The sequence below is a fragment of the Schistocerca nitens genome, chromosome 1 (assembly GCF_023898315.1).
Source record: "Schistocerca nitens isolate TAMUIC-IGC-003100 chromosome 1, iqSchNite1.1, whole genome shotgun sequence".
Taxonomy (NCBI): Eukaryota; Metazoa; Arthropoda; class Insecta; order Orthoptera; family Acrididae; genus Schistocerca; species Schistocerca nitens.
Genome location: NC_064614.1, coordinates 572,709,903 through 572,854,081, shown reverse-complemented (window position 1 = coordinate 572,854,081; position 144,179 = coordinate 572,709,903). Strand labels below are relative to the sequence as shown.

Below are 144,179 nucleotides of genomic sequence, written 5' to 3'. Positions count from 1 at the left end.
ATGAGAACTGCGGCGACGCTGTATTTTAACTGAGCACATTGGTGCAAAGTCTGTTGATCAGGAGCTCTACAACACATCTCTCCTCCCCTTGTCGGACAAATACTGGCGGTAAAAATTTCATCCACCAGAAGGATACGAACCGGTTATCTCTGAGTCGAGCGCCATCCCACAGGCGTGGCGTGTTAGCGACCTCGGTTACGCAGGTGGGCAGACGTGACAAAAACGATGATATCTAATTACTTAAAGAGCAGTACGCCGCTTTACGAAGCCCGTTAACTTACGCATCAACTATGCACTAAAAGTTCCGCTCTGTTTTAGAGCTACGTCGAGGGCTGAGCTCAAATCTTTTGAATTAGATTCCAGCGACATGGGAGTGCGATAGGATTTCCAACGTGAGAAAACATGGGAGAGGATTTACAGTTTGCATTCGCCTAACAAACTATGAAGACCCCCGAAAACCTAGTTCAGAATCGGCGATTAGGGTTATTTTTAATTTATATCTGGGAGAATATGTCATAGACAGACATATTAATGATTAGGTATATGTGTATCTCGTAATGCATGTTAATACAGTATACTCGGCAAAAGTATTTCTGTTGAAGTTTTTCCCAGCTTTCATTACCTACCCATACAAAAAGGGCACACTGCAGCAGAATATGGTTCTTGGATGCCAAATTCCAGTGAACTGGGAATGACCAAAGGGGTTCTCAGCTCGAAATAGTGCCTAGAGTTGGCAGTTGCGATCTGGTCCGGGGGTGAAATATCAGTTCCATCATTTGTCTTACAACTAAGAGAAACCCCTCGAAAACATTAGTTACAACACGGGAATGCTGTATTTTTTAATTTTGTTTCAGGCGAAATACGCCCCAGACAAAAGTATGAACGGCTACTGCAATTGTAACTGAGTAGGTGTAAAAAAGTAAAGGCGATTACTTGCTCAGCATAGGTTGCTGTGTACCTCACCAGGTACAGCCAATGCTTTTTCTTATCAGTTTGAAATGAAATATTGGACTATGAAAAATTCGTGGTTGGTTGGTTGATTTGGGTGAGCGGACAAAACAGCGAGGTCGTCGGTTCCATCGGATTGGGGAAGAATGGAGAAGGAAGTCAACCATGCCCTTTCAGAGGAACCATCCCGGCATTTGCTGAAGGGATTTAGGGAAATCGTGGAAAACCTAAATCAGGATGGCCGAACGCGGGTTTGAACCGTCGTCCTCGACTGCGAGTCCAGTGTGTTAACCACTGCCAGGAATTTATGCTTCTGTTGACGGCACACCAATGGTAACATTACTTTGGGTTTCGCGCAATAGTGAAAACAGCGTACCGTCATCTTCCGATTTTTTTAGAATTTTGTGACAGCGTTGTTGGATTCTAAACAGAATTAATAAATTATATTTTCTTAAGCAGGTAATTTTATGTCTAATAATTATGCGACTAATCAAGAAGTTTTGCAAGCAGCTTGGGAAATTTACATTATAAAGTCTCGGATCAATTCAGCAGACGTTGGTAATCAAACAGAACCAATTATCAATGCAATAAGACACAGTACAAGTTACACATATGTGAAGATCGGCATTTATTCCATGTTTTGATGTGAGGAAGCCACTCACAAAAGCCGGCTGCGGTGGTCTCGCGGTTCTAGGCGCTCAGTCCGGAACCGCGCGACTGCTACGGTCGCAGGTTCGAATCCTGTCTCGGGCATGGATGTGTGTGATGTCCTTAGGTTAGTTACGTTTAAGTAGTTCTAAGTTCTAGGGGACTGATGACCAGAGATGTTAAGTCCCATAGTGCTCAGAGCCATTTGAACAACGCACAAAATGTGTAAAGGTGTTTCTGATGTGCCCTGTGTACTGCACTAAGTAAGCAAACACAGGTTTCACCATAGGCCTTGATAATGAGAAACATTGCCTCTGTGTTTTATTTCTGCCATTCTGTGTGTTGTGAAAGGTGCATAGTTTACACATTGCAATATTCAGCCTTCTGTGAGAGCCAGTGGACTGAAATGTGCTAATGTCGGTTTAGCACCTGACACAGGCCTCGAATCACGGTGGAAACAAAGTGTATTGCTGTAGACATACACTGCATAGATGTGTTGCAACTGAAAAAACAAAGTATTAAACTGCTTATGAAAGAACAATACAGGAACCTTCTCTTGTGATTGATAGTCTGTTGGATATGGTCTTCCTACAGTTTAGTCGACAAAACTTTACACAGGTCCGTGTGAGCGACTTCGACCACTGGTAACATGTTGCAATGCAGGGGTGTGTGTATATGTAACTTTCTTGATGTCAACACACAGACAGTATTTGTTTTTTCTTTCGATATATCGGAAGACTTCCCCCATGAACCATGGACCTTGCCGTTGGTGGGGAGGCTTGCGTGCCTCAGCGATACAGATGGCCGTACCGTAGGTACAACCACAACGGAGGGGTATCTGTTGAGAGGCCAGACAAACATGTGGTTCCTGAAGAGGGGCAGCAGCCTTTTCAGTAGTTGCAGGGGCAACAGTCTGGATGATTGACTGATCTGGCCTTGTAACATTAACCAAAACGGCCTTGCTGTGCTGGTACTGCGAACGGCTGAAAGCAAGGGGAAACTACAGCCGTAATTTTTCCCGAGGACATGCAGCTTTACTGTATGATTAAATGATGATGGCGTCCTCTTGGGTAAAATATTCCGGAGGTAAAATAGTCCCCCATTCGGATCTCCGGGCGGGGACTACTCAAGAGGACGTCGTTATCAGGAGAAAGAAAACTGGCATTCTACGGATCGGAGCGTGGAATGTCAGATCCCTTAATCGGGCAGGTAGGTTAGAAAATTTAAAAAGGGAAATGGATAGGTTAAAGTTAGATATAGTGGGAATTAGTGAAGTTCGGTGGCAGGAGGAACAAGACTTTTTGTCAGGTGATTACAGGGTTATAAATACAAAATCAAATAGGGGTAATGCAGGAGTAGGTTTAATAATGAATAAAAAAATAGGAGTGCGGGTTAGCTACTAGCCGGCCGAAGTGGCCGTGCGGTTAAAGGCGCTGCAGTCTGGAACCGCAAGACCGCTACGGTCGCAGGTTCGAATCCTGCCTCGGGCATGGATGTTTGTGATGTCCTTAGGTTAGTTAGGTTTAACTAGTTCTAAGTTCTAGGGGACTAATGACCTCAGCAGTTGAGTCCCATAGTGCTCAGAGCCATTTTTGGTTAGCTACTACAAACAGCATAGTGAACGCATTATTGTGGCCAAGATAGACACAAAGCCCATGCCTACTACAGTAGTACAAGTTTATATGCCAACTAGCTCTGCAGATGATGAAGAAATTGATGAAATGTATGACGAGATAAAAGAAATTATTCAGGTAGTGAAGGGAGACGAAAATTTAATAGTCATGGGTGACTGGAATTCGTCAGTAGGAAAAGGGAGAGAAGGAAACATAGTAGGTGAATATGGATTGGGGGGAAGAAATGAAAGAGGAAGCCGCCTTGTAGAATTTTGCACAGAGCATAACTTAATCATAGCTAACACTTGGTTCAAGAATCATAAAAGAAGGTTGTATACCTGGAAGAATCCTGGAGATACTAATAGGTATCAGATAGATTATATAATGGTAAGACAGAGATTTAGGAACCAGGTTTTAAATTGTAAGACATTTCCAGGGGCAGATGTGGATTCTGACCACAATCTATTGGTTATGAACTGCAGATTGAAACTGAAGAAACTGCAAAAAGGTGGGAATTTAAGGAGATGGGACCTGGATAAACCGAAAGAACCAGAGGTTGTAGAGAGTTTCAGGGAGAGCATAAGGGAACAATTGACAGGAATGGGGGAAAGAAATACAGTAGAAGAAGAATGGGTAGCTCTGAGGGATGAAGTAGTGAAGGCAGCAGAGGATCATGTAGGTAAAAAGACGAGGGCTAATAGAAATCCTTGGGTAACAGAAGAAATATTGAATTTAATTGATGAAAGGAGAAAATATAAAAATGCAGTAAATGAAGCAGGCAAAAGGGAATACAAACGTCTCAAAAATGAGATCGACAGGAAGTGCAAAATGGCTAAGCAGGGATGGCTAGAGGACAAATGTAAGGATGTAGAGGCTTGTCTCACGAGGGGTAAGATAGATACTGCCTACAGGAAAATTAAAGAGACCTTTGGAGAGAAGAGAACCATTTGTATGAATATCAAGAGCTCAGATGGCAACCCAGTTCTAAGCAAAGAAGGGAAGGCAGAAAGGTGGAAGGAGTATATAGAGGGTTTATACAAGGGCGATGTACTTGAGGACAGTATTATGGAAATGGAAGAGGATGTAGATGAAGATGAAATGGGAGATAAGATACTGCGTGAAGAGTTTGACAGAGCACTGAAAGACCTGAGTCGAAACAAGGCCCCGGGAGTAGACAACATTCCATTAGAACTACTGATGGCCTTGGGAGAGCCAGTCATGACAAAACTCTACCATCTGGTGAGCAAGATGTATGAGACAGGCGAAATACCCACAGACTTCAAGAAGAATATAATAATTCCAATCCCAAAGAAATCAGGTGTTGACAGATGTGAAAATTACCGAACTATCAGTTTAATAAGTCACAGCTGCAAAATACTAACGCGAATTCTTTACAGACGAATGGAAAAACTGGTAGAAGCGGACCTCGGGGAAGATCAGTTTGGATTCCGTAGAAATGTTGGAACACGTGAGGCAATACTAACCTTACGACTTATCTTAGAAGAAAGATTAAGGAAAGGCAAACCTACGTTTCTAGCATTTGTAGACTTAGAGAAAGCTTTTGACAACGTTAACTGGAATACTCTCTTTCAAATTCTGAAGGTGGCAGGGGTAAAATACAGGGAGCGAAAGGCTATTTACAATTTGTACAGAAACCAGATGGCAGTTATAAGAGTCGAGGGGCATGAAAGGGAAGCAGTGGTTGGGAAAGGAGTGAGACAGGGTTGTAGCCTCTCCCCGATGTTATTCAATCTGTATATTGAGCAAGCAGTAAAGGAAACAAAAGAAAAATTCGGAGTAGGTATTAAAATTCATGGAAAAGAAGTAAAAACTTTGAGGTTCGCCGATGACATTGTAATTCTGTCAGAGACAGCAAAGGACTTGGAAGAGCAGTTGAACGGAATGGACAGTGTCTTGAAAGGAGGATACAAGATGAACATCAACAAAAGCAAAACGAGGATAATGGAATGTAGTCAGATTAAATCGGGTGATGCTGAGGGGATTAGATTAGGAAATGAGACACTTAAAGTAGTAAAGGAGTTTTGCTGTTTAGGGAGTAAAATAACTGATGATGGTCGAAGTAGAGAGGATATAAAATGTAGACTGGCAATGGCAAGGAAATCGTTTCTGAAGAAGAGAAATTTGTTAACATCGAGTATAAATTTAAGTGTCAGGAAGTCGTTTCTGAAAGTATTTGTATGGAGTGTAGCCATGTATGGAAGTGAAACATGGACGATAACCAGTTTGGACAAGAAGAGAATAGAAGCTTTCGAAATGTGGTGCTACAGAAGAATGCTGAAGATAAGGTGGGTAGATCACGTAACTAATGAGGAGGTATTGAATAGGATTGGGGAGAAGAGAAGTTTGTGGCACAACTTGACTAGAAGAAGGGATCGGTTGGTAGGACATGTTTTGAGGCATCAAGGGATCACAAATTTAGCATTGGAGGGCAGCGTGGAGGGTAAAAATCGTAGAGGGAGACCAAGAGATCAATACACTAAGCAGATTCAGAAGGATGTAAGTTGCAGTAGGTACTGGGAGATGAAGAAGCTTGCACAGGATAGAGTAGCATGGAGAGCTGCATCAAACCAGTCTCAGGACTGAAGACCACAACAACAAAACATATCGGAAGAGAGAGACGTGGTAAAAGCTTATAGGTGGTTCAACTACAAGGAGTAGTAGAGATGGTTAAAGTCTGGATGCACATAGTACTCTCAAATCTACACTGATTTTGCTCATAAAACTAATACAGATTGGCTGCATCTATTCTCATAGAAGCATGACTGTTGTTATTATTATCGTCACAACTGCATGTTTAAAAATACACTGAAGAGCCAAAGAAATTGGTACACTTGCCTAATATTGTGTAGAGCCCCCGGGAGCACACAGAAGTGCCGCAGCATGACGTGGCATGGACTTGGCTAATGCGTGAAGCAGCGCTGGAGAGACTTGACACCGTGAATCCTGCAGAGCTGTTCATAAATCCATAAGAGTACAAGGGGATGGAGATCTCTTCTGAACAGCACATTGCAAGGCATCCCAGTTATTCTCAATATTGTTCATGTCCGGGGAGTTTGGTGGTCAGTGGAAGTGTTTAAACTCAGAAAGTATTCCTGGAGCCAATCTGTAGCAATTCTGCACATGTGGGGTGTCACATTGTCCTGCTGGAATTGCCAAAGTCGGTAGAATTGCACAATGGATATGAAAGGAAACAGGTGATCAGACAGGATGCTTACGTACATGTCACCTGGCAGAGTCGATCTAGATGTATCAGGGGTCCCATATCACTTCAAGTGCACACACCCCACACCATTACAGAACCTCCACCAGCTTGAACAGTCCCCTGATGATATGCAGGGTCCATGGATTCATGAGGTGGTCTCCATATCCGTACACATCCATCTGCTCGATACAATTTGAAACGTGACTCGTCCAACCAGGCAACATATTTCCAGTCATTAACAGTCCAATGTCAGTGTTGATGAGCACAGGTGAGGCGTCTAGCTTTGTGTCATGCATTTATCAATGGTACATTAGTGGAACTTTGGCTCCGAAAACCCATATCGATGATGTTTCGTTGAATAGTTCACACACTAACACTTGTTGATGGCCCAGCATTGAAATCTGCAGCAATTTGCGGAAGGGTTGCACTTCCATGAAATTGAACTATTCTCTTCAGTCGTCTATGGTCTCATTCTTGAAGGATCTTCTTCCGGCCGCAGTGATGTCGGAGATTTCATGTTTTACCGGATTCCTAACATTCACGGTACACTTGTGAAATGGTCGTATGGGAAAATCCCCACTTCATCAGTATTTCAGAGTTGTTGTGTCCGATCGCTCATGCGCTGACTGTAACACCACATTCAAGGTCACTTAAATCTTGCTAACCTGCCAGTGTAGCAGCAGTAGCCGGTCGAAAACTGTGCCAGAGTCTTGTTGTCTTATACTAGGCGTTGCCGACCGCAGCGTCATATTCTGCCTGTTTACATATCTCTGTATTTGAATGCGCATGCTTATACCTGTTTCTATGGCGCTTCAGTGTAGATGTTACCACAGGTCCTGCGCTATTTCATACATCATTACCTCTAATTATAAAGCAGACACCACTTGAATTGCAAGTCATTGTTGAATCTAGATATGATAGTATTTTTCCTAAAATGTGAGTATATTGCTTGAAACAGGCCATGATGATCAAATTGCTTACAAAACTGGAATGCAAGAATCTGCTGCTATTGCAAATTATTGTCTGCTGGATGACAGAAACCTTACAGGCAGGTCAGTAGAGGGGAGTTATAGACCAAAATGTCAAATGTAAGCACGCAGATAGTATTTGCTTTTGATGTATCTGAAGAGATAAGTGGTTAACTCTTGCAGGAGGTTTTACTACAAGACAGGCCATCACGCTTTTATCCATAAACGCCAGTTTGATATAGCGCTGCATTGGTAAAATGGGACCTGCCATAGTATATAAAACAGCCATGTCCTCTTGACTGTTGTTGTCAAAGATAAAATGATTGTGGTTTTTTCGACATGTGAGGAATTGACGTGAAAGGCTGTATTCTGAAATATTATTTCATATGTCTCAAGTATTTGTAATATACGCGTGCATGACAATCTATTTACAGACACTGATTTGAACATGAGGGACACTCTGAAACCATGTAATTTGTCCATAAGCTGAAAGTAATCGCTTAACATAGATGTTTGTTTTTCTTCACGGTTTTTCTTTACTCCAATGATTGTTTTGAAACAATGACGACATTCTGCAGTGATCGGTAGTTTTTGCAGCAAAATAGTGGAAGCTTGTTTTCCGATTTTACGCAGACCTCAGCAGTTTGATCACCTGTAATCGGCGCCATTACTGTCGTTTTTTTTTTTCACTTCATTGGATGTCGCAAAATAACAGGAGGTAGGAGGGAAAGAGAGAGATGCGAATTGTATCCAGCAGTCGAACACAAAAACTATACCGATATTGCTCTTGAAACTAAAAGAAGATGGAGTGTGCCTATTTTCGTGGAAAGAGGGCATTTAGCCGGCCGGTGTGGCCGAGTGGTTCTAGGGACTTCAGTCTGGAACCGCGCGACCGCTGCGGTCGCAGGTTCGAATCCTGCCTCGGGCATGGATGTGTGTGCTGTCCTTAGGTTAGTTAGGTTTAAATAGTTCTAAGTTTTAGGGGGCTGATGACCTCAGATGTTAAGTCCCATAGTGCTTAGAGCCATTTGAACTATATGAAAGAGGGCATTTATTCTCTTCGCAGTTGTGTTTTCTTTTTTTTTAATAGATGCGTTGACATTAATACAATTGTTACAGTGAAGTGTTTTCCTAGCAGACTGGCTGGAATTGGTGGTGGGACTACTGTGAGTGTGGTCACCTGATTCAGCTGCGCTCCGACTGGGGTGCTGCAACGTTTTAACGTCATTTATCTAACAATATTTAGTTTTTTGTATCCCGCCTGGGAGGGGGAACAGGAACAGGAAAAGGTACTAATCTCTCTGTACCGCAAATACGGTTTAAGCACCTTTACTAGTGGATAAACATATGCAAACATATTACATAACTTGCAAGGTGGTGCGAAGTTGAAGCGAAGTGGCCTGGCTGGCTGTACCTGATGAAATGGGCTGAAGCAGTCGCGGAGCTCGTAGACCTCGACAGCGCAGGCTAGAGGCTGCTGTCGTCGGTGTCTCTCGTAGTGCCAACCTAGCAGAGCGGAACTACGTTGTGGTTCAAAATGGCTCTGAGCACAATGGGACTCAACTGCTGTGGTCATAAGTCCCCTAGAACTTAGAACTACTTAAACCTAACTAACCTAAGGACATCACATACATCCATGCCCGAGGCAGGATTCGAACCTGCGACCGTAGCGGTCGCGCGGTTCCAGACTGAAGCGCCTAGAACCGCTCGGCCACTTACGCCGACAACTACGTTGTGGCATCGTAGCTGTCGATACCACATAGTTGGTGTTACATCCGTTGGTGTTGGCGAAGGGCTGATGCCTGGACCGTCAACCCCTCCGCAGGCCGAGTGTGGGTAGTAACCGAGCGGGCTTGTCCACCAGTAGGGGGTTGGTATGCAGCAGTTGTGCAAAGACTCTGTTCCCAGATACAGTGGCAGTGCTGCGGTCGGCAGGGGCATTGACAGCTGCCTGTTCTCCTAAAATGGTTCAAATGGCTCTGAGCACTATGGGACTTAACATCTATGGTCATCAGTCCCCTAGAACTTAGAACTACTTAAACCTAACTAACCTAAGGACATCACACACATCCATGCCCGAGGCAGGATTCGAACCTGCGACCGTAGCCTGTTCTCCTAGCAGCGGACATTTGAAAAAGCGATCTGGACAGTTCTCCGGAATTTCATTGTTGTTCCAAGGGGAGCCAGTCTTTCCAAGAAATACGATTAACAGATTGCATGAAGCGCCCAGCTCTTATCTTTTTTCTGTCTGTGACCGATTTCCGCAGACTGGAGACAGTATATCAACGCCTCCAGAAGGATCTCTTCGTGGAACATCAGTGACGAGATATAACAGGCGTCTCTTCCTACCCCTAGTGAGGAGAGGGAAGGATGAGGGGTGGTAGGGAGAAGGGTAAGACTGCCTCTAAGATGGTTAATTTGTGACCGCCCATTGAGGAGGACACAGCTGCAAGCGCCGCCCCTCTCTCCTGATGCAATCTTCCGGGATCGGGTTTTGCGGTAGTTATGTTATTACGATGATTTTTCTCAATCCCCAGTACATGTGTTGCGTTATGACCCGTTGTTTACAAGTGGCGTTTTTTTTCACGAAGATTTCGGGTTGTAATTAGGACAATGAAGCATTTTCCAACAGCTACGGTAGCGTGTATTGGCCTTCCTGAATTTCAAGGACCTGGGTTGTAGAGTGATTGTCGAGCAGTGCAGCAGGAGGCGTCTGTAGCGAACTCTCCGACGTCAAACAGCGATAGACATAGCCATCAGCTGTAAGCTTACAGGAAATACACTTATTGCACTCCTGTCTGTCCAACACCAGCATCTCGTCAGTTGAAAATACTTCCTAGCCAAAAAACAAAAAGGGTAGTTCCTTCAACTCTATCCTTTTCCCGCCAGCTTGTACTTCACGGTAAAGTTCTAGTACGCCTGCCACTAGTTTCGAGTGGTATTGTGAAATTTTTTCCCAGCAGGATAACACTAATTGTATGCCACCGTCAATTTTTGAGAGGTATTGCGATTTTGGGCACTCCTTGTGTAGCGCTATGCATATAGTTGTGTAATTAGGACCAATCTTTATGATAAATTACGTAATTAGGACCGATCTTTACTTCAGTTTCCCTACCCAAGTAAATAAAGTACACTAACCTAACTGTCCTCTCCTGCACCTAGGTAGTTTCATGTGTTGGGAGGTGCACTTGGGTTTTCTGTCCAGAAGGAGCAGGGTTCGAGTCCCAGAAAGGGCACCGCCATGTTTCATTTCCAAAAATGGCTCAAATGGTTCAAATGGCTCTGAGCACTATGGGACTCAACATCTTAGGTCAAAAGGCCCCTAGAACTTAGAACTACTTAAACCTAACTAACTTAAGGACATCACACACACCCATGCCCGAGGCAGGATTCGAACCTGCGACCGTAGCAGTCCCGCGGTTCCGGACTGCAGCGCCAGAACCGCTAGACCACCGCGGCCGGCGTTTCATTTCCCACCCGTTGCTAGGTAGGGGATGGGGTAGGAAGGCAGCACAGCCCTGGGACAAAGAAATTCCCACAAAAGTTCGAAATTCTTCCAAAATTCGAAATTTCCACCAATTGGGTTGGTGGGGAATGGGAGGCGACACATGACGTAATTCAGGCGTGGGAGTGGAGGCGGCGATGGGGATAGGGTGTAATTAATTGATCACTTTAATTAATTCGCATATCAATTTGATATCAACATTGCACCTGGAGCCCCATCTCTCTACTACTTCCATCACTGTCAGTTAACCTATCTTTGTGAATTTAGAATTTAACTTTTACTAACATCTGTTTTCTCCCAGCTTTCTGTTCCTAGTAGTGTGTGGGCAATGTTACCATTTGTAAGCGAGATTATTTCTGGGACCCTACTATAGACCCTCCTGCTTTCTCCCATGCATTACGAATACTTCTCACTTTATTTAATGGAGGTACTATTCTTCCCAGTCTGATAGCAGAACGTATCTTGCTGGGCCTGTGGAGAGGTGTCCCACTTTTCTCTACCCAACAGTGCAGGTCGAGAAATCCTCGTATAAGATGACACAGAATCGTCTGACCTCCTGGTTTCAATCCTCCACTTGGCTCCAAACCAGAGGATCACAATCAGTTCTGGGAACGGCGCTGTAAAACGCTCCTTCTCCTTCCACACCATGAGCGACGCTAGCTGTCTTCACGAAAGCAACCAGACTAGCAACCGAGACTGGCTTCTGAACCTAGGCAGCAAGTGTAACATGAGTCACGATTTGTAGCTGGTTGCACCCAGTGCGCAATTGTTGCTAGCAGCGTCGCTGCCTCATATCGGATGTGACCCCCAGTCGATCCTGGCCTTCTTTTTGGATCAACCCACTATTTCCCTAAGGAGCTCCATCACCGGCTTAGCGCCGGAGCTCCCAGTCATAAACAATCTCACCCTCTGCACTTTCAGGAAGAGGGACCTTAGCGTCAATAGACGAGTTGTCCCACACTGGCTCAGACATAGTTTCAGCTAGGGGCAATACGTCGAACAGGCTTTTGAAACGATGGTTGAAAAGCTTATTTACTCCAAGAATCGTGTAAAGAATTTCAACAATGTACAGCGTACAGTTCACTGTTGACAGCTGTCTGATTTGGTCAGTGATTTGACTGCGACTGAGAAAGGAGAAAAGTTGGTTTCGTGCTGTTATTAATTATTTTTATTTGAAGGGTCTGCTCGCAAATCAAAACAGAGATGGATTAAGTTCACATGGACCTGCATCATCATTGAAGATCACTTTATTTTCGATTTAAACCTTTAAACAAGGTCAGACAAGCACCGAAGACGAAGCAAACTCTGGCTGTCCGATTGAGGCCACCAGAAAGGAAACCATTGACTATGTCGATGATATGTTAATGCAAGACCACCGAATAAAAATGCGCGAGATTAGTGAGACTCTAGGCACGTCAACTGAGCGAATGCGTAACATCCTGCGTGGAGAACTGGCTGTGCAGGTACAAGGTTTCAACAAAAGTCTGGCGATGTTTAATCGCAATCCAAAAGACTCTTTTCCACAGATTTGTGACTGTTGATGAAACCAGATTCCATCATTACTCACCAAAGTCAAGACACGGTCAAAACAATGGACAAAGACTGGTGAAAATGCTCTGAAGAAGGCAAAGATCCTTTGTGGCATCTGGTAAGGTGATGACCACTATTTGCGGGTGCTCAAGGAATAATCCTCACAGATTACGGGGAACAGGGCAGAACCAATACTGGACCCTGTTAAGCTTCATTGTTGGATAATTTGCGTTGGCTGAAAAAAACACCAAAGTTGGCATGCAAAAAAAAAATGCTCTTTCATCAGGATAATGCCCCATCCCACACACCAGCGATAACAATGACGAATGTGTATGAACTGAGTTTTGAATTCGTTCCTCATCCATCCTAGTCATCAGACGTAGCCCCAAGTCAATTCTTCCTGTTCCCTAACTTGAAACTTTGGCTTGCTGGGAAGAAAATTTCATCAAATGAGGAAGTGACAATTGCAGTCAACGAGCATTTTGCAGAGTTCGACAGCATCGATTTTTCTGATGGCATCAAAAAACTAGATGATCGCTAGTCCAAGTGTATATCCCTCAATGGAGACTATGACGAGAAGTAAGGTGAATTGTTTACGAAAAAAACATTTTTTCTTGCTTTTTTACCAGACTTCAACCCACCCTCTTACGAGCACAGTGGCCAATTCCCCCTATATCCGTACACAATAGGACCAGTCCATATCAATTTACGTCTACAACACGAGTAATACAACACTAACCCAAGCATCTGCTAGGTGCAATCCAAGTTATGCTGCTACACTGCTTTTGGTTTTTACCATTCTCCAAAGTGAGCTCTCACAATGTAAATGAGCTAAAATTTACTCATAAACTTCGAATAACATAGTATACACTAGTCAACACAGTTGGATATAAAGATCCAATTCACTTCCCCACAAAGCATATAAGAACAAAAATTAAACTAAATCCTGTGTGCCACTGGGCTCTGCAGCTGTGGCTACGAATGTGCTGTGCACTTTAAAATTTTATGAATTGTTCAACATCCAAACTAAACCGTTCGGAGATATTGGTGTGTTGCATATTAGCAGGCGCATCTATTTATTGCCAAATTTTCTGTTACAGCATTTTTAACACTTTCTCTTTGAGGTCCTTCCTTCTTAAATGCCATTTTTAAGTACTGACAAATTATAAACTGTTATTGTTTGTTTGTGTGTTTTTCACAAAGAATGTTTTAGAAAATCTTTTATTCCATAATTTTTTAAAAATTAACATTTCCGACACATTTGTTTCACCTAACTTCACACTGGGCACTGAAGTCCTCGCTCAAAGAATTCTATTAGCACCTTAATCATTATGTCTCACGAGGTGATGTTCATTTTGCGTTGTACCGAAAGACAGGCAAAAAGCCACAAGGTCGACGCTATCAACTTATCCCCAAAAACTGGAACAATGCATATCGTAAGAGAACATACGTTTTATACGCGAGCAATAAGGGAAGCCTTCAATCACAACCATAGTAGAATACTGTCGAAAGATACTTCATAAAACCCAAAGATATTCTGATCGTATGTAAAGGCTTTTAGTGGTACCAAAGTTAGCGTCCAGGCACTCAAGATGAGGCAGGAACTGAAATTGAGGGTACCAAATGTTCCTTTACAAAGAAAAACCCAAAAGTATTGCCCCAATTTAATTCTGGTACAACTGAAAATATGGATGAGCTATTTATTAGCGACAGTGGCGCTGAGAAACGACTGAAATCGTTAAAACTGCACAAAGCTCCACGGCCCGACGGTATATCTATCAGATTCTATACTGAATTTCAGACAGAGTTACCTCCTCTTAACTATAACCTATTGTGAGCTCAAACGCAATGATCTCCTTCTCGCCAACCAGCATTGATTTCAAAAACATCGATCATGTGAAATTCAACCCGCACTTACTCACTTGACATACTGAAAGCTTTGGATCAAGGTACTCGATCCCCAGAAAGCATCTGACTCAGTACCACACATAAACCTGTTATCAAAATTACAATCGTATGGTGTATCAAGCGAACTTTGTGAGTCGGACTGAGGATTTTTTGGCAGGGAGAACGCAGCACGTTATCTTGGAAGGACAACCATCAACAGATGTAGAAGTAAGTTCAAATTTGGCCCAGAGAAGTGTGTTGGGACCCTTGCTGTTCATTTCATATATTAATGACCTTGCAGACAATATTAATAGTGACCTCAGACTTTTCGCAGATGGTGCGATTCTCTACAATGGGATAACGCCTGAAAGTAGCTGTACAAATATTCAGTCAGATCTTGATAAGATTTTAATGTGTCACAGAGATTGTAAACAGCTTATAATGTTCAAAAACGTGAAACTGTTCGCTTCAAAAAACGAAAATACGTAGTCTCCTTTGCCTGTACTATCAGTAAGTCACAGTTGGAATCGATCAGCTCCCTGGATCTAACAATTTTCAGGGGCATAAAATGGCACGATCACATAGTCTCAGTCGTAGACAAACAAGGTGATAGTCTGTGCTACCTTGGTAGTATACTTGGGAAAGGTAATCAATCCGCAAAGCAGATTGTATACAAAACACTCGTGCAACGCATCCTAGAATATTGCTCAAGTGTGCAGAAACAACACCAAACTAACACGGGATACTGAAAGAATACAAATTAAGTCTGCAGGTATGGCCACTGGTTCGTTCGAACCATGGGACAGACTCACGAAGATGCTGAAAGCATTGAACTGGCAGTCGCTTGAAGACAGACGCGAAGCATCCCGTAAAAAAGCTACTTAGAAAGTTTCTAGAACCATCTTCAAGCGATGAATCCAGGAATATATTACAAGTCTCAACGTATCGCTCCCATAGGGGCAATATTAGACTAATTACAGCTTGCGCAGACATACACATGCAAACGACAGTCGGTTGTGTTGTGATTCTACGATGAAGTACATTCGCCCAAGTGTACAAAAGAATGGTAGGCCGCGAGAAAATAGGCGTCTGATTGACAATCGTATCTTTGGAAACCAAACGCCAGATACAGTAAAATGATATCTAAAAAGTCCATGCTTCAGAGCACAAGTGAACCACTAGCATCATAGCGACTTCCAAAGTTTACTACATGTGAAAGAGGTGTGCTGAGCCCTGACAGAATCTTTTTGAAAGATCTGTCACAAAACCCAAATAAATCCTGACCACATGCAAAGACAGGCAGTGGCACCAGAGTTAAATTTGCAGTAGCGGCAAAGCAGAAGCAGAAATGCTGAACACCATTTTCAAATGTTTGTTTACAAAGGAAATCCCAGTTTAATACGAGGGTCATTCAGTAATTAAAGAGACAAATTGGTCTGGAGAAACAAACGTTTATTTTTACAAAACAATTCTTTTTCTACTTTTCAACACAATCCCCTTGACCATTAAGCACTTGTTCCTACGGGCTACAAGCTTTTTTTATCCCCGCTGCAAAGAACCTCTTCCGACGTAGTGCCTCCTTCAGTACACCAAACAAATGTAAATCACTAGGCGCTAAATCAGGGCTGTAAGAGGGGTGAGGCAGTACGTCCCACCCCATTTTGTCGTTGGTTTCAAGGGTTAGTTGAGCAATAGGAGGACGTGCATTGTCTTGCTGGAGGATCACACCTCTTTCTGAGATTCACGACGTCTCTCTCTCATGGCTGGCTTCACCTTGTTTAAAAGCAAATCCGAGTAGTATTAGCTGTTCATTATACCCTGCCCTTCGAAATAATCACAAAAACTGGACCTTCAGCATCCCAAAACACCGTCAACATGACTTTTCCTGCTGATGTTTGGGTTTTGAATTTTTTCTTGACTTGTGAGTTGGTGTGCTTCCACTCTATGCTTTGTCTTTTTGATCCTGGCTCACAATAATGAACATAAGTTTCATCTCGAGTTAAAATTTTGTTGAGGATGTGCTCGCCTTCTCTTTCATAGGTTGTTCTCGCTTCCCACGCCCGGGTTCCCGGGTTCGATTCCCGGCGGGGTCAGGGATTTTCTCTCCCTCGTGATGACTGGGTGTTGTGTGCTGTCCTTAGGTTAGTTAGGTTTAAGTAGTTCTAAGTTCTAGGGGACTGCTGACCATAGATGTTAAGTCCCATAGTGCTCAGAGCCATTTGAACCATTTTTTTTTTCTCTTTCATAACGTTCCTTTAACTCTGTGCACACCCTCAGCCTTGTTCCCTTGTGAGCCGTGTCAACTCCTTTGGGACCTATCTTGCACGTGTTTTGCGGTACTTCAGCTTGTTACAGATAATGTTATGAACTGTACAAGTACCAACTTGAACCTTATCAACTATCATTTCCACAGTCACACGGCGGTCGGCACTAATAATCTCATCAATTCGACTTTTAAGTGAGGGAGTTGATACTGCAGCTGGTCTTCTACAAAGGTGTTCGTCATCGCGACCATTTTTGAACTGTTCTACCAACTTGTAAAAATTTGCACGATTCATACAATCTTCACCATAAACTTTAGACATTCTACAGTACATATTCACTGGTTTCTCGCCTTCAGCAAGTAAAAAACGAATAACAGAACTTCGTTCAACTAATGTGGACGTTTCAAGCGGACTCGCCATCTTGAAATGTATTTTTGAGATTATAAACAAAACAATGTTGATACATCAGCTGATCAGGGCTCATCCCAGTGATGGTAACTTAAAGCCGTAAAAGTACCAAATTTGCCCTGCTACAAGTTTTTTCCCCAGACCAATATGCCTCTTTAATTATTGAATGACCCTCGTACTTACAGCACTGCAAAGATTAGTAATATGCTGTAGATGTTAGTATCAATGCTGAAACTGAATGAAATTAACTCGTTTTACCAGATGTTAGTACAGGCACATGACAATCCAGACGATCAGAATTACATAACTATATATGGTCCTTGATCCGGCTCTGTAGCTGTGTGGCTGGCGGGTCTAAACGCCAAAGGGAGGGCATTTGTTCCATTCCCGGCACTGTCAGGGATTTCTGCTCAGTGCTAGGACTGGAGCTTGGGGGGACAATGGTGTTACTTGAATGAGAAGTAGCGGCTTCAAGGTCTGAGAAGCTGACAAAGACCGGGAGAGCCGCGTGCTGATCATATGTCCCTCCATACTACATCCTTATGACGCCAGCGGCAGTGGATGACACGACAAATGGTCCATCAGCGCTGGGGCACGGAGCTCATATGATTTCTGACTTACATTTCAGTACAATCGGAAGCCCCCATGGGCATTATTTGAAGAAGGCTTTTCTATTCATATACGGCAGGCTGAAGAAGGTGCATTAACTCGGTCCCTAAAACCTGCTGCTCCATTTAACAATGCAGGTAGCCAGATTTTTGTCACCACAGAAGTGTATAATATGTGTACACTTTCATTATAGAACAGTGTATTGTAGGATACTGTATTGTAGCGTATCAAACCCATAAATAATCAGCAAATTTGTTACTGTTTACTGTTCTGTAAAATATTGTACCAGGCACAATGAAGCTCCATTGTGTCTCCCGTTCTCTGGCACAGAATGAGTTAGTTGCTATCCGTAAGCAGCTGTAAATCGCCCTGACTACTGTCAAGCGACTGGAAACTGCAGGGAATGGGTGTGTTGGGAGCACTGCCGTGTACCAGAGATATTAATGGCACCTCAAGTACTATCCTCTGCTGTGGATACTATCTCTTCCACAGGAAACACATAAGCTGTCACTACTTGTTCACTTGTCTATGTGTGGCACATCAGTAGTAGGTGTAGACATCTTGTGTAGGGGAGATAGGAGCCAGAGAGGACTCTGGGAGCTACACCCATCCCCTAACCAACAAATTCGAGTTGCTGTCTTCTAATGAAACTGAAATTGAGCCTGGGAGACTCACTTCACCCGTTGAGAAATATGCTATGTCCTGCGTCATTGGGAGGCAAAACCAAAAGGGTATGAGACTATTAATCACTGGCAGTTCAAACATATGGTGAATACGGCACCCCTTAGGGAAACGGTAACAAAGGATGGGAGGAAACACTATGTGCATTCGCTACATACGTCTGGGAAGGGGGGGGGGGGTCTTCAACATGTTGAAAAGGCTCTTCAGGCAGCCACCTAGGGCACAGGATGCCCTCAACTGCAGACTGTGGAGCACATTAGGACAGATGATCCTGTCTCCTGGAAGAGACGGTTGAGAATATCAGTCTTGCTCGTGGAGTTTCAACGACGCTCAGAATCTGCAGCATTGTCCCCAGAACAGGCCGTGGCCCACTGGTTCGGAGTCGATTGGAGGACCTGAACCAGAGACTTCGAAGGTTCTGCAACTAGTCTGGCTGTGACTTGTTAGTCTTGCGCCGTAGGATTGGGAACTGTAAGGTCCCCCTAAATCGTCGGGCGTGCACCGCACATCAAAGATCGCTACACAGGTAGCTGACTGTGTGTGGGATGTACATAAGAGTTTTTTAGATTCGACGACTCTCCATCCAGTCCAGGAGACTAGGATGCACTGATGTAAGATAAGAAAAATGTCCCGCACAGGCGAGGGTAGTAATTAAAATCCTAGTGGTTAACTGTCGAAGCATTTGCAACAGGCTACCAGAGTGTGAAGCACTCCAGTAGAGCAGTAAAGCCCACGTAGTACGATGTGCAGAAAACCTGAAGTTGACAGTATTGAGATTTTTGGGGAAAATTTAAGCGTATATTGAAGCGATGGGGTGATGGGAAATGGAGATGGTGTATTTGTCACAGCATACAAGAAACTTAAATCCACCGAGACAGAAATTGAATCTACATGAAAAATTGTTTGTGCAGGACTCATTATGACGGATGGGTATACAATTAATATAGCTGAGTCCTTTAAATTACCCTCTAGGAAATATTGCAACTAGCCACAGGTTTTCTTGAAATTATTTTATTATACCATTACTAATTTCGGGACTGAGCCCATCCTCAAATGCTAACGTTGACTTCTTCGCAAGTTTTACTTTTGTGTCGTAAAACATAGCTAAGTTTTTGGGATCCGTAGTTTACAAAAGGCTTTACTTTTGCGTCCTAAAATATAACAAAATTTTGTTACTACGGAATTTTACACTCATATATGCTCTATACATTGCACTTACTTCATGAAAAGCCCTCATTTACATGTTACAAGACAGAATTTTGTTTTTCTTTTACAATCCACACTGATCAATGATCTGAACTAAAAACAAGAAAACTTGTGGCTGGTTACACCTGCGGTGTTCTCCATTCAAAATGGATAAAATAACTGAGTCCTTCTATCGAGCAGCAGAATCACCTGCCGATGTAATCGAAAGCTTTAGAGAAAACCTCAATCCGATAGTACAAAAGTCTCCCAATCACACTGTAATCATCCGAGGAAAATTTAATCATCCAACCGTCAATTGAGATAATCGCAGTTTTGTTAGTGGTAGTAGTGGCAAGACATTCTGTGAAACATTGGGAAAGGACCTAGGAGTTTGGAACCCAATTCACGGTGGAAATATGTCACATCTAATGGTAACAAATAGACCTGACGTCTTTGAAGATGACTTCATTTAAACTGGCATCAATGGCCATCAGCCAGTTCTAGCAACAATCATTGCCAAGGTACTAAGGATAACTAAAACAAGTAGAAAGGATTATACATTCAGTAAACCAGATAAAAAACGCAGTATTTGCATATTTCAGTGAGGAACTTGGAAGTTTCAGGTCAGGACAGGAGCATATAAAGGAACTATGGCTCAATTTTAAAAGAACAGTTGACCATGCACTGAATAGATGCATACCCAGTAAAACAGTTCATGATGGGAGTTCAGGATCTACAGTCGCCGTAGAGACATTTCTAAGGAAACAGAGACTATTGCACAGTAGATGTAAAACGAAGCATGGAGCTGTACATAGTGAGGTGCTCAAAGAAACGTGTCTCGCTGTCAAGAGAGCAATGAGCAAGCGATCAATAACTACCTAGCAGAGTACTACTGAAAAATATTTTACAAAACCCAAAGATTTTCAGGTCATAAGTGAAGGGTATTAGTGATGCCAAAGCTAGTGCTCAGACACTCATGGACAGGACATGAACTGAAATTGAGGGTAACAAAGCAAAAGCAGAAATGCTTAATTCGGTTTACAAAGGAAAATGCAGGAGTATTGCCCCAATTTATTTATCATATCAATGAAAGGATGGGTGAACTAGATATTAGTGTCAGTGGCGTTGAGGAATGACTGAAATCGTTAAAACTGAGCAAAGCTCCAAAGCCTGACAGAAACTGTGTCAGATTCCAAACTGAATTTGAGGCAGAACTAGCCCCCCTTTTAACTGTAATCTACCGTAGATCTGTTGCACAAAAGCTCGTGTCCACTAGTTGGAAGGAAGCACAGGCCACATCCATCTACAAGGAAGGTAGCAGAAGTGATCCACAAAACTACTGTCCAATATCCTTGACACCCATTTGTTGTAAAATCTTAGAACATATTCTGAACTCAAAGGTAATGAGGTATTCGAACAGACTGACCTCCTTCATGCCAACCTGCATGAATTCTGAGCACATCGATCATGTGAAACCAAATTCCCACTTTTCTCACATGACGTAACTGAAGGCCGTGGATCAAATCAGTCAGGTAGATGCAATATTTCTTCATTCTCAGAAGTACCACACATCCACTTACTATCGAGAAGACGATGGTATGGGGTAAGCAGGATTTTGACTGGATTGAAGATATTTTTATAGTCATCGGCAGACGTATAAGTAACTTTGGGTGTGTCCCATGGAAGTATGTTGCGATCTTTGCTGTTGATGTATATTAATGGCTTTGCAGACAATATAAATAGAAACATCACATTTTTTGCAGTTATTTGCAAGGCATAATGTCTGAAAGTAGCCACACAAATATTCAGTCAGATCTTGATAATATTTCAAAGTAATGCACAGATTGGCAACTTGCTTTAAATGTTGAGGAACATAAATTGTGCACTTCACACAATGAAAATAACGTAGTATTCTATGTAACTTTAATGTCAATGAATGACAAGTGGAATTTGTCAACTCATAAAAATACTTGGGTGTAACACTTTGTGAGGAAATGAAATAGAATAATCACATAGTCTGACTCGTAGGTAAAGCAGCTAGCAGATTAGGGTTAGTTGGCAGTATTCTAGGAAAATGGAATTAGTCTACAAAGGAGACTCCCCACAAAACTCAAGTGCGACCCATTCGAGAATATTGTTCAAGTGTGTGGGATCTGCGCCAGATAGGATTGACAGGGGATACTGAAAGAATACAAAGAAGAGTAGCACATATGGTCACAGTTTTGTTTGACTTATGAGAGACTGCTGAACTGCTGCTTGGTTTGAATGACTGCCACTGTGATGCATATGCTCTGTAGGCTGGCAGCTATGGCTATGTTCTAAACTGCCAGCATTTGGCAATCCGAAACATCTCCTACTTGCAGACATGGGCTTTCGATAGAGAAAATAAAGTAGGCTCGGGATAGTGGGTTCCACAAACGTAATAAGAAAATAGACTTATGGAAAAACAACACAATTGAATTGTTTAAAACCGATGAGATTTACCTAGAAAATAAATCAGTAACAAAATATTAGCATTGTCACTGTACAGAAAATGTCATTAACCATTCGGCATAGTGTATGTTTCACTCACAGGTATGGTAACAAGCACAATAATCATGGCTTCTGACACTCACCCGTTACTAACTGAAGGGCACACTTTGGAAAGAGCAAGAGGGCTTTGTGAGGATGAGAATCGTGGAGAACTGAACGCCCGACATACGTTCTTACCTGGCTTGGCTGCATCTGGTTGACAGCAAGTGGCATCTGGCGTTTCTGCAGCGTCGGCGGCGGCGAATTATGCATGACCTCGCGGTGCGGGTGTTGAAAATTAATATTCTGAACCGCATGGGTAATGCGCCAATGAATATCCAGTTCACCACCACTTGATGATCATATCTGTATAAAACGGATAAAGATGGAAGCCCTTTGCTAACGATCCACCTCCTTTGTCCTGAAAGAACGACTCGTATCTGCCACGTTCTGATCCGGACTACAGGAATGTAACCAGTGAGGATGACGGGGGGTGTGCTCGGAAATTTGTCAGCTCGGTTTGAGAAAAGACCCGAGACTGCTCAAATCTGCAGGTTACCAACTTAAACGTGACCGAGGTACCAGTGCCTGTAGCCACCTCAATAGGAGCGGGAGGAGTCGTTGAAAAAGGCGTTCAGTTGACAACCCTAATGTGCGGCGGAAGGAGGAGTTTATAACGATCTGACAACGTAGAAACTTGGCAAACATGTGGCATAGGGGAGCTAAGAAGTAGCTTCTTTCGAAATGGGCAACGGTCGCTTCCTTTGAGACGCCATCTTGCTTGTTGTAATTATATAATTAACGGCTAATTGTAGAAAGCTGAACTTGTGGAGAAAATTACTTCTGTACCTGGTAAAGTCTTCTTGCTCTTACAAACGTAACTAAAATATAAAATTCACTATTGAAATCTTAATAAATTTAAATTATCATATCAAAAATTAAATTACATAAATAATTTCCTTTAGTTATTACTGTGTAATTGGTATGGTGGTTTATGGGGAACTCTCGATGCCTGCGGTGCTGCGACTTCCGGCATGAAAGAGCCACGAGAGATAAATTATTCGACTACTTAATTCTAACACAACGAGGGCCGTTTCTACCATTACACAAGACTAGCCAGCAGCCTAGGATGCCAAAATTTTACGGGCGGCAAACGGTGGAAAAATTAATTTAAGTTCCGATTTTGGCCACCAGGTGCAACTCTGACGCTGTGAATGCAAGAAAGATGTGTAGAAATGTTCCATATGTAATGGGATTAGGAGTAGGATGTGGTCAGAAAAGCTGAAACAAGTGAGAAAGGCATAATGTTGATTTTATTGTTATACAGTTTGTTCAATATGGGCACCGGAGGTGTCGACGAGATGCTGCTCAGTGCCATATTTGCACCTGGCTGCCAAACTGGACCTAATTTTTCTGGTGTAATTTCTGCACTATAGCATCAGCATATCTATCAAGTTTCACTGCCATACGATTATTACAGCCCCCACTGGACCTATGTCAGTAAATGCACTTTAATTATAACCACCCAGTACTTTTAATATCTGATTATACTGCATCTATTATGGTAACTGACCAACCTGCAACTGGGAAGACGATGTCACTCTGTGTGGTAGGTCATAGGCAGAACAATCAGTCGACTTATACTAATACTAAATATTCGCTAACATAAAATTCACATAATGATTATAAATATTTCCACTTTCACCTAAAATTAAATTCAGTGAACTTTCTTATATGTAGATCTCCTCTGATTTATTGCAGTGCATTTCCTATCACTAAAGTCTCTTATCTTAATTCAGGGGATGATTAACTAGGTTCAAATGGTTCAAATGGCTCTGAGCACTATAGGACTAACTTCTAAGGTCATCAGTCCCCTAGAACTTAGAACTACTTAAACCTAACTAATCTAAGGACATCACACACATCCATGCCCGAGGCAGGATTCGAACCTGCGACCGCAGCGGTCGCGCGGTTCCAGACTGCAGCGCCTAGAACCGCTCGGCCACTCCGGCCGGCAATTAACTAGGCCTGGGTGTGTTCCAGTATCTTGAATCTCAGTAACACTTGAAGGACATTCATTCATTCAAGTCTACTTCACAACACTGCCAAAATTCATTCGCACCAGAAAACAGTTCCACACCTTTATTCTGGTCCATTTTCTTGCAGTTAAATAAAATAAGTAATTGATGCCAAATTTGGTCTTATTGATATATTCAGTTGAGTTCTAGTTTAAAATGTTCAACACGTCCTTCCTATTTAATTGATTTTCGAAAATTTCAAAAACTGAGGACAAAAATTAAGAAACTGAAGACATTTGTTGGTCTCAATCATAATAAGGAATTGAGGACAAAGCGTGAAAATTAGAGACTGTCCCCAGAAAATGAGGATGTCTGGTCACCTTAGTTTAATGATTAGAAATACAAGAGGAGATTTGCTTGCATTGTTGTGCCATTGAAAGTTGGTGGTAGTGTTGATGGAGGGAGACCAATGATAGAAAAAAATAAATAAAATAAAAAGGAGCGTCATTTTTCAGTTCTCGTCCAGGGCGGAAAAGCACCTGGGAACGGCCCTGAGCACAGCACTACAAATACATATAAACACAAAACATGAATCACATATCAATAAAAAAAACATGAAATGCACTAGACGAATTGTATTTCGATGTGTCTCTTTTGTCAGGAGCCCTGAGTCGAGGCATGTTTACGTGTCCATATTTCCTAGCACCACACAATCACAACACACTCACCTCAAAGGGCGTACACTGGACCAGGTCCAGTGTCCTGTCGAGGTTGGTGGCGCTTTTGCACTCGACCAGCCGTGGGTGCAGGTACCAGAGGCGGCTGCTGACGTCCGACCAGTCAGCTGGGGCGTCCAGCCTTGCCGACCGCGCATCCGCTAGCAGCGGCGGGCTGCGGAACTGGTCAGTTTGTGTGGAGGAGCTGCCAAAAATTTTGAGATAGGCAGGTACCTGCGACCTAATACTTTACAGAGCCAGCGAGGATAACGTTCACTACCTCCACCTTTGCCGGAGCAGATAGCACGTGTGACTATTAAGGGGCAGAGCTGTCATCCGCCCTTCCTCGAATTTAACAGACGATCAAGACAGGTAATTTGCCGATGCTCTGTTCTTGTTACTACTTAAACTTAAATCGAAACTACCTCACTTCTTTTTACCGGATTATAATTAAAGTGCAGCTACTCACAGAGATCCAGAAACATCGTAGGTATTCTAATGCGTTAATGCGGAATCAATTTACATGGAAAAAAATTAGTTCCGATTTTGGCCACCAGGTGCAACTCTGACGCTGTGAATGCAAGAAAGATGTGTAGAAATGTTCCATATGTAATGGATTAGGAGTAGGATGTGGTCAGAAAAGCTGGAACAAGTGAGAAAGGCATAATGTTGATTTTATTGTTATACAGTTTGTTCAATATGAGCACCGGAGGTGTCGACGAGATGCTGCACAGTGCCATATTTGCACCTGGCTGCCAAACTGGACCTAATTTTTCTGGTGTAAGTTCTGCACTAAAGCATCAGCATATCTATCAAGTTTCACTGCCATACGATTATTACAGCCCCCACTGGAACTGTCAGTAGATGCACATTAATTATAACCACCCAGTACTTTTAATATCTGATTATACTGCATCTATTATGGTAACTGACCAACCTGCAACTGGGAAGACGATATCACTCTGTGTGGTAGGTCATAGGCAGAACAATCACTCGAGTTATACTAGTATTAAATATTTGCTAACATAAAATTTACATAATGATTATAAATATTTCCACTTTCACCTAAAATTAAATTCAGTGAACTTTCTAATATGTAGATCTCCTCTGATTTATTGCAGTGCATTTCCTACCACTAAAGTCAGGTTCAAATAGTTCGAATGGCTCTGAGCACTATGGGACTTAACTTCTGAGGTCATCAGTCCCCTAGAACTTAGAACTACTTAAACCTAACTAACCTAAGGACATCACACATATCCATGCCCGAGGCAGGATTCGAACCTGCGACCGTAGGGGTCGCGCGGTTCCAGACTGCAGCGCCTAGAACCGCTCGGCCACTCTGGGCGGCGATTAACTAGGCCTGGCTGTGTTCCAGTATCTTGAATCTCAGTAACACTTGAAGGACATAAATTCATTCAAGTCTACTTCACAACACTAATTTTTCTAGGCAACCCAGGCTGTCCAGGTCGTTATTCTTTATACCAGAAACCGAACACTTTACACTAAAACATCTCACGTACGTTGACACCACAATAACTAATCTTAACATCTATACTTAGTTGTAAAACACTGTATGTTTCAGTTTTCTCACCTCTCAGCAGCTTTAGGGAAACCCACAGGCTTTTCCTTAGTAAACGTTTGTCTCTGTTCATTCTTCCGAATATGTAAAATTTACCTACAAGGAGTCCACAAAATTTCTCGACAATTCCTGCACCCTCCTTGGTTCTGGAGCGTCAGAGCACGTTTTTGACAAGAGTACAGCTCATTGTACGTCATTGTGAACATTGCGCACCTTTCCAACACCTGTGGTTTTGCACCAATGTCCTAGATAATTATTAGCTGGGTTACCTTTATCAGCTCATCTTTTCTCGCTGGGAAAAGCACACTTAAAGATTTTGATTTACCCTACACCAATCAAGAGATTTATAAATTTCACTTAAGTTTTCAATACATACAACACAAGAATGAAAACACACGCGACACTGCAATGTTTGTTACTTTTCAAACCAGTTTTCGGCTGTTACACCATCATCAACTACAAAGATAAATATTTGTGGCTGTGAAGTTTTGTGGGATCAAATATTTTACAGTATTGCATTACAGAATATCTTATTTGGTTTCCAAAGATGACAATTCTTAATGTTTGGATTACGACTAAAACGAGAGGAATTATTACACTGAAAATGTTAGGTAAAATTATTGAATTTAAATAAAATATATGACACGTTAAATAATTGACTATATAACAAATTATAGCGGTTGCTATGGGAAGAAAATAAATTGAACAATTAACTTTGGTGACATGTTCCAAAGCAGTGACTGAACGAAATGATCTTAGCTCCAATATTACTAAGAGGTAAGATATGCAAGTGAGATTAAGCAGGTAAGTGAAACAATTGTGATTACACAAAGTAGCAATTTTGACAGAGCGAATGAAACTGTAGTAAAAAGTATACAGGGAAAAATGGGGCATGTGAGTAGGAGAAGTAATTTACAACATGGTCTGGATGGGATTATGAGTAATATTTACAGTTAGCGAGTAAGGACAATGTGTCTGGTCATCCAGTACTTGAGGAAAAGGACATACCTTTATTAATTTCCATTATTTCAAGGTAGTTCATCTTCCTCTCTTTATGGACGTTATTTAAGAATTCATGTTGCATCAGTGTCGTGTGTATTTTCATTCATAATGAATAAAATATTCTACCAAGAACCGACGGAACAGTCAGTCAATGCGACAATACAAGAACGTTACAGGAGGCTTTCAGGACAAACCAATTTTATATAATGTAACAAACACTGTTTCGGAACACACATCCTGTTAAGCTTCGTTTCCAGCGGGATTAAGTATAACCTTATCCTCCCTCTTTTTCCCAATTTTTTCCGTTTGAATTCTGTAGACTGTCAAATGTTTCGTTCCTGCCCCGGGGTATCCACCATTTACTGGTTGTGCTTGGCTAACATGGTAATTAGGGTAATTAGGCTGCGCGATCTAGTCAAGAACGAAGAGTTGTCTTAAAGAGAAACCCATTCCTTGATAACCGGTTTCCTTGCGGTCACTCCAGGCAGTAATGTAAACAGCCTATACACAGTCAGAGTGGAATAGGTTCCTTTTTCTACCCTATGAACTTCTTTAGGTTTCCAATGAAATGGATGCCTTTAGGCACTCTTTCAACGCGTAGGCGTGGTCTACCCTTTTTGTCACTTTGTAGGGCCCACTGTATAACAAAGAGAACTTAGCACTTCTTTTATCGAGCAGATCAGACTTCGGGTGACCGTGCACTAGCACTAGCTGTCACATCTCGAAGATCGTAAATTCCTTATCTCGATCGTATTTTTGCTTTCTCTGTTGTTCCTTCCTTTGGATGCGTCCCAGCACTTTTTTATTTATTTATTTCGTCCCAGGTAACATCAGAGAGTGGACAGGAGGTTGTAACCCAGTAACTTTTTCTGTTGATGAGATTAACGACCTGCTACTCACCAACTTCACGGGTAGAGAGGGAATGGTTCATCACTAATAATTTTTGGAGGACAGAGCTAGTTCCTCAGTCACCCTGGACGATCTCTGTCTACACTGCAGTGTGAGCTGACTTCCGCAAACAATAGTCATCGGTATCCGGAGTTCAGCCAGCTGTTTCCATTAAGAAGGTCACGAAAGACTGGAGCGGCGTCGGGAGAGGCAAGCCAACTCTGGGTGCTCGCCTAAGCTTCTATCTGCACTGCTATAGTCCCGCAGCACTGGCCAGCCCCAAGTGGACTTGCATTTGGGAAGCGGCCGTGACTGGACTCACGGATTCGTAGAATTCCAATACACAGCTTATCTCGTTGCAACTTGTTTGCAACAATCGACAACGGAACGTTGTTGGGTGAGGAAATGTGCACCGAAGGGTAAATCCTCCGTCACGCCTGGGGCAATTAAAACCAGCTGAAACCCTCAGAATGACTCGGTGACTAGCAGTGATAACGCTTGTTTTCGCATGGCTTTTGACCTAGTCCCAGTGGGCCCTCTGATTCTCAAAGCTATGACAGAGAATGTGTCGACGTGATGGTGTTCGGCTCATATTGCAAGAAACGACTCAGCTATTGCCGATATTACCGTGCTGGTGTCTACTAAGCCATATGCCTAATCGCAGCTGTCTCATGGGTATCCTGATGGGGAGGTCTCTTCGTCTTCCATTGTGGCCTATAAACACCAACATTCTAAGCTTGGGGGAATTGTTGTGAACTGCCATACTATCGGCCACTTCGCATGACTATTCTGTCTGCCTATAGCAGCGTGTAACGCTTCATGTCTTCTACCAAGGGCGGTGGCAAGGGGGAGGGGGGGGCTATGGGGGCTATAGCCCTCTCCCCCCCCTTAATGGAATACCATTTTACACTGGATAAAATGACTTCAGAAATCGGCGAATATATTACTTCAATAGATTCAATCATTTTTTTTAGTATAATTATGTAGCAATATGGGTTGCAATGTATTTCAAACACATTTTAACAAAAGAATAAGAATGGCAAAAAGCTTACTGTCTAAACCAATAAATATCATTTAACTTAAAATGGGCGTCTTACTATTTATTATTATATACTGGATGTGTATTAATGTACCACTCACAATTATCAAGAAAGCTAAATATGCCGGGCATGCCTACCAACACTTAAACTTCTTACCCCAGACAAGAACTTCGAAATCGCCGGACATCTGGGTCAAATCGTATTATTTTCCCGGGTACATGCGTTCTGCAGACGCGTTGCAGTGCTGGCAAAGCCAGCGGGCGCGCGCCACCTACTGACCAGTAGCTATAAACTACATACGAGAGTTACAGGAATTTGTGAAAGCGCATTAAAGGGACGTTCATGTTCAAACGTAGTACGCATTTGTAGTAAGGAAAATGAACGTAAATTAAGTCCGTTTTAATACAGCTCAATGAGTGGAAGCAAATAATATTTAAATTATTCAGTTGTCTGCGAGCGGGGCGACGTCGCGGTGTATACGATTGCCGATTGTTAGTTGCTTCTCACTATCTCAACAAAGAAGTAAGGAAAATACAGGGTGTTCCAAAACGATCTTTACAACTTTGATCATAGTTATTTCAGAAACGTGTTAAAAAGTTACGGTTCATTTATATATACATAAATTTACAGGGCAGCATCTGATATTAAATTTTAAAAACCAACCAAAAATTGATATGATAGCCGAAAAGTCCGAAAGAGAATGTAAATAAAATAATTCAAACCCGGACACTGAGTGTAAAAGTCATATAGCGGGTGCAACCGAGTGAAGAAACCGACTGGACGAAAAAACAATCCACTGACCGATTCTTCAATAAAATTCTTCAGGGTATCAGACCGCATCGTCATAATTTAAAATGCGCCAACGTTTCGGCCAGCGTTGCAGCTAGCCTTCATCAGGGCCTTACGTTAACGAATGTTTGTAGGGGGAGGGGGAAAGACCGAGGGATTTGGGATAAAGTTAATGTTTTGGAAGGCAAATGGTGACTTTTTAGTGGTCATAATTAATTAAAATTACTTCTATGTGTAAATAGCGCTATATACTTTTGTGTTGAGCCACTTGTACATAATACTGACATTTAAAGCATATTTAATTCATAGGAAGAAAGACCAGAAAGGACTGAAATATATTATGATATAGGAAGGGCTGTTAAAGGGGCCTCACGTGATGATGAGAAGCTTAAGTTTTTAAAGCCTCCTGCAAACTTTTCTTTTCTACTCAATTACAAGGGAAGCAAAACCAAAGATTTAAACATGACTGGATGAGCCAGTAAAAGTGGATTTCATACAGTAAAATGTTACATGGTGTATTTTGTACTGCATGTGTTCTGTTTTCTCCTCCAGGTGCCGAAATCGGCTCCCAGGTACTTATTACAGCTTTCCATTATTCTAAATAATTGAAACCTTTAACTGGCTTGGTAAAAAACATAAATAACTTGTAGGTGTCGTTTCTATTTGGAAACACTTCAGATACGAAAACATAATTATTCAAATAGTTTTCAGGCTTGGTTGTTCAGCAAAAATTTCTTTGTTGCTAACATTTCGAGTGCTTACAAGGTTTTGTGTTTGCACTATTTTTTCTTTACTTCATTCTTTACCAAAGACATTAATTTATTTTTATAGGCGTTGAAAACACTGGTAAAAGAACCATTGGTGAAATACAAAAAGACTACAGAAGATCTTCGTCATCATGAAAACACAAAATATCAAAAATTTTCCGTGGAGAAGGCTATAGAGTTCACCAAGTCTATGGAATCAAGCAAAAAAGGTATTGCCGTTGTCCTCGATACCAAAAAATCTTCAGTTGTTGAAGAAAACTGGAAACGCTTGAGGCCTATTATAAAGACTATAGTCCTGTGTGCTAGAAATAACCTACCTTTACGAGGACATCGTGATCGTGGTTTAATTCCTCAGCTAAAAGATGAAAAAACTGATGATCTTCTGGAAGGCAAATGTTTCAGAGTCTTTTGGCTTTTCGTGTGGATGCTGGAGATGAATATTTAAAACATTTCAGTGCATATGGCCGAAACAGTTCTATGATAAGTAACAGTCCAAAACGAAGTCATACATTGCATTGGTGACGCTATTCGCTCCTCAATATCGAAGGATGTGAAAAAGGCTAAACTTTTTAGCGTTATATGTGATGAAATAAATGATGTCACCACTAAGGAACAGATGACATTTGTATTAAGTACATTGACATAGATACCTTTGTTACCAAAGAAGACTTTCTGGGTTTTACTGAGCTTAAATCAACTACTGGCACTTCGATTGCAGAAGCCATCGATGAAGAACTCAAGACACTAGGGCTGAGCTATCAATATCTTCGTGGACAGGGCTATGATGGCGGCTCAAACATGGCTGAGAGATTTAAAGGAGTTCAATCTCTTATTTTAAGTAAACAACCGTAGCCTATTTGTACCCACTGTTTTAGCCACTTTTTGAACTTGTGCATTTCTAAGTCTTGTGATACACCAGTAGTTAGAAATAAGATGGGAATTGTAGGATCAGTTCAGCATTCTTGTCTGCCTCTGCAAAAAGAAAAAGTTCCCTAGAGGAAGTAATATGACGACAACCGTTCACAGAGTCAAAGAAAACGAAGTTGAAGGCAATGTGTCCAACAAGATGGGAGGAAAGACACGATACCCTTATTACTTTCAAGGAGCTATTTGTCCCAGTCGTGACCTTGCTTGACGAACTTTCAAGTAGTCGTGAAACCAACGCAGAAACGGATAGTAAGGCTTGTATGTTTAGTTCTGCTGTCCGAAAAGGGGACTTCGTAGTAGCTTTAGCAACTGCAGCATATTGCTTCTCTTTGAGACTAAGCGAACAGCTCCAAAGTCCTAAAATGGATTTAACAACTGCCTTAAATCATATCAACGATGTGCTTAAGGTGTTCAACAATATAAGGACGGATTCGGAAATAGAATTCGTAAGTATTTTTGAAGACGCTGTTAAACTGGCAGAAGAGATTGAAGTGTAATAGCAATGCCAAGAACTATTTCAACACAAACCAAAAGAGACAACGTTCCTACTTCAAACGCCGAGGAGTACTTCAGGCGAACAGTATTTTTACCTGTTGTGGGTCGTTTTATTGCCGAGCTAGAAACAAGATTTCCCCAAGATTTTCGCACCATATTAACCACTTGAAGGTCTTATTCCTGCATACTGTTTAAAATACAGTGAGGATGAAATGATCCAAGCATCCGAGAAATATGAACAGTTTTTGTGAGTTCTTAGCTTTTAATGGAAGGAGAAATGAAACTATGGAAGAAAAGGTGGGTTGATGAAAGTAAAGCACCTGAAACAGTAACTGAAGCATTAAAGAACTGTGACAAGCAGTTTTTCCCAAATGTACATGTTTTACTTCAAATATTTGGGACTTTTCCTGTCACCACAAGCACTCCTGAACGAAGCTTCTCTACTTTGAGACGAATAGACTTATTTGCGTAACACAATGGGGCAGGTGAGACTAAATGGATTGGCTCTTGCACATAAAGAAAGAGATATGGACATTGAAAATATCATTGACATATCCAGTAAAAAGAAACAGAGGCGAATGAGCATGACAAATTGGGCAGAAGACGGAAATATACAGTGAATTTTGTTACAGAATTTTTTTTATATTCACGTCTACTTCATATTTTTACATTCATGTCACCTTCTGTATCCAGAAAATTAATGAAAACTTATTTCTTGTAAGTTGACCTTTTTCATAGTTTATGTAATTTAAAAAATCTTCCATGTGAAAATAAGTTTCTTTTTCCCTGAACTCCAAAACAGTTACAAAAAACTACTTTAAGCAACACCAAATTTTACCAATTTGTCGGCAGAGGACTCCAACTCTCTTTTTGTTAAGCGATATTCCACTCCCACAGCCCCCCCCCCTCCCCTTGACCGACTTCTAGAACCGCCCCTGCTTCTACCCCCGCATTATTTGCATTGGTGAAACTCTACTGTCCTGTGACAGACTGGAATTCATCTAAAGCAATTCTAAAGCTGTTGGTGGTTGCACCCCCACCACTGAGCTATAAAGTATCGGCACAACACATGGAATGAATTCACAAACCTGTGACGTCCTACCAAAATTTAGCCTCTGGCAACAGCTGTCGACCGAAATACCTGATATTCTGTATCTCTCCGAAAGGGACGGTTTCACAGTGCTGTTCGAAACTGCATACAAATCTTCCGACTTTGTTCCAAGTTGGAGTCGTACTGACGATGGACATTTGCCTCACCCAAGGAAACCTACTAAAGCTATCATTTCCGACCCGTTTTCCAGCACTAGAATATAGGCGTGACTGGAACCTGACTGGAACATGATTGCTTTATTGGTACAGCAGATATTCTGATAATTCTCGTGATCTCACACGGTCAACGGTTCATTTTCTGCCTAGGTTCATCTAGTCTGCATTATCTTCTCTTGCCCATGGTTAGGGCCTCGCAAGGGATGACCCGCCATTTCTGTCAGAACGTTCGCATTGTATCACCACAGATGAAATGGGCTCACAAGGTGGTGATGGGGCAGCACTAAGTGCAGAAACTTGCCTGCCCGCCACAGCAAAACGATTAGAAATAGTCTTATCTTTTTCGGTTGACACATAAGACCTAGGCTGATTTTCCAAGGAGGATTTACAATGTGATTCAGCAGTTCATTTCCCCTCTCAATGATTCTAGTTGAGATGTAAGCTGTGTCTCAGCGGAAGTCATACGATCTTCACCCAACTGAGTACTGAGAGAATTGTTTCCTGGCTATCTATTTTCTCTTTATCCTCATTTACCTTGCCATGCATGTTAACAAAATCCTCGCCTAAACCTTTTAATTTCCCCTCATTAGCTTATAATTGATCACGCATCGCAGCCTCCATAGGCGAAATACTGTTATTCGGAGCATTAACAGGCTTCAAATCTCACTGTAGAAATAAGCCTTAAGGACAAGAATTTCTGTCCTCATCTGACTCAGTTCAGCATTAATGGCAGAGGTGTGCTTCTATAATAACTGTGTCGATGGTTGAAATGTTTGTCACTTAAAAGGAAAAGAGGTAAAGTGTACAACGATACTCCTTTGTACTGAATTCTCCGAACTGAGAGCTGTAAACGGCTGGTCCCTCACTCGGTGGCGTCAGCGCAGCCACTGCGTTGTTAGAGGCAGGAAAGCGGCGTGATCGGTTGCTCCTGGGTTTGTCTCCCCCTCGGTCTTCCTATCCAGGGCTTTTGAAAGAATGGCCAGGGACGTCGTCTCCATTCTCATCTTGCTTGGAGTTGAGAATTGGGTACGTTAAGGTAAAAATTTTGGTCGCCTTTACAATTTTGGTTTTGAGCACGAAAAAAGGTTTCTGGTGTGTCGTGTTAATTGTTTTGGAGTAAGGCACTCAAGTTTTGAAAAATGAAAAAGGCTCAGCTTGGGGACAGGGTGTTTGTGTCGTCTTCATCATTTCCTCTCATCACTGACGTGGAAGTCGCCAAAATTGCGTCAAATAAGTAGACTCCAGACGGAGTTTCCCCGGCCAATAATGCCATACTTTCACTCACATCACTTACTGCTAGTCACTGTTCTGCTTATCCTCCAGTTTTGGATTCATTTTCGCTGTTCTTTCTACAAGTACCAAACTTTTTGTAGCTATATGTATTTTTACGATGGACTGAAAAATGAATAAATCTCCTACATTTCAAAGGCCCAGAAAAAAATAGCCTATCTTTGTACCACTATGAAATTTTATCAAGACCTAACTGAATATTTGTGCAACTTCTTTCCCTGGGACAAACTTGAACTTACTTGTACATCTGCTGATAGGTCTGCATCCAAGTTAACTTGCTGCATCCTCCCTACCAAAAGGCCTTCAGTCCACTCACATATTTCACTCGATACAGCATGAAATTCTACTTTTGATAATAAGTGTGAATGTGGTACAAAGTCAAATTTTCAGAAATTGAGTAAAGCAAAGGCAACCTCCAATAGGACAATGTATAGTGAAGCACTGTGGGTTTCCATCCTACCTTGAGATTGAGCACAACATTACTTATACCTGTTTACAAGGAAGTATTTTAGTGTATTTCAGTTGTGCGGCAGCACTTATGTCCTGGATATGTGATGTAGTGAAAGAGATAAACATGAAGACATTTAGAGTAACCCTATTAAAAAGAATTTAAGTAATCTATGACACTAGTGCTAACTTGTGTTATTCTTTATTCAACAGCTGCTTTCAGTCCAAGATCATGTTCATAGTACTGTACAAAATACAAAACAATAATAAAATAAAATGCAGTGACAAATATGATCTAAGGATCAAAAATTACAATGTAGCTTTCGTAAGAAGATACTTATGCCAAAATGTTATTAAAAAACCGACACTGCATGTCATACATATTATGAAAATACAGTACTAAACACATACCAGTAATTAAATTCAAGCAGTACAGGCCTAATGCACAATTACTGTGAGAAACAGGTGTTGATCATTTCAACTTAAGACAAGCTCAGAACAGTCAACAACGTATGTCACATGTGTTCACAAACATGGTCACACACAACAGAATATAAAAATAACATCCATATGGATATCACATAAAGAATTCAAAGATTACAAAGTCCTAAGGTAAAACACATATACACAAAATATCTTGCAAATTAACAGAATATGTGAAAGACTACAATTGAAAAAAATGATCAATCCTCTTTTTCAGTTTTGGTCTTGCCCTTTATATATCTTTGATTTCTTTATGTATTATCTATGTGGATGGTGTCTTAGCACTCTATGGTGTTTGACCAAGATGTTTGTGAATGTATGTGATCTGTGTTGTTAACTCTCCTGAACCAATTTATTGTCTTCAGTCAAATTGATCAGCACCTGTTTCTCACACAGTCATTGTGTATTGGTCCTCTACTGTCCGACTTTTATTATGTGCCTTGTACTGTATTTCAAAAGATGTGCAACATGTAGTGTTGGTATTGTAAAACATCTTGACATAAGCATCTTCTTACTAATGCTACCTCTTAATTTTTGATCTTGCACATCATTTTTGTCACTTCATTTTATTTAATTTTTGTCTTGTATTTCATACAGCACTGCGAGCATGGACTGGACATAAGACAGTTGATAAATAAAATATAAGTCACCATTAGTGTCATGCATTTTTTTAAACTATATACATGCTGATACCCCTCAATAAGATGCCTACTAAAAACATTGCCAGACCAACAAAAACATTTCCAGACTTACATTCACTGTTGTCCACTATTAATTACTTTTAAAAACAATGTTCCTTCTGTTTTTAATTTCTGAGAACTGTGCACAATATTTTCACAGAAATGTGGCTCAGAGAACAAGCTTCTTCATTTCCAAGTAACTACTGCATCCTATATCCTTCTTAATCTGCTTCTTGTAATCATCTCTCGGTCTCTCTCTACAATTTTTACCCTCACACTGCCCTCCAATACTAAATTGATGAACACTTGATGCCTCAGAAAATGTCCTACCAACCACTCCCTTCTTCTAGTCAAGTTGGACCACAATTTCCTCTTCTCCCCAATTCTATTCAGTACCACCTCATTATTTACGTCATCTACTCATCTAATCTTCAGCATTCTTCTGTAGCACCACATTTCGAAAGCTTCAATTCTCTTCATATCTAAACTTTTTATCGTCCATGTTTCACTTCCATACATGGCTACAATCTATACAAATACTTTCAGAAAAAAGACTTCCTGACACTTAAACCTATACTCGATGTTAAAAAATTTCTCTTCTTCAGAAACACTTTTCTTCCCATTGCCAGTCTACATTTTATACCCTCCCTACTTTGACCATCATCAGTTATTTTGCTGCACAAATAGCAAAACTCATCCACTAATTTAAGTGTCTCATTTCCTAATTAAATTCCCTCAGCATCACCCGATTTAGTTAGACTACATTCCATGACCCTCATTTTGCTTTTATTGGTGTTCATCTTATAGCCTCCTTTCAAGACACTGTCCATTCAATTCAATTGCTCTTCCAGGTCCTTTGCTGTCTGGCAGAATTACAATGCCATCAGCAAACCTCAAAGATTTTATTTCTTCTTCACAGATTTTAATTCCTACTCCAAATTTTTCTTTTGTTTCCTGTACTGCTTGCTCAATATACAGATTGAATAACATGAGGGATAGGCTACAGCCCTCTCTCACTCCCTTCTCAACCACTGCTTCCCTTTCGTGTCCCTTGACTCTTATGACTGCCATCTGGTTTCTGTACAAATTGTAAATAGCCTTTCACTCCCTGTATTGCACCTCTGTCACCTACAGAATCTGAAAATGAGTATTCCAGTCAACATTGTCAAATGCTTTCTCTAAGTCTACAGATGCTAGAAACATAGGTTTGCCTTTCCTTAATCTATCTTCTAACAAGGGAACATCCCCATCGCACCCCCTTCAGATTTAGTTATTAGTTGGCACAGTGGATAGGCCTTGAAAAACAGAACACAGATTAATCGAGAAAGCAGGAAGAAGATCTGTGGAACTATGAAAAAATAAACAAAATATACAAACTGAGTAGTTCATGCTCAAGATGAGCAATATTAAGGACAGTGGAAGCTCAGGAGCCCCATGGTCCCGTGGTTAGCGTGAGCAGCTGCGGAACGAGATGTCTTTGGTTCAAATCTTCCCTCGACTGAAAATTTTACTTTCTTTATTTTTGCAAAGTTATGATCTGTCCATTCGTTCATTGACGTCTCTGTTCACTGTATTAAGTTTAGTGTCTGTATTTTGCGACCGTACCACAAAACCGTGCGATTAGTTGACGAAAGGACGTGCCTCTCCAATGGGAACCGAAAACATTTGATCGCAAGGTCATAGGTCAACAGATTCCTCCACAGGAAAACACGTCTGATATATTCTATACGACACTGGTGACAGCATGTGCGTCACATGACAGGTATATGTTGTCGACCCACCTAACTAGTACGCTTGGCAAATGGGTAAAATGATTCTTCTACCTTGCCCGATTTAGGTTTTCTTGTGGATGTGATAATCACTCCCAGAAAAGTGATGAAAACATAAGTTTGTCACATAAACTGAAAACAAAAAGTTAAATTTTTCACTTGAGGGAAGACTTGAACCAAGGACCTCTCATTCCGCAATTCGTCACGCTAACCACGGGACCACGGCGCTCCTGAGCTCTGTCCTTGATATTGCCTATCTTGCACATGGACTACTCAGTTTGTCTATTTTGCTTATTTTTTCACAGTTCCACACAACTTCTTCCTGTTTTCTCGATCGATCAGTGTTCAGTTTTTCAAGGCCTATCCACTGTGCCAACTCATAACTAAATCTGAGGGGGGTGCGATGGGGAGGTTCCCTTGTAAGGTAAGTGGTAAGGTCAGTATTGCCTCAAGTGTTCCAACATTTCTACGGAATCCAAACTGATCTTCCCCAAGGTCGGCTTCCACCAGTTTTTCCATTCGTCTGTAAAGAATTCGTATAATTATTCTTTAGCCGTGACTTATGAAACTAATAGTTCTGTAATTTTCACACCTGTAAACACCTGCTTTGTTTGGAACTGGAATTATTATTTCTTCTTCAAGTCTGAGGGTATTTCACCTGTCTCATACATCTTGCTCACCAGATGGTAGAGTTTTGTCAGGGCTGGTTCTCCCAAGGCTATCAGTAGTTCTAATGGAATGTTGTCGACTCCCGGGGCCTTGTTTCGACTTAGCTCTTTCAGTGCTCTGTCAAATTCTTCACATAGTAATCATATCTCCCATTTCATCCTAACCTACATCCTCTCCCGTTTCCATAATATTGCCCTCAAAGATAACGCCTTTGTATAGATGCTCTATATACTCCTTCCCCTTTCTGCTTTTCCTTTTTCTATTTCAAATACATACAACATGAAAAAATTAAAACTGCACTATATTAACTATGCAGGTTGTAAACATAACAATATAGGCCCATTTCTAATTACATTATGCACTGATACGCTTACGAAGCAACTGTGGCGAGAGCTGTAGAATATTCTGGCATTTCACCCATCGTCAGTATTACTGAATAGATTAAACTGTACCATCACTATTTAGCTCATAAAATAAATTCTCCTTCATTTCTAGCAATCTGAAGTAAGTACCTGTCCCCAGTCACACTATCAGTTCTACAGCACTACGTATCATGCTTTCCTACTATATTATAGAATGCACTTTCATGAGAAAAAGTGAAATGTCCATTCTCAAGGTGTCCTATGTTAGGTATTAATAAACCATTTTAGCTGTATTTAGTCTATTATTTGATCACTACCCGTTATGTGGCACAAAAAGCCACATAATCATGTGAACCTCTAACTTAAACACTATACGTAAAAAGCTTGCAGCCCCACCCTGTTTGCAATTGTGTATAGATTGGTGAAGCAGAACCATCCACCGTACTGGAATCTGGCTGTTTTAGTGTATGGCATACTGCATTTTAGCAGTTTGTTTTGTTCTGACAGTCAATGAATGTTTGGTACAAGTTCTGAGCTTCTTAGCTCTAAGGTTTTAGTTATATGTTCACCTGAAGATGTTGGTTTTAGTGCCACAAGACTGGTAGTGATCTAATAATAAAGGACTAAATACAACTGAAGTGGTTTATTAATATCCAAAGTGACCACTATCAGCTGTGGTTGCCCTACCTATAATGTTTGCACCTTCTATGTAGTTTGCATGAAACACATTTAGCTTAGTTTGCAAATACACTGGTGAGCCAAAACAATTATGACCATTGCAAGAGTGGACAACTTGGTGATATGGGCAAAAGAAACAGTAAGGAAATATCAGTGGAACCGGTGCAAATGAGAAATCATTCTAACAACAATACAGGCTGCAAATGTGGAAATCCATTAACATAAGTGACTAATGAAGGGCAGATTGTTATGGCCTGGTCTATAGAAATGACCATCTTGGAAACAGTGAAGTTGTTTGCATGTCTTTAGCATCTATGGCAAGAGACTGATGGTGTAACCACATGTAAACAAGACATTGAACACCCATCCCTTATCACGGTAAAGCAGGATAGGTGACAAGAGTATAATACTGTTACAAGCACAAATTTTTCAGAACATATATCCATATGGGGCTTTGCAATAGATGACCCACACATTTTCACATGCTGACCCAGTAACATCAATTACGATTGCATTGGGCACAGAATTGAGAATGGACCACGGATCAATGGAAACGAATCAGCTAGTCAATGAATCATGTTCTTTGTTATACCAGATCAACAGTTGTGTTCAGAAACACACCATCCAGATGAACAGCAACATACTACAGATGCAGGTGGCCAACATTATGTTATGGAAGACATTCACCTTCACTTGAATGGGTCCAGTTTTAAAAATCAAAATGACAGCTGTATTGTGTGAAAGTTATAGCAGACCACCTAAATCCCTTCAAGCTTTCCTTCGAGCGGTGTAACTGTCCATGTCATAAGGCCAGAATTGTGCTACAGCCATTTGAGGAGCAAGATAGTGAACTCACATTGACACCTCTGTCATTAAATTTGTTCGAGCTTAATCTAATGTAACACATCTGGGACGTTGGTCCATAATTTACAGGAATTTCATGACCTTTGTATAGGCATTTGGTGCAGCATGCCTCCAGAAGGCTACCCCACCAAAACCATACCACATATCATCATTGCTATATTGCACAAACACTGTCAAGCCTTTGGTCCTGATGTTTTGGCCCCTCAGTGCATTTTACTAAGTAGCATCAGTATTTCAAATTTTCGAACAGGTATCATTCATGTAACTACGTGCCTGACAGGCCAATTCACTACCTCTTGACAACTGCATCAGACATACCTTACAAGAAAGCACAAAATTTAAGTCAACAGATTATTAACCCTCTGCATCTATTGCAAGATTCAAATACTGGAATACTCTGATGGTGCTACTTTAATGCAGTCATCTCTACAACTCATGTTCATCAGTGAAGTTTCTGCTTGGTGAAGTAATTTTTTTGCTAACATACAGAAACAAAGAAGGGCTGACAAAACAATCATGTCAAATTGGTTTAAGTGCACTATATTATATACACAGGAACAAATACTAATCTGCCAACCCTGTTACCATGACTTTTTTTTTTAAGGGTCAGCATTTCTACAGCAAAGGCTACCAGAAAAGTGAACTGAATTGTTTCATATGACGCAGTGTGGTTCAACAGCCTAAAAATTTAGTGTGAACACAGCTAACAGAATGAACCTTCACATGAACTTGAAAAGCTCAATTGTTAAACGAGTGATGGGGAGAGGAAAATAAAATCTTACTGTACACTTAACTTGCAATAAAGGTGTTGAAAATGCCGTTAAGTGTTTAACTCTGCTCCAATTATTACCACACAGAAATAATTTCAATTGCACTGAAGAATGCTCTTGTCTCAAAACCTCAGTTACTTTAAAACTTAAGATATTTTTTTAAAGGTTAATTCTTCACACTGAGCTGGGTAAGATCCACCATACAGTGGATATGAGTAGCCTCTTAAGGTTCATGGAGAGGGGGGTGATGACCCTTTTCTGTCAATACAGAAAGAGTTCAAACATTTTCAGTTAACAACCACTACACACTTATGGTACAACTCAACCGTTCAAAAGTCAACAGGAACAAGTATGTTACATAGCTTTAACAGCCTTACTGTACAATGTTCTGAATGGAAAGCACCACATTTTCCACACCTTTATTAGGAATTACCAACCGTAAGTGTCTTAGTTTTCCTAGACAACTTTCTACAAATACACAAGCTATCAATATACCTGTTAATTGTCCGAATTTTCAACCTCTCACTTTTCGTTTTGAACCATGCTAGTGCCAGAGACTACAGATTTTACAAAAGAAAGCTATTATTTAGATTGTAAAACAAATTTCAATATTATAAACAAAAAATATTTGACAACACTTCAAAACTAATGCCTTCATTTCCCATAATCTGCAATTGTGAAAAACAAAATTTTCTTAATGGTTCATCAGCCTGCACTTTAGACTCAAGGAGAAGGAGACCTGGTGGGAATCAAATTAGTTAAACAAACAGGTAATAAATTAATTTTCCATTTTAATTCTGTTGTGTATATTACAATTAAATACTCAAGTCAGCCTGAAAAATTACATAACAAATGCATCTGTTGGAATGTTTCCTTAGTTTCATATCACACTTCTAGCTGTAGTGATTTACTATAGTGTCTCTTCTGGGAATGCCATGAGCAATGGAATGAACAATGGAATGTTCAACTTGAGTGAATACTACCAAACGCTTCACACAATTTAAAGGATTGCCTTGATTTCATCATAAAGCACAAGGACAAGAGCACCACCAGTGCCTCTGAGAATATTTGAAAAGGCACCCTTGAAGAAAGCACCACCACCCTCAGTTTTGTAGATCTTGCCCCAACAGTCCAGAGTGTTCTTGTACATCATGTCAGCCTTTGCACGTCCAGACTGCATCATCATACGTCGACGAACAGTGTCAAATGGATATGACATAATACCCGCAAATGTCGTTACAGCCTGTAAAGTAGAAAGTAATGAAAGTGCATCTTAAGAACAGCTTTACTTACAACTTTTTAACATATTTAACACAGTTCATAACATGGTCCAAAGGGCCTTTCAAAACTATTTGCACAAGGATAATCTAGTGACTTTTCTCCTGTCCACTAACTTTAAAACTGTTTCATACCCACTACACATCTGTTGAGTCGTCACTTATTGCATTGCCCCTGAAATTGGACTGTTCCAAATACAATTTTATGGAACATCCATTTTTTAAATGAGTAGATTATGCTTCATAGCTAACATATCAATGAAAACCTATGTAACAGGGTGGGCTTTTCAGTTACAGGTACCTTTCGAATTTCTCACCACTGGAACTTTGGCTCACTGGTATAAAACAAAAGTTCCACAACGAAGAATAGTTGGCAAGGTTCTTTTTCCCCTTTAGTACTCGTACCAGAACTGCTATTCAATGAAGTGTTGCATCTTGCGTTAAGCTCGAGATGACCAACTACAGCTCCTTCTCATAAGGAAGTCAAATGAGATGCATTCAATCCATACATTCCATATCTATACCACACACAGCCTTTTCTAGAAGTAACACTGTTTTAACCTTTATGGTTGCAGAAACAGCAGAATCAAATGTTTGAAATGTACTCAGATTAAATACAGCTTCCGCAATAATATATTGCAAGGAATGAAGTGTGATATTTCATTTTAGATTTGAGTAATGTGATATGAAATTCCAATGAGTGTCCAAAACAAAGTGAATGTGCGTGGAAGGAGTAAAAGATGACATGTCTTAGGGGGAAAAGAAAAAAATTGGCATCAAGTTACCCCAAAATGCAAAAGTTTTATCATAAACTGAATTTTCACTCAGTGTCATTTCATGAAACATGTGACCTACAGAACAATTTAGAAACACGTGTTTGCATAGAAATATGCAGAACACTCTGGCTTCAGTATGAAAAGTAAGAAACACAAAATAGCTTGAACTGAGAGCTCAATTATTTCACCAGCCAGTAGCAACAGCTCACTTCACAGAAGTAAAATTGAAGCACACCACCTTTAAAGGTAATGTCACATTCTGCTACATAAAAGCTGTTTGTTTGGACCTCACAAGGGCCAAAATAAACAATTTGGAAGTATCCACAGAACTGAACATGAATCTAATAAACTAGAGACACCTTAACTTTCCCTCCTTCCACCCCCCCCCCCCCGTCCCCCACAACTAAAGGCATAAGGCAGCAGAGAGTGAAACGAAGAGCAGGGTAGAGATGAAGATACAACGATGGGAAACCGTATCCTAATAAGACTCGAGGGAAAGGAGCAAGAGTCAACTAGATATGGTAATGTGAGTCTTATGAGATAGTATATAACCTACTAAATAAAATGGTTCATGCATTAGTGATAACTTATGTTGAAGTGCAGGAACATAAAATCTGTGAGGTACTTACGAAGAGGAAAAAAAACTATTGTTGGCACTCTCCCTCTCTCTCTCTACCCCCCCCCCCCCCACCCTTTACGTTCACAGATGGGGCACCAGGGCAGAACTGTCTGAACCACGTGTAACTGCTTAACATCTCCACCCATTACAAGTGATTTTACTGTAAAAATTTCTGCAATAATTACAAACAAGCAAGAAACATTTACGAAAAAAACCTAACATTTGTAAAAAAATTCCTTTTCTTTTAATGAAGAAGCCTAACTGACCTACGCCAATGTTATTTACTGCGTTTTGTAACATGTTTCACACACACACACACACACACACACACACACACACACACACTTACCTGAGCGATTAAGAAGGAAATGATGAAAGGAGTGTTCTTCGGGTCTGGCAACATTCCTTTGGCTGTATCGAAACAACCGAAGTACGCTGCTCGGTAGATGATGATTCCTTGCACGGAAACACCGAAGCCTCTATACAGACCCACGAGGCCATCGGACTTAAAGGTTTTCGCTATACAGTTTCCCAATCCAGTAAATTCTCTTTCCGCACCAGCCTTACCAATGTCGGCTGCCAACCTAGAAATTGTGCACACCATAATCAATTGCTTTGCATAACCAGACTTAAAGACTTAAGGGGAGGACAGTTTTTTTTCCACTGACCTTGCACAATCTATGGCAAGGCTAATAAAATGAGGTCAGTACGCGAGCTATATTAAAACTTCTAGCAACAACTAATTTGAGTGCTAAAGTTATGGTACCTTGTTCGAGCGAAATCCAGTGGGTAGACAAAGCACAGAGACGTCGCACCGGCTGCTCCACCTGATGCGAGATTCCCGACAAAGTACCTCCAAAACTGTGTCTTCTTATCAACACCTCCAAGGAAAATTTGCTTATATTTGTCCTTAAATGCAAAGTTCAAAGCCTGAGTGGGAAAATACCTAATAACATTGGCTAGATTTCCTCTCCAGAAACTGAGGAATCCTTGTTCCTTGGGAATACGGATGAAACAGTCAACCATGCCTAGAAAGAAAAAGAGGGGGGAAAAAATAGATAATACTTTTAGATATCTTGAATGACAACGTACACTAGTCATGTACTAACATAAGTCGTGCAAAATGGCAGTTACATTTGGCAGCACTTACCTTTGTACTGTTTCTCCGCTGTAATTTGTTTGGATGCATGTTGCACTTGTAAAAGAAGCTTAACTCTTTCAATAGGAGCTACAGTAGTTTTAGAAATTGCCGCAGCCACACCACCTGCCGCAAAATCTTTCAAAAATGAAATAGGGTCGGCGAGTGACATATTTCCGTCTGCACTGTGTGGGAGCCAACGAAGGAAGAGAGATATCAGACACGAGTCAAATCACGAATATGGTCTTTTACGTCAGTGACTACGTTAATCAAGAGAAGTATTGAGACACGAATAAATTCGAAAGGTTATAAATATTCAGTTTCCTAAAAAGCGAGAAATACAGTTAAATTTTATTATTTCATTATTATAAGTACTTTTATTACATGCGAAATCGCACCTTCGGATTCTGCTAATCAAATCAAGTAATCTTAGAATTATATATGTATGTACTTTGTAACAAATTGCTGTTTGTTTCTTGAGAACACAGCTTACAGTGACCTATATTGTTGCTCATTAATGAATATGTATAAAAATATGTAAAACAAGGTGCATAAAATAAATTTTCTCTTCAGTGTCCTTCGTATATCATATAAATCAATTCTGTTGCGCTGACAGTGTTCAAAGTTTGCTAAGTTTTAAGCATTTCTAGCTACCACCTAGCTTGGATGGGTTTTTTTTTTTGCTTTATAGTCAATTATCAAAGTGAAGTAATTTCGGAAGCAACAGCTCAGAAGTCCGATGGAATATCTCTGTCAAAGAAGTTAGTGCAAGTAAAGAGCTGGGTATCACACTCCAGATCGTTTATTTATTATTACACACTAGTGACACTACACAGAAAGAAGTAGTGGCAATGGCAGCTGTTGGCGAGCAATTAACGCTAGCGAGAGGCAAGTTGCATTTAAGAGCAGTGGATTGTTACTAGACACAAATTCCCCCGAAATCTTGTTAGATAATTGTATATTGAAATCATTTGCCGAAATGCTTTCCATCGCAAAACTAGTGCTGAATTTCCTGTCAAGGAAAATATGCCAAGAATACATATTGTTTACAGACGTATACGCTACTAAATGTTAGAACAACCACCGCCAGCTCGTATGTTTATGGGATGACAGACTACGAATTGTATTGAAGCATAACGCATACCGTAGTAGAATTCAATTGCATTTGACAACTGGATGTTTCTGCAGAAAGTTGACAGGTGTCAACGTTGAGAAATAACATTGCGTTTCAGTTTTACAAACACACTACGGAAAACTCACCTGTCTCCCATTTCGAATGGAGTCTGTCACACTGGTTAACCTGCTGAAATTATCACAACTAGAAACTAACAATCAACAGAGACTCGTCGGGATGAAATAATTTCTTTTATTTGGCAAAGATACTTAATGAGTAAACATTTGCCCGAAGTGCGTTTTCTTTTTTTTGTGCAGTGGTTACAACTACTGAAACAATAAGTTATTAAAAGTTGTGCCGGTTTCAGTGTAAACACAACGTGGATAGGATCTGTTCTGGCACGGAAGTAACTTATCAAAAGTATCGTAAATTACGCGTTGCACGTTTGTGTGATACTTCAGCAAGTGCATTGTTTTGTGATCGAAACTTTTTGGAGTTCCGTGTCATTGTTAGTTGACATCACGTAGTGGTCTATCTTGTAAAGTTTACAGAAACAACAGAGGAAAATAAAAATTACTAGTTCTCATATCTACCGTGTCAAATTCGCACCATTAAAGTTTTCAGGAAATGAGTCGCTGCAAATGTTTGCTTTGTAACATTGCACCCAGACAAGCACCATGTAAATTCGTAACGAGTTATTTAGACTGCAAGCTAGATTTCGGCTACACTACAGACGGCCTATACAAAACGATTCTCGTTATTATTTTCCATTCATTAAGTTATAGACGGATACCAAATTATCTAAATGAGTTTATGTAGCCGCAATCAATATGCAAGCATTATATAAAACTTAATGATGTAAGTCTGTGTTGAAGGTAATTTAGATTTGACTTGCAGAAGTTAATTGTGATGGTCACATTGTGTGTTGCCTTTAAATGAGTTTCCAAACATTTATTTATTTTCCTCACCTTGTACAGGGCTCATTACGTTCACTGATAGGGCACTGAAGTGTGCATACCCTTGCCCATCTCCAGCCTGAGAACTGACATACCTGTCGTGCATGTACTGCATTGTTAATATAAAATAAGTGCAGAACTGACTGTAGGTAAAATTCTGGCGCTTCAGCTTTGTGTTTGAACACCTCTACATGGGTATCATGGTGTCTACTTAAAAATCTAATTGCGTTTTGTGACCTAATAAATATTCTGCTGCATTGAAAGGAATTGAATTTTATTCATGGAATCAAAATTGTCTGGAGTTACAAGATGAAGCAACATCTATGTTTAGTGCCAGTAGTACAATGAAATCAGTGCCCCCTTCCTCCAGTTGTGGAATTTCCATTATCGTAAGAGCCTTAACTGGTTTCAAAGTGTGCTATTGTCAAACCAAAAACATTCGTTACCGTGTGTGTATGGGTGCGTACGTATTTCATTTATTTGCTCATAGACCATTTGGTACAATAGTATTGGACATATCAGAAACATACAGAAATAATACTTACATATAAAACATTTACAGAATAGGGTTGGATAGCATGAGGATATGGCAGGAAATTGGTCATGCCGCAGTCAAAGGAATGATTCCATTATTTACCTTAGAGACAAGGATAAACAGTGGGAAACTAGAGTCAGGATGGCATGACGGGGAAATAAACTCCAGTCCTTCTGAATGAAAGTCCATTGCATTAAGACTGGGGTATGTAATTGCAAGGAGAATAACAGAATACATTGTCTACATGTGAGTGCAACATGCACAATAAGTAAAAAAGAAAAAGAAATTTTGAAAATAAAAATATTGTTGAAAAAGTGGAAACACACAAACAAATTCCAGAACATTGCATAAAAATAAAAAATGCACAGTAAGTCAATCAGTGGTGTAGGTAAAACACAAATCTTTGCTTCAAAACACCCTCAAAAATAAAATAAAACAAAACAGTGACACATTATTCAGTCTGCATGACGAAATTAATCGCCTAAAACTTGCAGCACAAATATTGTAGAAATGGAAAGTGCTATTAACGTGCAGTTTTCACAGAATGAATTGATAGTCAGGGGCTCATATTATTAGCCATTAAACAGATTGTATTAATACTAGAAAGTGTATTTCTTGTGCAAGCATAAACTTTTCTAAATGGAACAATGCCTAATCACATTAACAGACTAATAGTAGGGAAAATTAGAATGTCAGGGCAGTGTTTGCAGCAGCTGCGAGTTGTTTACGAGATACCTTAGTTTGAAAAGTTCCCACACTGACACATGTACAATACTTGTGGTAGCACACACTAAAGAACAAGTGTGTGTGCCAGGTATGTGGATTCTAACTGGTAACAAGACAATTGATGATTACAGATTGTGTTCAAAATTACCATCGGCAGCAGCAATACATGCTTTCAGTCTGGTATGGAATGACTGCTGCACACGTGCTAGCATTTTAGCGGGGATGTTTCGGCATTCTGCAGTAATACATCATTGCATATCATCTGGTGTAGTTAGTGTGACCTCATAGCTGCCATCTTTCAGATTTCACCCCAGAAAAAAGTCTACAGGTGTCAAATCAGTGGAACTGCTTGGCAAAGTACAGGTCCTCTGCATCCAATCAAACGATTTAGACACAATTTGTGGAGACATGATGTAGTACTTCATGCACTATAGGCTGGACAGCCATCATGTTGGTACCACAGTTCCACGTAGTCTGCAGAGAAATGTCTTCTAGCAACAGTTTTATGAGCTGATGGTTCACTGCTTCACACCACTCATTTACACTCCATGGAGCTGATGGTCCATGTAACAAAGCCTGCTTACATTGTAACTATCAAAATTAGGTTAGCGCCAGATCCTTTCTCAGCAGAAGTGTCGCAATGCAGAGGAAACAGAAGACCAACAGCAGAAACAATGTTTACAAAGATAAACAGATACATGATTCATCTGGAATATCCTGTCTCAGTACCCGTGTACAGAAGTTAAGACGATTCTAATGTGTGGATCAACAACAGCAGCAGCAATAACAGTGATTTCTCTCTCTTCTGTTGTCACTTGTGCATTCTTCCCACACTGTTCATGCACCATGAGCAAACACACACACACACACACACACACACACACACACACACACACACACTAGCAATTTGTCAATTCGCAGTGCACTCAAGGAACACACAAGCACACTGTAAGCAAACATAACAACATCATACTTAGCAACTGTGCAGGTTGAATGGCATAATAAGTATCATTGTGGTAACTTTTCACGATACAATATCTTGTGAAAGACTTGCGCTAGAATCCTGCTACAAACACTGCTAACATTCCAATTTACCCTAGTTTGTTTGTTAATGTCAAGAGGCATTTTTCCATTTAAAAAGTGTGTGTTTGCACAAAAAACACACGTTCTAAGTATTATTGCAATCTGTCGATTGACTAACAATTTGAGCCCCTGACTACCAATTCATATCATAGAAGTCTGAGACTTGAAAAGATCTCTAACCATATAGTTTCATCTGACATTATATAGCTCCATTAAAAGATTTAAAGCACAAGCACATGAAAACCTGCTTACATTATAACTATCAAAATTAGGTTAGCGCCAGATCCTTTCTCAGCAGAAGTGTCGCAATGCAGAGGAAACAGAAGACCAACAGCAGAAACAATGTTTACAAAGATAAACAGAACACCGATGGTATATCAGTTAAGAGTCATAAGAACCCAACAGTGAATGAGGACTAGTAATCCTATAACATAACATATTCATTTACACTATCATTTATAATCCACTCTGAACTACCTTTTGACATCAATTGTCTCACAAGGCCGCCACTGAACAGCTTTTGAAACAAGTTTTGTGGACATAGTTTAATGTATTATAGATTGTATTTCTTATCTTTTATCTATATTTTTGTACATCTTTAGACTGAAATCTGTAGTGAATTAAATTGATTCTGTAAATAAGTAATAAGCATATGTAAATGATTAAGTTACCTTGCAGACAATATTAGTATCCTTGTCAATACTTTTTGAAAATGATGCAGTTATGTGCAGTGACAAACTATCAGAACAAAACTGTGGAAATGTTCAATTGCATCTTGATAAGATGTCAAAGTTATATAAAGATTGTCAGCTATCTTTAAATATTCAGAAACATGCTATTGTGTGTGTGTCACAGAACGAAAAGAATTAGTAACCTGTGACTACAATAAGTTATAGTTGGAATTGGTCAATGCATACAAACACCTGTAATTATTCATTTATTCATCCATCCAGGGATTATCTCACAATGATATAGGATTTATCATCATAATACATTGAAAATAAGTAGCTCAAAAATATATATATATAGATACATACAAAATATATAAGCATGCTTTAAGAGGATAGGTCAGATGGTCAGCCGTGGCTTCGACGAAAAGTCCAAACTGTCTCATATTCCATGATTGTGTATAGTGGAGTACTTAGTAGTGCTTTCCTTGATATGCATGACAGATTGGTAGATGAAGTCATTTGGTGCAGTAATTATATCCAATTTTTTAAACAGTTCTTTACAACAAGCCTGTCTCCTGCTTATAGTTATTCTTATGGCCCTTTTCTTCATTTTAAAAATTACATTCATGTTTTATGGCTTCAGTCACCAGAATAGAACCCTGCAGCTAAGGACTAAATGTTATTTATTTATTTACTCATCAAGTTCCGTAGGATCAAATTGAGGAGCAAATCTCCAAGGTCATGGAACATGTCAGTACATGAAATCACAACATAAACGTAATAACAGATAAAAATAAATGTTCATGAACCTTAAAAAAGTCAGTCCATAAGTTTAAGTAAACGCTATTAGCAATACAATAAAAATCAGCTTCATTTTTTCAAGGAACTCCTCGACAGAATAGGAGTGACCCATGTGGAAACTCTTCAGTTTCGATTTGAAGCGTGTGGGTTACTGCTAAGATTTTTGAATTTGAGTGGCAGCTTATTGAAAATGGGTGCAGCAGTATACTGCACACCTTTTTGCACAAGAGTTAAGGAAGTCCGATCCAAATGCAAGTTTGATTTCTGCCGAGTATTAACAGAGTGAAAGCTGCTTATTCTTGGGAATAAACTAATACTGATAACAAGAAACAAGGAATATACGTATTGAGAGGCCAATGTCAAAATACCTCGACTCGTGAACAGAGGTCGACAAGAGGTTCGTGAACTTACACCACTTATTGCCCAAACCGCCCGTTTCTGAGCCAAAAATATCCTTTTAGAATGGGAAGAGTTACCCCAAAATGTAATACCATATGATAATAGTGAATGAAAATAAGCAAAGTAGACTAATTTTCGTGTTGAATGATCACTCACTGTGCAAGAATAGTATTTTGCCACAAGACATTGGCTGTTACAAACAAATTATATAACCCTAAGAGCAAAACATGTAGCTGACATTCTATTTGCCAGGATCTTTGAGTCTTCATTGTGTGTAAATGGACAATCAATATTCATCCTTAAAAATCTTGTGCTTGTTACACCATCTATAAAGCTATCAGCTGTGCTTAATGTGACAGATTGTGTTCCGTCTTTATCATGAAGAGCATACTCTTCATTTTCTGTAAGTTCAATGTTGATTTACTACATACTGTCCAGTCAAAAACATCCTTGAGAGTTTCATTTCTGCTAGGAGTTCTGGTGTATTATCAGTGACTATGATATTGCTGTAATCAGCAAAGAGAACTTTTTCTCCCTTACTTATACTGCCTGGAAAGTCATTGATATATGTTCAGAACAGAACTGGACACAATGAAAAACTGTGAGGAACACCTGTGTTCTGTGTTTCTTGTCTGACACTTGTTTTACTGAAACTTTTATCATCAGCAGGTATGTGACCTATATATCGTCTGCACCCCGTTTTCTGGGAAGACAAACTACTTGTCTGCTGTTCCTCATTCACATTGTACTTCTAGCTTGTTTAGCAGCACATATGTACATGTGTTGTTTGTTCTTTTGGACATGTCTAAAAGAACAGGTATCTTTTTTGTAGTTCTGCAGCCATATATTTAGAATCAAGTAGAGAGAAGATCTCAGCTGCGTTGGTGCATTGCATTAAATGCAACAGCAACATGTGAAAATTTGTGCCAGACCAGGAGTCAAACCCATATGCTCCTCTTCTCTAGAAGGTTGCCTTAACAGCCTCGGCCATCTGAGCACGCTTCCCATTCACTCCAAATTCCCACAAGCCGCACACTATTTACAGTGTAATGTCCTCCACCCATTATCTCCTATTTCCTTGCACCTACTCAGCTAAGCCCCGTAAGAATCTAAATGATTGAGTGCATTGCTGAAGTCTGGCATTTACACTTTTTCATGGGATTAGTTCAATGGTTGACGTTACTAACACAAAAACATTAGCAAAGTAAAATCTAGCAAATTTACAGGGCTGCCACAGGACTAGTGCATTTTTCCAGGAATGTTCTTGTTATCACCTTCAAACATATTCGTAATTTGAAAATATCAGACCACAGTGGGAAAATAGGCGTTTCAATCTTCAGATGTAAATGTAACTATAGAATGTGCAAGATATCGTGTAAAGAACAGACTGTCATGATATTTATTGGCTTCACCATTTCGCAACCAGACTGTCATTCTTCAACCTAACTTAGGTCTCGGGGCTATGCTGAAGTGCAGTCGGGTCAGCTGTACATACTGATACTGGATGGTGGCTTCATCCCATAATGTGGTGGTGATGCATGTGTTACCATATATGCTCAGACAGAGAGGGGGGCCAGTGACAGTTTATTTTGCATCTATATTAGTGTTTGGAACATAGGTTGTGGTGACAGACCGATATGTGATGTAGTCCAAAACATACATTAGTTCACAGTTTGGCTGTGAATTGGTCATGCCAGCAAATGTGAATATGAAAGCCCAAATCTGGTGACATACTGATCTGTAGAACACCCCAAGGTCTGGTTATGTTGTAAGGTTGGTGAAGAGGTATCATGTGCTTCAGTTAATCTTTTAAGTCTGCCACTGCAACCTCAAAAACAAAAAAACAAAAACAAAAATCTATACAACACAATTCAGAACATGGTTCCTCTCAATGGATCGCCATCTCTACTAGAGCTGTGTAGGTATAGCAAAAAACACAATCAAAGCCTTCACTGGAAGAAATAGACGACGTACTGTTGTTGTTGTGGTCTCCATGCTGCCCTCCAGTACTAAATTGGTGATCCCTTGATGCCTCAGAACATGTCCTACCAACCGGTCCCTTCTTCTAGTCAAGTTGTGCCACAAACTCCTCTTCTCCCCAGTTCTATTCAATACCTCCTCATTAGTTATGTGATCTACCCATCTAATCTTCAGCATTCTTCTGTAGCACCACATTTCAAAACCTTCTATTCTCTTCTTGTCTAAACTATTTATTGTCCATGTTTCACTTCCATACATGGCTACACTCCATACAAATACTTTCAGAAACGACTTCCTGACACTTAAATCAATACTTGATGTTAACAAATTTCTCTTCTTCAGAAACACTTTCCTTGCCATTGCCAGTCTACATTTTATATCCTCTCTACTTCGACCATCATCAGTTACTTTGCTCCCCAAATAGCAAAACTCCTTTACTACTTCAAGTGTCTCATTTCCTCCTAATCTTATTCCCGCAGCATCACCCGATGTAATTCAACTACATTCCATTATCCTCGTTTTGCTTTTATTGATGTTCATCTTATTCCCTCCTTTCAAGACTCTGTCCATACCGTTCAACTGCTCTTCCAAGTCCTTTGCTGTCTCTGACAGAATTACAATGTCATCGGCGAACCTCAAAGTTTTTATTTCTTCTCCATGGATTTTAATACCTACTCCGAACTTTTCTTTTGTTTCCTTTACTGCTTGCTCAATATACAGATTGAATATCATCGGGGAGAGGCTACAACCCTGTCTCACTCCCTTCCCAACCACTGCTTCCCTTTCATGTCCCTCGACTCTTATAACTGCCATCTGCTTTCTGTACAAATTGTAAATAGCCTTTCGCTCCCTGTATTTTACCCCTACCACCTTCAGAATTTGAAAGAGAGTATTCCAGTCAACATTGTCAAAAGCTTTCTGTAAGTCTACAAATGCTAGAAATGTAGGTTTGCCTTTCCTTAATCTTTCTTCTAAGATAAGTCGTAGGGTCAGTATTGCCTCACGTGTTCCAACATTTCTACAGAATCCAAACTGATCTTCCCCGAGGTTGGCTTCTACCAGTTTTTCCATTCGTCTGTAAAGAATTCGTGTTAGTATTTTGCGGCTGTGACTTATTAAACTGATAGGTCAGTAATTTTCACATCTGTCAACACCTGCTTTCTTTGGGATTGGAATTATTATATTCTTCTTGAAGTCTGATGGTATTTCGCCTGTCTCATACATCTTGCTCACCAGATGGTAGAGTTTTGTCAGGACTGGCTCTCCCAAGGCTGTCAGTAGTTCTAATGGAACGTTGTCTACTCCGGGGGCCTTGTTTCGACTTAGGTCTTTCAGTGCTCTGTCAAACTCTTCACGCAGTATCGTATCTCCCATTTCATCTTCATCTACCTCCTCTTCCATGTCCATAACATAGACCCTCTATATACTCCTTCCACCTTTCTGCTTTCTTTGCTTAGAACAGGGTTTCCATCTGAGCTGTTGATATTCATGCAAGTGGTTCTCTTTTCTCCAAGGGTCTCTTTAATTTTCCCGTAGGCAGTATCTATCTTACCCCTCATGAGATAAGCCTCTAAATCCTTACATTTGTCCTCTAGCCATCTCTGCTTAGCCATTTTGCACTTCCTGTCGATCTCATTTTTGAGACGTTTGTATTCCTTTTTGCCTGCTTCACTTGCTGCATTTTTGTATTTTCTCCTTTCATCAATTAAATTCATTATCTCTTCTGTTACCCAATGATTTCTACTAGCCCTTGTCTTTTTACCTACTTGATCCTCTGCTGCCTTCACTATTTCATTCCTCAAAGCTACCCATTTTTCTTCTACTGTATTTCTTCCCCCATTCCTGTCAATTGTTCCCTTATGCTCTCCCTGAAACTCTGTACAACCTCTGGTTCTTTCAGTTAACCAGGTCCCACCTTTTTGCAGTTTCTTCAGCTTTAATCTACAGTTCATAACCATTAGATTGTGGTCAGAGTCCACATCTGCCCCTAGAAATGTCTTACAATTTAAAATCTGGTTCCTAAATCTCTGTCTTACCATTATATAATCTATCTGAAACCTTTTAGTATTTCCAGGGTTCTTCCATGTATACAACCTTCTTTCATGATTCTTGAACCAAGTGTTAGCTATGATTAAGTTATGCTCTGTGCAAAATTCTACCAGGCGGCTTCCTCTTTCATTTCTTAGCCCCAATCCATATTCACCTACAACGTTTCCTTCTCTTCCTTTTCCTACTGTCGAATTCCAGTCACCCATGACTATTAAATTTTCGTCTCTCTTCACTACCTGAATAATTTCTTTTATTTCGTCATACATTTCATCAGTTTCTTCATCATCTGCAGAGCTAGTTGGCATATAAACTTGTACTACTGTAGTAGCCGTGGGCTTCGTGTCAATCTTGGCCACAATAATGCGTTCACTATGCTGTTTGTAGTAGCTTACCCGCACTCCTATTTTTTTATTCATTATTAAACCTACTCCTGCATTACCCCTATTTGATTTTGTATTTATAACCCTGTATTCACCTGACCAAATATCTTGTTCCTCCTGCCACCGAACTTCACTAATTCCCACTATATCTAACTTTAACCTATCCATTTCCCTTTTTAAATTTTCTAACTTACCTGCCCGATTAAGGGATCTGACATTCCACACTCCGATCCGTAGAACGCCAGTTTTCTTTCTCCTGATAACGATGTCCTCTTGAGTAGTCCCTGCCCGGAGATCTGAATGGGGGACTATTTTACCTCCGGAATACTTTACCCAAGAGGACGACATCATCGTTTAATCATACAGTGAAGCTGGATGCCCTCGGGAAAAATTATGGCTGTAGTTTCCCCTTGCTTTCAGCCGTTCGCAGTACCAAAACAGCAAGGCCTTTTTGGTTAGTGTTACAGGGCCAGATCAGTCAATCATCCAGACTGTTGTCCCTGCAACTACTGAAAAGGCTGCTGCCCCTCTTCAGGAATCACATGTTTGTCTGGCCCCTCAACAGATACCCCTCCGCTGTGGTTGCACCTACGGTACGGCTATCTGTATCGTTGAGGCACGCAAGCCTTCCCACCAACGGCAAGGTCCATGGTTCTGGTGGGGTGGGGGGTGGAGGGGGGGATACTCTGACTGAAACATGCAGACAAAATATCCCAGACATTAATCTGTGTAAAATAAAATGACAGCATGTCTGTGCACATAAATACAGGCTCAGGAATGGGTCACTCTGTTAAATACATCATTATCAGCCATTATACATTTGCACCAGAATAACGGTTGTTTCTGGACTTCTTTAAAAATTGCAGCCTACAGTAGCATATTTATTCTGCATGTTTTTTTAATGTTATTTATCTATCTTTTATTAGATTATCTTTGTAACGTTTTCTTATTTATTGGGATCCAGTAAATAATTTCCTTAGCTCACTTGCCATCAGTTGCCTGTTTACATGTCCCACCCTCCTTAACTTCTTAATCATTACAGTCATGTTAACATCTACTGCTCTATTCTGTTATAGCGAAGCAGTGCCTCGCTGCTGTATGCGAAAACTGGTGATATGTGTATAGTAAACTTACTTTTTTTAATATGTTAGAAGCTTGGTTGTGGAAACCGTATTTAGCTTTCCAGATTCATTCTAGGTCATTTTTACTCTTACGTATTTCTTTCTTTTGCTGTCCCTCTCTCACTGTCATAAATACATAAAACTAATTAACTGTTTCTAAGATTGAACAGTCAAGTTGATTTTTTTTGGTGATGTGTTAACGTCATTTTAGGTCATATTCTAATTTTCTGGCTTGCTTTCATACTTGCTCCCATAAGTTCTTCCATTAGGTATTTAAGTGTACCTTCACTAGCAACAAGCAATACAATGTCAGTCTCTTGCAGTGTCAGGCACTGAAGTTCGATGAGCATCTTCGTAATGCTCTCTTGCTTTTCAAATGAACCTGTGATGTGATGCACAATTATTTGTGGGTTCTCTCTCTATCGCCTGTGTTAATCTCGTCTGGTAATATTTCCAGACTTACCAATATGACATGGGTTTTGTAGGCCATTTCTTTCGTGATGATTTACATTTCAATACAATTCTTCCAATAAATTTCCATATGACATCCAATTTTCTTGTAAAGAGTTATGTGTGAACATTTAATACAAAGTCAGTTCAAAAAATTCTGGAACTTTGTCCACAAATCTTTCTTGTGCTTACCTTTTACTTATTGTGCATGGTCTCCTTTGAAATACTCTTCTCCACAATTAATACACCACTCCTAATGCCGTTTTCACTTCCAGAAGCAGTCTTGGTATGCTTCTTGGTGGACCATGTGAAGCACCATCTGTGAATTTTCTTTTATCTTGTCTGTCGTTGCAAATCTTCATCCTTTCAACAGGGTTTTCAACTCTGGAAATTAAAGAAGTCCACAGGGGCCAGGTCTGTCTCATTATGCAAGAACCTTGAATTGTCTCGGCACTTGTCAGGATGTTGGTTTCTCACAGGCGTCGCAATACATTCCTGTAATACTATCAATTTACAGTTTGTCTATGTGGCACAAATTTTCAAAATCAAAGAAAACTATCAGCATGGCTTTCTTTGGTCTTTGAGAACCTTTTCTGACCCACTGTGAAGATTAAACCTTGGTCTCAACATCATAACCATACACCTTTGTCTCATCACTAGTTAAGATTCTCTTAAGGAACATCTCATTATCATTTGCTCTATCCAAATCTCTTCACTGATTGTGAGGCAAAGGTCTCTCTGGTGTCGACTCATGAGCTGTGGGACAAACTTGGTGGCACTACGATGCATTCTAAGATGCTGTGTCAGGATTTTGTGATATCATTCAATTAAAATGTTACATTCTTCTGAAATATCTCGGACAACGAATCTTCGATTGGCATGCACAATTTCATTAGCGTTCCTGACAAAAGTATTGTTGGTAGCCGTGGAAGGGCATCCTCAATGAGGGTCATCTTTAACTTCAGTCTGGCCATTTTTAAACCGTATGATCCATTTGTAATACCGAGTACGGCATAAGCACTCATCACTATAGGCTTCCTGTATCATTTGGTGTGTGCCTGTGAACGTTTTCTTGGGTTTCATGCAAAATTTAATGCAGACACTTTGCTCCTGTAACTCTGCCATCTCTAAATTCACAAACTGTGCGACAAAACGTTTTACTCAATACAGCACCGACCGGTAACTGACAGGCATACAACAATGAAACTTCCAGCAGTTACACATTAAACAAAGGCATGTGCAGGGATGCCAACCACATTTCACTCGAACACTCCATTGGCGCGAAGTTGCAAATGTTCTGGAATTTTTTCAACAGACCTCGTATTAAGTTGCTATGTGTCTCTACCTGTGGATATTTTGCTTTTATTGTGTCCAGTAATTCATAACCAATAATGTAATCAAACATTAATTTATCTCTCCATCCATGAATGTGCAGTATGTTACATTTATTTACATTGAGGGTCAAATGCTAGTGTCTGCTCCGATTGCCAGTCCTCTACCAGTCTTTATGACTTTTGTGTATATAACAACAAAATAGTCTCACAGAGCTTCTGACACTGTACACTAAATAATTTGGAATAGCCCTAGAACACTGTCTTAGGGTCCTGAAGTTATTTTATGTCTAATAATTTTGCCTCATTAAGAATGACATGTTACATTTTCTTTGCTTAGGATGTCCTGTTTCCAGTCACTAATATGGTCCATTACTCTGTAAGCTCATATTTTGTCAACTAAACAACAGTGCATAACTGTATTGAATGCTTTCCAGAAGTCCACCTAGGCACCCATTCATTGCCCAAGGTTCTGTGGATCTCACAGACAGAGTGAGCCAAGTTTCACATGATATATTTTCTGTGGAATCCATCTTGATCCCTATTGTTCTCTGAAAAGTCGTAATATGTGAGCATAAAATGTTTCATAATCATACAGTGCAATTGGAGAGTTTTAGTCATTTAAACGAAACAGATTGCAACAGCTCTTTGCACATACTTATATAATGTGACCACTGTGGCCTTCGATACCAGACTACTGCAATACAGACACACTGAAAATTAAAAATGATGTAAATTAAAAATGATGTAACATGCCCTTGCCATGTGTTCATATTGTTGCATTCCACTCCGTGTAGTCACTTCTTAAAAACTCTGCTGTTGCAATGTGATGATGAATAAGGGATAACATATAATAAACAGCAACTTCTGTTATAGGAAATATGACTCTGTAAGTACTGTGGATGTTAACATACGTGGTTTCAACAAATGTATAGCTTTTTACCAAGTAACAACTCATTAATGATTCTTATTGATCAGCTGGTCATAATTGCCTGTTACATGGTATTGTTTCTTTGTCATCTTGCAGTTCTGTAGTATTTAGATTTGTTAGCTTTCAAACATTGATTGTACACAAATGCAGTGTTTTACAAATAAATTACCCTGATGGTGGTAAGACAGACATGTCTCCATATATCAAAATCATTTTCATTTGGTTTTTGCTGTTCAGACTGGGGTGCTCCCCTTGTAAGATGTGACAGTTCTTGGTAGAGCTACCTTTAGTAGCCACATTGTGAAATAAATCGTACTTACCCTTGAGATTAATAATGGCTGTGTACTAGTAAAATGACATTTTATTGTTATTATTATTATTATTATTATTAGTAGTAGTAGTAGTAGTAGTAGTAGTAGTAGTAGTAGATTTAATGAGCTCAATACTTAAAATCAGGCTTATAAGTATTACCGTATATTACTTCTAACACTTAGATAAAAATATTCAAGAAAGAGAAGGAAGAGTGGAAGGCAAATATACTTCATTTAGAACAAGGGCTGCAAAATATTAACACAAATTCTTTACAGGCTAATGGAAAAACTGTTAGAAGCTGACCTCGAGGAGGATCAGTTTGTATTCTGTAGAAATGGTGGAACACATGAGGCAATACTGACCCTACGACTTACCTTAGAAGATAGATTAAGGAAAGGCAAAACTACATTTCTAGCATTTGTAGACTTAGAGAAAGCTTTTGACAATGTTGACTGGAATACTCTCTTTCAAATTCTGAAGGTGGCAGGGGTCAAATACAGGGAGTGAAGCCGGCCGCGGTGGTCTCGCGGTTAAGGCGCTCAGTCCGGAACCGCACGACTGCTGCGGTCGCAGGTTCGAATCCTGCCTCGGGCATGGATGTGTGTGATGTCCTTAGGTTAGTTAGGTTTAAGTAGTTCTAAGTTCTAGGGGACTGACGACCACAGCAGTTGAGTCCCATAGTGCTCAGAACCATTTACCATTTTTTACAGGGAGTGAAAGAGTATTTACAGTTTGTACAGAAACCAGATGGCAGTTATAAGAGCCGAGGGACATGAAAGGGAAGCAGTGGTTGGGAAGGGAGTGAGACAGGGTTGTAGCCTCTCCCCGATGTTATTCAATCTGTATATTGAGCAAGCAGTACAGGAAACAAAAGAAATATTTTGTGTTGGAATTAAAATCCATGGAGAAGAAATAAAAACTTGGAGGTTTGTCAGTGACATTGTAATTCTGTCAGAGACAGCAAAGGACCTGGAAGAGCAGTTGAACGGAATGGACAGTGTCTTGATAGGAGGATATAAGATGAACATCAACAAAAGCAAAACAAGGATAATGGGATGTAGTCGAATGAAGTCAGGTGATGCTGATGGAATTAGATTAGGAAATGAGGCACTTAAAGTAGTAAAGGAGTTTTGCTATTTGAGCTAAGCAGATTCAGAAGGATGTAGGTTGCAGTAGTTACTTGGAGATGAAGTAGTTTGCGCAGGATAGAGTAGCATGGAGGGCCGCATCAAACCAAGTCTCTGGACTGAAGACCACATCAACAACAACAGAAAAAGGGTTGGGTTAGGGGTAGGGGGGAGGGGAAGTATGTAACAAACTATTTTTTTTTGTGAAACACCAGTAATAATTATGTCATACATAACTGTTGAACAATCAGTTATGTTATGTTATTTATGTTATGTTATGTGGTGTCTGCAAAAGATAAGTGGTAAATCATCATGACTCCATACTTCCAGCAATGCAGCATTCCCAGCAATCGGACTCAGTCACTGCTACATGTTCATGTGCACTAGAATAAAAAACATTGTAGATATTATGGTGTACCTTTGAAATATCATCCCTAATCTCAGCTTTTGCTGGAAGCAGACATACCAAATAGAAATGGTGGAGAATGAAGTTTTATATTTAGTCATCATAGTTTTTGGCCTATGTTTCAATACAATAATATCCATAAATTCAGACATCACGGTCTACGGAGAACAGTGACCTGATGCTATATTTAAGTTAGAATGAACAGTCAAGATCACAAAAATATTTGTTTATTTACCGATTTTGGCTTATGTAAAAGCCATCTTCAGAATTTTTGGCCCCCATGGCTGGTGCTGGCAGCTCCTCGGTTGTCTCGTGATACGACAATCGTGTAGTTATGTGTTTTTGTGATCAGTCGAGAGATACATAAATTTCATATGTATGTAATTGGTTATTTCAAGTCATTGCATTATTTTTGTGTAAGTATCACCACAACCTTCAGGACAACATTAGTTATAATGTCCAATGATGTTTGCCTGCATTGTGAAATCCTATTGACTTGGAAGGAAGTAAATCACAATGCCATTCAGTGGTAAGTTCAGTATAACAAAGAGATGACAACAGTCATGAATCACTGCAGGAATTAGGACTGTTGAGATCTTTAAAAATATTGGGAATCCAATATATCAGTATTTTAAAAAATATCTTTGTTGGCCCTCGATATCGTGAAAAAAAGTACTGATATATCGACAGAAAAAATATCAATGTACTGTTACGGTGTATTTATAATTTTTACTTATGGACCATCTGATTGACAGCAACTGAATACAACACAGTTTTAGTGCCATATGCATTTCGCCTTTATTTTCTGCAAGACATCATCAGTGGCCTGGAATATGTAAATATGTTTGCTATTTAATTTACAGTTTTGTCACTGTACCTATAGGTTATAAACAGTTCTGGTGGTTGGTATTTCCTATTAATGTAAATTAAACAGCAAACATATGTACATATTCCAGGCCACTGATGATGCCCTGCAGAAAATAAAGGCGAAAAACATATGGCACTAAAATTGTGTTTTATTCAGTTGCTGTCAAAGGGTCCATAAGTAAAAATTATCAATATACTGTAATATTACGCACAACTGAGGAAGACAGGACTACAATAGTTGAAGATATCAATGTACTGACCTATGAAAATATCAGCTGCACATTGTAAATACAGGCTGAAGCAAAATTCGCACTCTCGGGCTTCGCAGCACGACTCCTCACATGCCAGCAATAAAAAAAATGTCGGTCCCAAAATCTTGTCCAGCGAGTACATCCAGCAGAAAAGTACATTAAAGAGTGGCAATCTGGCAACACTGTAACAACATGTATGGTAACTGCCTCTGTAAGCACACCTAAGATGTGCTGCATAGTTGGTGCAGTGGATAGAATTTTGGGTTAGCATGCAGGAAGTCGAAGGTCCAATCCTGCAGGTTGGGTTGCATCTTTTTATTTGCTAATTTCATTCTGACATTTCATACTGTAATATACACCATTTATTAGGTCATATGTATCCTAAATTTACAACATTTTGTAATGCTGAACACAACAAATACGTGGTTAGACAAATAAGAAACAGACAGTGCAAACAAATGACCTGTCATAGGACAAAATAACTACAAAAACAATATCAGTTTTGAGATGCTAAAGATGATAGCACAGTACAATAACACATCATCTACTTGTAATTTGTACTAAATGTAACATGAGTGCTCAGATGTCACACATTAGTAACCACTGACAATAATAATGTCCATATTAATGACCACAAGACCTTCACAACAAAATATGTTCTACTCAGAACAACATATGCTCAAAGCAACCTCCCTGCACGTCCAAACATTCCGCAACCTGCCTGATCATACAGCTCTGGGCCCTTTGCAGAAAAGTTGCATCAACAGTAACAAGAGCTGCATGAATAAGCGCTACCAATTCTTCCACATTTGTTGGCAGAGTAGAGTACACGTGCTCCTTCAGGTGTCCCCATAGGGAGACATCCAGGGGATTTAGGTCACATGAATGTGATGGCCATCCAAGTGGACCTCCACATCCAAGTTTCCCTGAAAATGTTCTGTCCAAATACGGATGGCGGTCTGCAGGATGCAGGTGTTGCTGGAAAGCATGACGATAGGGGTGCAGCCCATGCTTGTGCAGCATGTTAATGACCGTGCATTGTGACACACACAGCTGCCTTGCTATGTTCTGTGTACTTCACTGAAGGTTCTTGGTGTATGACCTCCAGAATAGCTTCCTCAGTTGCTGTAGTACGGCGAGTCCTTGGACGACTTCTGTCACGCAATGGTGGAAGGAGAGAACCTGACTCCCGAAGGTGCAGCTCCAGACAACAAAGCACATTTTTATATGGATGGCGTCGACGAGGATGTCTAGCAGCATATTCACGAGCGGCAACACCAGCCCGGTTATCAGATGCACCAAGGACCAAGCATATCCACATATTCATTGTTTGTGTATGCCATACATCTGCCACACTGGTTTAGAGGTTTGCAATGAGAAAATTCGATACGTGTATGCATGTATATTGGAGTCTGTCACAGCCGCTTTACTCTGCTTGCAACTAGTCCCTGTTTGGTAGACAGTGCATAAAGTACTAAAACGCCGTTGGTCCTGCGCCCTGTTCCACCTAACACGCATTACCCCTCTGACAGATATTGTTCTGCATGATTCATCCAGACACCACTAATTGTGAAATGTTCGGTTTCAAATTACACTGTTTCCCTAACAGTAACATACGTGATGTTTCCAAAATCCCATCGATAGAATAATAATAATAATAATAATAATAATAATAATAATAATGCATTGAGATATGTACTGAATAGCATGTGGTTACCAGACTCAGTGTTGAAAGACATAATTAGTGGGACCATGGTGATATCACATACAAATAATAACCGAGTTTGGACATTATTCACAAAGCACATTGCTAGTCCTACTGGTAACATAAGGCCATAATAAAATGTAATGCACATGAATGAGGCAAAAATAATAGTTGGTACTAGTCTGTGGTGCCGTTGGAGGAGGATACAAAGAAAACAGGTTCGCATGTAGTAGATGAAGTGGTGCGATAAATTCACACCCATGGCATGGAAAGGCCTCTTTCAAAGGTGACCAATCTTCCATTTCTACGATTGTATTATGTAAGTGCCATTGGACCCTAATACTACACACTACTTAATTTAACGTAAACTTATGCTATGGACAAAACACACACACACACACACACACACACACACACACACACACGCGCGCGCCTGTGGGAGGACTCGAACCTCCGACGGGGGGGAGCTGCACGGACCGTGACAAGGCGCCTCAGACCACGCGGCTGTGCAAGTGCAAATGGTTTCTATATGACCCGCTGCAATCGCTATTGATGAATAAAATGCCAGATACAGTACCACCTGGACTACATTTACCTAACAAAAAACATATGCTTCAACCCAGGATCGAACCATTGACCTCCTGCTCACTAACCCTTAACTCTACCCCCTGCACCAACTGTACAGCACAACTGTTGTGTACTGACAGAGGTAGTTACCATACATGTAGTTACAGTGGTACCAGATTGCCACTCTGTAACATCCTTTTTGCCGGGTATACTCGCCGGACGAAATTTTTTACCGCTGGAATGTGAGGAGTCGCGCTGTGAGACTCGAGTGCGTGAATTTCGCTTCACCCTGTATACTGCCAGTTTCAGAGGTGTGTATTTAAGTGTTGATTTATTATTAGACATTCTGTACATCAACAAGTTAGCAGCCTGGTTATCCCCCTTAGAGCAAGAATTGAAAGGAAAATGATGCATGTTCACACTTGGTGATAACCACTTTGCTAACTATGGTAACTGTATATAAGTGGCACAGTAAAAGGTGTCCAATGGGTCCATCATTCGGTTTTATCACATATTGGATTTGTCCAGAACATCTCCTGTCGGCTTCCCAGTTTTTTCATTTCTGCAAACACTAGCGACCTAGTACTTGTGTCAGAATTGCATGGTGAAGTTAGACGTTGCAGTTTTTGTTAGTAGCACTGATGGCGTCAGCATTTCCACTCACATATCTTTGCCCACTGCAAAGACCAGTCTTGTCATTTAGATTTTTGTTCATCATTTTCAGCAACTGTTTTTGAAGAATCATTTTTTAATGCAACTGGTGTGGTATTTCTTCACGTCAGGAATCTTGTAATCCCACCAACGTCCCCACCCCCACCCCAGTGCAGTCGGACTTCTTCTTTGTGCCACTTCTACTTGCTTCACACTGTGGGAGGAAGACTGGATGTAATGAAAGCTTAGAAAGTAGTAAGACTCCTTCAGACAGTGAAAGTAAAATTCTGTTCTATTGCAGTTTCAAAAGAACAATATTTACTGAAAATTGCAAGAAAAATAGAATATAAAATAAAAATAACAGCACTCGCTATTGCTACTTCGGTATTGATATATCAGGAAAAGAAATATTGCAAATATGTATCAATATTTTTTGAGAAAAATATTGAGATGTCAATATTTTTTAAAGAGCTGTAGCAGGAATGCATGTATGATGATTAAAAACAGACTGTATAATGTATGGAAACATCAGGGGATATCTGGAGTTTGTGTAGGAATACAATATGCTAATGAAAAATCAGTTAATACATGTGAAAAATATCAAATGACACACTGATTTTTGAAACGTGGATAGGAAATCAAGAAATAGTATTATGAAACTTAGTGCTTGGAAAATGTACACTAAATAAAAATGGAAAGTAGTTTGTAGACATTAGAGAAGCATGATGCACTAAAATTCAGTTATACAGAAAAATACTTAAAATGACAACATTGATGAAATTGAAGTATAAGGTGGAACAGGAAATGCAAGCTACATTCAGAAACTTCTTGTAGTCACAGGATGTCATGACACATCTAAAACTAGCTTTATACATTTTGTGAGATGTTGTGAGTACTGGAATATGCTACACAAATCATTGAAGTCTATAATTTTTACATTTGTGGACTAGAATGAAGGGAATTTTAGTGACACCAGTTGCACATTTTAATTAACTCTTACCGTCTCACTGTCAGAAAATAGAATCTTATTTGTGCAATTCTTTTTTTGTTCCAGATGTGAAGAGAGCTATTGAGCTCCTTGAAAAACTGGAAAAAAGTAAGTATATTCAATATTAACGTCTCCAGCATAGTTATAAATAAGAAAATAATGTGTGCTTGGTTTGATTTGAATATGCAGCGAGACGAGAGCAACTGATGTCTTAACTCACTGGAGCCCACCCACCCAAAACTGGAGTTAATTGCGCTGTTTCACTCTGTGTAATTCTAGTAAAGCCAACCAGAACCCTTAAGAAGTAGTACCAGGCCCCTTCCTTGCCCTTATTAGACACAATTTCTTCATGTTCTATTGGCTTGAAAAGTCTATGTTTTTTGTATGCTAGAGCTTCACATTGGAAGATTAGGTGTGGTGCAATTTTATCATCCTAACCACATAGTCTACACTTAAGGATTTCTTCCTGTATACCCATTGTGTGTAAAAATTAAAGTTCCAGTCATGAGTCCTTTGATGAGTTTAATATGTTTCCTTTTCAACTGAAGGGTTATTGTGAAACACAGCTTCAACATCATTAGCTTGCCATGTTTTTGTTTTTGGGCCAAAGTCCCGTCCGTGTTCTGCGTGATATCTTCTGATCCAGGTAGCAGTTTTGATTTTACCACTGCCTTAGTGATGCATTGCACCTGTCCTGGCCAGTCTTATCAGCTTGTTCATTGCCACTAATCCCTGAGTGACCAGGGACCACAGTAGGTTTACCCTGTTGCTTTCCCCCAGTCTCCCAAGGGTTTCACAGCATTCTGCCATGATCTTATCTCATTGCAGAGGAGATTTCAGAGTTGTTTGGCTTTCTGAATAAATGTAGGTGCCATAATCCTTGTAGCACCTACTCAAGTTCTCCTCCACATGCACTCAGATAATGGATATTTCCAAATGGAATACTGTGGCCAGTTTCCTAAAGAGACTGCTGTGTCCAGTCTAGGCTGTACCCTATATATTTTGGCTGCAGTCCCTTCATCTGTTTTCAACCCCTCAATAAACCAGACTGTATTTCCTTAATAATGTTGTAGTTCATTTTTCCACTGCTCTCCTCTTCTGGTTGTTACACTGAAGGATTTATAGAAGCAGCTGTAAGTTATTGTATGGTCAGCCGATATTTCCCTGACCCTTCCTGTATTTACCACACTTGCTATAATGGTATGAGATTCTGGATATCCTAAAAGAATCAACAGTTAGTTCTAATTTTTAACCTGTACACCACTTCCCCCACTGTAAGCCAAAGGTGTAACAAGGGCATGTCCAAGATGATCTCCATCCCAACAGTGGGTGTACTACTTATTCCACCTGTTTATGGTTATACAGGCCAGTCCCTGCACCTTGCCAAGCTCCTTGATTCTACCTTACTGTAGCCCCATAAATTATCATAAGTCTTATTACAGAGGTGTATGTCCAGTACATACTCCTTGTGTCTTTAGACCCCAATTTTTACTACATTCCTTTCTAGTGCTCATAAGAGAACCTTCTGCCTTGGAATATATGTTCTTTATATGAGGGGGTAATGATAGTTTTGCATCCCAAGTTATACGTGGCTACTTCATTACCCCTCTCTGCTGGTACTGTTCCATTAAGGAGCTCAAGATTCCAGTATATGTGCTGGGTTTGCTTCCTCATAAATGGTACAAAAATAGGTTTTTTGGGACTAACTGTAGTTCCTTTTTTTCTGCACTAATTTTCTGCAATGTCTAGTTTATATCATTACTAGCAAATTTGCCAAATATTAGTACAATTAAATCATCTGTGTACTCTTGGCAAAAGTAGCCTCTAGCATTTAGTTCTTCAATGAGTTCATTACCATTCAGTTCCACAATAGTGGGGACAAAACTCCTCCTTGTGGACACCACAAGCTGCTGTTGATAACCATTTTCTCATTCACCACGGTGGCTTCTATCCTTCTTCTACTTAGCATGTTCCTAATCCACCTGCATATGGTGGTCTCAGCACCATGCTCTTCTGCAGCTCTAACCATGGATTCAAAGGTTGTGTTGGTAAAAGCTCCTTTGATATCCAGGAAGCTGCAGAGGGCTATTTCCTGAAAGAGCAGAGCTTTTTCCACCTTCCCAAGAAGATGGTAAAGTACTCTTTGACATTATTTCCCTTTTTCATATGTGTGTTGGTTTACATGTAGAGGAACCTCAATTAATCTCGATAATATGCACATTAACCACTTTTTCTAATGACTTAGAAGAAAGGTTGACAGACTGATCGGCCTCATATCCCTGCCTTGGTAGGATCAGTTCTCCCTAGCTTCAGAATGAAAACAACCCTCAGTGTCCTCCAAGCATTAGGAATGATTTGTGCTGTTAGGCTGTCCCCAAAGAGTCCACATAGGAATCTAATAAAATTTTCTTGTGTTTGTTGCAGTAGAGCTGGGAAGATACCTTCTAGTCCTGGTGACTTGAATGGTTGAAACATTCCCACTGCCTACTGGATTTTTTTTTTTAAATCAGCTTATTCTGTGGCAGATTCCCAGTTTTTCCTATGATTACCTGTAAACCAGTGTCCCTCAGGGACTTATTCCTGCTCTGTGTTATCTGCCAATGTGCCTTGAGGAAGGTGAGTCTTGTGGAGTGCATCCAGCACCTCACTTGCTGTCCTTGTATACTCACTATCTTTCTTCCTTAAAATACCACTTGGATTAGTTGATATTCTAGTAAGGATTTTGTAAAGAATACCTTCCAAGAATATAGCTTTACTTGTTTGATACCAAGGTATGAGACAAGGGCCTCCACATATTTTGCCAATTGTTTTTTCTTCCATGCAAGGTTGAACGGTCTTCTTACCTACTTTCTTTGCATTTCGAGACTGTCGTTCCACCAAGGTACATTCCTGTTTGTGCAGTTCTTTGTGATCGGGCAGTTTTCTAAATATGTAGTCGTAATGGTAGTATTTCGATCACCATCTCATTAAAGTCATCCCACTGTTCCCATCTCCTCACAGACAAAGATAAGGGTGCTTTTGTTCAGATAGACCCTCCTGAATTTGGATCCTGCACTTTTATCCCCCCCCCCCCCCCTTTTCCTGAGCCTCTCCCCAGTCTTCTCGAAGAGATCCATCTAAACAAACTCTATTTGATGTAAGATGATATTTACCAGTGGATATCCTGTTGGATAACTGCCATCTCAAAAACTGAGATTGCAATTCAGTAGGTCTGTTTCCCTATTTCCTGCCTCAGCTTTGTCTGGATCCATATATTGTGAGAATTTGGGGTGTTAGACTGCTCCGTTGTTCTCTTGTTTCCTGTCTTAGATTTAGATTAACTGTGAGGCAGTCTTTGTTTGGAGGTCTTAGGTTCAAGAGCCTTTACTTCCCCTCATCTGTGTTAAGGAGGACATTTTTTGCCTTCCACTTCTTCTTGTTCTTTGAGGAGTTTCCTTATCTATTTTCCAGACAAGGATTTGCTCTTGACCTTCTCAGTAGCAGTTTCTATTTCTTGGACTGGTCTATTGCCCAGTCCAATTGCAGAAACCGCTTCCATCAGTTCCAGCACCAAACCTTGGATGTTTGAGGTCACGTCAAGTCCCTCAGTTTTTATTTTGTTTTCTGTGTTCTCCATTTTGGTCCAACAAGAATTCAGGATGTATTCAGTTGACACCACAGAACTCCATCCGGTGCAAGGAAATTTACTTGTTGAGGTCTCTTGGTATCCCTAAGGCTCCGTTAATGACACGTCTGCCCATGCACCACGCATCCCTCAGCATGGATCGCATTACGCCTCGGATTGGGTATCTGGGTGACTAGGGGAGGACTGTGGGAATAGGTAGGGGAGATATAGGGAGTTGTGGGGACACTTTTTGTCTCCTTCATCCACTACCAGTAGCAGTGCTACAATCAGCATAGCCCTTAGCTTCTTGCGAACATACAAGCCTTTCCACCTGTATTGACAATGCTTCTACGAGGTGGTGGTGTCCTGAGAGGAATATGTACTTAATTGCATTCAATATTGTTTAGCTGAATGGCTAGTAGTAGCTCCCTTACACATTTTTACTATGTCTGTTAGACATAGTGAATTATATTTCAGATACTGTACACGGAATGTGTAAGGATTTTATTATTTTGTGTTATACCAAGATCAGTAGGACACAATACAGTGGTCAGCCTACATTGCAAGGTGGTTCAGTGTTAAACACTGGATTCTCATTTACTTGTACAGCAGTTCAAAACCACATCTAGCCACCGAGATTTATATTTTTGGTGGTTTCTGTAAATCACTTACACCAACTGCTAGGATGGTTGCTTAGAAATGACATGGCGAACTTCCTCCTGTAACTTTCTATAACCCAAGCTTACATTTCATTTTTAATGACACTGTCATAAACAGTACATTAAAACCTTATCAATCTTCCTTCCATTGCCAGGCTTGAAAGCTGGAAATCTACATTAAGAAGGTTAAAAATTCCATGCTTATAAGAACAGAAATAATAGTGGATAAAAGAAAACAATTAGCTACTGTCATAGTTGTGTTCTCCAGCAGTCTGTTCCCTGATACATGTTTGTTTTCTTGTTCCTCTAATAATTCCAGACCTACCCCCTCCCGCCCCCTTCCCCCCTCCTGCCCCCTTCCCCCTCCCTCCCCCTCCCACCCCCTCCCTCCCCTCCCTCTGCTCCCTCCCTCTCCTTCCCCTCCCCCTCCCTCTCTCCCTCCCCCTCCCTCTCCCTCCCCCCTCCCTCTCCCTCCCCCTCCCCTCCCTCTCTCCCTCCCCTCCCTCTCCCACCCCTCCCTCCCCCTGCCTCCTCCCTCCCCCTGCCTCCTCCTCCATCCCACCACCTCCGCCTCCCTCCCCCTTTCCTCCCCTCCCCCTTTCCTCCCCTCCCCCTTTCCTCCCCTCCCCCTTTCCTCCCCTCCCCCTTTCCTCCCCTCCCCCTTTCCTCCCCTCCCCCTTTCCTCGCCTCCCCCTTTCCTCGCCTCCCCCTTTCCTCGCCTCCCCCTTTCCTCGCCTCCCCCTTTCCTCGCCTCCCCCTTTCCTCGCCTCCCCCTTTCCTCGCCTCCCCCTTTCCTCGCCTCCCCCTTTCCTCGCCTCCCCCTTTCCTCGCCTCCCCCTTTCCTCGCCTCCCCCTTTCCTCGCCTCCCCCTTTCCTCGCCTCCCCCTTTCCTCGCCTCCCCCTTTCCTCGCCTCCCCCTTTCCTCCCCTCCCCTCCCCCTTTCCTCCCCTCCCCTCCCCCTTTCCTCCCCTCCCCTCCCCCTTTCCTCCCCTCCCCTCCCCCTTTCCTCCCCTCCCCTCCCCCTTTCCTCCCCTCCCCTCCCCCTTTCCTCCCCTCCCCTCCCCCTTTCCTCCCCTCCCCTCCCCCTTTCCTCCCCTCCCCCTTTGCTCCCCTCCCCCTTTGCTCCCCTCCCCCTTTGCTCCCCTCCCCCTTTGCTCCCCTCCCCCTTTGCTCCCCTCCCCCTTTGCTCCCCTCCCCCTTTGCTCCCCTCCCCCTTTGCTCCCCTCCCCCTTTGCTCCCCTCCCCCTTTGCTCCCCTCCCCCTTTGCTCCCCTCCCCCTTTGCTCCCCTCCCCCTTTGCTCCCCTCCCCCTTTGCTCCCCTCCCCCTTTGCTCGCCCCCCCCCCCTTTGCTCGCCCCCCCCCTTTGCTCGCCCCCCCCCCTTTGCTCGCCCCCCCCCCTTTGCTCGCCCCCCCTTTGCTCGCCCCCCCCCTTTGCTCGCCCCCCCCCCCTTTGCTCGCCCCCCCCCTTTGCTCGCCCCCCCTTTGCTCGCCCCCCCCTTTGCTCGCCCCCCCCCCTTTGCTCGCCCCCCCCCCTTTGCTCGCCCCCCCCCTTTGCTCGCCCCCCCCCCTTTGCTCGCCCCCCCCTTTGCTCGCCCCCCCCCTTGCTCGCCCCCCCCCTTTGCTCGCCCCCCCCTTTGCTCGCCCCCCCCTTTGCTCGCCCCCCCCTTTGCTCGCCCCCCCCCTTTGCTCGCCCCCCCCCCTTTGCTCGCCCCCCCCCTTTGCTCGCCCCCCCTTTGCTCGCCCCCCCCCTTTGCTCGCCCCCCCCCTTTGCTCGCCCCCCCTTTGCTCGCCCCCCCCTTTGCTCGCCCCCCCCTTTGCTCGCCCCCCCTTTGCTCGCCCCCCCTTTGCTCGCCCCCCCCTTTGCTCGCCCCCCCCTTTGCTCGCCCCCCCCTTTGCTCGCCCCCCCCCTTTGCTCCTCTCCCCCACCCCCTTTGTTCCCATCAGTTGTGTCTTTGTTATTCCTCTGTGTGGGGAAAAGTTATTACTGGCATTACATGGGTTTCAGTTCTGGGGCCACCACTGTGTTTGCCATATATAAATGTATGCTAACAAGACAGAAATAGTACTCGTCGCTGATGATTTGAGCATCATAATAGAGCTCAACTGAGCTGCTGCAACCCAAGATGAAATAAGTGAACTATTTAAAAGTAATGTTGATTGCTTCTTAATAAATGTTCCCTCACTTAATGTAGCAAAAGCACATTTCATTCATTTCTGTACTAAACAACATATCTCACCATCAGTAACAACGCCACATGACATCTCTGTAAATAAACTTCTAAAGAAACAGAGATTACTGTATAATAGGTGTAAAACAAGGCATAGGGCTATAGATAGAAAGGTTCTGAATGAAATGCATTTGGCTGTCAAGAGAACAATGTGTGATGCCTTCAATGACTACTGTAGCAGAATATTTTCAAATGGTATTTCCGAAATAAACAAAGAAATTGTGGTCGTGTGTAAAGGCTGTCAGTGGTGCCAAAGTTAGTGTTCAGTCCTTAGCAAATGACAGGAAATGAAACTGAGGGCTAGTTCTTGGAGGGGGAACACGGGTCATAACTGTTTAAAAGAAGGGTAGTAGAAGTGATCCACAGATCTACTGTCCAATATCCTTGACACCAATTTGTTGCAGAATCTTATAACACATTAGGCTGAAATATAATGAGATATCTTAAATAGAATGACCTCAATGCCAACCAGCATAGATTCCAAAAACAATGATCATGTGGAACCCAACTTGCACTTTTCTTGCATGACACTACTGAAAACTTTGGATCAGGGAGTCAGTCAGATGCAGTATTTCTTGATTTCTAAAGACCATTTTACTCAGTACCACATCTATGCCTTATTGTCAAATGTGTGATCATATGGGGTATAAAGTGAAATTTATGAATGAATTGAGGACTTTTTGATAGGGAGGACACAGCATGTTATCTTGGATGGAGAGTTATCACAGATGTAAAAGTAAGTTCAGGTGTGCCCCAGAGAAGTGCCTTGGGACCCTTTCTGTTCACATTCTATATTAGTTGCCTTACAGACAGTGTTAGTAGTAACCTCAAACTTTTTGCAGATGATGCTTTTATCTACGATGAAGTACGGTCTGAAAGAAGCTGCATAAATGTTCAGTCAGATCTTAATAAGATTTCAAAGTGGTCCAAAGATCAGCAACTTTGTTTAAATGTTCACAAATGTAAAATTTTACGCTTCACAAAATGAAAACATGTACTACCCTTTGACTATATATCAGTGAGTCACTGTTGGGAATCAGTCAACACATACAAATACCTGGGTGTAACAATTAGTAAGGATATGAAAGGGAATGATCACATAAGCTCAGTTGTGGATAAAGCAGGTGGTAGACTTTAGTTTATTGGTAGAATACTGGGGAAGTTCAATCAGTCTACAATGGAGGTTGCTTACAAATCACTTGTGCGACCAGTTCTAGAATATTGCCCGAGAGTGTGGGTCCTGTATCAGATAAGACTAACAGGGGATATTGAATATATACAGAGAAGGGCAGCAGGATTGGCCATAGGCTTGTTTGATCTGTGTGAGAGTGTTGCAGAGATACTGAATGAACGTAACTGGAAGACTCTTGAAAATAGATGTAAACTATCCCGAGAAAGTCTATTAACTAAGTTTCAAGAACTTGCTTCAAACGACCCTAGCAATATACTACAACCCCCTATGTATTGCTCACATAGGTATCTTGGGGATAAAATTATAATAATTACTGCATGCATAGAAGCATTCAATCAATCATTCTTCCCTCACTCCATACATGAATGGAAAGGGAAGAAAACCTAATAACTGATACAATGACATGTACCTTCTGCCATGCACCTCATGGTGGTTTGCAGAGAATACATGCAGATTTAGATGAAGAAATAAAAAAAAGTGATGGTTCAAAATTCATAGGTGTAGGTATTGACAAGAACTTGATTTTGAAATCACAGTCGTATGTTACAGATATTTCCTAATGCCTAAGTTCAGCAACATAATCTGTATGTGTAATTGATGATGAAAATATTAGAAAAATTAGCTTCCGTTGCATACTTCCATTCATTGATGTCATATGGAATAATTTTCTATCTTAATTCCACACACAGACACAAAGTGGTAGGCAAACAGAAATTTGCTAAATGTGCTGTAAAGGTGTTATCTGAAGGCCACTCTCAAATGTCATGTAGGAACTGTTTAAAAACTTAGGCATCCTAACAATAATCTTACAATAGATTTACTCTCTTATTAGATTTGTTGTGAAGAATGAGGCACAATTTGAAAATAATAGTAACACTAGGAACAAAAATAGACCCCACTACCCACAAATTAACCTTACTCTTTGATCGAAAGGAACAAATTATGCAGCCATAAACATATTTTACTGTCTCAACTGTGAATTAAAAGTGCTGGCAGATAATGAAAGGTAAAAAATTTAAATCATTTATGCTTGGTAACGTCTTCTGCTCCATAAATAACATTATTAGTAGATAATATGTATGTAGTTTAGTAACTCTCATCTTTTTTGTGGATTAAGATTTAAAAAGAAAAAAAAAACAGTTATGAAAATAGCCAGCTTGTCGTGTTGTCATAGAGAAAACTAGTGTTATTTGTAAACCCATTGATGCATTCTGCATCATTCCATATTTCATGATCCAGGAACATACAAAAAACTAATCTACCCTTCTCCTTTCTTGTTAAGTAGAACATCTCTACAATTGTGGAGGAATTCGTCTACTAACATTCTGCAATTAATTCACCATTTTCATTCTTGTCAGTTAATACACCATCTACAGGAACTTTTCCATACTTCATACCTTGAATGGCTTCACACGCCTTATGTGGCATTGTGCCCTTTCTGATCCACTTGTGAATGCTCCAGGGGAAGGACAATGTCCTGTACATCTCAGTAGGAGTCTGAATGTCTGTGATTTGACTATTGCCATTACTTGATATGTATCTAAGAGATAGTAATGTGTTCTGTGAATCCTTTCAGTAATGTGTTCTGTGAATCCTTTCAGAAGTTGGCTTCTTAAAATTCTTCCCTCAGGAGACTCATCCCACAATAGACATATATTGATATTTGGGCTATCATTAGAGGGTGATGTCTGCCTACTAACACCATAGACCTTGTGCTAACTTCAAGAACTATTGCATATTTTGACAATGGGACATTTTGTGTATGAAGGATTGGAAATCATGTGAATGTTGGTTTAACTGCATGGTTAAAACTTCTGTCAGGACGGTCAGAATAATATCATTTATTTTCGACAACCTGTGCTCCATAGCACATAAATGATTTAGAAACAACATCTTAAAACTGTCACAAGCTGTTATATTATTAATTTTTATTATTTCCATCTAGCTTCAATTTTAAATCATCATATCTACAAATATCACAAACATAACAAGAGAGGGCTGTTTGGTAATATAAGTAGTACAGGCAGAACACAGGGGTGCACTGTATGAAGCATCTCTGTTTTACAGTACAGTTTAGTTTTTTTGCATCAGATGAACACAATATGGGTGCCCATTGTATAGTGCAAAAATAGCTCTGTACAAATACCTGAAAGCTGTTAAACACCATAAATCCATAAATACATTCACATAGCTAAGGAGACTCTGTATACTGTAGTTGTCTTTTGCTGTGATTTTCAGCCTGAAGACTGGTTTGGTGCACCTCTCCATACTATTCTATCCTGTGCAGGTCTCATCCCAATAACTGCTTCCCTTGGCCTTCTTCTCCAATTTTTACTTGGTAAACCTCAAAGTTTTTGTTTCATATCACTGAACTTCAGTTCCTTTTCCAAATTTTTTCATTTCCTGTGCAGCTTCCTGAATGCCTTTCTTTAACTTGTCCCCTAAGAAAAGTCATAGGGTCAGGACAGTCTCCATTGTTCCTATATTTCTTGTGAACCCAAACCAATTATCCCCAAGGTCAGCTTCTGACCACCGCTTCTGACTTACGACATTTCTCCTGTATTAAAATTTCAGTTGAAAATATTCTCGAAGAAGACAGGGAGATTTGAAAAAATATAAACTGGACTACTTTATGGCTAGCCATAGAAGTGCGACTCAGATACTAAACAGTACAGAATTTCCAGATGTTGCTATGGATTTTGCAATAATAGTAATGAATAGTACACTCCTTTTTTTTTAAGAAAGGAGGTGTATGGTAAATATTTGAGGCTTATAAGTTAAAGTATTGAAGGTCATTCAATAGAAGAGAAGTGATAGTAATACTAAAAGTAGTAAGTAGTGTAAGCTGCCTTATATGTAGGATGTTGAGTCGCCAAAGGTTGAAGGAAGAAAACTTTGAACAAAAATTACCTGGTCCTCTTTGTAGGGGTTGGGACAATGGACCTGCACCCCGTTGCCTGGAAAAACACTAAACCTGAAAAAGAACCTCAAAGTAAGCCTTGTAACTGGACCAGAAACATAAAACAAACCAATTAATTAAAATGGACTTTGAATATAAGACCTTGGAATATACAAGGCTTAAATACTAAGACAGAAGAGGTCTTCAAACAATTAGGTAAGGATAAGAGGGACATAATTGCCCCTACTGAGGGTGAGGAGCCAGACATGATGTGAACAAATTGCAGTGGCACTGATAAATGAAGAGCAAAAGCAGTAGTACTGCTTGTTGTAAACAAAAAGTGAAAAAGAGCATAAAAATTGATTGGAAATAAACAAATGAATTATTAAAATAGAAACTGATTTGTGGTGTAACTCTGGCTTCAATAGCAGTATATGCAACAACAGATGATACAGAAATGATGAATATTAGCAAAAAGAAATAATATTGCCTAAATGTAAGGGTTGGCAGTGCCCATGAGGACCAGGTACTGGGATCTTTTGGAGAGAATATAGGTAGTAAGAATGGTGAAAGACTGATTGATATATGCTGAGAGTATGGACAGAAGGTAATGAATGGATACTTTCAACATAAATTCATGTGTTTTCAACCTACACGTAAATGTAAGATCATAATAGACTACATTATATTAAGGCAAAGATCCCAACTTCGTACTGTGGATCCAAGGCTATAAAGAAGACAGGAATGTAGCATTGACCTTCTACATCTACATCTACATCTATACTCCGCGAGCCACCTTACGGTGTGTGGCGGAGGGTACTTATTGTACCACTATCTGATCCCCCCTTCCCTGTTCCATTCACGAATTGTGCGTGGGAAGAACGACTGCTTGTAAGTCTCCGTATTTGCTCTAATTTCTCGGATCTTTTCGTTGTGATCATTACGCGAGATATATGTGGGCGGTAGTAATATGTTGCCCATCTCTTCCCGGAGTGTGCTCTCTCGTAATTTCGATAATAAACCTCTCCGTATTGCGTAACGCCTTTCTTGAAGTGTCCGCCACTGGAGCTTGTTCAGCATCTCCGTAACGCTCTCGCGCTGACTAAATGTCCCCATGACGAATCGCGCTGCTTTTCGCTGGATCATGTCTATCTCTTCTATTAATCCAACCTGGTAAGGGTCCAAATACTGATGAGCAATACTCAAGAATCGGACGAACAAGCATTTTGTAAGCTACTTCTTTCGTCGATGAGTCACATTTTCTTAGAATTCTTCCTATGAATCTCAACCTGGCGCCTGCTTTTCCCACTATTTGTTTTATGTGATCATTCCACTTCAGATCGCTCCGGATAGTAACTCCTAAGTATTTTACGGTCGTTACCGCTTCCAATGATTTACCACCTATGGCATAATCGTACTGGAATGGATTTCTGCCCCTATGTATGCGCATTATATTACATTTATCTACGTTTAGGGAAAGCTGCCAGCTGTCGCACCATTCATTAATCCTCTGCAGGTCTTCCTGGAGTACGTACGAGTCTTCTGATGTTGCTACTTTCTTGTAGACAACCGTGTCATCTGCAAATAGCCTCACGGAGCTACCGATGTTGTCAACTAAGTCATTTATGTATAATGTAAACAATAAAGGTCCTATCACGCTTCCTTGCGGTACTCCCGAAATTACCTCTACATCTGCAGATTTTGAACCGTTAAGAATGACATGTTGTGTTCTTTCTTCTAGGAAATCCTGAATCCAATCACAAACCTGGTCCGATATTCCGTAAGCTCGTATTTTTTTCACTAAACGTAAGTGCGGAACCGTATCAAATGCCTTCCTGCAGTCCAGGAATACGGCATCAATCTGCTCGCCAGTGTCTACGGCACTGCGAATTTCTTGGACAAATAGGGCGAGCTGAATTTCACATGATCTCTGTTTGCGGAATCCATGTTGGTTATGATGAAGGAGATTTGTATTGTCTAAGAACGTCATAATACGAGAACATAAAACATGTTCCATTATTCTACAACAGATTGACGTAAGCGAAATAGGCCTATAATTATTCGCATCTGATTTATGACCCTTATTGAAAATGGGAACGACCTGCGCTTTCTTCCAGTCGCTAGGTACTTTACGTTCTTCCAGAGATCTACGATAAATTGCTGATAGAAAGGGGGCAAGTTCTTTAGCATAATCACTGTAGAATCTTACGGGTATCTCGTCTGGTCCGGATGCTTTTCCGCTACTAAGTGATAGCAGTTGTTTTTCAATTCCGATATCGTTTATTTCAATATTTTCCATTTTGGCGTCCGTGCGACGGCTGAAGTCAGGGACCGTGTTAAGATTTTCCGCAGTGAAACAGTTTCGGAACACTGAATTCAGTGTTTCTGCCTTTCTTCGGTCGTCCTCTGTTTCGGTGCCATCGTGGTCAACGAGTGACTGAATAGGGGATTTAGATCCGCTTACCGATTTTACATATGACCAAAACTTTTTAGGGTTCTTGTTTAGATTGTTTGCCAATGTTTTATGTTCAAATTCGTTGAATGCTTCTCTCATTGCTCTCTTTACGCTCTTTTTCGCTTCGTTCAGCTTTTCCTTATCAGCTATGATTCGACTACTCTTAAACCTATGATGAAGCTTTCTTTGTTTCCGTAGTACCTTTCGTACATGATTGTTATACCACGGTGGATCTTTCCCCTCGCTTTGGACCTTAGTCGGTACGAACTTATCTAAGGCGTACTGGACGATGTTTCTGAATTTTTTCCATTTTTGTTCCACATCCTCTTCCTCAGAAATGAACGTTTGATGGTGGTCACTCAGATATTCTGCGATTTGTGCCCTATCACTCTTGTTAAGCAAATATATTTTCCTTCCTTTCTTGGCATTTCTTATTACACTTGTAGTCATTGATGCAACCACTGACTTATGATCACTGATACCCTCTTCTACATTCACGGAGTCGAAAAGTTCCGGTCTATTTGTTGCTATGAGGTCTAAAACGTTAGCTTCACGAGTTGGTTCTCTAACTATCTGCTCGAAGTAATTCTCGGACAAGGCAGTCAGGATAATGTCACAAGAGTCTCTGTCCCTGGCTCCAGTTCTGATTGTGTGACTATCCCATTCTATACCTGGTAGATTGAAGTCTCCCCCTATTACAATAGTATGATCACGAAACTTCTTCACGACGTTCTGCAGGTTCTCTCTGAGGCGCTCAACTACTACGGTTGCTGATGCAGGTGGTCTATAGAAGCATCCGACTATCATATCTGACCCACCTTTGATACTTAACTTAACCCAGATTATTTCACATTCGCATTCGCTAATAACTTCACTGGATATTATTGAATTCTTTACTGCTATAAATACTCCTCCACCATTGGCGTTTATCCTATCCTTGCGGTATATATTCCATTCTGTGTCTAGGATTTCGTTACTGTTCACTTCCGGTTTTAACCAACTTTCCGTTCCTAATACTATATGCGCACTATTTCCTTCAATAAGCTATACTAATTCAGGAACCTTGCCCTGGATACTCCTGCAGTTTACCAATATTACGTTAACTTTTCCTGTTTTTGGTCTCTGAGGACGGACGTTCTTTATCAACGATGCTGATGTTCTCTCTGGTAAGCCGTCAGGTATTTTATCGTTTCGCCCAAGGGGGGGTCCCTCTAACCTAAAAAACTCCCGTGTACACGCCACACGTACTCTGCTACCCTAGTAGCTGCTTCCGGTGTGTAGTGCACGCCTGACCTGTCTAGGGGGGCCCTACAGTTCTCCACCCAATAACGGAGGTCGATGAATTTGCAACCATTATAGTCGCAGAGTCGTCTGAGCCTCTGGTTTAGACCCTCCACACGGCTCCAAACCAGAGGACCGCGATCGACTCTGGGCACTATGCTGCAGATATTAAGCTCAGCTTGCACTCCGCGTGCGATGCTGGTTGTCTTCACCAAATCAGCCAGCCGCCGGAAGGAACCAAGGATGGCCTCAGAACCCAAGCGGCAGGCGTCATTCGTTCCGACATGTGCTACTATCTGCAGCCAGTCACACCCAGTGCGTTCAATAGCTGCCGGAAGGGCCTCCTCCACATTACGGACGAGACCCCCCGGCAAGCACACCGAGTGCACACTGGCATTCTTCCCCGACCTACCCGCTATTTTCCTGAGGGGCTCCATAACCCGCCTAACGTTGGAGCTCCCTATAACTAATAGGCCCGCCCTCTGTGACTGTCGGGACCTTGCCGGAGAATCGGCCACTGGCCCAACAGGCGAGGCATCCTGTGGTGGCTCGGAAACGATGTCATCACCACTAGGAAGCACCCTGTACCTGTTGGAAAGGGGTAAGGCAGCTGCCACGCGGCCAGATCCCACCTTCGCCTTTCGGCCAGGCACGCGCGAGCCCACCACTGTCCGCCATTCACCCTGGAGTGATGGCTGACCGGTAAGATGCTCACTGCCGGAAGACGCAGCGACATCAGGGGTTCCATGTGATTCCAAGGCCACCGAAGTAGGCATAGGTCTCACCACAGTTGCCCCAACGCCACTACGAGCCGACGCCTGCGCCTCGAGCTCGATGAGCCTAACAGACAAAGCCTCCACCTGCCCCCGAAGAGTGGCCAATTCTCCTTGCGTCCGCTCACAACAACCACAGTCCCTACACATGACTATGTTTACCCTACTCTATACGGTGACAAATTCCCAAGATAATCTTCTGATGAGCTACTCTGATAATCAAGAAACACTCACTGAAATACGAGACGCGAAAACTACGCTAGGTTTTCCCAGAAAAACTATTTAAAAGCTAAGCGCAGCAAATAAGTACAAAATAAATTTCTCTCCTAACGATCAAGAACTGTTAGTTTCTATGCAGAGCAGATAAACACAAATAGAATCCCTTCCTTAGTGGAAGGTCGTAAACAAAATGCAAAATAAACGCTTTATACAAACAGTACTCGCTGCTGCTGGTGCTCTCGCTCTGGCTGCTTCTGCTGCTAAACGTGAAAATTTTCTTTAAATATAAAAAATAGAAACAGAGAACACTCAAAATACCAACAGTGTCCTGACCAAGGTATAACCCAGAATTTCTCCAGACTGAGTCTATACAATTCCTGTACAAGTTAAGTTTGGCAGAAAAAAATATGGAAGATAAAGGAAGGTTCAGCAGAAGTTGTGTATTAATGCGTAAAAAATGTATTACATGAGCCACCCATGAAGCATTAGTTCAGATTCCTAAATACAGGTACCATAACAACTGGTGGTGTCAGAATATGGAAGAGCAGCTGCAAGATAAACGGAAGGCATGCAGAAAATGTTCAGCTACGAAAGATCCAGATGATTGTTGGAAACTGTATGTTAAGAGTCAGAAGGGAAACGAAAAAAAAGTTAATAAAGGCAAAAAACTGAAGTCTTGGGCAATAAATATGAGGAGGTAGGGAGATATGTAGGAGAAACAAATAAAAAAGGGCCTGGGAAATAGTAAAGGACCCAAGAAAAGAGAAGAAGAACAACTTAAACATACCATTGACGAAGATGAAAGAAATACTATGAAAATATGGTAAAAGAAAATCGAGAAGAGTTCCTGCAGCTAGAATCATGTACAATTAAAGAGGAGATAGTGGCTGGTGTTTCCTTAACAGAACTACAGTAAAAAAAACTGAAAAATAGAATATCTTCAGGTCCAGTGGGAATTCCCATTGAGCTGATAAAAAAAGGAATGGAAGACATCCTGAAACTAATTCAACTTATCTTTAAGAAGTGTTTGATTAAAAAAGAAGACCCCAAAAGGGTGGAAGAAAAGCTCACTTGATACTTGACAAAAGAAATTCCTTACATTTAGCTCCAGTCTGGCATTGAGCAAACCCAACAGCAACAAATGATAATTTGTCCACAACCAGGAGTCAAACTCAGATTTCCCACTTTACATGAGGGGTCGCCTTTACCACCTCGGTTATCCAAACACATCGCCTCTTCGACCAAAATCTCCATATCCCACATGCTAGAGGGTAGTGGCCCCTATCCATTACTCCATTCCTGCAAGGATTTGGCTACTCTTTTGCGTCCGAACTGAAGTATCATAAATCAACAAAAAGTACACACAACTTTTCATAAGGAGTTACCGGTATTTTAGTTCCTGTGTTATTCTTTGGGAATCTGAGATGCCTTTATTTTAGTTAATTGAGCTTAAAACTTTTACAATGTGTAGCAGCTGCTAATTTTTGCTCGACTTACACTAACCACTGTGTGTTGTGTCATCTGTGTCATGAAGTGCTATTTGTACAGACATACTCATACAAATTATACATCACCTGCCTATACATATCGGAATGTGTAAGTAAACCCATTATTAATAGACATAAACTCACTTATTAATCTTATTTTAACAAATTAATATTTAACTAAGCTGTCCATAATTCAGTAGCAGATGCAAGTCCTCAAAGATTTACCACATCATGACCGTAATAATTTTTTCAGGTGGAGAAGTGCCAGCTACAAAACTTGCTGCACTACATAAGGTACTCCAGAGTGATTTTCTCAATGCTGTCAGGGAAGTCTATGAGCATGTTTATGAGACAGTAGATATTCAAGGGTCACAGGATATACGGGCCTCTGCAACAGCTAAGGCAACTGTAGCAGCTTTTGCTGCTAGTGAAGGACATGCCCATCCGAGAGTAGTAGAATTACCTAAAACAGAAGAAGGGCTTGGCTTTAATGTTATGGGTGGAAAAGAACAAAACTCTCCTATATACATATCCCGCATAATTCCCGGAGGTGTAGCAGATCGTCATGGAGGCCTGAAGAGAGGAGATCAGCTACTTTCTGTGAATGGTGTTGTAAGTAAAAAGATGCTCACAGTTCAGTCAGACTGTTTCTTTGTCTCTCTGATTCTTGATTGCATGCTAGTTTGTAAGTGTGTGTGTGTGTGTGTGTGTGTGTGTGTGTGTGATGTGAAGGATCATATTTGTAGACAGAGTTTGCCGGCCGCTGTGGCTGAATGGTTCTAGGCATTTCAGTCCGGAACCATGCTGCTGCTACAGTCACAGGTTCGAATCCTGCCTCGGGCATGGCTGTGTGTGATGTCCTTCGGTTAGTTAGGTTTAAGTAGTTCTAAGTCTAGGGGACTGATGACCTCAGATGTTAAGTCCCATAGTGCTCAGAGCCATTTGAACCATTTTTGTAGACAGAGTTTGGATAATGGGTCGACACATGGTAGAATAAAAGTGCTCATTTTACCAATGTCATTCTCAGTGATAATTTTCTGGACACTGTGTCAAATACATGATGATAACATTTTTTGGATTTCCGTGCATAGCACTTCAAGCAAGATGATGCATAGGTTATGACAGTAATCTTGGATTTGTCAGGAGCAAGGTTAAAATCCTTGTTTAGTCTCAAGATTAAAATTTTCTGTGTTTTTAAGAAAAATCATTTCAGGTGACTAGCAGGGTAATATATTGGGAAGACCACAAAAGAATCCTTCCCTAAACTCCACCTGATGTAGTACTCCATCTCTGGTGACTATAATGTCTCACTCACTGAGATCTTTCCTTTCTTGCTCAATCTTAACTTCAAGGTAAGCAATGTGCAGAAGTGGTGAATGAGTATTGAAAGTTTTGTTGCAGTCCGAGCTCTATGGAATCTGCTACAGAAAATCAGTATGTAGTCACGCACATTGGATAGTGCTTGTTTTTCACATGCGTGTATATTGCTTAGATGCAATTGACTTTTGTACCAGCTTGATGGCAGTGTTGCTGGCAGACCCTCACCTAAATAGGTCATTCACTTTAAACAGAAAAGATGAATTTTCAACTGTTGACAGTTAAATGTCGGTGCTTCAGGCTGTATCTCACCAAATTTTATAATAGTCCCACTCACTCCACCAGTGGGATGAAACAAATGAAGTTAAATGAAACATTTTTTGGGTTTCTATATTTTGAAATATACTACAAACAATGACTCACTTCTATATAATGTGGCTACTGCTTGTAATGTGAGAATATGTAGCTGTTTTTAATGTGTTTAACCACCTATCTGATAAAAACACACAAATGTAGCTATTGTTAGTAGTTGTCCTGCCTCTCCCAGTGCTGACCAAATCATGAATTTATTGGAATTTCAGGTCAAGCATCTGTGAAATGCAACTTGACTGATTCATGGAGCTGGTACCATGTACACCCCTAGATATGTTTTTTGTGCATAAATCTGTCCTGTTTGAAGAAGGCAATTTATGCTCATTGTAAAGGAATGTACAGAAAATGGAGTTCACAAACCACATACGGTATTCTGAGACAACACTCTCGTAAACTGCTGTAGGTTTATAAAGTACATTGTCCACAGTTTGAAGACCTGTGAAGCATTTCCTCTTTGTGGATAACCTTTTAATTGATTATTCATCCTCTAGACTTGCAACATATCTCTTTGTCTGTACATCTACATCTACATTCATACTCCGCAAGCCACCTGACGGTGTGTCGTGGGGGTACCTTGAGTACCTCTATCGGTTCTCCCTTCTATTCCAGTCTCATATTGTTCGTGGAAAGAAGGACTGTCGGTATGCCTCTGTGTGGGCTCTAATCTCTCTGATTTTATCCTCATGGTCTCTTCGCGAGAAATACGTGGGAGGGAGCAATATACTGCTTGACTCCTCGGTGAAGGTATGTTCTCGAAACTTTAACAAAAGCCCATACCGAGCTATTGAGCATCTCTCCTGCAGAGTCTTCCACTGGAGTTTATCTATCATCTCCATAATGCTTTCACGATTACTAAATGATCCTGTAACAAAGCGCGCTGCTCTCCATTGGATCTTCTCTATCTCTTCTATCAACCCTATCTGGTACGGATCCCACACTGCTGAGCAGTATTCAAGCAGTGGGTGAACAAGTGTACTGTAACCTACTTCCTTTGTTTTTGGATTGCATTTCCTTAGGATTCTTCCAATGAATCTATCTGGTATCTGCTTTACCGACATCTGGCATCTGCTTTACCGACGATCAACTTTATATGATCATTCCATTTTAAATCACTCCTGATGCGTACTCCCAGATAATTTATGGAATTAACTGCTTCCAGTTGCTGACCTGCTATATTGTAGCTAAATGACAAGGGATCTTTCTTTCTATGTATTCGCAGCACATTACACTTGTCTACATTGAGCTTCAATTGCCATTCCCTGCACCATGCGTCAATTCACTGCAGATCCTCTTGCATTTCAGTACAATTTTCCATTGTTACAACCTCTCGATATACCACAGCATCATCCGCAAAAAGCCTCAGTGAACTTCCGATGTCATCCACAAGGTCATTTATGTATATTGTGAATAGCAACGGTCCTAAGACACTCCCCTGCGGCACACCTGAAATCACTCTTACTTCAGAAGACTTCTCTCCATTGAGAATGACATGCTGTGTTCTGTTATCTAGGAACTCTTCAATCCAATCACACAATTGGTCTGATAGTCCATATGCTCTTACTTTGTTCATTAAACGACTGTGGGGAACTGTATCGAACGCCTTGCGGAAATCAAGAAACACGACATCTACCTGGGATCCCGTGTCTATGGCCCTCTGAGTCTCATGGACGAATAGCGCGAGCTGGGTTTCACACGATCGTCTTTTTCAAAACCCATGCTGATTCCTACAGAGTAGATTTCTAGTCTCCAGAAAAGTCATTATACTCGAACATAATACGTGTTCCAAAATTCTACAACTGATCAACGTTAGAGATATAGGTCTATAGTTCTGCACATCTGTTCGACGTCCCTTCTTGAAAACAGGGATGACCTGTGCCCTTTTCCAATCCTTTGGAATGCTACGCTCTTCTAGAGACCTACGATACACCACTGCAAGAAGGGGGGCACGTTCCTTCGCGTACTCTATGTAAAATCGAACTGGTATCCCATCAGGTCCAGTGGCCTTTCCTCTTTTGAGCGATTTTAATTGTTTCTCTATCCCTCTGTCGTCTATTTTGATATCTACCATTTTATCACCTGTGTGACAATCTAGAGAAGGAACTACAGTGCAGCCTTCCTCTGTGAAACAGCTTTGGAAAAAGACATGTAGTATTTCGGCCTTTAGTCTGTCGTCCTCTGTTTCAGTACCATTTTGGTCACAGTGTGTCTGGACATTTTGTTTTGATCCACCTACCGCTTTGACATAAGACGAAAATTTCTTAGGATTTTCTGCCAAGCCAGTACATAGAACTTTACTTTTGAATAGTTGTCACTTAAAAGCCAAGAGGAGTATTTGAACAGAACAGGTGTTAGTTTTTTTTCCTTGCAAACCATGTCAGTTTTATTTTAGCCTACCACAGTTACGACTGAGGGACTCTGTTTTCGGTTAAAAAACAGTGAAGTTCTTGGAACCTCACATTTGATGCAAAGGGGCCATTCCATGCCAAATGGTCTAATTTTGGAAAATGTTTCTGTATGCCCATAATGAATTTTGATGAAATTTTATGTGAACATTGGTAAAGTTTTGCATTCATCAATGTAATACTTGTAGGGTTATAGTGATTTGTTTGACCCTATGGTGCAACTTTCAGCAGTGCACACCTGAGTTTTTGGCAACTTTGACACACAATATCTTTGACAGTACTTACCTGAAAGAAACTGATGTAAATCACCTTGTACAACTTTTTGCACTCTCTTATGTGTAACAATAAAAAAGATTTTGTAAGTGATTTTCTTACAGATGACTTGAAGCAAAATCGTTTGAAAAAATAGTCACTTAAAAAAAATTTAATAAGTTTAGGTTTTATATTTCTAGGAGTAGATGCATGATAAACCTGAAACTTTTCATTTGATAACTTACCATCACAAGGTCTTAGAATATAAAATCTAATGCATGTTTTGGTTTCCAGTAGTCTACAAATTGAGAGCAGACTTGACAATTTTTGTACAGATGCCAAAAATGGGTGTTTTCAGCCCACTTTTACCAAAATATATTTTCTGAAAGTGCTTTCGAACCATTTTCATTGGAAAGACCCTGTTCTGAACCACCTAAAAAACCAGATTTGGTTTTGCAATCCAAGTTTATAAGTCCCTAAAGAATAATAAGTTGAAGGTGCAGTGGAAGCATGCCCACATTTCACTGGTACTTACATTTAATCTGACATTTTTTATTATGTTTTATAATTGTTTAGGCATGCCTGGGGAATGTAAACTCTGAAGTCCTAATGGATAAGAAATGAGAAAGGAATCAGAAAAAACTGTAAAAAAGTAGCTTTTTTGTTTTTTTAAGCATCTTTTAAGTGTTCAGCTCTGTAGAATTCTTTTTACAGAAAATGAAAGGGCATAAAGAATTCAGTAATAAGGACAGAGTTCTATTCTTTCGTGTCTGCAATAGTTTGATGTAATCACTTGAGTTTCTCTGCATGGCAGTTTGCAGTCTACAGTTTAAAGAATGCACCCTACATTGCTGTGAAAAGTGTCCTGGAACAGAAGCAATAGCATCTGTTGTTGCTAACTGTTTCATACAATGTGATCCACAGGAAATTATTGTGTTACGCATTGGATCCTTGCTGCTCAAAACACTGAGGACACAAAGCAAATGGCTGCAGATGAACTTATTGAAGAAGTAGGAACAAAAATTTGGAGTCTGTCATTTCATCATTACATTGCCAAACATCAAAGTTTGCATGTTAAAGCCTTTAAATTTGATCTAAAGGAATATGAGCAAATCATCCTAACAGATTTTGCTGAAAACTATTCATTTATCATTCAGGGTGCAGTGCAAGGTTACCACAAGTAAAATAGTTGAGTGTCAATCCACCAATATGTCATCTCTTTTCCCCAAAATCAGAAGGTATATTCTATGAATTTTTTCATTGTCAGTGGCTGACTGCAGCATGATGCAGTTCATGGGAAGTCACCTTGCGATGGAATTTATGGTGGAACAAAGTGATTAGCAGCTAGAGCGAGCTTGCAGCAGCCAGGTAATATGCATCTGTTTCACTTTGGTTCTGAAAGCATTAATGAAATTAGATTTGCTTTCATCAGCAAAGAAGAAGTTGAAGAATATGAAATGACACAATGAAGAAAAGTTTAAACAAGAGTGTACTGTAGTAGGAAATGGAGAAAATCTCTTCTTTTTTTTCCAGCTGATGAAATAATCTTTATGCATCTGCATGAGCCATCAAATTCATTTTAGTGACCATTAAGTGTGAAAAAGCTTCTGCGTTTTTCCACCTAAGTGCTATCAACTGTCTTCACACCTTGCTTTTCTGGCTTGCCTCCCATTGCGTGATGGCTGCATTGTATTTCGTAAGGTATGACACCTCCACTCATCTGCTGTAATCTACTTCCTACTTTGCGCATTTCTGACCGAATATAATTGGTGTTCTATATTTGGTTCTGGGTATCTAAATATAAATTACTCATGGTTTTTTTTCATTATTCCTTTTATTTTTTATTATTTCATGTAATAGAGTGTGTAAAGTTTTACAACATGGCCTAGTTCTGTTTCTTTCAAGAAAATATTGCTGGAGATGTTATGTTTCCAAGTTGCCAAAAACTCAGGAGTGCTCTGTTGAATGTTGTATTACAGGATCAAACAAATCACTATAACTATGCAAGTATTAAATTGATGATTGTGAAATTTTACCAATGTTTTTTGGGAACAAGCACTAATGTTCATGCAAAATTTCATAAAAATGCATGGTGATCATGTGGGAACTTCAAGACAACTTGTCATGAAATGACTCAGAGTTGACACTACTGTCCTGTATGGAAATCCTGAAAGTAAAATGCTTCAAAGCACTGACTATTTAAAAAAGTGTGTGAAGGAAGGTCGATCTTGGTTATTCCAACTTAGTGGAGGCTTCGCTCTGGTCATATTTAAGCTGCATAACTTTTGGAATAGCGAGACCTCCTACCTTAAAAGTTTTGTAAGGAGTGTTAGTTCAGCAGCTTTATATCACTCTTTATATCAATCTTTATATCACTCTTTATATCTTCTTCAAAATTCTTACTTTTTTTGCAAAATATTACACTGCAAGCAGCAATATAATTTACTGGTTTAACAAATGGTTGTCATATTACGGAAGTTTTGAATATATATGTAGGTGTCTTAACACCTTTTTTTGCATCCCAAGGTGCAGAAAGTAATAAATGACTTGAATCCATAAACTTTTTCTCTTGTCTTTTTCTGTTTAAAGCACTTGATTATAAAATGCAAAACAAAGAATTATGCAACTTTGCTTTGGACATATATGTGGAGCATAGGAACACTTAACAGAAAAGGGTTGTCACACTAGTTATCGAGCTCTTGCTCTTCTTTAGTAAAAGTACTACAAACACTCACAAGCACAACTGCACAGACATCCAAATACACCCTTCCACGGCCACAGTGAGACTGATTATTGACTATCAATAATTGAAAGCAGTTGCCTGGGCTGGTGGAGATGGGACAAAGATAGAGAAGAATGCAGGATGCAAGGAGAGGGTAGCAGGATACATTTTGACAGATGACTCAGTGGCTGCGCGAGGAGGTGAAGGGAGTACAGAGGTTGGAGCATATAGAGATAAAGAGTGAGGGAAGGGGAAAGAAGGGAGGAAGAGAGGGAGAAAGGAGAGGAAAGTTGAGATGAAGACGGAGAGAGAAAGAGAAAGGAGTGAAAAACAGAGGGGGGGGGGGGGGGGGAGAGAGAGAGAGAGAGAGAGAGAGAGAGAGAGAGAGAGAGAATGAATATGCCCCACGGGTGGGGGAGTACACTTTCTTGATGGTTTAAGGATTGCTTTGGAGAGGAGAGAAGGGAAAAGGTGAGGTGCGGCACTGGGAAACAGGTTAGCAGAGACATAGGCCAAGGGGATTCCGAGAATGAAGGATATGCTGGAGAGAGAATTCCCAGCTATATAGTTGAGGAGAACTTGTGCTGGAAGGGATTGTCCAAATGTCCCGCATAGTGAAACAGCTGTTGAAGTCATTTGTCTGGCAGTGTGCAGCATATATTCAGCAACTGGATGCTCAAATCTGTGGTTCACCACAGTTTGGCAGTGGCTGTTTGTATTAAGTAGGCAGTTGGTTACTTGTTATGCCCACATAGAATGCTGTGCAGTAATTGCCGCAGCTGATATACAACGTGGCTGCTTCCAACAGCTGGAACAGCATTCCCAGCATCATATGAGTAAGCTGTCCTAGCTATTTCTGTCTTAGTACTATCTGTCTGCTCGGGATTTCCTACAGTCTGCCACACTGATCCATCCCCTCCATGTCAACCCCTTATAGCTCCCCGACCATGCTTGGTGGACATACTCCACTTTCCCCATTGCCCAAACTATTCCACCCGTCATGAAATGCACTGCTCCTGAACATCCATCATGTAACACTGTTGTCAATATTTCTGCCAAAACTCTGATGCCTGCAGAAGTCTCAGTACTTGCTAAAGGACCCATCTTTTGTCCAAAACCTCAGTTTAATCACCCTGGACTTGTAAAAGACCTTATTTCCTTTACATTCTCTGCAATGGAAACTTTTCTTCAGCATGCACCCCACTGATGACAGCCGACAAGTATCCCTCAAAGAACCATGTTTAAAACAGTTCTATCCTCCATATAACTGTGATCCTCCTCTCCTTCCACCTAGTCATCCCTTGGTAATCTTTGAGGAATACCTCACTTGTAATCTAGTCTCAACTTCTTTTCTTAAATCACTTCCCTGTGATTCCAACATCACTCCTATGGAACACACACCTGTTCATTATCTGAAAACCAGTCCAGACCTTACATCCTTCTCACAGGGAAAGGCTCCACCACAGTGGTCATGAATTGTAGTGACTATGTAGCTGAGGGTCTTTGTCAACTTTCCAACCCATCTGTGTACAAACCTTGTTGTGTACCTAGTGCTCACAGGGAGACGTCAAACCTAACAGTTACATCCTGTATGTACTCCTGGAATAGCACATGACTTTTGTAGCTTTGATTTGTTTGCTAATATCTTCTTGATACTAAGATTGCTTATAAATTTATCGTAGAGCTGGTCCTGCTATTCAGTCCTAGCTAATAACCTTCTTCACAGTTCTCAGATCCTCTTTCTTAAAGATTCTGTGAATTAGCTGGAAAAAGAGCTTATTTCTCTACTCAAACAATGTAAATCATTTGTAATGATGGTTTGACATTTCAAACACATATTGTCAAATTAACCATTAATACAACATCCTTTACAGTGAGTTCCAGAACACTCCTTCTCTCTTGTCTGTATACAATAGAGTGAGTGAGTCTACATTACATTTTACGTAACATTCATTGCTAATGCAGGCTGTTTGGCTATTTTTTGGTGGCTGTGTGGAATTAAACATCCACCACAGCAAGTGACGACTTCTGTTCACCACTAATGCCCACAGGAGGTGCAACTCCTGCGTATATTCAGGGCTCTGCGTAAACATAAGCCCAGTGACAATGTTGTACTCCACTCTAGTTTAATTAACATAAAATAGTAGTTTTTCTCTCTATATTCGCTTGAATATCTTCCAGTTCTCAAAGTGCCTACGAATGTATCATGACATTTCCTGACAAAATATCGTATTACATTACACCCTTATGACCATGACACCATCCCAGAAGTCCAACATGACCTCTAATGTCTCCACAAGGCCTTAGGTCCAACCTAAAACCTGACACTGGTATTCATATCCCTCCTCACACCAGAAACCTCCAGCGCTCCTACCTTTTACCTACTTCTCAAACTCCACAAACCCAACCCCACAGGTCTCCCATTGTGGTTGGGTGCAGTGCTCTCACAGAACTAAACTCTGCCTTTATTGTCCAACGCCTCCAAACTGCTGTGGGTACTCAAATTGCACCATCGTACACCAACTTACCTATGGGCCATGTGGAGGAATCCTTCCTATTTTTTCAACAGCCTGAACACCTTATCTGGTTCATATCCATTGGTGAGATTTTCACTGTCTGGACTGGTGGGGAGGACAATCTTTGCTCTTTCCTCTATAACCTGAACACCTATTTCTAAATCTGCTTCACCTCATCCTTCTCAACTCAACATGAAGCGTCTTCCTAGATGTTGACCTCCACATCTCAGATGGCTCTGTAAATACTTCAGTTGTTTCCTGAAGATTGCCTAATAAGCCAAAAACTAGTTCAGTTGTGCGACTGGATTTGTGATTTCCTGTCGGGAAGGTTGCAGTTTGTAGTAATAGACGGCAAATCATCGAGTAAATCTGAACTGATATCAGGTGTTCCCCAGGGAAGTGTCCTGGGACCTCTACTGTTCCTGATCTATATAAATGACCTGGGTGACAATCTGAGCAGTTCTCTTAGGTTGTTCGCAGATGATGCTGTAATTTACCATCTAGTAAGGTCATCCGAAGACCAGTATCAGTTGCAAAGTGATTTAGAAAAGATTGCTGTATGGTGTGGCAGGTGGCAGTTGACACTAAATAACGAAAAGTGTGAGGTGATCCACATGAGTTCCAAAAGAAATCCGTTGGAATTCGATTACTCGATAAATAGTACAATTCTCAAGGCTGTCATTTCAACTAAGTACCTGGGTGTTAAAATTACGAACAACTTCAGTTGGAAAGACCACATAGATAATATTGTGGGGAAGGCAAGCCAAAGGTTGCGTTTCATTGGCAGGACACTTAGAAGATGCAACAAGTGCACTAAAGAGACAGCTTACACTACACTCGTTCGTCCTCTGTTAGAATATTGCTGCGCCGTGTGGGATCCTTACCAGGTGGGATTGACGGAGGACATCGAAAGGGTGCAAAAAAGGGCAGCTCGTTTTGTATTATCATGTAATAGGGGAGAGAGTGTGGCAGATATGATACGCGAGTTGGTATGGAAGTCATTAAAGCAAAGACGTTTTTCGTCACGGCGAGATCTATTTACGAAATTTCAGTCACCAACTTTCTCTTCTGAATGTGAAAATATTTTGTTGAGCCCAACCTACATAGGTAGGAATGATCATCAAAATAAAATAAGAGAAACCAGAGCTCGTACAGAAAGGTTTAGGTGTTCGTTTTTCCCGCGTGCTGTTCGGGAGTGGAATGGTAGAGAGAGAGATGGTTTGATGAACCCTCTGCCAAGCACTTAAATGTGAATTGCAGAGTAATCATGTAGATGTAGATGTAGATTTAGATGTAGATGTAGATAACAAAAAATCAGTAGAACAAATCAGTGTACTTGTTATTCAACCTTAAAACTTCTGTTCATATCAAGTGCACAAACAATACCTCCACTTTGAAAGCTTTCACCTGTTCCATGTTAGAAAGTGTATTTCTTACAGTGTCGCCACCTGTGGATGCTATATCTTCAGTGGGAAGCAGGAGTTGTCAAAATACTGATAATCTTAAAAGACAATATCCTACCCAGCTCATCCATAAACAGATCTCCCATGCCATCTTGTTCTCCAACATCAGTAAACTGTGAACCAACCACCGACCAGCACTCCCCTGATCACCCGCTATCACCATGGCTATGAAAAACTCAGACCTACAGAATATACCTGTTCATACCTATTCCATTTCTGATCTTGCGGAACATTCCCTTGTGGTCAACCCAGGTGTAAGACCTGTCCCAACATGCATCCCCTCCACCTCCCCCTTCCCATTCCCCTTCCCCTTCTGTGGGCCCATGTCTCTTTTGTGGGTACGAGCTGGGCCACCATATGGCCCCAGTCCTTGCAGCACTACTCCCTTTCCATGCAGCAATTCATTCCCTGCTATTCTTTTTTCATTTCTGCATTTCCATTGGATGGTCTTCTTGGTGCTGATTGTGCTTGGATGTGGTTTGTGATTTTGGACACTCATTTTCTTCCCTTCCAGTATCCTACAACTTTTCATTTTTAACTATATGTTCCTCTGTTGGTTTTGAGTTGCTACTCCATTTCCAAATTTTTCAAAAGTGCAGACCGTGCAAGGAATGTTGATCATCACAGTGTATATTCCACCTTTTGTGCCTTTCTCTCTTTGTACCCTTCCTTTCTTGTAAAGGTACTACACCCGAAACCCAGCATGGTAGCCATTCCATTGTGTGGGAGGTCATCAAGTACCTGCACAGTGGTAGCCCATTGAACATGCAGAGATCACACTGTTTGTGCCTTCCTATGCAAGCCAAGGAGTATATGCCCATCATGGCTGGTGGAGGACTCTGGACAGAGATTTACTGGCCAGGTAACCGTTGCTGTGGCTGGGTGGCATCTGTGAGGAAAGCCACCCTTTGGAGTAGCTGATAACATGGCGGAAGATGGTACATGAAGCAAGCTAAACTTTTTTCTGCTGGTGGCTGCACGTCTCCAGCAGTCTCTTCAGAAGTGAATGATTATAATAATGCAGCGAGGTACAACCCCACGACATTCCCTTCCCTGTCAACGCTGCAGAAAGAGTGACAAACCAGCCATTTGGGAGCGAAATGCTTCACCTGTTACTTGCAGATACTGTTACTGCAGTGAAATGATTATTTTTTGTCAAAAACATCGCAGAAAATGGGGAAGTTGAATCACTGGGAAAAATGTCAAATGCTCATTGTTAATTAAAAGTTACTCTGCTGCCCAATCTACACCTCTTCAGGCAGACGATCATCAAGGTGACATACCTGTGGCTGTTGCCCCACACACAACTTTTAATGTGATCCAAAGAATTATTTTCCACAAAGAAGTTATGCTCCAAAGAGATGAGGAGCTTCAGACTAATCTCCAGTGGCAAAGTGTATATTTTCACAGACGTGTACAAAAAGAGCCCAAGGATAATTGTACGGATCCAGACATCTTAGCCTTTGAAGGGATGTCCTAGAAAAAAATGTCATGGTGTACATGTGATGGGAAACCATATGTACGACCACCTATGAGGTACTTCAGATGTTTACACTTCGGGGGAATGTCATGCCACTGCACAACAAACCCAAAATGTGGCAACTGTGAATGATCACTCCATGAAGGACGTCCTTGTGAACATCCACTTTTGTGTGTCAACTGCACAGAACATCACCCTACGTGTTCAGCAGTTTGCCCAGTTTTCAAGAAAGAACAGAAGATCCAAGAATACAAATCTATTGACTGCCTGTCATATACTGATGTTTGGAAGAAATATGAATGCTTACATCCTGTGGATATGGTGCTCAATTTCGCTGCACAACAAACCCAAAATGTGGCAACTGTGAATGATCACTCCATGAAGGACGTCCTTGTGAACATCCACTTTTGTGTGTCAACTGCACAGAACATCACCCTACGTGTTCAGCAGTTTGCCCAGTTTTCAAGAAAGAACAGAAGATCCAAGAATACAAATCTATTGACTGCCTGTCATATACTGATGTTTGGAAGAAATATGAATGCTTACATCCTGCGGATATGGTGCTCAATTTCGCTAACATCACGACCATTGGCCCCCCCTCCTCCTCCTCCTCCTCCTCCCCCTCCCCCTCCCCCCTCCCCCCCTCCCCCCTCCCCCTCCTTCTCGCCCCCATCCCCTACCTCAACCTTCCCCAAACCATATCTCCCGTCACCCTCCACTCCTCTGGTTCCTGTAGTACCTTCTTCGGGAACCACTTTCCGTACCCAGCCAGAGAAGGTTTTCCTTATTCAACATCTACCAGTGACAGGGCTTTCTCTCAGGATCACTCTCCCCAGTAACTCCCATATCGGAGGCCAGATGCCAAATAATGGCTGAAAGGGCCACTGCCTGTGGGTTAGCCCCTTGAACCAACCTTGCCCACAAGAAGAATCAGGACAGGACTTCTGCAGTGCCCATGGACGCCTGATTCTGAACCAGTGTTTGTGGATGTGATTGTATCTCCACAGGTGACAGGCAGTGATCCTGTGGCGTGACTTATCCTCCTGGCTCCTACTGGCATATCCTGGCCGCTAGTCATGTGATTATTCAGTGTAATTGCAATGGGTACTGCTGTCACATGCTGGTACTGCAACACCATGTTTCCTCCTCTTCTGCAATTTGCATTGCTCTCCAAGAAACATGCTTAACTGGTGATTATCCTCCAATACTCCGTGGTTATAATGCATTCTGTTAGAACCATGCTAGTCCCAAGAGGGCATCTTGGAGGGGTGTGTACCTTCATTTGTACAGATGTTGTCAAGGATTAGATTCCTCTTTGTATCTTGTTGCAGTAGCGGTGCAGGTGCAAATGATCTCTGCAGTTGCCATTTGCAAAATTTACCTACCTGTAGGCATCCCACTTATTTATGTTGAACTGATCACATTGATCCAACCCCTCCCCCTGTCACCGCCATCCCATTCAGTGCACACCATGCCCTGTGGGAAAGTACCACTTCGTCTAATAGGGGCCTTCTAATTGACCAGCTTCTCACAGCCCATAATCTGTCCTTCCCAATTTTGGTTCTCCTACCCACTTCAGTGCCACCCAAGTCATCTTTACAGCTATCCATCTAACACTCTCTTTCCCTAATCTTGTGGCTTCACTATGTTGGTCACGACAAAGCAACATTTGTGATTGTGATCCTGCTATTTCCTTACCACTGCCAGACAGACTGAGTACCACATTGGGCACTTCGTTGAGCCAGCTGGCCTTTGTATGCCTCTGCTGTCACATCCGCCGCCTCTCTATCAGATTGCATTGATAAAGTTGCGCAAGGTGTCTCAAGTGTGATCATCCATGCCGCTGGAACTGCTCTTTCCCTTTCTACAGCCCCATCCCCCCGCCATCAGCTGGTACCACTGCAGACCAAAGACATTACAGTAGGTTTACTAACTCGCCGAGAAGCCCTGCAACAATTCAAGCAACGTCCTTCACAGACCAGCTTTAACACTTTCGAGTAACTTCATGTTAAGGCTCACTGTCTAATCAAACACGGGAAGGAATGCTTTGGGAGTGGGGGGTAGAGGGTAACTGAACAGAGTGGCACAGTGGTTAGCACACTGGACACACATTTGGGAGGACATGGCTCAAACCCATGTACGGCCATTCTGATTTAGGTTTTCTGTGTTTTCCGTAAATTGCTTAAAGCAAATTCCAGATTAGTACCTATCAAAGGGCATGGCAAATTTCCTTCTCCATCCTTCCCTAATCTGAGCTTGTGCTCTGTCTCTAATGACCTCATTGTCAACAGGACATTAAACATTTCCTCCTCCTCCAAGGAATGCTGGGTGTGATATGCCTCCTCCGTGGGGACAATGCCTCTTCATTTCAGGTGTGGCCCAAGTTTCATGGCCTTATGGGCCACCAACGATCAATAGCTGTTCGGGTCTTGTCCTACAGGGTGGTTTTTGTACCAGTTCATTGGCTCATGCAGAACACCTTGCAACATCCTCTTTCTATCCAGTTACCTTTCTACTGCAGAAGCAACAAGTAGAATACTTCCCTTATGTTTCACTCCCCACCAAGATGAATCGTATAATGAATTCTTCATGAGCTAGGAACTATATCACTATCTTGCCTTGTCCCATGACACAGCCCAAGGCCCGGATTCAATTCAGTCAGATGATCCAACAACTGAATGTTCCTCAGGGTCTTCAAGTACCTTCCCCTCGCAATGGTGAGATAGCATAGGTGTCCCAGTCCTTAAGCCAGAAAAGAACCCTACGTTTCTTGACATTTACTAACATACAGTTACTAACATACTCTGCAAGCTGCTTGAAGGGATGGTTGCCCAAATATTATGCTTTGTTGGGGCTTTTTTCCCTTATCAGTGTGGGTTCAAGGGCGACAATCCACAACCGACCCTTTCCTTAGGTTGGGAACGCCAATCCAACCAGCTTTTTCTAAATGTCAACACCTTATTGCAGACTTTTTTTACCTGCATAAGGCATATGACACCAATTGGAATTATCACATTTAACTCACCCTTTGGACCTGGGCTTTTCAGGCTTCCTACTAATTTTTGTTAGTTTTTACCCACCAGTTGTTCTGGGTTCGAGTTAGCATTTCACTCACCTTTGTGCGAGTCCAAGAGAACAGCATTCCACAGTGCTCTGTGTTGAATGTCACACTCTTCCTCGTTGCCATCACTGTGCTAATAACCTCTGTTGGGCCACTATTCACCCCTGCAATGTATTACGATGATTTTTGCATTTGGTACAGCTCCCAGCTGGTAACTTCTGTGGGCCACCAGCCCCATAGTGCCATCTCTTGGGCCTCTGCACAGGCGTTTTCCCGTGGTTTCCAATTTTCTTGTACAAAACTATGGGTGATCCATTTCTGCTATTGTACCATGGTCCATCCTAACCCAGAACTCTTCTTAGGTACTTAGCAACTTGACATCCTAGCAAAGTCTAGTTTCTTAGGCCTATTTTTGTTAAAAAGCTTACTTGGTTGCCCCATATTCATCACCTGAAGCCTAGCTGCATGCAGAAGCTTAATTCTTTCTGCTTCCTTGCTTACTCTTCATGATACTATAACGGCGACCGGAACAGTCGCAGGATTGAAGTGACGGAAACGCGGCGGGACCCGCGGAGCTTCCCGCGAACAACACCACAACGGGAGAGGATGGACATGACCAACGAAGGACCTTACGACAACAACAAGAATGGACAACAGAGTCAAGAAAACCAAACAAGACAACCACGTCCACTCGTAAAGGAAACACAAAAGTAAATACGCTGTCCAATGCGAGGCAATATGTCATGAGACGTATGCAAGGTTAAACTGGCAGGCTGAGCGACAGGCAGGCGCTTAAGTACTCTATCGGGGATGCCGCTATTGGCCGCTGCAACCACGTGTTCCACTGTGGCGCTCTCTCTAAATGCAGGCCAGGAGGCGCGCGCCACCACAGCCTACGGCGCGATGGTGCAGAGACCTCTATGGGTCTTCAACGTCCATGACGTCTGGCGGGGATTCAAATTCCGCGGCGCGCAGTATCAGACTTGAGGTATGGATTGTGCTACTTTTATCTGTATTTTCAGGGCCCTGGTTTCATGCTGACTGGACTATGCTTGTCATGTTTATGGCTCATCCACCTTTGTGGTGCCTTCTGGACTAGGCATGTAAACAGTTTCATTGCCAAAGAGGGAATCCTTCCCTCTTCAAATTCAACACTACAAGTTCTTGCTCTCCAATGCAATTGTCATTTGACAGTTCCCAGATCATCTCGTGTATTCTATTCTTTTTTGCGTATTAGGGGTGTTGTCATCCTGATTCCCACCCTCCTTCATTTTGCCAATCCCAGGTGCGGATTTGTGGGTGCAAGTGATATCTCTGCATGCTTGGAAATAGAATTTTATGTGGTGCCCATGTAATAAACTCTGCACAATAGAGTAGTGTAGTGCAGCATGGTGCACTTCCTTCTGCTCCTCCCAGAAGAAATCCACAGTCCTATGTCATCTCATCATTGGTTTCATCAGATTCACCCATAGTTTTTCTTTGTGTAATGAGCCACGCCCTCATTATGGCTGTGGAGATTTGAGAGACAGTAGCTCATATCATGGTGGAATGCCTCCTCGTTTAGTAGGTTTTTGTCTACCTCTGGAGCAAGGGCAGGGTGGTTGGGTGTGGAGCGCCTCCCATTGTATGCCAGGTCTGGGGGATCCCTGATCCTTCCTCCTTGACCAAGCTGCTTTTCCATCCCTCTTTTACTCTGTTTTGATCATTTTTGAATTTGGCTTACCTCCTTTTTGCCACATCAGATTTTCTATTCTGTGTGTTGCACTTTGTTGAATAGTGGGTGGTCTTGACTGTAATGCGTCAGGGGTGGGACAGGTTTGGGTGGACATTTCCTGTTGCATGTAGAGCCCTGGGGCTGCCCACCTACTGACTTCCCTATTTTCCTCACCTTGCTTTTATTACTGATAATAAAAAAGATGTTCATCATGTTTTTAGCCTTCTCACTTTTGTTGTTATGAATCTCATGACTAGATAAGAAAAAGTTCTTGGTGGACATCTCTAGTTCTGGATGCACCACTCCTTAATAGAGGGACTGAACCTAACTATTTGGTCCATTGCCCCCACCCCCCACCCCCTACCCAATACCATCCAACCAACATTCACCCACCACCTCCTGCTGCAGTCCAGTCACAGACATTCCTTATCCAATAAAAGACACTGCTGTGTGTGAAAGCAGCCATTTTATATAAGGGGCATTCAAAAAGAAATGAGCCAGAGTCTGGAATGTGCAAAACAGTAACAGGGTAATATCGTGGCTCGTGTAACGAGGTGTGGTTCCAACCAGAGCATGGAAGTTCATAGCCCATCGTTAGAGGGCAGGTGTGCACGTCATGTGACTGTAAAGAGCTAGCAGCAGCAGCGTGCATCAATCGTTCAACGCTGCTAGTCGCTTTGCAAACAGTGACATCGAGGCATCAAACAAAGAGCAAAGAGGTGGTGTTCGTTTTCTAACAGTGCAAGGAGTAGGAGTTGGACATTCATTGATAAATGTCACAAGTGTATGGCAAACACTGCATGTCCCTTGTAAGGGTCAAGGTGTGGTACAAGCACTTCAGGTAAGGATGGGTGTCGTTAGCTGATGATACATGGTGTGCAGCACCACACCGCTGGTGGATGCACTCATTACCCAGGACCGCCGAGTGACAGTGAAAGCCAAAGCTGCCATGGTCTGATTGAGTGTTGGAAGCATTCATCATGAAGGAACGAGTGCACATGCACAAAGTGTGTGCCAAATGGGTGCCCCACAGTCTTCAACCACACCAGGAAGCATGTTGAATGGCCCGCAGCGCTATGTTTGGAAAGGGAAAAATTCGTGGCACGAGTGGTGGCTGGAGATGAGTCATGGTGTCATCACTTCAAACCAGAATCAAAATGACAGTCTCCAGTGGAAGCATCCAGGGTCACCACCACCAAAAAAAAGCCAAGGCCATCCACACAAGTGCAGGAAAGGTTATGCTGACATTCTTCGTTGACCAAGATGGCCCCCTTTCGATTCACGTCCTGCAGCATGGGACAACAGTGAATGCCCAGCATTACACGCAAACCTTGAACACCCTCCGCCAAGAAATCAAATCCGAATGACCTGGCAGTCTCACCTGTGGGGTCATTCTGCTCCACGACAGTGCGAAGCCTCATACGGCCAACACAGTAATGGCACTCCTGCAGAAATTCAAATGGGAGGTTCTCGGCCACCCTCCATACTGTCTGGACCTCTCTCCATGTGAATACGCCAGTTTTGGTCCCCTTAAAAAGGCTCTGAGGGGCAAACAATTCACCTCGGATGACGAGTCCAGCTGTATGTGCGGAACTGGTTAACATTGCAGCCCTGGGAATTTTATGATACAGCAATTCATTGCCTGGTGGCACAGTGGGACAAGGGTTTCAACAGCCAGGGTCAATACTTCTAACATACAGGTACTGGTTTCTGTAATTATGCCTCCGGCTTGTTTTTTGAACTCCCCTTATAAATCATCTAAGCTACAGTTACTGCACAGTATTCCATGTGGGCATGAAAAGTAAGCAACAGTCCACTTGCATGTATGGCCACTGCCAAACTGTGGCATACTGCAGACTTGAGCATCCAGTCGCCAAACGTGCTGCATGCCACAATACAAATGACTTGAACAGCTGCTTCACTGTGCAGGCTATTTAGAGACTCTGTGTCAGTACAAGTTTTTTTTTTTTTTAACTACAGAGGTGGCAATTATATCTACAGCATACTTTAAACTCTCACAATCCTCTAAATCTCTGCTAACCTGTTTCTTACTGCCTAACTTTACCTTTTTCCTTCTCTCTTCTTTCCACAGCACTTCTTACCTGTCGAGATGGAGTATTGCCATCATTCTCTCTCCCCCCCTCTCCCCCTCCCCATCCTCTCCCTCCCCCTCCCCATCCCCATCCTCCTATCCCTCCCCTCCCCCTCCCCCCTCCCCATCCTATCCCTCCCCTCCCCCTCCCCCTCGCCCCTCTCCCTCCCCCCCTCCCCCTCTCCCTCCCCCCTCTCCCTTCCCCCCTCTACAGGGTCATTAATATATCACATGAACAGCTAAGTTGCCATTGTACTACCCTGGGCCACACCCAAAATTACTTCTACATGTGACAGTGACTCTCCATCCAAGATAACGTGCTGCATCCTCCCTGTCAAAATATCCTCAATCTAGCCTCACATTTGTGTTGATGCATCACAGGATCATACAACAGACAATAAGCGTATATGTGGTACCGAGTCAAAATCTTATCAGAAACTAAGAAGTATCGCATCTATCTGACTGCCTTGATCCAAAGCTTTCAGTATGTCATGTGAGAAAGGATATTGGGCACTAGTTTTATGGACTGTTTCTACTACCCTTCTTGTAAACAGCTGTAACCTGTGCTTTCTTACAACTACTGGGCTCAGTTTTTTGTTCAAGGGATCTGTGATAGATTATAGTTAGAAGAGACATTAACTAAGCCACAAATTCAGTATAAAATATGATAGGGATTCTGTCGGGCCCTGGAACTTTGTTCAGTTTTAACGATGCCAGCTGTTTCTCAACACCACTGACACTAACATGTATGTCACTCATCTTTTCAGTGTAATGAATGTTAAATCGGAGCAATTCCTCTGGGTTTTTGTTTGTAAAGGAAATTGGAAAACAGAGTTAAGCATTTCAGCTTTTGCATTGCTTCCCTCCGTCTCAGTTCCTGTCCCATCCCCCAGTTACTCGACACTAACTTTGGTGCCTTTAACAGCCTTTACATATGACCAGAAGTTCTTTAGGTTTCTTGAAAGATCATTTGAAAATATTCTGTTACAGCAGTCTTGAAAGGCTTCAGACATTGATCTTGTGACAGCGAAACGGGTTTTAGTCAGCATCTCTCTCTGTACCAGTGCTACTCTGTTTTACATCTATTGTGTAGTAGTCTCTGTTTCTTTAGAAGGCTTTTTTACAGTGACTGTTTACCATGGAGGATCCCTCCCATTATAAATTGTTCTACTGGTTACATATCTATCCAATGCATTGTCAACTATTCTTTTAAACTGGAGCCATAGTTCTCTACCTGCTCTTGCCCTGTACTGAAAGTTTTGAGTTCCTCATTAAGATACAACATGAACTCTTTTTTATCTACTTTATGGAACATACATACATTTCTACTTGTTTTAGTTGTCCTTTGTACTTTGGCAATCACTGTTGCCGCTGCCGCATCATGGTCTCTGATAGCAGTTTCATTGTGTACATCCGAGAAGAAGTCAGGTGTGTTTGTTGCTATTAGATCCAATATATTTGCATTATGAATGGGGTTCCGCACTATCTGTTCTAGGTAGTTTTCTGAAAAGGCAAAGTTTTCGGTTACGAGATGAGTCTGGTGGTTGATAGAAGGGTCCTGTTACCATTTTATGCTCACCCCTGATACTGAGACTTGCCCAAATACTCTCACATGCAACTTCAATTTCTGTGCTGGTCAGTTTGAGTTTCTGTGACAAATATGCCATATCCATTTCCCATTAGCTTATCCTTTCAATATTCACTTAAATTTTCCTCAAGAAACCCACTACTATCAGTTTCAGGTTTCAACCAGCTTTCTATACCTAGTATTATGAGAGCTTGACTGCTGTTGTGAAGCGCTCCAAATTCTGGTATTTTGTTGCTAATGTTACTGCAGTTAACTACTGGGATTTTAATACTCTCATCAGGGGGGGGGGGGGGGGGGGGGGGTGCACACTCTTTTGGATCTTACACCTATGCTCCTGGGTCTCTTACAGTTATTGTTATCTGGACTGGATGGAGAGTCGCCTAATCTAAAAAACCCTTGTGTGTACCCCACACACTGTCAGCTACATGGATAGCAGCCTCTGATGTGTAGTGCACACTTGACCCATTTAGGGGGACCCTACACTTCTCAGCCCTATGGCACAAATCCAGGAAGTATCATGCTAGCTTCTTACAGAATGTTCAGAGTGTCTGGTTCTGTCCTTCCACTTGACTCAGAACCACGGGGCCACAATCAGTTCTGAAGAGAATGCTGCAAGTTGTGAACTTTGTTCAAACTCCTTGTACAAGGCTGGTCATCTCAATCTTCTCTGCCAGGCACTGGAATGACCCAAGTATGACCTTGGAGCCCAGACAACAGGCTTAGTTTTTCCAACACACACCACAGTCGGCAGTTGGTTTCACTCTGTTCTCTTAATGCTTGCTGGAATAGCCTCTTCAATATGTTGAGTGAGGTCCCCAGACACATGCAGTGCGTTCACCTGGTGTTCTGTCCTGTTCCTTGCTGCAATTTCCCTAAGGGATACCATTATTCATCATACATTTGAACTGGCCATGTTTAATAGACCCTTACCCTTTTGTATTTGCCTCCTCTTGACATAGAACAAAACTTCTGCTCTCCTTTTTGGTTTGTGGTCAGTGACTTATCTGTTCTGTTCGATTTCAGTTAGAGTCTGAGGCTCTTCAGCTTTTTTACAGTGTCTCAGTTCCCTATTGTGCTTCTGATCTGATGGAGCTTGGTGAAATTTACTGGTCCTGTAGAGAAGGTAGTAATAGCATCTCTGTCTGTCAAGGTTCCAATGTGCAGCTTGAATCTGTTGTTGAAAGCTCTTGGATTACTGTGTTCTTTATATCCATTGCACTGGTTCCAGCTTTAGTTCATGAAACTGTTTTCTATGTTACTTTCATCATGGTAAATTGCAATTTTATTTTCACTTCATCTTTGCTACTTTCTTCAGATATGTGATGTCAACCTTTTCAAAAATGACTTTTGGATTCTCCTTTTTTAACTAGTGATAGTTCTTTGATGTGTGTTGTCTGTGCCTTTTGCACTTTCACAGTACTACAATAGCCACCTTGATTTTTGCTGTAAAGTGTTTCTCTTCTTCATACTTAGCAAAAATTTGTTTTGAGTGCCAGTCCTCTAATTACAAAGAGAAACTGAACACACACACACACACACACACACACACACACACACACACACACACACACAATGCAGTCAGTAAACTCCAAAGACTTTGGCTGAACATTTTCTAGTTGTCAGTATCATTTGAAGCTGCATTTGGAGTTCTTGGGAAACAAATGTGCCCTATCAGCAGTTAATCAGGAATCAAAACCATGTACAAGCAAGACACAAGAATCATAAACAATAATCATTAGCAATCATTTCACTTAGCAGTTTAGAAGAGTCTTCATATGCCCACATGGAACAGTGTCACTTTGGTAATATTTGTGTAGCATTGAAATGCTGTTTAACATGCACTTCTTTTTTTTTTCTCTATCTTCAGTACACAGGTTTAGGATGGTGTACACTGATCATAACTTTCATGTTTCCTCAGGCCTGGCAATTCTTTTCATTAAATACAAAAATTTTGTTTCCCACTGTTGACTATGAAGTCCCTTTTAAGTTAAGATTCGTCTATCAGAGGCAATTCAGAACCTATAATTTGTAAGGTATGTATATTGTATCATAGTTCTATGTTTTGTGTAGGTAACTGATGAGTTTGTGTTGTTGTTGTTGTTGTTGTTAATGTTGATGTTGATAATTGTGGTAGTGCTGATAATGTACTCCCATGGTTCACTAAATTTTGTCCTTATCTGACAATGGATGCTTTCACTCCAAGAGATAAGACACTTAACCTGTTTATACCAATGCTGAAAACTATTTTTACCATCAGAATTCACCATCTCCAGGTTAGCAGCCATTCCACTAACAGGCTTTAGAGATATCAGCTATGGAGAAGGCTGTCACTTCTGTAAAACGATGTATGGAAGAAAAAAAAAATTAGAAACCTCAAAGAGTTCATATTTCGTTATCGTATTTGTACTAACTTACGACCATATCTTATATTTTTGGTATTGGACTACAAAGTTGTGGGTACACACATAATACTCCATCACTTCCCTGAGATAAAGTACCACTGCAAACTTGAAATTTAATAGTTTTTTGGAGTGCAAACAGCACCTATAATTTAGAATTATTCAGTTTGAGTTTCCTCACTGCGTGACTTCCATGTTGAATAATTCCTAGTGCAGTAATTCCACATTTATATAAATACGGGTGTATTCTCAGTAATTAGTTATAGTTTAGGTAACACTTTGAGTTGTACTAGTTAATATTATTTTCATGCAGTACATCTGATAGAATTAATTAAAAACTCCAGATTATCACACTCATGTCATCCCTTACTGTCTATTTTCTCAGAGACTTCAGATAGTATTAGAATGCGTTTTGTGATCCCTCAGGCATCATGGAAATTTCAGTACAGTTAGTATTCACTTCACACTAATATTCCTTGAAGGAAGTTGTATAACAGAGGATAATATAAAAACATCAAAGCCTCTGGATTAAAAGATTAAAACATAGCACCTTGCTCTCTCACAAATTGTTAAAGAATTTAAATTTATGTGCAGCTCATAGCTTTTTTTATACTCTTCTAGAATATAGCTTCAATTAAATGAAGCAAGGCTAACCCATGTAGAGAAGAGGTATTGAGCAGAGGATGAACAGGTGAAGGTGTTGCTAACTATAGCTCATCATCAGACTTGCATTTTTCATAGTATATTGTGATGTTGAAATAATAACTGTGTAGTTCAGAAAAAAAATCTGTTTCTAGATTGCTAGGGTGTCTGGATCACGTTTCTTTATTTTTTGAATTGGGTCTCAGTCTAAAAGTATAGTATTGATAGAAAATAATTAAGGCATCACAAGCAAAACAATACACTGAATGAAGCATTAGATAATGTGAGAGTAACTGTAGTATCAATATATGGAAAACATGCCACAGTTAAATTGAAATTTAAAAGCCTGAAAATTCATTTCTATTGCATGTAATTAGAAACAAGAATTCTGTTAATGCAGATTATTTTGTCTGTTGAAACAACAAATTACTGTAACCAGTCACATTTATTATATTTTCCATTATGTGTTTTGGAGGATTATATCTCCATCAGGCGCATTTAATTCAGTTGAGAAGGCATGGATGAGTAGTACAGTAAGTAAGACCTTTGGATGACTTAGCTGTGTCTTTCAGTGACCACAGACCACTTTTCGAGCTGTTTTTACATCACATGCGCTAACTATGAAATGAACTAAGCGGAGATGGTGTTTAAAGGCTCTTGTGTCATCTTTTCTTAGTTCTTTTTGTAAAAAGTGCATGTGATGTAAATATGATAAAAAGCAGCTTATGGCCACAGCAACACAGTACTACAAGTTACACAAAATTCTTTCTTAATTTATATAAATGCATCTGGTGATAGAAACATACTCTCCTGAAATTGAGAAAATATAATAAACGTAACTGGGTTACAGTAATTTGTTGTTTCAATTGACTTTCACAATAGTCTTAGTAAAGACTAACCTAAAATGTTCACGTTTAAAGACAAATTACTTGTGTTACAAGAAGTATAATAGCAAGAACTTCCAGTCATATATTTTGTAATAAAAATAATCTGACTAAATTTGAACATCATTCTAGAACATAAAGTTCTCTCTCAAAACTATAAAATGATGAGTAGCCCCATGTTATTATTACAGTTCATATGCAACCTATCTAGCGAAGATAATTCCTCCCTCAGACACACAACAGACAAACAGTTGCTGATCTTAACAACAAACAAGAAAGAAGAGAGGCAATAGAGAGAAAAGGATCATCTCTCAAGTTAGCTCTTTTTGGTGTTTGGTGCAAAGTTGTTTTTTCCACCTGTGAATTTTTATTTTATTCAGTAGAAGAAATCAAATGGTAAAATACAGCATTAGCAAACCACTAGACAGTAATTTTGCTGTTGTGCTTCTACTTGCTGATGTCTGAATGTAGGATTTTCACACATTGCGTGAGATATATCTCGTACTTTTACTAAGTCTATTACTTTTTTTAAATTTCCAGAGTGTGGAGGGTGAGAACCATGAGAAAGCAGTAGAATTGCTTAAGCAAGCACAGGGCTCTGTGAAACTGGTTGTGAGGTACACACCAAAGGTACTGGAAGAGATGGAGATGCGTTTTGATAAGCAGAGAGCAGCACGTCGGCGTCAGTTCCAGTAAATGTACACATTGATTTAAGTATAAGAGAACAAATTAAAATGCTTTTTTTGTTTGATATGGCAATCAGTTTCAAGCATTGATAAATTCGTACTGAATGTTTCAACCTCTTTCTGGGAACCAGGGTAGCTTCAGTACAACAGCGAGTATTAATACTAATTAAATTATAGAAAAAGAAAAATTAGTCCTTGCATGAAGAGACTGTGTTATGTACAAAAGCCTGATACCAAAACTTTTGCCATGAACTTCACATCCTAAACATGTATTATTACTCTTTTTTATTTGTGATAATCTCACAGTGGATGAAGATCAAGAGGTCATTTATTAGCTGTGACTGAGTGTACATGATTTAAGTGTATACACATGCTTATTAAAAATTTATGGTTTGATTACATGAAGCCACATTAAAAATCACTGTTCAAATTAAGATAATTGTTCCAATATTAGCAGCAGAATGATTTAGTATTTATAAATGTTTAGGTCAATTAATAGAAGACAGTTATAAAAGCTGTAGCCCCAGGTGTAGCCATTATTCAGTTTATACATATTCAAGCTATTTTCTAGGCAGCCATTCCTCAGTATTACTGTTTTGCACAATGAATGCGTGGTAACTTCTTTATGTTAGCTGTGCTTCAGTTGGCACTATATAGTTATTTAATTTGTAATTGATACTTGTAAACAGAAAGTCATTTAATATTGGTGCAAGATCTCATTCTTTGCTGCCTCATATTTTCCAGAAGATAGGTTATGCCACTTACACTGAAAATGAACCATATCATGATTTCAGTATATATACTAAGATGGTATCTGTTCTTTCGGACATGTCTGAGAGAACAGATACCTTGACCATCTTCTTCTTCTGTGCGAATGCACAAACAGTGCCCAAACTCTTACGGGAATCGGCAACGCACCGCGAGTAATGAGTATAATGGGCGGGGGCACTACGAATGTAGTGCAGGACAATACGTTGAGAATGTGGGTTTCGCGGGAGGCGTGCCAGAGATAAATCCCTGCAGTTGCGCACTATCCTCTGTGTCCTCGGTGGCTCAGATGGATAGAGCATCTGCCATGTAAGCAGGAGATCCCGTGTTCAAGTCCCGGTCGGGGCACATATTTTCATCTGACCCCGTTGGCGTATGTAAGCAGCTAAGGGTGTTCATTGCATTGTAATTTCATGATTTCAGTATTTTTTAAATGTGTTCAGTTATACATTTTCAGTAGGAGCAGACGACGACGACGATGATGATGATGATGATGATGATCATCATCATCATCATCATCATCATCATCATCATCCATGGAATGGCTACAAATTCCTGGATATGTTTAATTTCCATTCAGCTATCTGATTCTTATTTTATTTTTAGCAGTCAACCCATTTCATTTCAGACTGTTAAGATCTTTGTGCAATTCAGTATTTTGCATTTTTAAATATTCATTCATAATGACATTTGTTCCATATTTGAGACAGACATTCTCGCAATTTTGCCAAATTAGTTTCTATGCTTGTTGAACAGCTGGAAGATAATGTAGCTGTAAGTGGGCACAGATCATGTTGCACACATCTGTGCATAATAGAGTATTACTGTTTTTACAAGATATTAATACTGTTTTTTAAATGTTTTGTTACCTATAACTGTTAAAATATCTATAAAAGTTTTCTTTGTAAACTTATTTAAGTGTTGTGCTTTCATCTAAAAAAGAATGGTCTTTGTCCGAAAAAAAAAACATTGTCTACAGTATTTAATTTGTCTAAAGGAAGCTTGCCCTTTTTTTACTGCTGGGCCTGTACTTGCCATGTATATTTCTCATGTAAGTATAGTTGTGTTCTAGTCCTTAAACCATATAAGTAAATGTTTTCTCTTTATAGAAAAGCTGGTGTATGTTAATAAAGAGTGGAAATTTATTAATGTGAATACTATACTTAATGTTACAGTTGTCTTCTACAGGTTTTGTTTAGTACAAAGAACTTGTAGCAATAGAGAAACCTACAAGAGAATCTCGATCAACCTCCTTGTAATCAGCACTTCCTTTGATTCTCTATGATGGAAGTACTGGATTGTTGTAATGTAGAAATCATCAATGTTAAAATGTTATGAATCTCTCTCTCTCTCTCTCTCTCTCTCTCTCTCTCTCTCTCTCTCTCTCTCTCTACCCCCCCCCATCCATCTCCCCTCCCCGCCTCTCTCCCTCCCTCCTCCCTCTCCCCCCTCTCCCCCTCATCCTCCATCTCCCCTTCCCCTCCCCGCCTCTCTCCCTCCCTCCCCCTCTCCCACTCCCCCCTCTCCCACTCCCCCCTCTCCCACTCCCCCCTCTCCCACTCCCCCCTCTCCCACTCCCCCCTCTCCCACTCCCCCCTCTCCCACTCCCCCCTCTCCCACTCCCCCCTCTCCCACTCCCCCCTCTCCCACTCCCCCCTCTCCCACTCCCCTCTCTCCCACTCCCCCTCTCCCTCCCCCCTCTCCCTCCCCCTCTCTCCCTCCCCCTCTCCCCCTCTCCCTCCCCCCTCTCCCCCTCCCCCTCCCCCCTCTCCCCCTCCCCCCTCTCCCTCCCCCTCTCTCCCCCTCCCCCCTCTCTCCCTAACGCGCGCGCACACGCACACACACACACACACACACACACACACACACACACAAACATTCAGAGAGAGAGAGAGAGAGATCGCGCGTTGGTAAGCCTCGTTAATGGTATTCACAGTACTTAACCCATTATTGCCTTTACACCACATATTTTACAATCAGAACTAATTTCAACAATGTTGGGTATTTCTTATAAAATAGAAGTGACATGAGGAATATAATTTCTGGAGAAAATGTGTTCTGTAAGACAAATGCAGTTTCAACGTGTTTTTCTATGGTACATACAATTTTGTATCTGTTCAACTGGCATGTAAGGTTGAATGTGAATGCTCACTATATATAACTGAGAAATGTCTTTAATAAAAAAAAGTAAATAAAAATGTCATTGTATTTTATTGTAAATTACTTTGTTCTGATTTTATGACCTTTTTAAGGTTTATTTTGTTAATGTAGGTAATGTGGGGAAAATAAGAAAATAAGATTTGATTTTGCGAAATCGGACTATGTAATCTGTTTGAAAGTCACCTTTCACTAAGAAGTGTCTTGATATCATTTGCTACATCTATGATAGTTAACCAGTTTATACTTCAATGAGTCATCATCAGAACTAAAAAACCCAGGAAATTACAAAAATACAAAATTATTATTAAATACAGTTACAAAATGCAATATAAAGAGAGAGAAATAAAAACATACCTTGTGGCTACATATGAAAGTATACAAAAGCTAGCATCTAGTGCTAATCACACTTAAGTAAATAGGACACTCGTGCATCATATTTTGAAAGTGGAACAGTTTTATTCACAGAGGAGCTCCATTTTTCCTCATGCTAGATTCATTTTCTTTTTCTAATTAACACACTTCTTAATTGCTCTAGTGAAAAATATGTTCATCCTTTTTTATTGAAAAAGTAATAAAGAAGCTCCTTTAGTCAAGTTTCTTCAAGTACTCTACATTCTGGTTAATCATATATGAGAAAAAATGAAAAATCTGCAAGAAGTACAATTTAAAAAATATATAAGCCAAGCATACTCATGCACCCTCTGTGAACACAGCTGTTCCATTTCTGACATAAAACTCTTTAACAGGCTTGGCAGTAGATTTCAAGTGAGCAATATGAGCACTAGGTGGTGCCTTGTCACGTAACTTTCATAACAAGATATTGGGTACATTTTTATTTTCTCCTTATCTTGCATTTGGTGGAATGAACCATTCTGAACATCATGATAGATAGTTGAAGTGCTGGTTATTTTTAACCCACCAGGGTAGCTGAGACTGCTAATGCACTGCTTTGATTTGATTTTAAGAGGGAAGCTAAAACAGCTTAGGTCTAACCCGCCACTGCCCATACTGAAACTGAGTTTATTGTGCGGTATCGCTCCCTGTGTATCTAGTAAAGCCAATTGATGCCCTCTTCTAGTTTTTTGTTAGACACAATTTCTTCAGGTCTAGTTGTCCCAAAGATTCTGTATCTTTTACTCTACAATGGCATGCTTCCAAAGATTAGGTGTGATGCAGTTTCTTCACCCTCATCACGGATCCTGCATTTAGGGTCTCTTATGGTATACCTGTTATAACGTCAAGTTGAACACATATTTCAAAACGACACAACACATGTAAGTCACTGTGCAAGTTGACAAAGCAAGACATGTTAACACGGTAACATTCAAATGAGCACTGCGCAAGTCTAGCGGCCACTGGCTGGCTGGCCACTGAGGTGGCGCGGTTGCTGCATGGCTGGCAGACAGCGCCGCATTAGAGGATGCGTGTAATTGCGTGGTGGCACTTTGAATGATCGGCGAGTCACAACACTTTCCGCCTTTGAAATTTTTGCACTGGTCTTGATGGAGGTGGCCTGTAGCTTGCTAATGTCCATAGGCATTGTTTGACTGGCCGTAAAGTCTCGAGGAGGAGGCTTCCTGTAAGGACGGAAGTGTCCCCGATGATAACGTGTCGAGATGACAGGAGACGTAGGGGTCGAATCTGCTGGGGCCCCGTGCACCAATCTGCCCGTTGCGGCAAGTCCGGTTGATATAACAGGAGACATGGGCGATGTGTCGGCATCCGTAGGGGGGGAGGCGAGTAGAGTTGCTCCGACAGATGATGGTCATCTGGTTCCTGCATGGGCACGTCTCCTGGTGGCGTCCGTTCTTGTACTGGCACCGAGATGACGGTGAGAGGGCTGCATTGTGAGTAATGAGAGATGCCAAGATTCCGAGCGTCAGGTAGAGCCGAAGGTGGTGTAGCGGCATTCGGAACAGGCGTTGCTGGCACACGAGGCTGAAGCTGGTCTGAATGATGCACTGCAACACCCGTGTCCGTCTGGATTTCATACAAGCGTCGGCCACGGTGTCGTAAGATGCGGCCTGGACTCCATTTTGGCCACCTGCCATATCCCCGTACCCATAGAAGGTCGTCGGCGGTGAACCGGTCAAGCGAAAGCACCTGCAGCTGTGAGGTGGAAGGCCGCAGAAGATGAAGTAGCGTGCGGGGCTGTCGGCCATGTAAGAGCTGAGTCGGGCTGTGGTCGCCCATGGGGGCGAAACGGTAAGAAGCCAGAAATTGGAGAAGCGCATCATCAGCAGCAGAAGACCTGTCATTCAGCCTCACCGTTTGATTGTGGATGGAACGGAGGGGCCGTGACATGCATGATGCCGTGATGAGCACAAAAATCCGCAAATTCGGAAGAGGCAAATTGCGGACCATTATCAGTAACAAAAGTAGAGGGAAGGCCTTCCAAAGAAAAAATGCGGGCGAGAGCATTCCTGGTCACCACGGTGGTAGGCGACGTGGAACAGACAATGAAAGGAAAGTTAGAGTAGGTGTCAATTACGAGTAGCCAATAAGTACCTAAAAAAGGTCCCGCGAAGTCAGCATGAATGCACTCCCAGGGCATCTCACGCGAAGGCCACAGTGACAAAGATGAGTTCGAGGCGGCGGCCTGTGACACACAAGGGCCACAGGCAGCAATCATTAAGTATGATTTCTCTGGATATAGGTACTGGGTGCCCTCTGCAATCCTGGGCCACAAAACAAAGATCGGGGTTGTAATCTCTTCGCCAAGCGGCCAATATGAAAGTTCCCAAAACCTTGGCATCATAAACCAGGTACAGATTTTGATTTTCAGTCCAGTCATTGAGTGCAATACCACACTCATTGTCATGTGCATAGTTCCAGTGACCATGGTGACTATTAAAATCTGCAGCATAAATTGATGGTGGACAGTAACTGACAGAACATCCAGTGGCCATGGCACATTGATGGCTCGTAAATGCTATATATAATGGTCTCCTCCACTGCTGTAGAGATAAAATGGATCTTGTTTCCTGAGTTTGTCGAAATGAGACATGCATGCTCAATATTGCTCCTTACATACATGGCAACACCATAGACACTGTGATATGTAACACCCATAAGATTGTAGCCATGGATCCTACCTCTTTTTACGCAGGTCTTCCGTTGTTGGAGCATGTGTTTCCTGGATTAGAACTATGTCAGCATCATTATCTACAAGGAGTTTAGATAAGTACTCACTTTTAGCTCAGCTAATACCTTCTATGTGTAAATGGCATACTCGGATTGAAGGGCCAAGTCTTTTACTCAGTTGGTCCTGAAAAGGTCCATTTTGTAAAGCTTTTTGCTTTTGATTTGTCTGCATGTACTGGTGAAGGACATGGTTCAGTTGCTCCAGTCCAGGATGATACCGGGTGATGGGGCCATTCCTTTGCAGCTGGTTCTTATAGGTTGCAGGAGGATTAGGAAATGTGAGAATGTGGTGCAGGAAGCTGTTTGCAGACTAGGTTTGGGAGCTTGTACCTTTCTGTGAAGGACTTTATAAGTCCTTCAGTGAACTGGGCAAGGGAATTCTCGTTACTGCAGCTAAGCTGTCCATGGGTGGCCAAGCTAAGTTGGAGCCTCTTGACACCCCAAACCCCTTGTCTAGTTCATTAATGATATGAACCAGAGCCAGGACACCAAATCCTCATTTCTCCACTGTCACACTACCTTAACTCCTACCCATTTCATATAGTCCTCTGCAGCTCAACGTGCCACCGCATTCACTTCCACCCCACTGATGGCTCCATCCATGCCTCTGTCCAGATGAAGCCCACAGACCATTAACGGTACCTGCATTTTAGCAGTTTCATTCCTTCCACACCAAAAATCATTCCCATTGAGCCTGCCCAACTGTGAACAGCATATCTGCAATGATGACAGTTCCCCTGCCCAATATGGGGAAAGACTCTTGAATGTATTCACTGACTGGCACTATTCCTCAAAAAAGTGTTCAAACAATTTTCTGTACTGTATTGTCACAAACCCCTAAGCAATCCTCGACCCTCTTTCTGACCCATCAGCTGCTGCTCTCAAACCCTTCCTCTCGTACACATAAGAAAATGGCTGACATACTTGTCTATTACTTCTCCAACTGGGAACTGTACAGACTGAATTTACTAGAAAAATAACTTAGGCAACTGATGTTCTCGGCACAGAGTTTATAATAATAAAAGTGTCTTCTCTCAGAACATGAATTATGTGTCTAATTGCAAGTCAGACTAATTACACTTCCACTGTTAAAAGCAGTTGCATTAGTACAGCTGTCCTGACTCGCAGTGTTGTGTCTGTGACAATTAGGAGTATGTCCTTCCATTCTGGTGCCTTTTGTCCAGCTAGTGCTGCATTGGGACAGGTATGGTACTTTCCAATTTTGCAGAGAGCTGACCATGACCATCTATAGGCTTTTATTATGATGGAATCACCACTCCCAAAGGCTTCTGTTGCATTTAGTGTAATTACATATTCAAATGTGACATTGATTTACGAAATATATGCACATCATGTATCTGACCACTATGCCACCCAGACACAGTGGTCATGATAGTCACTCAGAATACCATAGCACACCTTCCATCAGACCCAAATTCTCAACTTGCATAAATTATGATGGAGACAGCCAATGATCACTTCAGTGCAGATGCACACCAAGCTCAAACTCTTATGGGAATCAGTGAGATGCCACAAGTAATGAGGCTAATGAGCAGAGGCACTACATCAGTAGTGGTTGTTGTAAGTTGAGAAACTGGGTTTGGTGGGAGGCGTACAAGGGTAGTCATTTCAGTTGATGTGACCACTGTGTCTGAATGGTGTAGTGGTCAACATATCTTCCTGGTAAACAGGAGACCCATGTTCAAATCCTGGTCTGGCACAAATTTTCATCTTGCCCCATTGATATAAATCAGTGCCCATTGGCAATTTAATCCCTTCGTCCAACAGAACAGACTCCACATGAATCAGAATGCTGATATGGTTACTAATGTTCTACAGGGCATCTAGGTCTTCATTCCCCAAGTCTTATATGTACCAAATATTGTCAGTTTTGAGAATAATTATCTCTTATTATCCAAGCAGTGCTGCTGTTTTCAAGGGAATTCCATGATTTGTTTCATATAGAAAGGTGTATGCTGCTGCCATAAACACTGCAGAACCAAACAACACGGACCGGATTCCCACCGGTCAACATACGAAACTATGGTCGTCTATGCGACTTAAACACGCAACTCATGAAGACACACAACCCCGAAACCTACCACTCAAAACTTTCTGGAGACCACGCCGCACTGTACGTGGCAAACAGAACACACTACACAAACCTCGTTAGCTTCCTCAAAGCTAACGGAATCGAGCACATCACGTACAGGACCCCAGATGAGAAGACACAACAGTACGTGATAAAAGGCATTTACATTACAACACCAAACGACACTGTCAAAGAGGAGCTTTGTGCACTTGGCTGGGACTGCGTGAGTTCCAGCCAAATGCACGGGTTCCAAACATGTCAACCACAGCCAAACTGCATGGTTGAGCTGGCCAACATGGCTGCCTCACGCGACACTCTGAAGCTGAAACTGCTGCTTCATATGGTCATGACGGTTGAATTATATGAACCACCGCGCGTTCCCCAACAATGCTACCACTGCCAGAACTTTTCGCACATGGGCCGACGCTGTGGCATGGCGCCGCACTGCAAAAAATGCGATGGCAGCCACATGGCACAACACTGCAAACTCAGACCCACGAAAGTGCGGCCACTGTGGCGAAGCCCATGTGGCCAACTACAGGAGGTGCACAGCATACCTCGAGGCTCTGTGGCAGAAAAGCAACAGAAACACCACCGCTATTACCCGCACAGCTCTAAGCCCCCCCCCCCTCCCCTTCCCCGTGACCGGTAATGAGTGGAGTCTCCTTTGCTGGCATAGTTAGTGGAAGGGGACGGGCCGAGTACGCGCAGAGCCCGGCAAACACAGCCAACACATCCCCAACAACGCAAAAAACTGCACCCGCACCGGAAACCACCACACAACCAACCCTAAACAACACAGTGCCAGCGCCTGATACCACTGACGCTGACACAAACACGAGAAGACAGAAAACGCATCTACACAGCGAAACCCGAGACCCCAGTGTAGGAGGAGGAAAAGAAACAAAAATCCCAGGAATAACACGGGCTCACCAGAACAACCACACCAACACAAGGGAATACAACCCGGACAGACAGACCAGCACACCCACGACACACCCACTCATCTCAAATGCAACACAGGTGCCAATTACAGCTACACAACCAAGCAATACCCAAGCGAGCCCATATCCAGCACCAAGACGTTTACCAGCGGCTGCCAACACAGCACCAAACTCACAGGCTGACACAAACAGTACCTTCACCAACATTGGGAGAATATTGGAAACTATATTCCCCCAAAACCCGATCGTCGGCTACAACGTAAGAGCGATCCCGATCATCAGTACACTCATCTCACAGCTTATGTCAGCCCAACCGGGCCAGCATATGACTCACATATTAAACACTGTAACAATGCTCTTTACTACCTCCAATGGCTAACACACCACCACCGCTCCCTCACGCTAACAACCAAATACTATCACAGATCCTGTTCTGGAATGCAGACGGGATCGAAAACAAAAGAGCCAAACTGGCGGTGCTAATGGAGTGGAGGGGTATCCCCATCGCTCTCATAAATGAAACTAAACTCAAACCGCACAACAACTTAAACTTCACCGGCCATTGCGTCTATCATACCGACCGAATGGATGGCAGCGGTGGTGGCAGAACGGCCATCATTATACACAGAAACATAGAGCACACAAACATTGAGCTCCCTGTACTTGAAAAACTAGAGGCTACGGCCGTCAGGGTCAAGTTCGACGGAGCTTACACAGTGCTGATATCAGTCTACAACACACCTAGGAACATCGGCACACGAGATATCAGCTCACTACTCAACATAGCACCGCGAGTAATCGCCGCTGGTGATATAAACACCAAGCACCCCAACTGGAATTCATGTATACGAAACGCCAACGGCAAAAAACTATACAAACATGCACTAGATAGAAACTACATCACACTTGCTCTGGTTGAACCGACTTATATTCCATCACACTTGCACTGGTTGAACCGACTTATATTCCTTAACAATGGAGTCATAGGGCAGACGTGCTGGACATGGCCCTCATCAAGGGCATAACAGTAACTCTCAACCTTGAGGTTGTGAACGTACTGCCCACAAACCACACGCCTGTAATACTGCACACGGAAGAAAACTGCAGAAAAACGAACCACGCAGGATACTGAACTACAAGCGCGCGAATTGGACTCTGTTCAAGGAAACGCTTGATAGTCGTATTCTTGAAACTCACTAGATTACACAAACAGAACAAATCGATGCGGCTGTTGTAGCTCTCACCACTGCTGTCCAAGACGCAATGGCTGACGCCATACCTATTCGTCCACCACAACATCATTCAGCGGCACTGTCTCAGCAGATACTGAACACTATCTCATTGAGAAAGCATCTCAGGAGACATTGGCAGAGGACCCGGCACCCACTGTATAAACGGCATGTTAACAGGCTCCAGGGAATCATACGGGAAAAAATACGTATATTTAAGAACACAGGGTGGGATCAAAAACTCGCTGGGATGGATACCACACGTCCTGGAGTGTGGCAACTAGCCCGACACTTCACCAGGGAAAAACACTACACCCCAACACTACAGGGACCGGACGGCCCCGCCTACTCCGCGGAGGAGAAGGCGGGGCTCATGGCCACTACACTACCAATGTCTTTCACACCGAACCTGGCTCCTTCCGACCCAGCGTTCACACTTGAAACTGACCAGGTGGTTACACAGCTTGTAGCCCAGCCAGTGCGCACCGAAATCAGAGGCACAACAACAAATGAAATCACATGGGCTATTATGCACTCCACCGCTAGGAAAGCCCCTGGTCATGATGGTATTCAGAACCGCGTTCTCCAGGAACTCACGGTCAAAGCCATAGAATATCTCACCTACATTACAAATGCCATCCTCAAACACCAACACTTCCCTGCCTGTTGGAAGGCGGCCAAAGTCCTGATGTTCAGAAGCCAGGGGAAGACCACTTCCTCCCACAAAATTATGTTCTGTATTTTATGGAGGTGGTCCACACACGTGGACCACCTCCATAAAATACAGAACAAGGTATTACGTATCATAAGCAATGCTCCCCGATACGCACGGACAGCGGACCTTCACCGAGAATACCGACTGGAGACTCTCCAGGAGGTATTCAGAAAACTTGCCACACAACTGTACAAGAAATCAAGTCACTCGAACAATCCTCACATCCTACACCTGGGCAACTACGATCACAACCATAGATGGAAACACAAGCGACCAAAGACACCCCTTAGGGACTAACCACCTATAGTAACTTCGTAACTACAGAAACGACACAATGAGGCGAGCCCTTGCATTTCAGCCACTGACTAGCTTGCTAGCTGAGCCTCTGCCAAGAGAACTGGCAATCGCAGGGAAGCCATACACGACTCACAAACAAACCCCCAACACATATCACACTGCCAGTTACTTCAGGACCATCGAACTGACAAACCTACAATGACATGGCTATGTTACAGGAGCAGCAGCAGCAGCAGCAGCAGCTGGCCCAGGAGACATCGTTGGCCCAGCAGCAGCAGCGCTCACCTCCTCGACGGGACTGATCATTCCATGACAATCTGGCATTGCTTCTATGGTACTGATGCATGATACCCAACCGCTAACATAACCTCACCTTGCACGATCTGTCACAGATAGCAAGAAACCGCTACTGCCCGTACTACCCAACCTGACACTGTCGCAGAGGTTTTTTTTGCCTTGGCACTTTTTTCCCTCTGCCCGTCAAACCGCTCTTCTTTCAAGCTTGACTCTGTCGAGCTTTTTCGACCACTTCTATCACCCAGATGCGCCCATACTAATGGGTAACCCTACCCAGACGTATGGATAACATCGCAGTTCCTCGCTCCTGCGATCTCCTTGATTCTAAATACTAACAATGCAGAGGTAACAGTAGACCTTTCTAGTAGGTCACCATGCTTGTGCGAGCGTGGAGGGGCTCACACCTTTTTTTTAAAAAAATAAAAGCCATAAACATTGCTGGACATAGATCTTTAGTACTTCACAAACCTCAAATCACTTCCTACTCGGGTGCACCATGTAAAGAGTTGAAACAAGTAAGTCACTAAGGCATGGTCTTGACTGAAAGATGCCAAATCCTTCAAATGAATGGTTGCCAGTATTGTTGCAGTCATGTGATACACATTTTTATGGAGAACAGTTACATTCCCAAATAACATTCCAGATCTTTCCATATGAACGGTATACAGTAGTAAAACTGGGTGTTATTTAACATTAACTACATGTATTATCAGTGAGCATTTTGTTACAACAATGTAAAATACATGGCCTTTAATAAAATTCTACTATGTGTCAGCATTTGGCATGCTGTTATCATTATACCTCTAAAAAAATTCTGAATTTAATATTTATACCACAAACAACTTCCAGCAAACCTACCACAGCTACTATGCCAGCTTTGAAATGAAGAGCTGACATAGGCTGTCAGCATATTGCATCTGTTTATAAATATTGCACCTGGATCGTGCAGCAAACATTAGTATTTCACCCAGGTCAGTTCTGATTGCAGTAAGTACAACTAAGAAAAACTGTCAATACAAAGCAGTCAGTAACTTGATTGCATTTCTTTAATGTAATACCTAGTCATATCTCTGACCAAAAAATAACAATAAAAAAATTTCAGTACTTGTTCACTACAATCAAAAGAACAAATTTTCAGTTTTTGCTAATGCTGTTGTAATCAGGGACAAAGTTAAATTGGTGGAGTTCTGTTAGAATGAACAATGAAAATCATCAGAACAACACTGCAGCAGATTGCTCTTGCAAAATACAGCAGCAGTTTTACTTTCATGTGTACTTCATCCGAATACCACATACAAGAAATTAAATTTAAACTACAAACTTACGGCAAAAATGATGTGAAAGGAAGTTGGAAATTTGGTACAGAATGTCAATGGTAGAAAAAGTTTCACAAAACTGCAAAAATTCTGTAGTTGTTCTGCTTCACACTCTGAAATGTACAAGACATTTACTAAATGACAGGAACGTTAAAATTTACTGAAGAAAAGCAACAAGCTGCTGTTAAAGAGGGACGCAAAAATGTCACTGAAATCAGTGAAAGTCTGTTTCTTTCAATTTTGTTTTGTAAAGTCAGTTTTATACACTGAAGCACCAAAGAAACTGGTATAGGCATGCATATTTAAATATAGAGATATGTGAATGGGCAGAATACGGCATGCTGTTGGCAGCACTTAAATAAGACAAGTGACTGGCACAGTTATTAGATTGGTTACTGTTGCTACAATGGCAGGTTATCAAGATTTAAGTGAGTTTGAATGTGGTATAGTTGGCGCACAAGTGATGGGACACTGCATCTCTGAGGTAATGATGAAGTGGGGGATTTTCCTGTACAGCCATTTCACGAGTTTACCATGAATATCAGCAGTCCTGTAGAACATCAAATCTCCAACACCACTGCAGCCAAAAAAGATCCTGCAAGAATAGGACCAATGATGACTGAAGAGAATCATTCAACTTGACAGGGCAACCCTTCCACAAATCGCTGCAGATTTCAATGCTGTACTGTCGACAAGTGTCAGCATGTGAACCATTCAACGAGGCATCATTGATACGGGCATTCTGAGCCAAAAGTCCACTTGTGTACCCTTGATGACTGCATGACGCAAAGCCTTATGCCTTGCCTGGGCCCGTCAACACAGACATTGGACTGTTGATGACTGGGGACATGTTGCCTGGTTGGACAAGTCTTGTTTAAAATTGTATCAGATGGATGGACGTGTATGGGTATGGAGACAGCCTCATGAATCAATGGGCCCTGCATGTCTGCAGAGGACTATTGAAGCTGGTGGAGGTTCTGTAATGGTATGGGGCGGGTGCAGTTGGAGTAATATAGGACCCCTGATACGTCTAGATATGACTCTGACAGGTGATACATACATGAGCATCCTGTCTGATCACCTATATTCATTCATGTCCATTGTGCATTCCGATGGACTTTGGAAATTCCAGTAGGAAAATGCGACAACCCACATGTCCAGAATTGCTACAGAGTGGCTCCAGGAACACTCTTCTGAGTTAAAACACTTTGTCTGCCCACCAAACTCCCCAGACATGAGCAGGGCGTAAGTGAATTCGACAGAAATAAAGTGTACACAGTAACCGATGATTCCGTCGCCATTTCAAGTTTTCCAACACTTTCTGGGTGTACCGGTAACGCTAACCATAGCGCAATCATTTCGTCGTCTTTAGTAATAAATTCTCCTGCCGTGCTCCAAAAAACGGTAGGCCTATCTACAAAAGATCAAATCGTGCACCATCTGAAAGAAAAGCCTGTTATTAAGCAAAATGTGGAACCTACACAACAGAGTCCGTGTAAAATAAAGTGTGCAGATATCGTAAATAGTGTGTCTTCTTCAGTAATAGCTCAAAAAAACCAATTCGATATCCTACTACAAAACGATGGTCATTGTGAAAAACAAACTTCTGCTGCATACAATAAATTTGCTCCCAAGACCACAAAGTTAACACAGGTTCATAGTTATCAAAAAAGGTTACCGGATGTGCAAAAACAGAATATATCTACACAGCAAAAACACGTTTCAAAACCTTCTAGCCCCAAAACTGTGATGAACAAAAAAATTTGTGTGCTTGGTGACAGTCATGGACGTGGAATTTCAGCACTATTGAAAGATAAATGTAATTTAATGGTAACAGGTTTTGTGAAGCCAGGAGCGCAGTTTTGTGAGGTAAATAAACTAACAAACTCTACTGATGTATCTCACTTAAGTAATTGTGATTTTGCCGTGCTTCTAGGTGGTTCAAACGATATATATAGGAATGAAACAAAAGGGTTTGCAAAAGAAATGAAGGAATGCTTAAACAACCTATTACATACAAATGTACTCGTTGTTAACATTCCTCATCGTTATGATTTGCCTTCCTGGTCCTGTGTCAACCAAGAAATTTACATTGCAAACAAACTGATATCAGAAATATGTTCTACATTTCATAACGTAGAGATAATTGATACATACAATTTAGGAAGAAGATTTCATACAGCTCATGGACTACATTTAAATATGTTAGGAAAAGACCAAATAGTAGAAAAACTCCGAAATCATATCCTGAAGAAATCAGCCCCAAGTATCAAGATCGCCAAACAACCACAAATTACAAAATGGTTTAGGCCAAAAACAGAAGCTTTGATGGAAGCAGAACTGCGTCAACCACTCAAAACCATCTCTGCTACTGAAAATTGCGTGCAAGAAGCCACACACAAAAATAAAATCTCGGCCAATTTTTTATGGTAAATTCTGTGTCAGAAATACCTTTAGAAAAGAAATTAATTAAACCCTTAACTGAAAAGTCACAAAGTCCATCATTTCTTGTATTACACCATAATGTCCAGTCATTCAGAAATAAGATTCAAATGCTGGAAGTGTTACTTCAGTCTCAAATAAATCCAGATGTAATATGTAACACTGGCTGTCTAAAGAAGAAATTCAGTCAACCTCTATTCCAAGGTACTCATTAACAAGCTTCTATTGTAGGAATTTCTCCACACATGGCGGTACTGCTATATTTGTAAAGGACCAGATAAAATTCAGTGAGGTAGGCCTAAATGAACAGATTGCATTATCTGAAGATAAGGAATTTGAGCATTCTATGGTTAAGCTGCCTGAACTAAACTATATAATTATAAATATAATAGAGGGAAACATTCCACGTGGGAAAAATATATCTAAAAACAAAGATGATGTGACTTACCGAACGAAAGTGCTGGCAGGTCGATAGACACACAAACAAACACAAACACACACACAAAATTCAAGCTTTCGCAACAAACTGTTGCCTCATCAGGAAAGAGGGAAGGAGAGGGAAAGACGAAATGATGTGGGTTTTAAGGGAGAGGGTAAGGAGTCATTCCAGTCCCGGGAGCGGAAAGACTTACCTTAGGGGGAAAAAAGGACAGGTATACACTCGCACACACACACATATACAGACACAAGCAGACATATCATCTGCTTGTGTCTGTATATGTGTGGATGTATATGTGTGTGTGTGCGAGTGTATACCTGTCCTTTTTTCCCCCTAAGGTAAGTCTTTCCACTCCCGGGATTGGAATGACTCCTTACCCTCTCCCTTAAAACCCACATCCTTTCGTCTTTCCCTCTCCTTCCCTCTTTCCTGATGAGGCAACAGTTTGTTGCGAAAGCTTGAATTTTGTGTGTGTGTTTGTGTTTGTTTGTGTGTCTATCGACCTGCCAGCGCTTTTGTTCGGTAAGTCACATCATCTTTGTTTTTAGATATATATAATTATAAATGTATACAGAGCACCAAGTAGTAATATTCCAAATTTTATGACCAAATTAGAAGTTCTGCTGAATAGTGTCAGCTCATTAAATATGAGAATAATACTTTGTGGCGATTTTAACATTGATTTATCAAAAAACAGTAATGCTAAACTTGATTTGTTAAAGATGACCAAATCCTTTAATATGATCCCCACAATACACTCTCCAACAAGATCAACAGAGCATACTGATTCAATAATTGATCAAATCTTCATAACTGATACTGGTTACAAATTCACTGGCGAAGTACTGAGCATGGGATACAGTGACCATGATGCTCAGCTACTGAGCGTTGACATGGAAAATAGTAAAATCAGCCCCAAAATAGTATTTCAAAGAAGAAACTTTTCAGATGGCAATATTAGGATTTTTAACTTCCTATTAGCTAAGGAAAATTGGGACAGTGTTTACATGCAAACAACTGTTGATAATATGTTCTTAAGCTTCCATAACACCTTCCTTTATTACTTTAATACAGCATTTCCTTTTGAAACAAAAACTTCAAGCAATCAAAATAGAAAGTCTTGGGTAACAAAAGGAATCAAAATTTCTAGTGAGAGAAACAGATTTCTCCAATATTGCTCCAAAAAATACATAGTCACTGAAGAATTTTCTGACTTGTAAAGCCTACAAAAAAACTTATCTTAGAGTGATTAGACAGGCAAAACTTTTATGGAATGACAATTTCATAAGAAACTCTTCAAACAAAATGAAAGCTATGTGGAAAGTTATTAAAAAAGAAACTTGTAGTTCAACACCTAAAAAGGAAAACATTTATCTAACACTTAATGACTCTAAGGTCACAGATCCATACACAGTTGTAAACAACTTCAATGAATATTTCACCTCACTAGCAGAAGATCTCATTCAGGCAAACTGCAAGGTATCGTTCTTCAATTCCACCAATACGTCAAACAGCACTAATGCTACAATGTTTGTTTATGAAACAAACCCTGATGAAATTATGAACATAATAAAATTGTTACGCAATAAAATCTCTAGTGGCTATGATGAAGTACCTGACCTCATATTAAAGGTGTGTGCTCCCCATATAGTAAAGCCCTTATCAACCATCTACAACCAATCATTAAAAACTGGCATTTTTCCAGATGCTCTCAAAATAGCTAAAGTCTCACCATTACTAAAGAAAGGTTCCCCTGATTTAGTATCCAATTATAGACCATTATCCATATTAAGCATTTTTTCAAAAATCCTGGAAAAACTTTTTTATGACAGGCTTATAAATTTCATAAAAAACCACGCACCAATCAGCATTCAACAACATGGTTTTAGTAAATCTTTATCCACCCAGACAGCAATTTTTGAACTGTTGGACCACATACTGAAATCAATTGACCAACATAATATAGCTGCAGGTATCTTCTTAGATCTCTCTAAAGCCTTTGACGTACTAGATCATAAAATACTGCTTGCTAAATTGGAAAGAAGAGGTGTGGCTCACAACTGGCTATGCTTTTACCTACAAAACCGCAGACGGAAGGTATCACTTCAATACGATATTAATGTACAGAATAAAATAAATAACACAGTTTTCCTCTCGGAAGAAAGAACAATAAGATGTGGTGTTCCCCAAGGTTTTGTTCTAGGGCCATTACTTTTCCTCATTTACATAGATGATCTTGTTGAACGTATGAGCCCACAAAAAACTATCCTGTTTGCTGATGATACAAGCATAGTGTTGACTGGATCTAGCCCTCAATCCCTTCAGACAATATCTGATAACTCTATGAAAAAACTTTCTGAGTGGTTTAACAAAAATGGCCTAATTGTTAATAGTGGGAAAACTGTATGTATCAACTTCCATCTAATTCCCACATCCAATCAAAAAACTATCCAAGTAAAGTTAAATAATGATAAAATTGAAAATGTAAATGCAACAAAATTTTTGGGTCTATGGGTCCAACAAAATTTAAAATGGGACACACATATAAACAACTTATCAAAGACACTCTCATCATTGTGCTATGGACTAAGAATACTAAAATCTACTACAAGTAAATCCACACTAATGCAAGCATACCATGTGCAGTTCCACTCATTGCTCTGCTATGGAATCATCTTTTGGGGAAATTCAACTCACAGCACAAATATATTTAAACTACAAAAAAGAGCACTGAGGATAATCTGTGGCCTCAAAAAGCTGGAATCCTGTAAATGTCAGTTTATAAAACTTAATGTTCTAAGCAACCCATCCCTATTCATTCAAGAAACAATCCTATTCACCAGGGAATACCTCTCAAGAACAGGCAAATTAATCCAAAACAATGATATACACGCTCATTATACCAGAGGGCAATCTAATATCCATCAAATTGTTTCAAGGACATCATACCAAAAATATATAACTCATCTGGGTGTCGTATTACACAATAAAATTCCAGAACAAATAAAAACTGCTCCAGATCCAATATTTAAAAATAAACTAAAGGCATTTCTGACAAAGCACTGTTTCTATTCAGTACAAGAATTCCTGGAAATGAAAAATTATAAAGTTCCTTTGTAAAATACTGTGATTAAAGTAAAACATTCTGTAGGCAAAATAATAACCTAATTTCTACTATACACAACTATGTTTCAGTTTCACTTCCCAAAATTTTTCAACTCGCTTTTGAATGTACAAGTACACATTCTATTAGTATTAAAACTTAATTGTCTGTGAAATCTCAATGTTAATTTCATGTTTAATGTAGTTTTTAAATGACATTGTCCTTCTGTTGTGTTTCCAGTTGACATTTTCACTATTCTGTAATCTCAGTGATTATTTGTGTAAATTTAAAGTAGCACTACATTGCCTACATGTTTCTTAGTTCCCCATGTAAATTGTTTGTATTCTCTGTATGTGAAGTTACTATATTCATCAATGAACAATTTTGTGTACATTTTTTTAAACAGCAGTCCATTGCCTATTTTTTTTCTCCAAACTACATATTTGTTAAGAAAAATGACTTGTCCTATATCATGTGTACTTTGTACAATATGTGATCCACAGGATAAATAAATAAATACAAATACAAATATTATTGAGCATATCTAGGCTGCCTTGCAATGTGCTGCAGCTCTTCAGTTTATCATAGTTTTAAAAAAGATATACCTGATGTGAAAAAATGGTTTATGGATGGTAAAGTGATGTTTTATGTGAGAAAGAGATTGAAAAATGAGAAAATGCTCTTGAGAAGGTTCAGAATTAGAACTCTGTTACAACCTTGTACACCACAGAGTGAATCTTGATCTTTATGTTGGCAAAGTTCTCTAAGTGATGAGAAGTCATTGAAAACATGAAGAGATATGACAAATTTCAAGATAGTCAGAAATTTCACAGGAGGAAAATGATAAAACCGCATATGAAGTTTGCAGGTCATTGGTTTATGAAACATGCTTCCTCTAGGTGGCCGACATAAGGACAATCCAGAGAAAGACTCTTAGAACAATTGTCAGCTGTTGAAAAATACTTTCTTAGTTCATAGCCCAGCACAAAAACAAGTTGCTGAGTTTCCTGAAATACAAGTATACTGTTAAACTGTTAAAAGACAAAACTAAATTATATTTGCTTGTGCAATGCTTGCATATCGGGGGACACAGACTCTATGGACTTCTGTCCCCAAAAATATTGCTGCAAAAATAGTATATCTGGATCTTGGGCAGTGTTTTTTGAGACGCCAAGTATAAATAAATATTGTGTATGTGAGTCGGTAATGCTGACAGTCATTACACATCATGAACATCGTGTTTGTTACCCAAATCCTACATTTGTGACCACAAGTTTTTGGACCACCATGCTGCGACATTTTTGTGTGACACATTACTCCACCTCCACCCGATGGTCAGCCAGCTACAGCAAGTGTTGCGAGTGTTTATATAATGACTTTTCACCGCTACAAGACGGAAGTTGCAATTCTTCTGTGTTTAATACCTACACAACACACAACCATTGTCGCATCAGTGCACACATAAGGACTATGATACTGAACATCCAGTGACCACAGCATCTTTAACGAAAACTGAAAACAGTACTATGACGCTTATGTGGACACAAATCTAGTCAGGCTACATAACAATGACCCTACCCTGCTGCCCACACCATTCTCGAGTGCAATATTCAATTTGATATACATTCAGCTAGTATTAATCCTACCCACAAGTTTCCCTATCAACCAAGTGACTCTATTGCTGGGTAGCAGTGATTTTGAACGTATTGGCATATTTTCGCAAACCGCTTTCTTTCTCACATGTCATGCAGCTGATGTCACAGTAGCAGCACCGCATACCATGGTACACCTGGGGCGCGACGTCACGAACCTGCTGGCCGCACCACTCCCCACATCCCAGATCACATCTGGATACACTGATGCTAGCCGCATGCATGGCATGACCATTTTACCACAGCCACACAGCAACAGCTACCATGATACCACAACAGAGGCATCTACAGCATTATGACCCAAGATGGATATCAGAATTACAACTTGACTGCTAACCACCCGCACTGACAATGAAGGGTGTCAAGTTCGAGCCAGACATCACTGCTACGCCTGCAGTGAACCTCATACAATGTGGGCCACCGATCTACCACGAATATATCCAGCTGATGATTACACGACACACTGCCAATCCTATGGGCACACCACACGGACCCTATGTGCCATGACGGCCTCCAACCAACTGTGATTTCACCCAACCTACTGCGATGCGTGTTACAACCGAGGGGTGCGACGCCGATAACACAGACTTACTTGCTACTCCACGCACACCACACGCTATGTTTCATTACACCGATGCCACCACAGCAACTGCGACACAACTAACAGAACACTGTGAGCAGTGGACAACAAACACCACCAGAAAACTGTGATATCCAATGGAATTATGTTTCTCTGCAGTCCGCCGATGCCTCTATACATCACATGGGTGACGGCACAGATATATCAGCCACGCCATGATACCTGCCACTCCATGGACATGACGTCACCGCCCGGCTGCCTGCACCACATGCCAGACCAGAGCTCCAACCAACACCACACCACACCACACCGACAGGGACAACAAACAGTGGCCATACCTCATCAGGCCACCACAGTCGGTCCGAGCAATGCCATGCAGCAACTGCATCTTGACAGCTCAGTGGGACCAACACAAAACGACCAATATGGGTACCACTCACCATCTACCAAACTCCACCTGCCGCCCATTCACACAGACTCACCAGAAGTGTGGTTTGCTTTATGTGAATGTATGATGAGGACAGCAGGGATCGAGGACGTCTGGAGCAAGCAGTTAATATGGTTCAAATGGCTCTGAGCACTATGGGACTTAACTTCTGAGGTCATCAGTCCCCTAGAACTTAGAACTACTTAAACCTAACTAACCTAAGGACATCACACACATCCATGCCCGATGCAGGATTCAAACCTGCAACCGTAGCGGTCACGCGGTTCCAGACTGTAGCACCTAGAACCGCTCGGCCACTCCGGCCGGCAAGCTGTTAATACTTCTCAGCCATCTCGGTGAACAAAAATACTCTGACTGCACACAAGTATGAGACAGTGAAGTCATTAATATTACAACAATTATCACGAACACTGGAGCAACAAGTGCACCTCGTCATAAACGAGATGATGCTGGGCGACGACACACCATCGGTGTTATGGTGGAAACTGCACCTGAAAGCTGATAACAACCTACTACCAGACCTGGCCCTATGGTCATTATGGTTACCCCAGCTCCCATAGCAAATACAGACAGCACTTCAAGTACATGCGGAAACACCATTGGAAATTCACCTACAACTGGCTGATAGGATGATGGCGCTCGCACACCCTGGGACACTGATCAGTGTGTGTAGGAACATGGTGAAAGACCCCTCAGATACGGTAAAATTACAATTAAAAAAATGAAACAGCGATAGACCATAAGCATCAGCAAAAACATTAATTATGAATGCGCAGTAAGGTGCAGACAAAAGAACAAAAAATATCATTCATTTTTCTTTGTACACGATTTTGTTTCACTCTCTCGTATGTGAAACGATGGTTAAGATGTGTAGCTCAAAGTATGAAGTATTACAAGAGTTCTTTATTGTTTGTGAGTCTGAATAAGAGAAGACTTAACAACAGTGTTAAGTATTTTTATTGAAGTGAAGTGGGGCCAAGTAAGGAGGATTTTCTTCATTTTTTGACACACACTGGTGTCCTTGAAGTCAGCTGCGTGCATCTACAATTGAAATGTAAGAGAGGAAGTCCGAATAGCCTAAATTCGTACATGCAGAACATTTATAATAATGCAATTGTAGACACATCAAATGGTTCAAAATGGTTCAAATGGCTCTGAGCACTATGGGACTTAACATCTTAGGTCATCAGTCCCCTAGAACTTAGAACTACTTAAACCTAACTAACCTAAGGACATCACACACATCCATGCCCGAGGCAGGATTCGAACCTGCGACCATAGCTGTCCCACGGTTCCGGACTGCAGCGCCTAGAACCGCACGGCCACCGCGGCCGGCGTACACACATCAGAAAAAGTTTTGGTTCACCTCGGTTCCGAGAGTTCGGGAACCCATACAGAAAACTGGAATAGAGATCAACATAAAAATCATTTCTGCCCTTTTTATTGCTCGTGAAAACCCAACATTGCATGTTGTACCACCATACAGCGAGACCTTCAGAGGTGGTGGTCCAGATTGCTGTACATATCAGTACCTCTACTACCCAGCAGCACGTCCTCTTGCACTGATACATACCTGTATTCGTCATGGCATACTACCCCCAAGTTCATCAAGACTTTGTTGGTCCAGATTGTCCCAATCGTCAATGACGATTCGGCGTAGATCCCTCAGAGTGGTTGGTGGATCACGTCATCCATAAACATCCCTTTTCAGTCTATTCCAGGCATGTTCGGTAGGGTTCATGCGTGGAGAACATGCTGGTCACTCTAGTCGAGCAATGTTGTTATTCTGAAGGAAGTCATTCTCAAGATGTGCACGATGGGGACACGAATTGTCGTCTATGAAGACGAATGCCTCGCTAATATGCTGTCAGTATGGTTGCACTATCAGTCGGAGGATGGCATTCACATATCATACAGCTGTTACGGCGCCTTCCATGACCACTAGTGGCATACGTTGGCCCCACATAATGCCACCCAAAAACAGCAGCGAACCTCCACCTTGCTGCACTTGCTGGACAGTGTGTCTAAGGCGTTCTGCCTGACCAGGTTGCCTCCAAACAAGTCTCTGACGATTTTCTGATTGAAGGCATATGCAAGATTCATTGGTGAAGAGAATATGATGCCAATCCTGAGCAGTCCATTTGGCATGTTGTTGGACCCATCTGTACTGTGCCGTGTGGTGTTGTGGTTGCTAAGATGGATCTTGCCGTGGACTTCGGGAGTGAAGTTGTGCATTAAGCAGCCTATTGTGCACAGTTTGAGTCATAACACGACATCCTGTGGCTGCACAAAAAGCATTGTTCATCATGGTGGCATTGCTGTCAGGGTTCCTTTGAGCCATAATCCTTAGGTAGCGGTCATTCACTTCAGTAGTAGCCCTTCGGCAGCCTGAGCAAGGCGTGTCATCAACAGTTCCTGTCTCTCTGTATCTCCTCCATGTCCGAACAACATTGCTTTGGTTCACTCTGAGACACCTGGACACTTCCCTTGTTGAGAGCCCTTCCTGGCTCAAGTAACAATGCGGATGTGATCGAGCCGTGGTATTGACCATCTAGGCATGGTTGAACTACAGACAACATGAGGCGTGTACCTCCTTACTGGTGGAATGACTGGAACTGATCGTCAGTCAGATCCCCTCTATCTAATAGGCACTGCTCATGCATGGTTGTTTACATCTTTGGGTGGATTTAGTGACACCTCTGAACAGACTAGGGGACTGTGATGCAAAATTTTTTTTGATGTGTGTACTATTACTTTAAATTTCTTTCCATTCATATCTTTTATTTATTATAATGCAACTGGCGACCTAAGTGCCATGACTTCAGGACACCGGTTGTAAGTAGTGTTTGTTAATTATTGTTATATTAAGAAATTTTTATGACATTGTTATCAGTCATAAAAAGTAATTATCTGTATTTTCTGAATCACAACGGGGAGCAAGTAAAGCAAAAAGGACAAATTGAGGAGAAAATTTTGGGAAGGAATAAGAATTGGACACGGGATATGTAAAATTTTCCAGTGTGACAAAATATACTGAGCCACACCCAATACTCACAAAAAAAACCTCTAGATATAGCATCCCAGGACATAGCCAGTACATATCCAAGAAATAAAGGATGAGTGAGACACTTTGATTGTACCGACATGACTTTTCCTGTCTGGTTTCAGTATATCGAAGAACAAGCAAATAATAATAATTAATGATAATAGTATGTGATCAGTTTTTACAAACTTTGTGGGCAGATATGTGTCTGATCAGGACTGCTTCCAGAACAAAAAAGGTGCCGTCTTCTCGGCAAGACAACTGAACTGCGTAATTATTCTAATCTTTCAGTGGTTGCACGCCACAATCGATACAACCGCTTATACTAGTTAATAGCTTATGTAATTTTTCATTTATATTCTGAACTTACATCTACATTTTGGCTATATATCCATGCCCATCCTGCAAATGTGCCTTCAAATTGCCCCCTGGATTGCGAGGCGAAAGGACGCACCTGCAGGCGAGCAATTCACCCTAAAGCACATTTAGTACAGTATTTACATATACACTGCTGGCCACCGTAAATGCAACACCCTGAAGGAAGCATCCGAATCAAGTGAAATTTACACCATGGGTTTGCAGCGATGAGATATGCAACTGATTAGAATTTCAGCGCAGACGCACATCACGCGCGCCTGTGGCGCCACCACATAGCGCCATTTAAGGCTTGGCGATTTCGACGAGTGTACGTTCGGCACGTGTGTTTACCTTGTGGTTGTTTCACAATAAGATCAGTTATGGCTCGTAGACAACAGCGAACATCTTTTGATCAAGTATCCGAGTTCGACAGAGGAAGGATAGTGGCTTACCGAGATTGTGGATTATCATACAGAGAAATCGCTAGTCGTGTTGGACGAAACCAAACAACTGTAATGCGGATATGTGACCGTTGGATGCAGGAGGGTACGACGGACCGACGTGGTCGACCGCATTCACCTCGGTGCACCACTGTACGTGCTAATAGGCAAATTGTGCGCATTGCAGTGACGGATCGCTCAGTGACATCCCGAACCATAGCACAGCACATTGCGTCTGTAACGCATCATCCAGTGTCTGCGCGTACCATTCGACGCCGTTTACAGCAGAGTGGTCTGTCCGCAAGACGTCCATTGCTTCGTCTACCATTGACGCAAAACCACAGACGTCTCCGTCGCCAATGGTATGATGACAGACGGATGTGGACGGCAGAATGGAATGACGTTGTCTTTACTGATGAGGCATGCTTCTGTCTGCAGCACCACGATGGTCGGATTCGAGTGTGGAGACACCGTGGAGAGAGGATGATGGACAGCTGCATTATGCACCGCCACACTGGTCTTGCACCGGGTATTATGGTATGGGGCGGTATTGGATATTACTCTCGCATGCCTCTAGAACGCATTGCCGGTACTTTAAATAGCCGGCGCTACATATCCGAGGTGCTGGAACCAGTTGTCCTTCCTTACCTTCAGGGCTCGGCCAAAGCCATATTTCAACAGGACCACACGTGGCACGCATTGTCCAAAGGTTCTTCGTCAATAACCAGATTGAATTGCTTCCCTGGCCGGCTCGCTCTCCGGATCTTTCGCCGATAGAAAACATGTGGTCCATGGTTGCTCAACGAGTGACCCAGATTACATCCCCAGCTGCCACACCAGATAATCTTTGGCAACGTGTGGAAGCTGCTTGGGCTGCTGTACCCCAGGAACATATCCAACGTCTCTTTGACTCAATGCCGAGACGTGTGGCAGCGGTGATCTCCAACAATGGCGGCTACTCTGGCTACTGATTCTGGCAGGAACCACATGTCACAGACGTCTGTAAACGTAATCATTTGATACTTGGTCAACATGTTATCTACAAAATAAATCTTGTTGTGCTACCTCTTGTCTTTCTTGGTGTTGCATTTACGGTGGCCAGCAGTGTACATTCAAATACAGTTCTTTGTATACAATATTTGAATGAGGCGCGTGTGCCCAGAAGATTTCAGTGTTAATATTGCGGCTGCCGCGCATGCGCAGTCGCGTGTATTTCAGTCTGGCAGTAGCCGTTAGTTGAACTCGCAACACGGTGACCACAGTTTATACAGGGTGTCCCACTGAAACCTCCCTGAGTTCAAAGACCCTGGAAAAGAACCACAGTAGATATGACAGTGAAAAATGCACCACATTGTAGAGCATCTGAAAGAATTTATTTATCATCAATACACCTCTACATGTGAACCATTTTAGCATGAAGAATATCGAATCTATATTCAATTTCTTGCCAAGTTCTTTGTAACATTTCCTATGTTGCAATCGCATTAGTGATACGATGTCACAACGTAGAAATATGGTCTACTTTGGTCGCATATACGCGGTCCTTCACGAATCCCCACATGAAGAAATCAAGTAGCGTGATGTCGGGTGAACTTGGTGGCCAGGCAATGGATCCTCTGGGTCCAATCCAACGACTCTTGTTGAAAAATGATGTTGGGTTCCAAGTCTTGTATCTGAGGGTATGAGGGTACACAAACTGCTCCAACATGTCCAGATACACTGACCCATTCACTGTTTTTTTTCCGGAAAGATGAATGGTCCAGCAATCCTGTTGTGCATTAGCCCACACCAGACTTTAGTTCAGGGCTATCATGAACATTTTCAAGAACAACGTGCAGATTTTCCGATCCACAAATCTGCCTATTAACCCTCCCTGATAGATGAAAGGTTGCCTCACAATAAACATCTTTCCAGGAAGCTGACATCCATATCACCACACTGCCGCACATCCACAGCAAATTCCTGTCGGCATCAGATGTTGCAGAATTTACACTTTGTACGCACACATACGAAGACAGAGGTGAACTACACGATGCAATGTTGATCGAGGTACATCAGGTTGCGTAGATGCTTGACGAATTGACTTATGTGGGCTTCTGAGAAATGTTTGTCTGATGTCCTCCACTGTCTATTCTGAAACTCCATAACTTGCACTGTCAGAATTTTTCAGGACACTTTCTGTTGTCAGAAACTTCCTATACCATTCCTTAATTATTTTCACATCAGGTGAATCACATTCCTACACACGACGATAATTTCTCTGCGCAGTAATCAGCGCTTTTGTTTCTGCAAACCACACTACTGCTTGTGAGCGCTGATGTGGAATCTCCATTTTCACTTCATGCGACCATGCTGCACTCAGGCGACGATACTTGGCACTTCTGACGCGGGAATATAAATTCTTTGAGATGCTCTACAATGTAGTACATTTTTCGCTGTCGTATCTACTGTGGTTTTTCTTTCCTGGTCCTTGAAATCAGGGAGGTTTGAGTGGGACACCCTGTGCGCAAGACATCACTGTGACAAGACATTCCAAGAAGTTTTTACAAAAAATATACACTGACATCTAAAACAGGTATAGTAATCTTAAAACTACTACATATGTTGAAGCAAAACCATTATTAGTCATTGTCTCTCATGGAAAGTATAACATTTGAACTGTCTTTCTGTTTCAGATTAACCGTCCTTGTACGAAGTGTTGTCCTTTGCAGTCCATATACATAATACATACAACAATAGCGCAAAGATGAGCATTGTTTTGGTAGTTTGTTTAACGTGAATGTTACTGCATATCGACGTCACTGTTCACAGATTTGACAACTGATATGTAGGCATGTTCACTCGTTACACTGTTTATTTTCACTCATAATACTGTTCTTCCTAGGTCATGCGTCACGTGATTGAAGACCAGTGGATTTCCATCCCACAACACAAGTTTCATGAAGGCATGGATGCAAGATTTCGGACGGCAAACTGCTGGCATCGATCCTCGATTTGTCCAGGTGAGACTGACCGTCGTATTCTGAGAATATTACATTCCCTGAAGTTCCATCCAAAATTCCTCCACCCGTGGAGTTGTCTTCAGTGCTTTTGAGCATCGCGACCGTATGTCCAGTGGTTTACCAGTTCCTTATTTTGCACAGTTGAATCACGGTAAATGTCATTAGGTTCAAATGGTTCAAATGGCTCTGAGCACTATGCAACTTAACTTCTGAGGTCATCAGTCGCGTAGAACTTAGAACTAATTAAACCTAACTAACCTAAGGACATCACACACATCCATGCCCGAGGCAGGATTCGAACCTGCAACCGGAGCGGTCGCTCGGCTCCAGACTGTAGTGCCTAGAACCGCACGGCCACTCCGGCCGGCAATGTCATTAGGCGATGCACTACAAATGTTATTGCACTTTACATGCACAGCTCCATCACGCTCACAGTTTATCTGGCGATGTACAAAGGATGTTTGTCATCAAGAGTTTACATAAATATTTCATCGCAATCATTCTCATAGCGATATATGAAGAATAGTTTTAACAATTTTGCACACATACTTCATCGCGATGACAAGCATTGCGATTTATGTAGAATGTCTTTAAAGCAGTCTCTTTCATATAAATCTCATGGTTTTACACGTTTTGATACACATTACAAATTCTGATCACATTTATATACCAACATATTACATTTTGCTTTACATCAATATCGATAATTGCACATAAATTACATTTTGGCTTTATATGGAATACAAGTATTTACATAGTTTTATAGACATTACAGATTTTTGAACAAAATTTTGCATTCGCGCAATGTCACCTGAAATTGGAAAGATTAGACACAACATCTGGATAGATCAGCAAACAAGACCAAGCGCACATATACTAATGGACAAGCATCTAAAGCAACACACTAGAATTAAACCTAGAGAATTCTCACGTTACGAGTGTGTATATAGCCTTGGCTTCACATAAACATTTGTTATGCAATATGAAGTGCATCTAACCCGTTCCTAGGTAATAGTGTCTGGTTGTCGTGTGATTTTGTGTATACGTCAATCAGTTATGAATAGTCCTTGACCAACGCTACAGTTAGTCAATAATGTTGTCTCAAAAATATTTCCATCACACTTGCGCAAATGTTGTTATGACATTTGCGTTAAAAATTAGGCTGATGTTGTTTATGTACGTTCAGCGAAGTCGAAATCTCTTCTTTCTTCTTCTCACTGCTGGCTGCATCAGCTGAAATAAAATTTGTTATGGCACCTTATTCCCTTGCAGTAGTGCTGAGAGGTACGTGTATTTTATAAATATACAGTTTACTTACTCATTACGAATATGTACACTTTTACTGCTTAGAATGAAATATTCATGTCTCGATGAGCGTAAAGCCCAATGATTCTATTTGTTTTTGTGTTCTGCAACAGGTATGAACCAGGACGCGGTATGTTGACAATTACATGTGGACCGTCGTACAGCAGACGCCATTTCGCGTTCCACCATTTTGGTGCAGAAGATTTGTGGTGCATACGCAATAGTATTTGCATGCCTACCTTGAACTCCTGCTTTCGCTTAATAGTACTAGAGTAGTATCTGTTTCTTGCATTAGCATGCTGCATCATTGTGCGACTGCTGCTGAGGTGAAAGCTTTGGCAGCGGATCGCTCCACTCATTTGATTCTTTGCGGTCGAAAATAAGCTCGTTAGGTGTATAGGTTGTGTCATACATATTCAGGTTGTTGTGAACTACTTCAAATAATGACAAATAACTTACCCAATTAGGATGCTGTGTAGGTATATATGTCCTAATGAATCTGTTCAGTTGTCTGAAAATTCATTCAGTAGGATTAGATTGTTGGCTAAACTTCGAAATAAAGATGCTCTTAATGCAATGCTATTGTCCTTGAAGAATTCACGCCATTTGTACATTGTGTAGTATGCGGCTTTGTCAGATAAAATTGCCTTGGGTTTTCCCACGTGAGGAATGTAGTCACATGAGAATCGTCTGATGATTGTGTTAGCAGTTGCAGATTTTATGATGTACAACTTAACATGTTTAGAAAATTTGTCATAAAATGCTACAATATACTTCACACCTCCACTACTTGCTGGATGTGGACGACTTATGTCCATACTTAGTCTCCAGAGGTTTGCTGGGTAGTATGGAATGTAGATCTTTGAAAATAGGTTTTGAGGTTAAGATTTCAGGCAAGATATGCACGTTTTAAGTAGACTGTGAATTTTTCATCTCATATTAGCGAAATAACAATCCGTGCTAAGTTTTACAAGGCACTTCTTCGTTCCATAATGTCCCTTAAAGTGTGTGTGCCAGATTAAGTTGTGTTCTGAGTCCTTGGGAATATATACACACCAGTTAGAGCCATCAGGATGACGACGATAGAATAACATGCCATTATATATAACGGCTAGCCAGTGGATGGTCAAGTTGATCTATGATTGAAGTTCTTACCTTGTTCCAGTGTGGATCAGATTTTCGTAAAGTTGCCATATTTCTACACAAATCAATGTAATATTGGTAATATCGTTTATCCTGCATTAGGAGTATTCTGTAGTCGTTGACATTATCAAGATCAGTTTTACAATCATACATACCTTGTGGAAGACGGGACAAAGCACCAGAAATGATGTTTATTGTATACAATCTGAAATAAAGCCGTGTGTGATAATCTAGGATGAACTAACTTACATGTTAACAAAAATGTCAGAGCTTGGTGATCTCTATAAATTTTCTTGTGTGTTTCCCGTACAAATAATAGTTAAACTTTTTGAACCCCCATACAATAGAAAGAGTTTCAAGTTCCATGGTTGAATAAGTACTTCCACAGTCACATAAGGGGGCTAGGACTTCAAACGGGACAATTTGGAGCAGGAGAGGTACCAGAGGACAATTTAATTTCCACTGTCTATACTTTTATGAATAAATTCATAAAACTTTGTCAGAATGACCAGAAAGGATTCAGGATTTACACTCAAAGCATTGGAAGTTCAAAATATAAGAAAATAATTTTCTTTTTACATTTGAAAGTTGACATTTTTTTACTTACCATTGGCTGCATTTGTAGCTATAGGTACACTTTTCTTCATAAGTAAAGGAGATTCTTCGATGAATTTTGCACGGCATATGAACCATGCTTACAGGTGTATGAAACTGTAGAATTTTCCAAATCTATTGAAAAATGTGATAATAATTGAGATAATTAACTATAAAATTTGAGTTTTTTCTAAATATGAAGTTTTAAATGTAACAGCACATTCATTTTTCACAAATTAAATAATTTCTAGAGTTTCATACACCTGTAAGTATGGTTTGTATGCTGTGCAAAATTCATCGAAGAATCTCTCTTACTTATGAAGAAACGTGTACCTGCAGCAACAAACGCAGCCAATAGTAAGTGAAAAAAATGATGTAAGTTCACATGTAAAAAAAATTATTTTTTAATGTTTTTGAACTTCCACTGCTATGAGTGTGAATCCTGAATCCTTCCTGGTCATGCTGACAAAGTTTTATGAATTTATTTGTAAAAGTATAGACAGTGGGAATTAAAATGTCCTGTGGTCTCTCTCCTGCTCCAAGACGGCCTGTTTGACGTCCTACCCCCTTAAAGTATTGCTTGCAAATCCAATGATTTTTACATGTGCCTCTTCTCCATTCTTAACTAGGCCTTCTTGAAATAGGCAACAACCCAAGTCACTGCATGACGAGTCACAAGTCATACAAAAATCTAAATTAAAGTCTGGATGGTCTTAAATGTTTGCATTCACCAATGTGTGCTTAATGTTATCAAAATCTTGCTGGTACTGCTCAGACCAAATCCAAACCTGATTCTCCTTAAGTAAACGTAGGAGATGCTTACTGTTCAGTAGTTGTTGTGACAGGAAAAGTCGAAAGAAAGAGCAGTCCTAGCAATGACTTCAGTTGTTTTTTAGTGCGAGGACTAGGAAAATTCCTAATAGGATCCAACTTAACTGGATCAGGGCGTATACCTTGTACATTAATTATGTGTCCAAGATACCTAATCTCACTACAAGCAAATTTTGACTTCATTTGGTCAGCTGTTTCACCAGCTTGTGCAAATTAATCCAGAATCTTTTCAAGGGTGTCAAGATGTTTATTCCAAATCTTAGTAGCTATCAAAAGATCATCAACATAATGTGTAACAGTCTCAACTAACTCGTCATCAAGCACAGTATCCAAAGCAGTAATATATACGCCTGAACTAACGCTCAATCTGAAAGGAAGAACACAGAATTGATATGTTCGCCCCCGAATATGAAAGCAGTATATTTTCTGGAATCAGGAGTTACTGCGACTTGTCAAAATGAATTTGTTAAGTCGATCGTGGAAAAGTACTTAGCATCTGAAAACTTCTGTAATTGTTCCTCTAAATTTTCTGGTTTATTGCGTACAGGTAGTATAATTTCATTTAGGGTACGTGCGTCCAACACCACTCTAATATTTCCGTTAGGCTTTTTGACAATAAGTAATGGACTACAGTAGGGAGATGTGGTAGGTTCGATGATTTTCCACTCTAACATCAGTTTAAGTTCTTACCACACCACATGTCGTTGAAATAGTGTCACATTATAGGTTTTGTGATAGAAGATTTGGTGAAGCTTGACTTCAGTTTTATAAACATATGTCTTAATGACATCTAGTCGGTTGGTAAAGACCTGTATATACTTAGATAGTACTTGATAAAGCTCATTATGTAGCCATAAGTTGAGTGAATCCATTGTTATTACTGGCGAGTAATAGCAGTGGTTTCACTCAACTTATGGCTAATCAGTGTTTTCAAGTCATCACATTCTTTATCAGGTGCGAGTGCCTGTAAGTTTGTTCTGTCGCTCTCTCGCAAACATTTAATTTTGTACCCTGTACAATACTTGTATATTTGAGAGTCCTGGTATCCAAGTCAATTGTGATTTTACTGCCCTTATGTCTAAGGAAACATGTACGTTTCGAGAAGTCATTTATACTGTCCTTCTCACATAACATATCTAAACCTATAATACCATTAGTAGCTAGATTCTGGACCACGAGGAATGGCCATTGTACTGTTCCATTACCTATCTTGACGGTCACAAAACCTGTTTCATAACTCTACTACGGCAGTTAAAAATATTACTGTTTTGAACAGAGAACTCTGGGGTGGGTTGGAACGGGTATCAGAAAGGCAGATTAGCTACCGTACGAGGAGGTGTCTTCATTGCAGGTGACAAAAATATTGTGTCTACTGAGGTCAAAGTAGAGTGTGATTGTGAAATTATCTGGACACGTTTAACAGGGCTAGGAGAAATAAAGTTAATTGTTGGGTGTTATTACTGGCCACCAGGTTCCATCGTGACAGTTCTAGAATCATTCAAAGGGAGTCTACACTCTGTATCGCAGAGGTACCCGGATCATGCTATATTAGTCTGAGGCGACTTCAACCTACCTAGTATAGACTAGGATGTCTGTGGATTCATTACAGGTGGTACAGGTAATCCGTCGTGTGAATTACTTTAGAACACATTATCCGAAAACTGTCTTGAACAGCTAAATCGGCAGCCAACGCGTAACGGAAATATTTTAGATCTGGTAGCCACGAACAGACCAGACCTCATCGACGGTGTCAGTGTTGAGACAGCGATTAGTGATCATGATGTTGTAATTATGACTATGGTTATGAAAGTTAAAAAGTCAGTCAAGAAGGCTAGGAGAGTATTCTTACTAGAAAGAGCAGATAAGCAGGTGTTAGCATCCCACTTAGTAAATGAATTGACTTCATTTACTTCCGGTACGATGGACGTGGAAGAATTATGGGTAAATTTTAAACACATTGTAAATCACGCATTGGAGAAGTATGTGCCGAAAAAGTGGGTTAAGGACGGAAAAGACCCACCGTGGTTTAACAGCGCAATTCGGAGAATGCTCAGGAAGCAAAGACAATTGCACTCATGGTACAAGAAAGATCGGGAGAATGAGGACAGGCAAAAGTTAGTAGAGATTCGTGCTGCTGTAAAAAGAGTGATGCGCGAAGCATACAACCACTACCACCGTCATACCTTAGCAAAAGATCTTGCTGAAAACCCAAGGAAATTCTGGTCTTACGTAAAATCGGTAAGCGGGTCGAAGGCTTCCGTCCAGTCACTTACTGATCAGTCTGGCCTGGCAAAGGAAGACAGCAAAACAAAAGCTGAAATTTTAAATTTAGCATTTGAGAAATCTTTCACGCGGTTTGAGTCTCGTACAGATTCCCGTATGGAGGACATAGTGATAGGCATCCCTGGGGTTGTGAAGCAGCTGAATGGGTTGAAAATAAATAAATTGCCAGGTCCTGATGGGATTCCAATTCGGTTTTTACAGAGAGTACTCTACTGCATTGGCTCCTTACTTTTGAAGGTATGAAATATACCTGGACCAGTCTAACTTGCCATTAATTAGAATGTCCAGGAACTTCACAGAAGGAGTTAGCATCTGAATATTGCTTCACATTATATTTATTCCTTCAGGGGAAGTTTTTTGTAAATAATCTGCTACAGTCCAAAAGCAATAATGACGTACATAATTACAATATCAGAATGAGAAATGACATTCATTATTCCACATTAAGCTCGTCTTTAGCAAAAAAAGGGGTGCACAA

General features: G+C 41.2%; 2 protein-coding genes across 2 annotated transcripts; one reads left to right on the top strand and one right to left on the bottom strand.

Annotated features, from left to right (window-relative positions):
• Positions 1-42,250: 42,250 nt before the first annotated feature.
• LOC126255124 (ADP,ATP carrier protein-like) lies at positions 42,251-45,519 on the bottom strand. Its single transcript, XM_049955368.1, has 4 exons — positions 45,302-45,519; positions 44,918-45,179; positions 44,501-44,735; positions 42,251-42,722 (listed from the first exon to the last, which is right to left on the bottom strand). Exons 1-4 carry the CDS (start codon positions 45,459-45,461, stop codon positions 42,480-42,482), a joined length of 900 nt encoding a protein of 299 aa, XP_049811325.1. The 5' UTR covers positions 45,462-45,519; the 3' UTR covers positions 42,251-42,479.
• A 523-nt stretch (positions 45,520-46,042) lies between these two features.
• LOC126255140 (protein lin-7 homolog C) lies at positions 46,043-111,316 on the top strand. Its single transcript, XM_049955369.1, has 4 exons — positions 46,043-46,177; positions 66,757-66,798; positions 83,741-84,099; positions 108,932-111,316. Exons 1-4 carry the CDS (start codon positions 46,141-46,143, stop codon positions 109,085-109,087), a joined length of 594 nt encoding a protein of 197 aa, XP_049811326.1. The 5' UTR covers positions 46,043-46,140; the 3' UTR covers positions 109,088-111,316.
• Positions 111,317-144,179: the final 32,863 nt, after the last annotated feature.

Bases quoted from the DNA above. Each gene is read 5' to 3' on its own strand.
- LOC126255124 (XM_049955368.1), bottom strand. From the start codon at position 45,461: ATGTCACTCGCCGACCCTATTTCATTTTTGAAAGATTTTGCGGCAGGT. The intron at 45,180-45,301 runs GTAAGTGCTGCC...TTTTCTTTCTAG, and splicing joins AGCGGAGAAACAGTACAAAG to GCATGGTTGACTGTTTCATC. The intron at 42,723-44,500 runs GTAAGTGTGTGT...TCTACTTTACAG, and splicing joins TTTCCTTCTTAATCGCTCAG to GCTGTAACGACATTTGCGGG.
- LOC126255140 (XM_049955369.1), top strand. From the start codon at position 46,141: ATGGCAGCTGTTGGCGAGCAATTAACGCTAGCGAGAG. The intron at 66,799-83,740 runs GTAAGTATATTC...TAATTTTTTCAG, and splicing joins CCTTGAAAAACTGGAAAAAA to GTGGAGAAGTGCCAGCTACA. The intron at 84,100-108,931 runs GTAAGTAAAAAG...TTAAATTTCCAG, and splicing joins TACTTTCTGTGAATGGTGTT to AGTGTGGAGGGTGAGAACCA.